General features: G+C 36.5%; 2 pseudogenes; both read left to right on the plus strand.

The window, feature by feature from the left end:
- The window catches only part of LOC140955633 (uncharacterized), a 78,913-nt pseudogene extending 60,913 nt beyond the window's left edge, over positions 1–18,000 (plus strand).
- Positions 18,001–37,050: 19,050 nt separating this feature from the next.
- LOC118032457 (pentatricopeptide repeat-containing protein At4g14850-like) lies at positions 37,051–101,001 on the plus strand (annotated as a pseudogene).
- Positions 101,002–144,179: the final 43,178 nt, after the last annotated feature.

The following is a 144,179-nucleotide window of genomic DNA, read 5'->3' on the forward strand; positions in this document are numbered from 1 at the left end:
CCAAAACCCTAAAATGAAAAGCCCATAACTTAATCCAAACAAGCCTTGGATCCTAGCTTAAAACAAAGTATTAATTAAGCCCAAACAAGCCTTGGGCTGTAGCTAACAAAATAAAATAAAGCCCCTAATATTAAATCCATGTTCTGCCATGAGAAGAAGAGAATGAACTAAAATAATACAGAACTGATTGAAGGCTTATTTATAGCCTTACATGTAGCCCCTTAATCCTAGAAACAAAAGGAAAAGGTAGCCACCATGTTGTTTCCAAGTTGTAGTAGGATTCTTTTGTTTCCTTTGCTGTCCTCATCTCATGGCCCAAATAAGGTTGTATTGGACCCCTCTTGCACATGGATAAGATGTACTAGGATCTCCTCTTGATACTCCAATGGACCTTCCAATTTTGACTTGGTGGAAACCTTCAAAACCAATGCATTCAATGCGTCTTTCAATGTCTTTGTCTTGGATCGAGTCATTGGTCCATTTGGAACATGTAATGGGTCCTTAGTGTTGTTTCTGGGCTGGTCCGCATCACAACATGTATAGGAATAATATTACATAAAACCTCATCCTTATATCTCCCTACTGAGAATGAGATTAAAACTTGTTTAGTCACCCTAATTTTTCCATACTCATTTAACCATTAAAGCTTATATGGACAGCCTGCCTAGTGTTGTGAGCTAAGAGGGTATGATTGGAAAAGGAAAGGGTTTGAGGTATAATTATAAAATTATAATTAAGGTTCATGAGTCACCATCTAATATTATGGTTACTAGAAAACTTATGGTTTGCAAGAGTCTAGGTAAGAGACTGGTTGTGCTAAGGGAAGCCACATCATCCTTAGAGCACCTTATCTAAGATAAGCTGCATTATTGTTTGATTATTTTCTAGGTTAAATTTTTATTCGTTTGTCTTTTTGATGCGAACCTCGTGATCACGTGGTCACGCAACCCACAATCAAGATTGAGATCTGATCCCGGAAAGCCGAAATAGGTCTGATATGAGTGCGACACAATGGAAACCTGCCCCAAGGCACCAACACTATTGGAATGAGTAGAATGACGCCACGAAGCCAGTTAATCTTCGATAAGTCAGATTCAGTTCGTTCAAGAACTGAAGAATGCAAGAATCACTCTCACACGTTAAAACTGAAAAATTTAGAATAATATTCATCAAAGCTGCTGAAATTTTGGCCTCCATGAGTTTAAATAGTTCTTGAAAAGTTAACCCTAATGGACCCTTTATGTGGACTTATATGAGGTCCACTCAAAACTGGCCCAAAACCCTAAAATGAAAAGCCCATAACTTAATCCAAACAAGCCTTGGATCCTAGCTTAAAACAAAGTATGAATTACGCCCAAACAAGCCTTGGGCTGTAGCTAACAAAATAAAATAAAGCCCTTATCTCATGGCCCAAATAAGGCTGTATTGGACCCCTCTTCCACATGGATAAGATGTACTAGGATCTCCTCTTGATACTCCAATGGACCTTCCAATTCTGACTTGGTGGAAACCTTCAAAACCAATGCATTCAATGCGTCTTTCAATGTCTTTGTCTTGGACCGAGTCATTGGTCCATTTGGAACATGTAATGGGTCCTTGTTGGTGTTTCTGGGCTGGTCCGCATCATCCCCTCTCTCCTCGAAAGGATTCGACCTCGAATCAAAATCTGTGTCAAACAAAGTAAGATCAGCAACATTAAAGGTAGCACTAACACTATACTCACCTGGAAGGTCGATTTTGTATGCGTTGTCATTGATTCTCTCTAAAACCTGAAAAGGACCATCACCACGAGGCTGTAATTTTGATTTCCTTTGGTTAGGAAATCGTTCCTTATGCATGTGCACCCATACCCAATCACCGGGTTGGAAAACAACCAGTTTACGTCCCTTATTTGCTTTAGAAGCGTAAAGTCTGTTCTTTTTCTCTATTTGTAGTCGAACTCCCTCATGGAGTTCTCTCACCATCTTTGCCTTCTTTCCTAGCTGAAAACAAACTATTTAATTAAGCCCAAACATGAAAGAAAATAATAAAAATAAGTAACTTGTCATTAAATACCACCAGCCCTTCTTTCCTTGTGTCACTAGGATGAATAAGGAATCCTTATAAGAAAAGGAGTCTGAAACATTAATGAATCCTTGCCACACTAGGAGATTATATTGCAACTCATTGGATAAGAATCCTTGTGGAACTAGGAAATTCCCAAAACCAGCTCCCACATCCTTAGAGGAAAACAATCCTAATCAAATAGGAAGTCCACAAGTCAAATGGAAGTAAATAACAAAATCCGTACAGCCTCTGTTGACCAGTATTGGGGTGCCTTCCCGAACTCCGATTGACCTGCAATTTTAACCCAAGGTAGTAAGATATGTCTGGAGAGTCCACATAAAATATTAGCCCGATCCAACTGTCGGATTGAGAATTATGACTATTGCCGTAAACCTGTTGCGCTTTTTACGCCAAAATCCGAATCTAACCTTACTTGGGTCGTATCACAGGGCTGAACCGTATCAACCCCTTTCTTACCCTTAGAGATAGACTCATCATCTTTCTCACAAGGTTCAAGAATGGGTTTTTCAATAACCTTACCACTACGATGAGTGATGACTGATTTGACTTGATCCATATGTTGGCTTCCAGAACTACTCGCATTTGCATTGTATTGCCCTTTTGGATTTTGCTGTGGTTGAGATGGAAACTTACCTTTCTCTTGGAAACTGAGAGCAGATGTTAATTTTGCAAGAGCATCTTTAAAATCTATCATGCTTTGAGCAAGTTAAGTGTTGATTGTCTCCTGTTTTTCAATGAATGCATGCAATGTTTCCTCAAAATTTCTTCTAGGAGGTGGAGCATAAGGAGGTGCATATCCATGAGAATTTTGAAAATTATGGTGTGCTTGAAACGATGGCTGTGAAGTTTGTGCATTGTTGCTATCACTCTTCCAACTGAAATTTGGGTGATTTCTCCAACCAGGATTATACGTTTGGGAGTATGTGTTATGGTTGGGTCTTTGGAAACTGTTTAAAGCATGGGCTTGTTCATGGAGGCATTCCTTAAAAGAAGGCAAAGTTGGACAATCATTTGTTGAGTGTTCCTTAGTTTCACAGATTTGACACACAATGTCTTGAACAGATTTTAATTGACCACTCCTTTTCAATTCAAGTGCTTCGACTTTTCTAGCTAAAGATGCAAACTTGGCTGGAGGTCATGATCTTCCCTAAGGTTGTGCATACCTCCACTAGATGTATGAGGTTGTGATGTGCCGTGAATGATTTGAAAATCGGCAACAATGATTCTAACAAAAATGGATGAAGGATGAGTCTGGTTGTGTTGTCTTTCTTTTGGTATTTAGGCTGGATTGTAGTGATTTAAGGTAAATAAGATGGAGGATAGACTAGAATGATACTTTGATAAGTCGATCTGGACGCCACAAAGATCAATCTAGGATTTCGACGCCACACTCTTTGTGATTGAAGAGTGATAAGTCAGGTAGGGTTCTTCACAAAACGAATTTGGAAGAACAACTCTTAATTCTCTCAATTAAGTTTTCAAATCTTGGCCAAAAGTGTTTATTTCATATTCTGATACATATTTATCTTTGGAACATCCCTCCAAAGTTAGGTGAATTCAACATGACAGAAGTCAAGCCTAAAAACTAGACTTTTAATAAAGCAAGTAGACAAATTTAACTAACAAATGTTTTTTTTTTTTTGACATTTCTAAATATATGCAGACGAAATTTAAAACAGCCATAACTTTTGACACAAAAGTCCAATGCAATCATGGTTGGACAATATAGAAAGATCACGTTCTGAACTTGAATTTTACCTACATAAATCTTGTTTTCACATGCATTGGATGACTTCAAATTCGGGTTCAAATCCATCTACTGTTCTGACCATAAACAGCATCAATTCCTTCACTTGCATTATAAATCCAAATACAAGTAGCCCAGCATGAAAAGAACCATTAAGGGCTTTTCCCATCTCCAAGTTCCAATTGTAGGCAAATAAGCACCCTTGAACCAATTTCAAACTGATTGCTAATTTTTAACTCCGACACAGCTTCAATCATTGCAATTTGATTCGTCAAGGCCCGTTGTAGTTGTTTCACTCTCGCTCTTGTCATTGGACCATCTGAATCCTCTTGCATATTAGATTCAGCTTTACGAGATGGATTATAATTCCCATGATGCACATCAGGTTGAGTTTTACTTGGTGCCTCATAAGTACCTGTGGTGTCCCAATTTTGAGCATTTTCGGCTAGCAAGTCTAGGTACTCCATTGCTTCATTAGGGTCTTTATCTTCGAAAGTTACATTGCACATCAATTCAACCATTTGTCTATCTCTAAGTGTTAAACCTTCCTAAAAATGTGAAACCAATCTCCATGTTTCAAAACCATGATGAGGGCAAGTATTAAGCAAATCTTGATACCTATCCCAACATTGGTAAAATGTTACTCCTGGTTTTTGAGTGAAAGTGATGATTTGTCTTTTGAAAGAGTTTGTTCTATGAGATGGAAAAAACTTCTTTAAAAATTGTTGTTGCATTTCATCCCAAGCACGAATGGATCCTGATCTTAAATTTTATAGCCATGTTTTAGCTTTATCTTTTAATGAAAAAGGAAAAAGCTTTAATCTAATGTTGTTCATGCTACAATTTGAGTCATTATAGGTATTATAGACCTCCTCAAATTCCCTCAAATGCAAGTATGGATTTTCTAAGTCTAAGCCATGAAAAGATGGTAAAAGTTGAATAATGCCTGGCTTAAAATTAAAATGAGATGCATCAGGAGGGAAAACTATGCATGAGGGTGCACTTGTTCTTGTGGGATTCATGTGGTCTCTAAGTGTTCTCATACGGTTATTCTCATTATGAAGCGATTGATTATCTTCTTTGACCATATTTTCTGAAAATGATGAGGATACCCTACAAAGTCGACCACTTAATGTACGTGACCAAACTCTCATGCACGTGTAAGAAGAGAATAAAAGGAAAAAAATAAAATAGAAGAAGAAGAAACAAAACAAAACAAAGAAAACAAAAGTTAGATAAAATGAGAAGTGAAAAGAGAAAATAAATTAAATATTATAATTTATACAAGAATTTACCTCCCCGGCAACAGCGCCAAAAACTTGACACGACTAAAAGCTTGATGTCTTCTCCCAAGTGCAGGAGTGTCGAAGTAATAAATAACCCGGCAAGACCGGGGTCGAACCACAGAGAGGTTAATTGTATAAATTATAAATAACAACACAACAATAACAATAATAACGATAATAATAACAATATTAGTACTAGTAATAGTAATAATAATAATAATAATACTCAATACGTGGCGTTGTTATACCTGAGAATGATCTAAAAGATCAGGTCACAGGTTTCCAGCCTATATACTGAGTTTATGAACAGATAACAACAACAACAACAACAACAACAACAACAATAATAAAGAAGAGAAGGAAGAAATTAATGAGAACTTTGAGTTGAAAGATTAATGTAAGGATTAAAATAATGATAAAAACAAATGTCAAGGTTAGAGGATCCACTAATAGTACTTCAAACAAGTATAGTATAAACTCTTATTACTCAATTGGAAACCACGCTTAAAGGAGGTTCCAATCAGATTATAAATTGTTAACATGATTACATTAGTTATCTTACTCGAATCAAGCTAATACTTGTAAATGTTGGCAGACATTCATGATTATAACTTATGTTAACAACAAATCAAGTTCCTTTCATAGCTCAGGTGTCGGTTATACCATACAGTATGGGTGATGTGCCGTGAATGATTTGAAAATCAGCAACAATGATTCTAACAAAAATGGATGAAGGATGGGTCTGGTTGTGTTGTCTTTCTTTTGGTATTTAGGCTGGATTGTAGTGATTTAAGGTAAATAAGATGAAGGATAGACTAGAATGATACTTTGATAAGTCGATCTGGACGCCACAAAGATCAATCTAGGATTTCGACGCCACACTCTTTGTGATTGAAGAGTGATACGTCAGGTAGGGTTCTTTACAAAACGAATTTGGAAGAACAACTCTTAATTCTCTCAATTAAGTTTTCAAATCTTGGCCAAAAGTGTTTATTTCATATTCTGATACATATTTATCTTTGGAACATCCCTCCAAAGTTAGGTGAATTCAACATGACAGAAGTCAAGCCTAAAAACTAGACTTTTAATAAAGCAAGTAGACAAATTTAACTAACACGTTTTTTTTTACATTTCTAAAACATATGCAGACGAAATTTAAAATAGCCATAACTTTTGACACAAAAGTCCAATGCAATCATGGTTGGACAATATAGAAAGATCACGTTCTGAACTTGAATTTTACCTACATAAATCTTGTTTTCACATGCATTGGATGACTTCAAATTCGGGTTCAAATCCATCTACTGTTCTGACCGTAAACAGCATCAATTCCTTCACTTGCATTATCAATCCAAATACAAGTAGCCCAGCATGAAAAGAACCATTAAGGGCTTTTCCCATCTCCAAGTTCCAATTGTAGGCAAATAAGCACCCTTGAACCAATTTCAAACTGATTGCTAATTTTTAACTCCGACGTAGCTTCAATCATTGCAATTTGATTCGTCAAGGCCCGTTATAGTTGTTTCGCTCTCGCTCTTGTCATTAGACCATCTGAATCCTCTTGCATGTTAGATTCAGCTTTACGAGATGGATTATAATTCCCATGATGCACATCAATGAGCTATGAAAGTACCAAGTATTTGTTGTACCAAGTGTTATACAACATAAATCTAGATTAACCATTTAACAAGCAAAGTATTAAAAGTGAACAAGATAACAAATATAAAACATGTTAGTATCCAACGTTAAGGTCCATGTTAAGTTTATATTATACTTATTCTTACACCATTAGTGTACCCTTTTCACCTTGACATAATTAACTTAGCTAAACATAATGAATGAAAGAAACATAAATGAACAACATAAGAACATAAATGAGAAAGAAGTTAACTAAGTAAAGGAAAGGAAATGAAGTGCATAAACTTGATATTAATGAAAGCAAAACATAAGCAATACAAAGAGAGAAAGCAAGAGCATGATCTTGATCTGGAAACCAAGATGCCTCAATACATGGTAAGTGCCTCCTTTTATAGGCCAAAATTTGGAACTATTGATTTGTTAATTAATTGATGAGTGGGTGGCCACATCTTGACTTGGTGACAATCCTTATCTTCTTGTCTGAACAAGACGTCATTGCTAACATCATAATTTTCCCAAAATCCTCAGGAATGTTCTAGGAAATTGTCTCAGCTTTCCAACAAAAAAAAGATGAGGTCATTTGGACTTCTAGAACTCAAGATATGGGCTGAACCCTAAATAGTGTCTGGGCTGCAGGACAGCTTCAGACTTCTTCGTTGTTCCTTCAGTTTGGACTTCAAAACTTGATTATGGGTTGTATGATCACGTGATTCGCATCAGGTACATTTGTGAGAGTATGCCATGCGCACTACCAGTGCTGCTTGTGCCTAAAAGGGATGGAACATGGAGGATGTGTGTTGATTGTTGAACCAATAACAACATAACAGTAAAGTATAAAGACATCCCATTCCCAGGCTTGGTGACATGTTGATGAGTTACATGGATCCTGTATTTTCTCTAAAATTGACTTGAAAAGTGGGTACCATTATATTAGGATGAAAGAACCATGAGTGGAAAACAACATTTAAAACTACACCTAGTCAGTTTATGTGTTAAATGAACCATGTGTTGCATGCAATATATATAAGTTTGTGGTTATGTATTTTGATGTATTCTGATCTATAGCAAGCACTTAACTAAGCATCTTGATCATTTGTGTAAAGTATTTAATGTGTTGCGTTGTGAGAAATTGTATGCTAATCTTAAATGGTGTTTCTTGGATATGTCGAAACTGCGCAAGGAATCGAGAAATTATTCTCTGTACTTGTTTTTATCTGTACCTGACTTTACAAAATCATTTGAAATAGAATGTTTGCATGACATTCCTAAGAGTTTAGTTTCTAATCATGATGTTAAGTTTTTTTGCTGCTTTTGAAAAACTTTATGATGCGAATCTCGTGATCACGTGGTCACGCAACCCACACGCAAAGACATCAATTCCCAGAAAGCCAAGTAAATCAGGTTTGATAGGAGTGTGACACAAAGATAACTTGTACCTAGGCACCAGCACTATTGGAAACGGAGACCCCCACCCAATGAATATTGATTCGCGAACGAGAAGTATAAGGATGACGCCACGAAGACAATTGTTCTTCGATAAGTTGTTTTTAGTTCTTTAGAGAACCATGGAAGAGAGATTATCTCACCAACACACACACACACACACACACACACACAAAGTGCGGCAAACAAGAAATTTTATTAATATGAATTGTCTTTTCTTACATGTCTGGTTATGCCCTTATTTATAGTGACTGCAAACTAAAATAAACCCCTTATGTGGACTTATATGATGCCCACTTACAATTAAACCTAAATAATATAAATAAACCCTAAACTTAGAAGAAAATAACAATAAAATAAATAAATCTAAATTTAATATCCTAAATATGATAGGATCAGATTTGTAGCCCTTTAGAAGTCCTATATAAGCTAGGAGAATCAAATCTTAAGGTAGAATTAGTTATGAAATCTTCTTTCCTTTTTGTAGCTAGGATGAATAAGGAATCCTTGTAAGAAAAGGATTCTGAAACATTTATGAATCCTTGCCACACTTGGAAACTATGTTGCAGCCCATTAAAGATCTTTGTAGAATTAGGAGATTCCCAAAATAAGCTGCCGCATCCTTTTAGGAAAAGAATCCTAGCCAAATAGAAAGTCCACAAGTCAAAAGGAAGTAAATAACAAAACCCGTAAAGCCTCTGTTGACCCGTGTTTGGATGCCTTGTTAAAATCCGATTGACATGATATTTTAACCCAAGGTATGAAAACATGTTAGGAGCCTCCACGTAAAATTTCAGCCCGATCCAATTGTAGGATTAAGAATTATGACTATTTCCGTAAAATCCGAATTTGACCTTTCCTGGATCTTATCACTTTGTCGGGAAAGTTGGGAACAAAGCTTTTATTTTTAACAATTTGTCATTCATACAGATGGACAAATTGAGGTGGTGAATAAGACTTTATCACAATTGTTACGTGTTGTAATTCAAAAGAAACTGAAAAGTTAGGGAGAAAGGGTAAGTTTTCTCTTTAAACTGAAATGTTTTGCTTTTTACTAAGTTTGCTTGTAATAGAGTGTGCATTTGAATTACCACTGACTTTTCTCTTTTTGAAATTGTTTATGGTTTTAATACTCTTACTCCTATGGACTTAATTCCTTATCCTATTAAAGAAAGAGTAAGTTTAGATGGTGAAAAGAAGGCAAAAATGGTCCAACAAATGGATTAGAAGGTATGGTTTTGGATTGAGAAGACGATGCGAACCTCATGATCACGTGGTCATGCAACCCACAATCAAGATTGAGATCTGACCCTGGAAACCTGAAATAGGTCTGATATGAGTGTGACACAATGTAAACCTACCCCAAGGCACCAACCCTATTGGAATGAGTAGAATGACGCTACGAAGCCAGTTGATTTTTGATAAGTTAGATTCAGTTCGTTCAAGAACTGAAGAATGCAAGAATTACTCTCACACGTTAAAACTAAAAAATTCAGAAGTAATAATCATCAAAGCTGCTGAAAATTTGGTTACATGTGTTTAAATATTTCTTAAAAGTAACCCTAATGGATCTACCCTTGTGGGCTGAACTGAGCCCAAACAAAACTGACCCAAAAACCCTAAACTCAAAAGCCATAACCTAATCCAAACAAGCCTTGGACCCTAGCTCAAACCAAAGTTTTAATTAAGCCCAAACATGAAAGAAAATAATAAAAATAATAACTAATTTGTCATTAAATACCACCAACCCTTCTTTCCTTGTGTAGTTAGGATGAATAAGGAATCCTTATAAGAAAAGGATTCTGAAACTTAATGAGTCCTTACCATACTTGTAGATTATATTGCAACTCATTAAAGATCCTTATGGAACTAGGAAATTTCCAAAACCAGCTGCCACATCCTTGTAGGAAAAGAATCCTAACCAAATAGAAAGTCCACAAGTCAAATGGAAGTAAATAACAAAATTTGTACAGCCTCTGTTTACCAGTATTGCAGTGCCTTCGCGAACTCAGAACTTCTTTGTTGCACTTGTTGAGTGTTGGTGGGATAATCTCCCTTCCTTGGTTCTTTAAAGAACTGAAAATGACTTATCGAAAAACAACTGGCTTCATGGCATCATCCTTATACTTCTCATTCGCGAATCAATATTCGTTGGGTTGGGGTTTCCATTTTCAATAGTGTTAGTGCCTAGGTACAAGTTATCTTTGTGTCACACTTCTATCAAACCTGATTTACTTGGCTTTCCAAGAATTGATGTCTTTGCGTGTGGGTTGCTTGACCACGTGATCATGAGGTTCGTTTCAGAAGAAGAACAAGTTGTATGCTGCTCAAGCCAATAAAGGGCGTAAACAGGTTGTTTTCCAACTATTTGATTGGATTTGGGGGCACATGCATAAAAATCGATCTCATAACCAAAGAAAATCAAAATTACAGCCTCGTGGTAATGGTCCATTTTAGGTTTTAAAGAGGATCTGATGCGAACCTCGTGATCACACAACAGTTGGTATCAGAGCTAGGCTCCAAAACAAGGTCATATCTGATGCGAACCTCGTGATCACGTGGTCACGCAACCAAGATTTGTGTTTCTGCTGCAAAAATTGAATGATCCTTCAAATTTCAACTAATCACTCTTTTCTCTATTTCTTTCTGATTTTTTTTTCTTTTTAACAAACTGATATGATTAGAGACAGTAACAAGATGAAATATAAACTTTTTTTTTTTTTTTGCTTAGATGACACAGACACGAAGAACAAGAAGATGGATGCAAACACTGAAAAACTTAAGGGACACTAAAAAAAAACGAAAATAACAGAATGATATGACCTTGTTTCGGAGCCTAGCTCTGATACCAACTGATGCGAACCTCGTGATCACGTGGTCACGCAACCCACAATCAAGATTGAGATCTGATCCCGGAAAGCCGAAATAGGTCTGATATGAGTGCGACACAATGGAAACCTGCCCCAAGGCACCAACACTATTGGAATGAGTAGAATGACGCCACGTAGCCAGTTAATCTTCGATAAGTCAGATTCAGTTCGTTCAAGAATTGAAGAATGCAAGAATCACTCTCACACGTTAAAACTGAAAAATTCAAAATAATAATCATCAAAGCTGCCGAAATTGTGGCTTACATGAGTTTAAATAGTTCTTGAAAAATTAACCCTAATGGACCTCTTATGTGGACTTATATGAGGTCCACTCAAAACTGGCCCAAAACCCTAAACTAAAAAGCCCATAACCTGATCCAAACAAGCCTTGGATCCTAGCTGAAAACAAACTATTAATTAAGCCCAAACATGAAAGAAAATAATAAAAATAAGTAACTTGTCATTAAATACCACCAGCCCTTCTTTTCTCGTGTAGCTAGGATGAATAAGGAATCCTTATAAGAAAAGGATTCTGAAACATTAATGAATCCTTGCCACACTAGGAGATTATATTGCAACTCATTAAAGATCCTTGTGGAACTAGAAAATTCCCAAAACCAGCTCCCACATCCTTGGAGGAAAAGAATCCTAATCAAATAGGAAGTCCACAAGTCAAATGGAAGTAAATAACAAAATCCGTACAGCCTCTGTTGACCAGTATTGGGGTGCCGTCCCGAACTCCGATTGCCTGCCATTTTAACTCAAGGTAGTAAGATATGTCTGGAGAGTCCGCATAAAATATTAGCCCGATCCAACGGTCGGATTGAGAATTATGATTGTTGCCGTAAACCTGGACTGTTGCGTTTTTTACGCCAAAATCTGAATCTGACCTTACTTGGGTCGTATCACAGGGTTGAACCGTATCAATATCATTCTGTTATTTTTTTCTTTAGCATTCCCTTAAGTTTTTTAGTGTTTGCGTCCATCTTCTTGTTCTTCGAGTTTGCATCATCTAAGCAAAAAAAAAAATATATATTTCATTTGGTTACTGTCTCTAATCATATCAGTTTATTAAAAAGAAAAAAAAAATAGAAAGAAATAGAGAAAAGAGTTATTAGATGAAATTTGAAGGATCATTCAATTTTTACCGTAGAAACACAAATCTTGGTGAACCATAAGCAAACCATCTCGGAATCAATTTAAACTTCATATTCAGTCTATTGGGGGTGGGATCGCATGATATATCAAAGTTGGACTTATTCTGATATTATTTACTTCAGGTATGAATTCGAGTTTCAATTCTGCCGTAGAAACACTACTCTTAGTGAACCCTAGGTAAAACACCTTGGAATCTATTGAAACTTCATATTCCAAGTATTGGGTATGCGATCGCACCACATATTAAATTTAGGATTATTTTGATATCCGTTTCTGGAGGTTTTAATTGGAGGTTCAATTCTGCCACAAACTGATCATACAAGGGGTTTGGGTACCTAGACATAAGAGAACAACCTATAAATTGATTTTTGGTGTTTTCATAGTATTCTATTACTAAATATTGAATTTGAGGTCATTTGGAGATTGTTTGGTCTGGGTTTCAATTCTGTTACGTACATATTGCGTAATAGGATAGATTTGCGTCAAGTTTGAGAACATGATCTATACTGTTTAGATTTGTTTGAATCTTTTAATTTCTCTTATATTTGGGTTATCTAGAAGTCAAGTAATTGTTTTCACTAAAATTCGCTTTTGTTTTAATTTGTGTCCTCATTTCGTCCGCAATTTGCATGAATTTGCATTGCTACTCGCAAAATCATAATCGTAGTTTTATTTTGCTTTGTTTTCAGTATATTTTTTTTATTCTTGAGTCTCAAAATTATAATTAGAGTGTGCAGCGAAAGCTACTGACTTTGATTTGCTGATTTCAGTTCCTAAAGAACCAAAAGAAAGCAAGTTGTGAGGTAAAAGGCGTAGAGAGCTTAATAGAGTGAAAAACCTTGATTTGTGTTTTGTGTGATACATGAGAGGTGTGAGGATATTTTTGTGCTACTAACCAGATTTTGCAGATTCAAAGAATGTCTGAAAACAACGAATCAGCGACTTATATCTGAAGCTCCAAGGTCTGAATCAAGGTTATAAGACAGTAGATGAATATCACAAAGAGATGGAGATAGCAATGATTCGGGCTAATGTTGTTGAGGATAGAGAAGCCACCATGGCTAGATTTCTTAATGGGTTGAATCGGGACATTGCTAATGTGGTTGAGCTACAGCACTATGTGGAGTTAGAGGACATGGTTCACATGGTGACGAAGGTGGAGAGACAACTTAGGAGGGGGCATGCTCGGCCAACGTTTAATTCGGGTTCGTCATCATCTTGGAAGCCAAATCTAAAGAGAGAGGGCACTGTCCGCCCAAGATCCTTTGGTCCTTCTAGAACTGAACCACCAAAGGCTAAAGTTGATGTCCCTACTGATGCCAAAGGTAAATCTGAAACTCAACCTAAACGTACTCGTGATGTTAAATGTTTCAGGTGTCAGGGACATGGACATTATGCTTCAAAGTGTCCAAACAAGAGAATCATGATGATTAGAGATAATGGTGATGTGGAATCTGAAAGTGACAGTTCTGATTGTGAAGGCATGCCACCATTGGAGGATAGTTATGGGGATGAGTTAGCATTACCGGTTGAGGAGTCCTTGGTTATAAGGCGAACACTTCAGGTTCAAGTCAAAGAAGATGATACTAATGAAGCCTTGAAGTATCTTAAGGGGCAAAACAAGTTGAATCGAAGACATGCTAAATGGGTGGAGTTCATGGAGTCATTTCCTTATGTCATAAAGTACAAGAAAGGGCAAGTTAATGTGGTTGCTGATGCTCTTTCTAGGAGGTATGCACTGATCTCTATGTTGAATGCAAGGCTGATGGGTTTTGAACAGGTGAAGGATCAGTATGCCAATGATTCCTACTTTGCTAATGTGGTTGCCGAATGTGCAAAGGGAGCTTGTGATGGGTTCTTCATGCATGAAGGTTACTTGTTCAAAATGGGCAGAATGTGTATTCCTTCAGGTTCGTTACGGGAGTTGCTTGTGCGAGAGGCTCGTAGTGGTGGTCTTAGTGGTCATTTTGGGGAGAAGAAGACTTATGAGCTGCTGAAAGAACATTTTTTTTGGCCCAATATGTTACGGGATGTACACAAGGTGATTGAAAGATGTGCTATTTGCAAGAGAGCTAAAGGTAAAGAGAATGCGTATGGACTCTATATGCCACTGCCTATTCCAGAGCAACCATGGATGGACATTAGCATGGACTTTGTACTTGGACTACCGAGAACACAACGTGGGAAGGATTCAATAATGGTGGTGGTTGATCGATTCTCCAAAATGTCCCATTTCATTCCTTGTGCGAAAACTGACGATGCAGTACATGTTGCTGATTTGTTCTTTCAAGAGATTGTTCGTTTGCATGGAATTCCTAAAAGCATTGTCTCTGATCGTGATACAAAGTTCTTAAGCCACTTTTGGAAGACTCTTTGGAGGAAACTTGGAACAAAGTTACTTTTTCAGTACGGCATGTCATCCACAAACTGATGGACAAACTGAGGTAGTAAACCGAACTTTATCTTCTTTGTTACGAGCTGTTATACATAAGAATTTGAAGAGTTGGGATACTTGTTTGCCGATTGTGGAGTTTGCATATAATCGTAGTGTGCATGGGGCTACAAAATTTTCACCATTTGAGGTTGTCTATGGCTTTAATCCTTGTGTTCCTATTGATCTTGTTCATATTCCAATTGATGAGAGGACATCTATGGATGGAATTAGAAAGGCAGAATTGATGAAGAAACTACATGAGCAGGTTCGACTACATATTGAGGAGAAAACAACAAAGTATGCTAAACAAGCTAACAAGGGGCGAAAGATGGTCAGGTTTGAACCTGGAGATCTTGTTTGGATTCATATTAGCAAGGGCAGATTTCCAAGCAAACGTAAGTCCAAGTTGATGCCAAGAGCTGAACGGTCCATTTCGTATTATAGAGAAGGTGAATGACAATGCGTATAAGGTAGATCTTCCTGGTGATTACAACGTATCAGCTACTTTTAATGTGAAAGACTTATCTCCGTACTTGGATGATGATGACGATTCTGATTTGAGGACAAATCATTTTCAACCCGGGGCTGATGATGTGCATCATGGGAATTATAATCCATCTCGTAAAGCTGAATCTAATATGCAAGAGGATTCAGATGGTCCAATGACAAGAGCGAGAGCGAAACAACTACAACGGGCCTTGACGAATCAAATTGCAATGATTGAAGCTGCGTCGGAGTTAAAATTAGCAATCAGTGTGAAATTGGTTCAAGGGTGCTTATTTGCCTACAATTGGAACTTGGAGATGGGAAAAGCCCTTAATGGTTCTTTTCATGCTGGGCTACTTGTATTTGGATTGATAATGCAAGTGAAGGAATTGATGCTATTTACGGTCAGAACAGTAGATGGATTTGAACCCGAATTTGAAGCCATCCAATGCATGTGAAAACAAGATTTATGTAGGTACAATTCAAGTTCAGAACGTGATCTTTCTATATTGTCCAACCATGAGTGCATTGGACTTTTGTGTCAAAAGTTATGGCTGTTTTAAATTTCGTCTGCATATGTTTTAGAAATGTCAACAAAAAACGTGTGTTAGTTAAATTTGTCTACTTGCTTTATTAAAAGTCTAGTTTTTAGGCTTGACTTCTGTCATGTTGAATTCACCTAACTTTGGAGGGATGTTCCAAAGATAAATATGTATTAGAATATGAAATAAACACTTTTAGCCAAGATTTGAAAAACTTAATTCAGAGAATTAAGAGCTGTTCTTCCAAATTCGTTTTGTGAAGAACCCTACCTGACTTATCACTCTTCAATCACAAAGAGTGTGGCGTCGAAATCCTAGATTGATCTTTGTGGCGTCCAGATCGACTTATCAAAGTATCATTCTAGTCTATCCTCCATCTTATTTACCTTAAATCACTACAATCCAGCCTAAATACTAAAAGAAAAACAACACAACCAGACCCATCCTTCATCCATTTTTCATTAGAATCATTGTTGCCGATTTTCAAATCATTCACGGCTCATCATCTGGTATCAGAGCCTAGTTGTGATCTAAGACAGGAGCCAAAAACAACAACAACAACAACAACAAGAAAGGTTTGCTGGAATTGAGGTTGACAGACTTAACTATGGCTGGAGATAAAGAAGATTTGCCAAGAGGGTTAAGTTTGGAACAGGCACAGGTCATGGGCTTACAACGATCTCATGCTGAGATTCGGGATGAGATGACTGGAATTCGTGAACAGTTGAATACCCTTATGCAAAGGATGCAAAGAAATAATTTGCAACCCCAACCAAGGCAAGCACTTAGGGTGCCACGAAATGATATTATAGAAGATGACGAAGATCCAAATGGGATGATGAGGCTGATGATAGGGTCAGACCAAGAAGGCAGAATTATAATCCTCCTAATGGTCTCAAACTTAAGATTCCACCGTTTAGAGGAAGTAGTTCACCTGAGGAATACTTGGAGTGGATTCAGAAGGTTGAAAAGGTGTTTGAATGGTATGAATATTCTGAAGAAAGGAAGTGCAAGGTGGCAGCACTTGAGTTTACAGATTATGCTCTTTTATGGTGGGAAAACGTAAAGATTCAGAGGAGAAGGGATGGAGAGGAGGAGATTACAACATGGGCAACTATGAAAAGAGTGATGAAGAAGAGATTTGTTCCTGATTACTATAAACAGGAGCTATACATCAGACTTCGGACTTTGCGACAGGGATCTTTGACTGTGGAAGAGTATGTGAAAGAGTTTGAATTGCTGCAGATTCGATGTGAATTGATGGAACCTCAAGAGCAAACAATAGCTAGATTTCTTGGAGGGTTGAGGAAGGATATAGCTAATGTTGTTGAGTTACAACCGTACATCTTCCTTGAGGAAGTTATAAAGCTTGCAACCCGAGTAGAGAGGCAGCAGAGACGAGGAGGTGTCCGAGCTAGTGTAACTACGTCAAGCGCGACAAGGGCTGTTTCTACGCCTACACGAACATGGAGCACGCATAAACGAGATGAGAAGGTGGAGTTTAGCAAGGGGAATACCAGTTCTGATTCTTTGAAGGGAAAGGAGAAGGTGACAGAACCTCAACACCCTAGGAGGTCTCGGGACATCAAGTGCTTCAAGTGCTTGGGACATGGGCATATTGCTTCGGAATGTCCAAATAAAAGGGTGATGATTTTGCATGGGGATCATGGAGAGCTGATCAGTGGAGATGAGGTTGAAACTGAAGACGAAGATCAGGTACAAGTGGCTGAACAAGAAGAGGATTTCGAACCAGTGAAGGGAGATTTGTTGGTTGTTCAACGGGTTCTGAATGCACAAATTGATGTTAGTGATGAGCAACGCGAGAACATCTTTCATACTCGATGTCAGATTCGAGATAAGGTGTGCGGGATGAACATCTTTAAAATGAATGCTACATCCATTTCCTTTATCCCTAAAGTTGCTAATCCTACGAGGTTGACAGATTTTCGTCCTATATCTTGCTGCAATACAGTATACAAATGCATCGCGAAGATTCTAGCTGGGAGAATGAAAGTTGTTTTGCCGTCCTTAGTAGGTCCGTATCAGACAGCTTTTATCTCTGGACGGAGAATCAGCGACAATATTCTTTTGTCTCAGGAGCTAATGAAAGGCTATCATAAATCTACGGGTCCGGCTCGTTGTGCTATGAAAGTAGATCTGATGAAGGCTTATGACTCGGTTCGGTGGGATTTCGTTGATGCTACGTTAATAAAAATGGGATTCCCTAGAACAGTGGTTGATTGGATCATGGTGTGTGTTACATCGTGTCAATTCTCAATCAACGTCAACGGTGAACTTGCAGGTTACTTTCATGGGGGTAGAGGGCTGAGACAAGGTGATCCATTATCTCCATATTTGTTTGTCCTTTGCATGGAAATCCTGTCAGGGCTGTTCTGCAATATGAGTGCCAATCAAAACTTCAAGTTCCACTGGAGATGCAAGAAGGACAGAATTTCTCATCTTTGCTTTGCCGACGACTTGATGATATTCAGCAAAGGGGATGTACATTCAGTTCGTATGATAAAAAATGCACTCATAGAGTTTCAAGATCTATCAGGTCTATATCCAAATCCAAACAAAAGTGACATCTTCTTGAGCGGTGTTTTAGGTGCTCAGAGGGAACAGATTATCAGTATTCTTGGGTTTAGAGAGGGGGAGCTTCCTATGAAATATTTGGGAGTGCCTCTTATCTCGTCCAGACTAAAGGCTGTTGATTGTAAGGGCCTCGTGGATCGAATTACCGCTAAAGTACGACATTGGACTTGCAGAACACTCTCTTTCGCAGGGCGAGTACAACTGATTAACTCAGTTTTATTCTCCATCCAGGTCTATTGGGCATCTCTATTCCTATTACCTGGGCAAGTAGTGAAAAACGTTGAGCAAATTATGAGATCCTTTCTTTGGTCAGGTTCAGATATGAGCACTACTAGGGCTAAAGTGGCTTGGGATCAGGTATGTCTTCCAAGAAAGGAGGGGGGGCTAGGCATAAAAAGGATAACAGAATGGAACAAGATTGCCTTGTTGAAACACATTTGGAACCTGTGCAATGACTCGGATGGCTCAATCTGGTCTACTTGGATCAGATCCAATCTCTTGCGAGGTAGGAGTTTCTGGACAATCAAGGCGCCAGGAAGCTGCTCTTGGGCTTGGGGAAAGATTCTAAAGCTCAGATCCTTAGCATGGCCGAAGGTGAAGCACATTATCGGAGATGGAATGACAACCTCTCTATGGTTTGACAATTGGCATCCTCACAGCCCGCTCGCTGATACTTACGGTGAACGATTCATCTATGATTCAGGTATGGAGCACAACGCGAGAGTGAACGTGCTGATTAATAACTTAGAATGGAGAATTCCTATCACTCATGCTATTGGCTGGCACCCCATTATAGAAGCTATTCCTTCCACATCTACTCCTAAGGGGCAAAAGGATGAGATTGTTTGGTTGGATTCGCCAAATCAGAGTTTCTCGGTCAAAGTAGCTTGGGAACAACTAAGAATTCATCATCAGATGGTTGATTGGCATGACATCGTGTGGTTCAAGAATGTTGTCCCAAGACATGCATTTCTTCTTTGGGTGGCTATACAACGGAAACTCTCAACGCAGGATAGACTTCATCGGTTTTGGTTATTCATGGTCCCAATAGGTGCTCACTTTGTCTCCGCAATAATGAAGATCACAACCACTTGTTCTTTGAATGCTCCTTTACGAAAGCATTATGGTGGAATGTTTGTGACAGATGCGACATCCCAAGAATGACAAAAAGCTTGGATGAATGGATTCGATTGGCCACTGTCTCTTGGCATGGCAAAAGTTTCGTCAACTTTTCTCGTAAACTGGGGTTTCGCAGCTACAGTGTATTGTATCTGGCAAGAACGGAACGCAAGGATCTTTGCAGATGTGTCCTAAAGCTTCGAATTTGGTTTTTTGATCAAATCGAATGTATCAATTCGCGATAAACTTGTTTTGATGAGGAATGTTCAACGAACAGATGAAAACATAAGGATCCAAAGACTTTGGAGAGTCAATAACATGGACTCTTAATTTGATGTTTAGCTGGTTGTTTTTGTACCCCTAGCATATCTAGTTGGTCTAAGTTTTTGTTTTGTTATGTGGCTAGCCTGTAGCCATTTGTTGGTTTTCGTTTCTGTTCACATTGTAAATCTTGGGTATGCCCATTATATTCTTTGTATCATTTTCTTTTAATACATAAGTCAGCTTACCAAAAAAAAGTTGCACTAATGTTGCGTCAACTACCTTGGTGGAGAAATTGGGTTTAAATACCCTTCCACATCCCAGACCCTATAGTTTGCGATGGCTGAATGAGAATGGGGAGATTCGGGTGACAAAGCAAGTTAGTGTACCTTTTTCCATTAAAACCTATCACGACGAGGTTTTATGTGACGTTGCAGCCAATGTTCAGCTAGCCATTTGTTGCTGGTCGTCCATCGGCAGTTTGATAAGGATGTGACCTACAATGGACGAAAGAACACTTATTCTTTTATGCTGAATGGAAAGAAGGTGAACTTGTTACCACTGAGTTCTCAACAAGTTAGAGAGGATCAGTTACGAAGCCAACAAAAGGAGGTGACATCACGAAAGGGGCTGTTGTTAGCCAAAAAAAGGAGACATCAAACAAGCATTAGCCACAACAGGGCTTGTTTTCATGGTCTGGGCAAAGCAACTACTACAGTAGAAGGATTGGACTTACCAAGACAGATTAAGGAATTACTTGAAGAATTTAAAGATGTGTTTCCAGATGAATTACCTAAAGGATTACCACCTATTCGTGGTATTGAGCATCAAATTGATTTGGTGCCGGGAGCTTCACTTCCTAATAGACCAGCATACAGATGTAATCCAGAGGAAGCGAAAGAGATTCAAAGGCAGGTCGGTGAGCTTTAGAGAAGGGCTATGTGCGAGAATCACTTAGTCCATGTTCCGTACCTACTTTGCTTGTACCGAAGAAGGATGGTACCATGAGGATGTGCATGGACAGCCGAGCTATCAACAAAATAACAGTTAAGTATCGATTTCCTATACCCAGACTTGATGATTTGCTTGATGAGTTGGCATGGTGCTGCATTGTTTTCTAAAGTCGATTTGAAATGAGTGGCTATCACCAAATTAGAATGAAAGAGGGAGATGAATGGAAAACAGCATTTAAAACTAAACAGGGATTATATGAATGGATGGTTTATGCCGTTTGGGTTATCTAATGCGCCTAGTACATTTTATGAGGCTTATGAATCATGTTTTGACGGAAGTATATTGGGCTGTTTGTTGTAGTATATTTTGACGACATCCTGGTGTATAGCAAAGAGCTTTGACGATCAATGTGAAGCATCTTAGAGTTGTGTTTGAGACTTTGCAAGATTCTAAGTTGTATGGGAAGCTCACAAAGTGTTACTTCTGTAAAGAAAGTGTCGTGTTTTCTTGGATATATTATCTCTAGCAGGGGGAGTTAGAGTTGATGAGGAGAAAATTGAGGCAATTCGAGACTGGCCAAAACCTGCTAGTATCACTGATGTGAGGAGTTTTCCATGGTTTAGCTTCTTTCTACAGGCGATTTGTGAAAGACTTCAGCTCTATTGTTGCTCCTATGACAGAATGCTTGAAAAAAAGGAAGGAGTTTAGATGGAGTGAAGATGCCCAGAAAGTGATGTGCATCATGGGAATTATAATCCATCTCGTAAAGCTGAATCTAATATGCAAGAGGATTCAGATGGTCCAATGACAAGAGCGAGAGTGAAACAACTACAACGGGCCCCTTGACGAATCAAATTGCAATGATTGAAGCTGCGTCGGAGTTAAAAATTAGCAATCAGTTTGAAAATTGTTCAAGGGTGCCCTTATTTGCCTACAGTTGGAACTTGGAGATGGGAAAAGCCCTTAATGGTTCTTTTCATGGGCTGGGGATACTTGTATTTGGATTGATAATGCAAGTGAAGGAACTGATGATCAGGTTTTATGGTCAGACAGTAGATGGATTTGAACCGAATTTGAAGTCATCCAATGCATGTGAAAAGAAGATTTATGTAGGTAAAATTCAAGTTTCAGAACGTGAATCTTTCTATATTGTCCAACCATGATTGCATTAGACTTTTAATGTCAAAAGTTATGGCTGTTTTTAAATTTCGTCTGCATATGTTTTAGAAATGTTCAAAAAAAACGTCTGTTAGTTAAAATTTGTCTACTTGCTTTATTAAAAGTCTAGTTTTTAGGCTTTGACTTCTGTCATGTTGAATTCACCTAACTTTGGAGGGATGTTCCAAAGATAAATATGTATCAGAATATGAAAATAAGGACTTTTGGCCAAGATTTGAAAAACTTAATTCAAGAGAATTAAGAGTTGTCTTCCAAATTCGTTTTGTGAAGAACCATACTGACTTATCACTCTTCAATCACAAAGAGTGTGGCGTCGAAATCCTAGATTGATCTTTGTGGGCGTCCAGATCGACTTATCAAAGTATCATTCTAGTCTAATCCTCCATCTTATTTACCTTAAATCACTACAATCCAGCTAAATACCAAAAGAAAAGACAAACACAACCAAACCCTATCCTTCATCCATTTTCGTTAGAATCATTGTTGCCGATTTTCAAAATCATTCACGGCACATCAGAAAGCTTTTGAGATAATTCAAAGGGAAAAGTTGTGTACTGCTTCCAGTTTTTAGCACTTAACCCAGACTTTGATAAAACATTCGAAATAGAGTGCGATGCTTCTGGGGTTTGGAATTGGTGCGCTGTTTTGATGCAAGAAAACAGAGGACCGATTTGATTCAAGTTTTTCAAATGAAAATGTTAAATGGAGCGCGTTTGAACTACTCTATTTACGACAAGGAGTTCTATGCTTTGATTCGTGCTCGTTGGAGGTATGGCAGCACTACTTGTTGCCTAAAAGAATTTTTATACATACTGATCATGCAACACAAGCCTTGAAGTATCTTAAGCGGGCAAACAAGTTGAATCGAAAGACATGCTAACGATGGGTGGAGTTCATGGAGTCATTTCCTTATGTCATAAAGTAGCAAGAAAGGGCAAGTTAATGTGGTTGCTGATGCCTTTCTAGGAAGGTATGCACTGATCTCTATGTTGAATGCCAAGGTTGATGGGTTTTGAACAGGTGAAGGATCAGTATGCCAATGATTTCTACTTTGCTAATGTGGTTGCCGAATGTGCAAAGGGAGCTTGTGATTGGGTTCTTCATGCATGAAGGTTACTTGTTCAAATGGGCAGAATGTGTATTCCTTCAGGTTCGTTACGGAGTTGCTTGTGCGAGAGGCTGCATAGTGGTGGTCTTTAGTGGTCAATTTTGGGGAGAAGAAGACTTATGAGCTGCTGAAAGAACATTTTTTGGCCCCAATTGTTACGGGATGTACACAAGGTGGATTGAAAGATGTGTTATTTGCAAGAGAGCTAAAGGTAAAGAGAATGCGTAATGGACTCTATATGCCACTGCTATTCCAGAGCAACGCATGATGGACATTAGCATGGACTTTTGTACTTGGACTACCCGAGAACACACTTGGAAGGATTCAATAATGGTGGTGGTTGATCGATTCTCCAAAATGTTCCCATTTCATTCTTGTGCGAAAACTGACGATGCAGTACATGTTGCTGATCATTGTTCTTTCAAGAGATTGTTCGTATTGCATGGAATTCCAAGCTTGTCTCTGATCGTGACTAGAAAGCATTGTCTCTGGTGCTAACAAGTTCTTAAGCTGTGCCAGCTTTTGGAAGACTCTTTGGAGGAAAACTTGGAACAAAGTTACTTTTCAGATCTTACGGCATGGTCTCCACAAACTGTGGACAAACTGAGGTAGTAAACCGAACTTTTCTGCAAGGATTCTTTGTTATGCGAGCTGTTATACATAAGAATTTGAAGAGTTGGGATAACTTGTTTGCCGATTGTGGAGTTTGCATATAATCGTAGTGTGCATGGGGCTACAAAATTTTCAAACCAGTTTGAGGTTGTCTATGGCGAATATTTAATCCTTTGTTCCTATTGATCTTGTTCTTATTCCAATTGATGAGAGGAATCTATGGATGGAATTAGAAAGGCAAGACATTGATGAAGAAACTACATGAGCAGGTTCGACTACATATTGAGGAGAAAACAACAAAGTATGCTAAACAAGCTAACAAGGGGCGAAAGATGGTAGGTTTGAACCTGGAGATCTTGTTTGGATTCCATATTACAAGGGCAGATTTCCAAGCAAACGTAAGTCCAATCTCTGTTGATAGCCAAGAGCTGACGGTCCATTTCGTATTATTAGAGAAGGTGAATGACAATGCCGTATAAGGTAGATCTTCCTGGTGATTTAGCAACGTATCAGCTACTTTTAATGTGAAAGACTTATCTCCGTACTTGGATGATGATGAACAATTTCTGATTTGAGGACAAACATTTTCAACGCCGGGGGCTGATGATGTGCATCATGGAATTATAATCCATTCGTAAAGCTGAATTAATATGCAAGAGGATTCAGATGGTCCAATGACAAGAGCGAGAGCGAAAACTACAACTAAGGGCCTTGACGAATCAAAATTGCAATGATTGAAGCTGCGTCGGAGTTAAAAAATTACAATCAGTGTGATAATTGGTTCAAGGGTGCTTATTTGCCTACAATTGGAACTTGGAGATGGGAAAAGCCCTTAATGGTTCTTTTCATGCTGGGCCTACTTGTATTTGGATTGATAATGCAAGTGAAGGAATTGATGCCAATTTACGGTCAGAACAGTAGATGGATTTGAACCCGAAGTCTGTTTGAAGTCATCCAATGCAGTTGTGAAAACAAGATTTATGTAGGTACCAATTCAAGTTCAGAAACGTGATCTTTCTATATTGTCCAACCATGAGTGCATTGGGACTTTTGTGTCATTTTTCAAAGTTATGGCTGTTTTAAATTTCGTCTGCATATGTTTTAGAAATGTCAACTAAAAACGTGTGTTAGTTAAATTTGTCTACTTGCTTTGATTAAAAGTCTAAGTTTTTATTGGCTTGACTTTGTCATGTTGAATTCACCTAACTTTGGAGGATGTTCAAAGATAAATATGTATCAGAATATGAAAATAAACACTTTTAGCCAAGGAATTTGAAAAACTTAATTCAGAGAATTAAGAGCTGTTCTTCCAAATTCGTTTTGTGAAGACCTACCTGACTTATCACTCTTCAAGTCAACAAGAGTGTGGCGTCGAAATACTAGATTGATTGGGGAACTTGTGGCGTCCAGATCGACTTATCAAAAAGTATCATTCTAGTCTATCCTCCATCTTATTTACCTTAAATCACTACAATCCAGCCGGGATTTGATTATGAAAGGAAGGAAATACTAAAAAAGAAAAAACAACACAACCAGACCCATCTCTTCATCCATTTGTTTCATTCAAAAGGGGAAGAATCATTGTTGCCGATTTTCAAATCATTCACTGCTCATGCACAAGAACTTGATGTGTTAACGGCAGCAGTCAATGCGCGGCAAGCTTTCAAAAAGAGAGGAGAAAAATGTTGCAATGATGAAATAACGAAAGACAATGGGTGCTACTTTCATCCAAAGTTGTTGGCGACGATTGTTGGCAAGTAAAAGAATTCCAAAAGGCTTCAAAATGAGGGTAAGGAATTGTCCATTCAACTTGTTGGTGATTCGAGGACGAATCATCTTGAAGAGAGAGGGAATGATACGATCCAGCAAGGTCAAATTCGGATTTTGACGTAAATGCGCATCTATCCAGTTTTACGGAAATAGTCATAATTCTCAATCCCACCGTTGGATCGGGCTGAAATTTTACGTGGAGGCTCCTGACATGTTTTTCGTACCTAGGGTTAAAATATCATGTATCAATCGGAGTTTTCGGCAAGGCATCCCAACACACGGGTCAACAGAGGGCTGTACGGGTTTTTGTTATTTTATTCCTTTTGACTTGTGGATTCCTATTTGGCTAGGATTTTTTTCCTAAAAGGATGCGGCAGCTTTATTCTCGTGGGAGATGAAGCAAAGAATTGGGAATCAATGCGCGCCTCAAAAAGAGAGGAGAAAATTCTCGGCAATGTGAAATTACAAAGATCCAAGTTTGTTTAATTGTTGGCAAGAAAAGAATTCCAAAAGGCTTCAAAATGAGGTAAGGAATTGCTTGTGGGTGACGAATAGAATCATCTGGAAGAGAGGGAGTTTCAAGTGATTTTGGCAAGGATTCATACAGAAAATGTTTCCCAACCAGAATCATTTGTTTTAAGTACTTTTCATGTTCCGGAAGGCAAGGATTCCAAGACCTTATTCGGGTTTGGTTATTATCCTACTTGTTGGTCTCCTATTTGGCTAGGATTCTTTTCCGTAAAAGGATGGGCAATGTTTGGGAATCTCACTAATCTACAAAGATTTTAATTTCAAGTTTGCAACAAGGATTATGAAATGTTTAGAATCCTTTTCCTTTCTACCTACTTCAAAAGGAACAGAAAGATTTGATTCTCCTAAGATTCCCCTAACTTATATAGGACTTCTAAAGGGCTACAAATCTGATCCTATCATATTTAGGATATTAAATTCGGATTTATTTATTTAATGTTATTTTCTTCTTAGTTTAGGGTATATTTATATTATTTGGGTTTAATTGTAAGTGGCATCATATAAGTCCACATAAGGGGTCCATTAGGGTTTATTTTTAGTTTTTGCAGTCACTATAAATAAGGGCATAACCAGACATGTAAGAAGACAATTCAGATTAATAAAACTTCTTGTTTTGCCGCACTTTGTGTGTGTGTGTGTGTTGGTGAGATAATCTCCCTTCCATGGTTCTTTAAAGAACTGAAAACGACTTATCGAAGAACAACTGTCTTCGTGGCGTCATCCTTATACTTCTCGTTCGCAGAATCAATATTCATTGGGTGGGGGTCTCCGTTTTCAATAGTAGTTGGTGCCTAGGTACAAGTTAGATGTCACACTCCTATCAAACCTGATTTACTTGGCTTTCCGGGAATTGGTGTCTTTGCATGTGGGTTGCGTGACCACGTGATCATGAGGTTCGCAATCATTTTGGTATCAGAGCTTGGCTCCATTAATCAGGTTATATCCTTCTGAAATTTTCGTTTCTTGTTGTTTCCGCAAAAAAAAAAAAAAAAAAAAAAAAAAAATTCCTTGGTGTCCAATTTCTTCTTCTCTTGATTTGATATCATATATATATAAAAAAAAAAGTTATTTCATTTGGTTCTTGAACAAAATATATCAGTTGCATTAAAACAAAAGAAAAAAAAAGGAAAGAAAAAAAAAAAACAAAGAAAAAGTCATTTGTTTGTTTCTGCTGCAGAAAACTAAACAAAGGAAAATTTGATCAAAATCAACTCAGAATGAGCTCAAATTTGATTCTGTTGTTACTGGGACCGCTAATCGCACCACATATTGATTTTGGGGTCAATTGGATATCGTTTTCTTTGGGTTTCAAATTCGGGTCTGATTAGGTGTGATTCATAACGTTTTTGCGTCAGTCTATTAAACCTTATCGTAAATTGCTCAAACTTTATATTCTGTCTATTTCGGTTGGTAGAGCGCTATATCTGAAATTTTAGCTCAATTGGACATCATTGACTTTAGGTTCCAGATCCGGACTTAACTCGTCGTACACGAGTCTGTTTTGCGTCAACTTTTTAAATTCACTTTCTTTCTGTTGCTTTCGTTTCTTGCCATTTATTTTCATCATATCCAATGTATCTGGGTGTTGTTTCATCATTTTTCATATTTTGTTTCTGTTTTTTTTATTCGAGTCTTCAGTTTCGTTCATATTTCGGATAGACTCGCTTGCTACTCGCGAGACTATCAATCAACAGTTTTCGTTTTGCTTGTTTTCTGGTTTTTATTGCTTCTTGAGTCATATATATAGATATATTTGGATTGCGCTTCCAAGTTGGTTTTATTTGGTGTTGGTTTCAGTTTTGCAAGAACCGTAAGAAGGTGAGACGAGAGGTGTGAGGACATTCAGAGTGTTTGAGTGAAACACGAGCGACGTGAGGATATATATTTTTTTTTTCACTAACCAATTTTTGCAGGTAAATATCATGTCAGAACAAAGCAACACACCGCGCCCTCCCGATGTAGAGCTTAAATTCCAAATGCAAGCCTGACGAAGATGATGGAAAGAATGAATTTCACGATGGGGAACGTGTGTGACAGACTTGAGAAGGTGGCAATACATGGTAACATGGCTGGAACATGTACCCAAGATGTGAGGAAGGGTGGTGCTGAATTGAAATCAAAACCATGGCAGTGGGGCTGAAAGGCCAAAGCGGGATGATTATGAGGAGGACGTTGATGATAACGGTGATGGTGGTTTTAAGGATGAGACCATAGGCTATCGGGAAGCTTTTCGGCAGCCTATAAACCAAAGGGATTTCATGTATTTTGATGAGTTGTTATGGCAAAAGAGAAGGAGGATTCAAAAGGAGAGGTGGTATCAAAGGGACAGAATATAAGAGATTGGTGTTCTAAAAAAAGAAATCCAAGAGTCTAACTCGTATTCTCGGGGAGATGAAGCAAGAACTTGATGTGTTAACGGCAGCAGTCAATGCGCGGCAAGCTTCAAAAAGAGAGGAGAAAAAATGTTGCAATGATGAAATACGAAAGACAATGGGTGCTACTTTCATCCAAAGTTGTTGGCGACGATTGTTGGCAAGAAAAGAATTCCAAAGGCTTCAAAATGAGGGTAAGGAATTGTCCATTCAACTTGTTGGTGATTCGAGGACGAATCATCTTGAAGAGAGAGGGAGTGATACGATCCAGCCAAGGTCAAATTCGGATTTTGACGTAAAATGCGCATCTATCCAGTTTTACGGAAATAGTCATAATTCTCAATCCCACCGTTGGATCGGGCTGAGATTTTATGTGGAGGCTCCTGACATGTTTTCGTACCTTGGGTTAAAATATCATGTCAATCGGAGTTCGGCAAGGCATCCAAACACGGGTCAACAGAGGCTGTACGGGTTTTGTTATTTACTTCCTTTTTGGCTAGGATTCTTTTCCTAAAAGGATGCGGCAGCTTATTTTGGGAATCTCCTAATTCTACAAAGATCTTTAATGGGCTGCAACATAGTTTTCAAGTGTGGCAAGGATTCATAAATGTTTCAGAATCCTTTTCTTGCAAGGATTCCTTATTCATCCTAGCTACAAAAAGGAAAGAAGATTTCAGAACTAATTCTACCTTCAGATTTGATTCTCCTAGCTTATATAGGACTTCTAAAGGGCTACAAATCTGATCCTATCATATTTAGGATATTAAATTCGGATTTATTTATTTTTAATGTTATTTTCTTCTTAGTTTAGGGTATATTTATATTATTTGGGTTTAATTGTAAGTGGGCATCATATAAGTCCACATAAGGGGTCCATTAGGGTTTATTTTAGTTTGCAGTCACTATAAATAAGGGCATAACCAGACATGTAAGAAGACAATTCAGATTAAATAAAACTTCTTGTTTTGCCGACTTTGTGTGTGTGTGTGTGTGTTGGTGAGATAATCTCCTTCCATGGTTCTTTAAAGAACTGAAAACGACTTATCGAAGAACAACTGTCTTCGTGGCGTCATCCTTATACTTCTCGTTCGCGAATCAATATTCGTTGGGTGGGGGTCTCCGTTTTCAATAGTGTTGGTGCCTAGGTACAAGTTAGATGTCACACTCCAATCAAACCTGATTTACTTGGCTTTCCGGGAATTGGTGTCTTTGCATGTGGGTTGCGTGACCACGTGATCACGAGGTTCGCATCATTTGGTATCAGAGCTTGGCTCCATTAATCAGGTTATATCCTTCTGAAATTTTCGTTTCTTGTTGTTTCCGCAAAAAAAAAAAAATTCCTTGGTGTCCAATTTCTTCTTCTCTTGATTTGATATCATATATATAAAAAAAAGTTATTTCATTTGGTTCCTGAACAAAATATATCAGTTGCATTAAAACAAAAGAAAAAAAAAAAAAAACAAAGAAAAATCATTTGTTTGTTTCTGCTGCAGAAAACTAAACAAAGGAAAATTTGATCAAATCAACTCAGAATGAGCTCAAATTTGATTCTGTTATTACTGGACCCTAATCGCACCACATATTGATTTTGGGGTCAATTGGATATCGTTTTCTTTGGGTTTCAAATTCGGGTCTGATTAGGTTGTGGGATTCATAACGTTTTTGCGTCAGTCTATTAAACCTTATTGTAAATTGCTCAAACTTTATATTCTGTCTATTTCGGTTGGTAAAGCGCTATATCTGAAATTTTAGCTCAATTGGACATCATTGACTTTAGGTTCCAGATCCGGACTTAACTCGTCGTAAACGAGTCTGTTTTGCGTCAACTTTTTAAATTCACTTTCTTTTCTGTTGTTTTTCGTTTCTTGCCATTTATTTTCATCATATCCAACGTATCTGGGTGTTGTTCATCATTTTTTCATATTTTGTTTCTGTTTTTTTTTATTCGAGTCTCCTGGACATGTTTTCGTACCTTGGGTTAAAATATCATGTCAATCGGAGTTCGGCAAGGCATCCAAACACGGGTCAACAGAGGCTGTACGGGTTTTGGGCAAAAAAATATAAATTGACTAGTTTCATGTAAGACAAAAAGAAACAAATTTGTAACTCTCGATCAGGTTATCAAAAAATTCTAAAAATTTTGCATGGAGCCTTCTAATATGATTCCTTAGCTTGGGTTAAAATTTCATAATTATTAGAGAAATTCGAAATTTTTGACGAAAATCACGATTTGACTAGTTTTATGTTATTGGATGTAATTTTTAAATCCAACATTATATTTGAGCTGAAATTTTATGAGGAACGTTAAAATATATTGAATAAATCTGGTTGAAAATTTTAGGATAAACGGAGCTTGGTAGTGCTAGCAAAGAATAAGGACCGTCAAATGGAAGCAAAAAGATTTATTAAGGGTAAAATGATAATTTTTCATTAAAAATGAAACTAGTCAGCCCCTTTTCTATTATGATCTACTGACTGGGCTACAAATGTGAAAAAGAAAATATGAGAAGAATGTGAGAACTTAAGAGAACAACAAGAAAAGTGAGGGAGAGCTTTGAAACTTGGTAAGATTAAAAGACTTGGACATTAAATTAAGGAAGAATCAAGTGAAGGAAGATATAAGAAAGGTGAGGAGGCTGGCCACACTAGGAGGAGAAGAAAAGTTTGGGAGAACTTAGATTGGTACGCATGAAAAGTTTAGATTCTTGCTTGAATGAAGTGTTTTTGGGTTTATTTGAGTAACTTATCAAACAATGACAATTAAATTTGATTTAATTTCTCATAATCTTGATTTTTTTAAAAATAGGGTTCTTATGAGAATTTGGAGATTTTGAGAAAAATAGTAAACATGATGAAATTAAGGTAGAATAGTATAGAAATAGTGAACATAAGTAGTAATTAAAAAAGAAATTGCATAATTTTGAAGAAAAGAACTTGCAATTAAGGATGAGGAAATATAGGAATGAGGTTTTGATTGTTTTATGTTTGAGAAATGATGTTCTTTATCTTATTAGAAGCATTCAAAATATGAACAAGTGAAGAAACATCATAAGAATGTGAAAAGAAGGAATAAATAAATGGTAGGAAAAGTTCATGGGAGAATTCTTTAAGTGAGTTAAAAGAAGAAAATTAAATAAAACTATATGTTGAAAATGAGGTGACAAATGAATAAAAATTTTGGTGTAAACCCCAATTAAATAAAAGATATTACGTGGTTCAAATTTAGGCAAGCAAGAGAAAATAATAATAGATTAATAATGTAGTGCAATGTGATTGATTCAGGAGTTGTACTGGGAGCAAGGCATCAGGCAGGAGGAGCTAGGCCATCATGAGCAAACAGTAGGTGATTCATCACTATCTTTTAAAATTCAAAGTTTTGTTATTAGTTATGAGTTGTGATACGGTTCAGCCGTGTGATAGTCGAGTAAGGTTAGATTCGGATTTTGGCGTAAAAAGCGCAACATTCCAAGTTTACGGCAGTGGTCATAATTCTCAATCCGACCGTTGGATCGGGCTAATATTTTATGTGGACTCTCCAAACATGTTTTACTACCTTGGGTTAAAAATTCAGGTCAATCGGATTTCGGGAAGGAACCGCAATAATGGTCAACGGAGGCTGTACGTATTTTGTTATTTACTTCCATTTGACTTGTGGACTTCCTATTTGGTTAGGATTATTTTCCTACAAGGATGTAGCAGCTTTTTTTGGGAATTTCCTAGTTTCACAAGGATCTTTAATGAGCTGCAATATAATCTAGAAGTGTGGCAGTGATTCATTAATGTTTCAGAATCCTTTTCTTATAAGGATTCCTTATTCATCCTAGCTACACAAGGAAAGAAGGGCTGATGGTATTTAATGATAGATTAGTTATTTTTATTATTTTCTTTAATGTTTGGGCTTAATTAAAACTTTGTTTTGAGCTAGGGTCCAAGGCTTGTTTGGATCAGGTTATGGGCTTTCCAGTTTAGGGTTTTGGGCTAGTTTTGAGTGGACCTCATATAAGTCCACATAAGGGGTCCATTAGGGTTAACTTTTCTAGAACTATTTAAACTCATGTAGGCCAAAATTTCGGCAGCTTTTGATGAATATTATTATGAATTTTTCAGTTTTAACGTGTGAGAGTGATTCTTGCATTCTTCAGTTCTTGAACGAACTAAATCTGACTTATCGAAGATTAACTGGCTTCGTGGCGTCATTCTACTCATTCCAATTGTGTTGGTGCCTTGGGGCAGGTTTCCATTGTGTCACACTCATATCAGACCTATTTCGACTTTCAGGGATCAGATCTCAATCTTGATTATGGGTTGCGTGATCACGAGGTTCGCATCAGTTGGTATCAGAGCTAGGCTCTGAAACAAGGTCATATCCTTTTGTGATTTTCGATTTTTTTTTTGTTTTTTTTAGTTTTTCAGTGTTTGCGTCCATCTTCTTGTTCTTCATGTCTGTGTCATCTAAGCAAAAAAACAAAACAAAAAAAAGTTATATTTCATCTTGTTACTATCTCTAATCATATCAGTATATTAAAAAAAAAAAGGAAAAAGAAAGAGAGAGAGAGGGATTAGTTGAAATTTGAAGGATCGTTAAATTTGTGCCGCAGAAACACAACTCTTGGTGAACTTTAAGAAACCACCTCAGAATCAATTGAAACTTTATATTTAGTGTATTGGGAGTGAGATCGCAACATATTTCAAATTTGGACTTATTCTGATGTCTTTTGCTTGAGGTTTTAATTCGAGATTCAATTCTACCATAGAAACCCTATTTTAGTGAACCATAAGAAAACCACCTCAGAATCAATTTAAACTTCCTATTCAGTCTATTGGGGGTGATAATGCATCATATGTAAAATTTGGGCTTATTCTGATATTGTTTTCTTGAGGTTTTAATTTGAGGTTCAATTCTGCCGCAGAAACACTACTATTAGTGAACCATAAGCAAACCACCTTAGAATCAATTGAAACTTCATATCATGTGTATTGGGGATGAGTTCGCACCATATGTTAAATTTGGGCATATTTTGATACCAACTTCTGGAGGTTTTAATTGGAGGTTCAATTCTGCCGCAAACTGATCATACAAGGAGTTTGGGTACCTAGAAATAAGAGAACGACCTAAAAATTGCTTTTTGGTGATTTCATAGTATTGTAATACTACATATTAAATTCGAGGTCATTTGAATATCGGTTTCTTTAGGTTCCTGAACGAGGTCTTGTTTTGTCGTAACGGGTCTGTTTGGTGTTATCTTTCAAAACTTGTTTTGTTTCTGTTTATTTCGTTCCTTCCATTATACTATCATCATATTTTGATATTTGGCTGTTGTTTGAGTCATTTTCATCACTTTTTTCATTTGTTTGTTTTTTTCCGATAAGTTCTGGTCCAAACAAAAGTCAGAATCGTAATCTCGAATCTAAATCAGTGTTCTTCCTATTATAAACTCTATTCTTTTCATCCTTTTCTTGTTTTTTTACCCCTATCTGTGTCATGTATTCACTAAGGGAGAGGGAACAAAGGAGGATTGTAGATCAATGATGCGAAATACTAAGCCATGGTTTGGGGGTTGTAGAACGAGAAGCTGATAAGTGTAGAAGATTATTCTATGATCTTCAAGCTTCATGGGAAAAAGAGGTACAACGCCAAAAGGATGAAAGACGAAGGAGAGTTGTTGTGGTTATCATTCAAAAGTATGTACGCAAGTGGTTAGTACGGCGTGCTTATTTGAAATTCTTGTTAGTCACTACTTCTATACAGTGTTGTTGGAGAAATGTGTTAGCAATAAGGGGATTCCAAAGGCTTAAACAAGAGGCTACTGAAGTCACCATTAAAACTATTCAAGATTTGAGGGCGAATCTTTTTGAAGAGGGAGGGAATGATACGGTTCAGCCCTGTGATACGACCCAAGTAAGGTTAGATTCGGATTTTGGCGTAAAAAGCGCAACATTCCAAGTTTACGGCAACAGTCATAATTGTCAATCCGACTGTTGGATCGGGCTAATGTTTTATGTGGACTCTCCAAACATGTTTTACTACCTTGGGTTAAAAAGTTAGGTCAATCGGATTTTGAGAAGGAACCGCAATAATGGTCAACGGAGGCTGTACGAATTTTCTAATTTACTTCCATTTGACTTGTGGACCTTCTATTTGGTTAGGATTCTTTTTCCTACAAGGATGTGGGAGCTTTGTTTTGGAATTTCCTAGTTCACAAGGATCTTTAATGAGCTGCAATATAATCTAGAAGTGTGGCAGTGATTCATTAATGTTTCAGAATCCTTTTCTTATAAGGATTCATTATTCATCCTAGCTACACAAGGAAAGAAGGGCTGGTGGTATTTAATGGCAGATTAGTTATTTTTATTATTTTCTTTAATGTTTGGGCTTAATTAAAACTTTGTTTTGAGCTAGGGTCCAAGGCTTGTTTATTTTTATTATTTAATCTTGATTATGGGTTGAGTGACCACGTGATCACAAGGTTCGCATCAAGTTGTTTATGACATGTTGATATGGAAGAAGTAGAAGAAGCTACTGTTGGTATTATAATTGGGATGTCGGGTAATTAGTATGAATTATTGGTTAGTATGGAATTACTGGCTGGTTAGTATGAATTACCGGTTAGTATAGAATTAGCGGTTAATATGGAATTACCGGTTATATTGGCTATTTATAGAGAATAGCCAAATGTTGGGTAATTCGTATGGAATTACCAGTTAGATTGGTTATTGATAGAAAATAGATGGATGTTGGGTAATTCATATGGAATTACCGTTATATTGGCTATTAATAAAGAATAGCTGTTATATTGGCTATTGATAGTGAATAGTTGAATGTTGGGTAATTCGTATAGAATTATAGGTTAGATTGGCTATTTATAGAGAATAGCCGGATGTTGGGTAATTCATATGGAATTACTGGTTATATTGGCTATTAATAGAGAATAGTAGGATGTTGGGTAATTCGTATGAAATTACTGGTTATATTGGCTATTTATAGAGAATAGCCGGATGTTGGGTAATTCGTATGAAATTACCGGTCAGATTGTTGGCTATTTAAGAGGGTGGGTCGAGTTTGAGGTAAAATTGTGAATTACAAAATTAAAAATTAAGCAATGATTGTTGGTTACAGAAGTCCTATAAGTATAGGATTAATAAATTAGGAATGGGTTATTAATGTTTATACATAGTAAGTTGGTGATGAAATATAATTTGATATATTTTGAAGACTTGTGAACATAATAGCTTTACTATCTTTAATGTATTATCTTCCTTATTTCTTATTAATGTTATGTATATAGGTTTTTCACGAGGTGATGTGGAGCATTAAATATTGGCTTTGTGCTTTAATCTATTTATTTTGTGGGATGTAATACGTTTGCTTTATATGTAATTTGTATTATATGTAGATTGTAATTTATGTATCATAAAGATGTTTACTTTTGGTACTTATACATTTAAAATGTATGAGTAAGGAACTAATATTATTAAACTATTTGAAAAGAATATTTAGTAATTATAATCATGTATGTTTAAAAGATGGATGCATGGTAATATAATAATTAGTTCAATAAAAATCTTTTGAGTTTATAATTGTTTGTAGTTAATATGTTTTTTGTTGATGATGTACGGTTGAGAAAATACAATGAAGTATAGTTATGTGAAATATTGTTTGATGAGATGGGAAATGATCGAGGATGGTTGGATCAAAGTGAAAGTTTTGAGTATTGTGATTGAATGAAGTCTAGTCGATAACTTGGTAACTTCAAAAAACAAAGGAAACTTTGCCGAAATTTAAAAAAAAAAAAAATCCCATAATCTTAGACATACTCTTCTATACTTGACATCAGTAAAGAAATGTTTAAGCCTTCATAACATTATAATTTGAGAGTGTTATAGATTTTATCTAGATTCAAGGTAGATCTCCATTCGTGAGAAAATCTCTACTTTATCATGTTAAATCATAATCGTTCTAAAGCCCTAAAATTAACATTGCATTTATTTTCTATTTTTATATCTTTAATGCTTGAAGGTATACTTTATAATATAATTCTATAACCTTAAATATTAAAGTCTACATCTAAATCCTAACCTTTATTGCTATTAATTCATTTAATTTAATACTAATAGTATGCATTATGTTATAAAATTCATAACACAAATATAAATTAAACAAATTAATTTTTGTGGTATTTTTAAAATTTTAGTCAAATTCTAATAGATAATCATAAACTAGTTATGATACTCATTTATTCATTTTTTTATATATAAAATATGCATGAGAATTTTTTAGAATTTAGTAGTAAACAAGAAAAACAAAATATATTTTTGTCTTTTTGAAAGGCAAAAACGTTTTAGAATATCTAAAATTTTTGAAATTTAAAAAAAAAGCAGGTATTTTTAATACTGGGTTATATCTTACAATATAAGTTTACTACTCTAATATTAAGTGAAATGATTGGAAAAATATACGAGGGACCCATAAGTAATTTAAAAATGATCCATGATTTTTTTTAAAAAGAAATTTTAATGTCTGTTTGGCTGGACACTAAAATAAGAACAAATAAAAATAAAACTAGAGAAAAGGGAACCAAGGTGTGTTTGGAAAAAATACTCTTAATCTAAAAGCTTGGCTTGTTGAGCTGGAAGCTCGAGTTAAAACCAGTTTGGTTGGGCCAACAAACGGCCCACCAATTTACTCTCTCTCTCTCTCTCTCTATATATATATATATATATTATGAAATGTAAGAGGGTTGGACCGACCATATAAGTCGGGCTTGATCCAACTCAAATAACTTGGTCGCTGGCCTTGTGTGGTGATCAAGTTTGCAACAACAACCATACATGAATTGGAATTAATACATTTTGTACGAGAGGGGTAATTAAAATGAAGATGGGAGAAGAAGGCTTACCTAGCTTGGGAAGGCGTTTGCTGCAGCGTGGTGAGGTTGGAAGCTGTGAAGAAAATATCATTGTGACAGGTGGTGCTCACGGTGTTGGTGCAAACGAGAGCAAGAGATTATTGCTTGGTTGTTGTGGCTTTCGTGACCAGAAAAGAAGTCATAGATGTCACTGGCGCTGTCGCTTCCCCTGGCTAGAGATGTCTGCTACTGCAGATGCTTCAAGGAACCAAGGTTGTTGAGGCTTATAACTTCTGCTACTGGTCACAGTTAAGTCAATGGCTACTCATGGCTGTAACAGAGGAAAGATTCAAAGGGGCGGTGCTCCGACAGCCATATCTCCGACGACCACCGTTGGATCAAGCCAAGGTTTGGTTATGTTGCGCACTGAACTATTGTCTACATTCTGACTGGAGGGATCTTCTAAAGCTTCCGCCATTTAAGAAATCTGGACAATTGAAATTTTCTGGAAAACCCCCTAGTGCTGTCAAAGTTGCCGGCCCATTTTGCCTTGTTATACCGTTGGATCCAGACTATTTTTTGGTATGTTGTGAACATCTATATTGCCTACATTCTGTCCAGAGGGATCGTCCATATTGGATTCCTCCTGCGGAAGCTAGCCATTTGAATATTTCTGGAGAAATCCTTCTCGGAACAGTCAGAGCCGCTGGCATATTTCTCCTTCTTCCACCGTTGGATCAAGCTTATTTTTGGATATGTGATGCATCTGGTTATGATACACATTCTGAACGGTGGAGATTAGAAATTAAGCCTCCAACAACATTTTCTACATGTTCAACAGAAGGTCGTCATTCTCAGGTCAGTTTCGGTATAATTAAGATCTGTGGAGATCCAACCGTTAAACTGTGCTGATGTTTTAATATGTTATACATAACATGTGTATCTACCTTTGAACCGTTGGGATTTTTGAACTGATCGTTGTTCCAATCATAGTGCTGGTCGCTTATTAGTGCTTCTTGGACTGAGTTTTTGTCCTTAGAACGTTCTATCTAGTATTTGTATGTTGCCAAATTGTCTTTGTGTTCTGTTGTTGAATTTGTTCCAATGGTTAGCTCTGACATTAAACAACACAATGGAGTTAAATCTGGACATGCTTTACAATTAGAGCTCCAAGACATGCTAAATAGTCATGACATGAATCCTGTGTTGGGTTCTAAAGTTGATGAGTTAAAGGTTGGGTCTAAGCAACAAGAACAGCTACACCTTAGCCCCAAATTGAATTTTTTAAATGCTTTGAAGGGCTCTGATTTGATGACAATAAGGGTAGGATGTCCCTTGATATGAATCCAGTCCGTAACTTGCATTTTGCTCCCCCCGCAATAACTGATGGTCGTGTGACAGTAGCTCCTCCACTTGATGTGTTTGAGGATGGCTGTGAACTTTGGAAATCCACTCTAGTTGGTCATTTAGTGGGTCAGAAATTACCCTATCCTATTGTTAATTCTATTGCCAAAAGAATATGGGGCTCCCACGGTCTATCCGAAGTTTTATCTTGTGATAATGGATTCTTTCTCTTCACCTTTGATTCTGTCGATCGCGCCACTAATGTTTTGGAGAGAGCCCCATGGCACATGGCCAACAGACCTTTGGTGCTTAAACGTTGGCATCCGAACATGCAATTTTTGAAAGATGATCTGGATAGAGTTTCGGTATGTGTTAAGCTCTATAATGTTCCTCTCGAGTATTGGACTGTTAAGGGGTTGAGTTGTGTAGCGAGTGCTATTGGGGTTCCCCTTCATGCTGACCTTACTACATTGTTGCGTAAAAGGCTTAGCTACGCAAGAGTTTGCGTTGAGATAGAAGCTTCGAAAACGCTGGTGAAGGAATATGACCTTCACTATCCAAATGGGTTATTCATAACAATTTCAGTGGATTATGAATGGGTTCCTTCAAGGTGCAATAATTGCAATGTCTTTGGACATACCACAACGATATGTGCTACCAGTAAAGTTGATTATCGTACAATGGGGGCAGAGGGCAAAAGGAAAATAGGAGCTGTGAACTCTAAACATGCAGATAATAAGCAGAATCAGCTTCAATGACAGGTAGTTGGTAAACGAAATAAGGGTGTTACGATTGGTGAGAATGATTGTTTGGCATCTAAAGAGCTTAATTGTAATGAGAATGGTTGTTTAGCATATGCTTTACATATTACTAATTGTAATATGAATGAAACTGCGACATCAGATGTGCCAATGCTGGTTGTTATGAAGATGAAAATCCTACCTCTCCTCTTATTTTTGAAGAGCTTACGAGCAGACATGGTGCCGGAGGAAGGGGATGCATGTACTTCTTTAGATCAAAGTTCAACCATCTGTAATACAATTGCTTATGCAACCATGAACCTTGTTAGTCATGAGGTGAGTGTTGATATTGGAGCTATAGGAGGTGGTACAGGTAAGGAAGATGATGATAAGGAGTCGACGTCACTGATCCCAACAAGTCCGCAAAGTCCGATTTCTTCTGACGGGGAAACTTTTATTAATCAGTTAGCTAGCAAGGCTAGAGACTCTCTAGAGAAAAATAAAACGGGTTCTCCAGGCTTTTCAAAGAAGAGTAAGAAATCTGGCTCCTCGAGGAGGGGCAAGTCAAGGTAATCAGTGTGTTGCTGTTTGGTACTCCTCTCTATTTCCCTATGATTATTGGATGTTGGAATGGTAGAGGTTTGAATGATCCCATAAAGCATTCAGAACTGCGTCAGCTCATCCATCAAGAGAGGATGGTTTTTTTTGGTTTGGTTGAAACTCGGGTTAGAGACAGGAATAAAGATAATGTTTCGCAACTTCTTCTGCGTAATTGGTCATTCTTGTATAATTATGATTTCTCTTGTCGTGGTCGTATTTGGGTTTGTTGGAATGCTGATTTGGTGAAGGTGGATGTTCTGGGAATGTCAGACCAGGCTATCCATGTTTCTGTCATGATATTAGCTACCAATATTTGTTTTAATACTTCAATCATTTACGGAGACAATAATGCATCCGTACGTGAGGCTTTATGGTCTGATATTGTGAGTCGTAGTGATGGATGGGAGTCAACCCCATGGATTCTTATGGGCGACTTTAATGCTATCTGCAACCAGTCAGAGAGGTTAGGAGGGTCTTCTACGTGGGCTGGTCATATGGACAGATTGGAAACATGTATACGTGAAGCGAACTTGGATGAACCAATGTCCTGAGAATATGATTATGCGGAAACTAGATAGAGTGCTTGTGAATGAGAAGTGGAATATGCGCTTCCCATTGTCGGAAGCGAGATTCTTGCCTGCTGGTATGTCAGATCATTCTCCCATGGTGGTAAAAATCACTGGCAATGTTCAGAACATAAAGAAACCATTCAGATTCTTCGATATGTGGATGGATCATGACGAGTTCATGCCCTTGGTGAAGAAAGTATGGGATCAGCATTTGGGAGGTTGTCCAATGTATCAACTGTGTTGCAAACAAAGGAAGCTAAAGCAGGAACTTAAACATTTCAATAAGACTCACTTCTCCAATATTTCCGATAGAGTCAAAGATGCAAAAGATCACATGGATAAGGCTCAATAAGCTCTGCATACAGCGCCTGAGAATCCAACAATGCGTATGCGAGAAAGAGATGCTGTTCGTAACTATGCTTCTACTGTCAGGGCGGAAGAGAGTTTTTTCAAACAAAAGGCAAGGATACAATGGCTTAGCTTGGGGGATCAGAATACTAGCTACAATATTCTTTTGTCTCAGGAACTAATGAAAGGCTATCATACAACTACGGGTCCTGCTCGTTGTGCTATGAAAGTAGACCTGATGAAGGCTTATGACTCGGTCGGTGGGATTTCGTTGATGCTACGTTAATAAAAATGGGATTCCCTAGAACAGTCATTGATTGGATCATGGTTTGTGTTACATCATGTCAATTCTCAATCAACGTCAACGGTGAACTTGCGGGTTACTTCCAAGGGGGGAAAGGGTTGAGACAAGGTGATCCATTATCTCCATATTTGTTTGTCCTATGCATGGAAATCCTGTCAGGGCTGTTCTGCAAAATGAGTGCCAACCAAAACTTCAAGTTCCACTGGAGATGCAAGAAGGACATAATTTCTCATCTTTGCTTTGCCTACGACTTGATGATATTCAGCAAAGGGGATGTACATTCAATTCGTATGATCAAAAATGTACTCACAGAGTTTCAAGTTCTATCAGGTCTATATCCAAATCCAAACAAAAGTGACATCTTCTTGAGCGGTCAGTTAGGTGCTGAGAGGGAACAGATTATCAGTATTCTTGGGTTTAGAGAGGGGGAGCTTCCTACGAAATATTTGGGAGTGCCTCTTATCTCTTCCAGACTAAAGGCTGTTAATTGTAAAGGCCTCGTGGATCGAATTACCGCCAAAGTTCGACATTGGACCTGCAGAACACTCTCTTTCACAGGGCGAGTACAACTGATTATTTCAGTCTTATTCTCCATCCAGGTCTATTGGCATCTCTATTCCTATTACCTGGGGAAGTAGTGAAAAATGTTGAGCAAATTATGAGATCCTTTCTTTGGTCAGGTTCATATATGAGCACTACGAGGGCTAAAGTGGCTTAGGATCAGGTATGTCTTCCAAAAAAGGAGGGGGGGCTAGGCATAAAAAGGATAGCAGAATGGAACAAGATTGCCTTGTTGAAACATATTTGGAACTTGTGCAATGACTCAAATGGCTCAATCTGGTCTACTTGGATCAGATCCAATCTCTTGCGAGGTAGGAATTTCTGGACAATCAAGGCGCTAGGAAGCTGCTCTTGGGCTTGGGGAAAGATTCTAAAGCTCAGATCCTTAGCACGGCCGAAGATGAAGCACATCATCGGAGATGGAATGACAACCTCTCTATGGTTTGACAATTGGCATCCTCACAGCTCGCTCGCTGATACTTACGGTGAACGTTTCATCTATGATTCAGGTATGGAACACAACGCGAGAGTGAACATGCTGATTAATAACTTAGAATGGAGAATTCCTATCACTCATGCTATTGGCTGGCACCCCATTATAGAAGCTATTCCTTCCACATCTACTCCTAAGGGGCAAAAGGATGACATTGTTTGGTTGGATTCGCCAAATCAGAGTTTCTCGGTCAAAGTAGCTTGGGAACAACTAAGAATTCATCATCAAATGGTTGATTGGCATGACATTGTGTGGTTCAAGAATGTTGTCCCAAGACATGCATTTCTTCTTTGGGTGGCTATCCAACGAAAACTCTCAACGCAGGATAGACTTCATCGGTTTGGTATTCATGGTCCCAATAGGTGCTCACTCTGTCTCCGCAATAATGAAGATCACAATCACTTGTTCTTTGAATGCTCCTTTACGAAGGCATTATGGTGGAATGTTTGTGACAGATGCGACATTCCAAGAATGACAAAAAGCTTGGATGAATGGATTTGATTGGCCACTGTCTCTTGGCATGGCAAAAGTTTCGTCAACTTTTCTCGTAAACTGGGTTTTGCAGCTACAATGTATTATATCTGGCAAGAACGGAACACAAGAATCTTTGCAGATGTGTCTAAAGCTTTGAATTTGGTTTTTGATCAAATCGAATGTATCATTCGCGATAAGCTTGTTTTGATGAGGAATGTTCAACAAACAGATGAAAACATAAGGATCCAAAGACTTTGGAGGGTCAATAACATAGACTCTTAATTTAATGTTTAGCTGGTTGTTTTTGTACCCCTAGCATATCTAGTTGGTCTAAGTTTTTGTTTGGTTATGCGGCTAGCCTGTAGCCATTTGTTGGTTTTTGTTTCTGTCCACATTGTAAATCTTGGGTATGCCCATTATATTCTTTGTATCATTTTCTTTTAATACATAAGTCAGCTTACCAAAAAAAAAACAGAGGAGATGCGGCCGATGCTCATGACTGTAACCATGCTTGCTTAAGGCTGCTACGCGACCACTGTTACTTGAGGAGATGAGAGAGACATTGGAGGATGAAATGGCCATGGCTTGCTGCTGGTGCTGGAAAGGTGGTTTCCATGGTTGGGGAGTTGTTGTTTTTCTAAACATTTGCTTTGAAAGAGAAAGAGAGCTGAAGAAGGTCACAATTTTTTGCTAGAGAGAAGACCGAGTTTACTTTAGCTGCTGCTTTCCATGGCTGCCAGTGAGGTGGAGCTAGCTAGCAGTGCATGGCTATTTTTTTATGGTGGGAAGTGAATGGCTTGGTTATGGAGGTTTGCTGGTGTAAGAAACGGAGAAGAAAACAAAAGGCTTAACTAGTGTGGAGGACACTATTTTTTATATGGGAGAGATGGAGAGTTTTTTTTTATGATGTGTGGGTCAGGATATTTTTGTGTGTGCCTTCTCTAACTAATTCCTTTTATTTTTTTATTTTTATTTTTATTAATGACTCCAATTTCTCTTCTATTTTTGTGTGTATATAATTATTTAGTTATAAGAAAAAAGATTGTTCTTTTCCGCTCAATAGCTTAGTCCTTAAACAAACTTGGTAACCAAGCAACTCAAAATCACTTTGGTCATTTATTTTTTTTCTTTTGCATTTTTAGTCCCCTCGTCCATATTTTGATTTTTTTTACTTTCTTATTTTGTATTTTGATATTTAAAAAAAAAAAAACAACATCAACGTTGACTAGATGAGAAAAATAAATAATGATTTTGAAATGGGCATAGTTGAATGCATTTTTATTTTTTGGAAAAGGCAACGTCAACATCAATGCGTTAATAGTTGAACACATTGAAAATAAATTTTTGAGTTTTGAATTCTTTTGGAAATATGTTAAAACTGCCAAAAAAATCATGAACATATGTCAAAAACATATTGTTTGGGATTTTTTTATTGTTTTTTTTGCTATTTTTTGGATTTTTTTTTGAAATTGTTAATAAAGTGAGGTAAAATAAATCGGGTTATGATAGTTTTCCCCTCTTTATAATGCTTATGACAAAAAGTTTCATAAGAAAGTATATATAGTAAGTTCGTAAAGAAAAAAAGATAAAGAGATGTGAAAGATATTTAGGATAAAAACTTCAAAAGAGGTATACAGGTTCATAAAAACAAGAAGTGGTTAGTCCCTTTCAAAGTGATGAGATATTCAAAGATATCTTCAAGAAAGACAGATCTAACAAAATGTGTTAAAAACAAGAGCTTTACAAAGCGCATATGAAAGGTGATAGTGTCAAAAGCTTTATTCAAATGAGATAGGGGCTAAACAACGCACTATCTAAAAAATGAGGGCTCAAAATCGCACTTCAAAACTAATAGTGTCAAAAACATAAGTCAAAGGAGATAGGGGCTAAAACGCATTATTTGAAAGGCAAGAGCTTAAAGGAACACTCGAAATCTGATAGTGTCAAAAGCATTATTCAAAGGAGATAGGGGTTAAACAACGCACTATCTAAAAGGCAAGGGCTCAAAGATACACTCGAAATCTGATAGTGTTAAAAGCACTATTCAAAGTAGATGGGGGCTGCAAAGCGCACTAGCTTAGAGGTGATGGCTCAAAAACATACTAAAAAATTGATGGTGTCAAAAGCATTATTCAAAGGAGATAAGGACTAACCAACACATTATTTGAAAAGCGAGGGTTCAAAGGCATACTTAGAAACTGATAGTGTAAACCTCGGGATAATAAAGGTTGCGTAAATTGCAAACTAATTAAATGGAAAATAAAAGTGAAGAAATTCAAGCATTGGGTTAAATAAAAACAGGAATTCAGAAATTTTTGGATATAAATTTTCAGGTGAAATAATTCGAGACATTATAAATTAACCCAGAAATGTTGAGGGTTAGATTAAATTGAAGAAAATAAACTACACTAAAAGTTATGGGGTGGAATTATAAGAAATGAAAAGAGGTATAGCTTAATTATAAGAAGAAAAGGATGTGGGGGACAAAAATAATACACTTAAAGTAAATGGGGCCTAGTGCAAATAAGAGAAATTATAGAGTCTAAATACTCCTCTCCTCATAAAAAATGTGCAGCAACCATAAGGAAAGAAAAGAGGGTGTTTGTATCCATTCTTGCCAATCAAGAGAGAAACACTAAAATTTCAAGAACTCATCCAAGATTTAGGGTTTATAGGTAGAATAAATACTTGTGGGCAAGCGATTAATAAGAAAATTTGAACAAGAAGAGAATATGGAGGGTTGGCTGTCATTAGAGAAAAAAATTTGGTTGAAGATCGAAACCTTGATTCTTATCAGGTAAGGTGTTCTACACATGTGGGAGTCGAAAATTTTTGACTGGTTGAAGATCGAAACCTTGATTCTTATCAGGTAAGGTGTTCTACACATGGTCTGATAAGTTATTTCAAATTTGATTATGAATTGATGCCTTGATGTTGAATTATAGATTAGGGTTCTTAGACTTGAATTGGGGAAAAAATATTAGTTGTTAAAATTAAGTAAATTCATGTATGGTATATAATTAGAAGTATGAAATTATGATGATTTGTCAAAGAAAAGGTATGGGTAATTAAGTTAAGGATGGCCGGTCATATAATAAAAAAAGGGGGGGAAATTGTGGCTTTTCCTTATGGAATCGATTATAATAGGTTGTTTATGGATGTTATGTGTAAATGGAAAGGTTGACAAATCTGGACAATTTTGTCTCCTGACTGATGCAGATCAACCTAACACCAAGCGTAATCATGCCAACGATCCATTGGAGGTGCCAATTGGGCCAATCACAATAGCTAGGGCAAAGAAGCTTAAAAAAGCATTGAATGAGCTTGTTCAAAACTTATGGAGCAAGATGGACCTAGAAGGGCTTGGGACATTTAAGGAGCATGAAAGACAACCTTTAATTCATCTAATTCAGGTCCAAGAAGAGCCCAATTCGTGTGGAACAAGGGGTTGATATGTCTGGCCCAATACCAACCTTGTTAGGCTTGTTTTTTTTCCTAATGCTACAAGAATAAAAAGCTAGCAATTTATTCTCCTAATTAAGTAAGGAAGTTGGCCATATCTTATTCCTAAAGAGGGGAGGACTATTTAATGCTTTTTCTAACATAGGAAGGAAAGTAATTAAATCAGCAACAAAAGAGGAAATTTGTTTTCTTATTTGTCCAAGTTAAACAAGGAAATCCAAGCTAATCAAGGACATCAAAGGAAATGTGGCAGCAACACAAATTTGATTCTAGCATATTTAGGATGGTAATTTTTGAATTTTTATTATTTTCCTCTTAGTTTTTGGGTTATTATTACTTATTTGGGTCAATTGTAAGTGGGCTTCATATAAGTCCACCTAAGGGGGGTCCATTAGGGTTTCTTTAAGTCTAGAGTCAGTATAAATAAAGGCTTATCCAAACATGTAAGGTTACGCAATATTCAGATCAATAAACTTCTTTGCTGCACTTGTGTGTTGGTAGGACAATCTCCCTTCCACGGTTCTCTAAAGAACTGAAAACAACTTATTGAAGAACAACTGGCTACGTGGCGTCATCCTTATACTTCTCCTTCGCGAATCAATATTTGTTGGATGGGAGTTTACGTTTCTAATAGTGTTGGTGCCTAGGTACAAGTTATCTTTGTGTCACACTCCTATCAAACCTGATTTACTTGGCTTTCTAGGAATTGATGTCTTTGCGTGTGGGTTGCGTGACCATGTGATCATGAGGTTCACATCACTAACTTTCAGAGAGATTTTGGGTAGAAGAATAAAGGAATTAGGATCAGGTTCCTTCACAGAAATTGTAGTTTTAAATGTTGACTAACTACATAAATTGTTCTTACTCAATTTGGAGCTATAAAACTCCAGTTAGGGGTCACCAATGGAGACTGGGTCATGATAGACTAGGATGAATAAGAAATCCTTATAAGAAAATGATTCTGAAACATTAATGAATCACCGCCGCACTTGTAGATTATATTGCAGCTCATTAAAGATCCTTGTGGAACTAGGAAATTCCCAAAACCAGCTGCCACATCCTTGTAGGAAAAGAATCCTAAACAAATAGGAAGTCCACAAGTCGAATGGAAGTAAATAACAAAATTTGTACAGCCTTTGTTGACCAGTATTGCGGTTCCTTACCGAACTCCGATTGACCTGAATTTTTAACCCAAGGTAGTAAAACATGTTTGAAGAGTCCACATAAAATATTAGCTCGATCCAACGATCGGATTGAGAATTATGAACCTGGATTGTTGTGCTTTTTACACCAAAATCTGAATCTAACCTTACTTGGGTCGTATCATAGGGCTGAACCGTATCATTCCCTCCCTCTTCAAGAAGATTCTCCCTCGAATCTTGAATAGGATCAATAGCGACTTCAGTAGCCTCTTGTTTAAGCCTTCAGAATCCCCTTATTGCAACACCTTTCTCCAACAACACGGTATAGAAGTAGTGACTGATAATAATTTCAAATAAGCACGCCGTACTAACGACTTGCGTACATACTTTTGATGATAACCACAACGAATCTCCTTCATCTTCCATCCTTCTGGCACTGTACCTCTTTTTCCTATGAAGCTTAAAGATCATAGACTGAATATAAATTTTAAATTGATTCTGAGGTGGTTTGGTTATGGTTCACCAAGAGTTGTGTTTCTGCCGCAAAAATTGAATGATCCTTCAAATTTCAACAAATCCCTCTTTAACTATGCTTTTGTTTATATATAATATATATATATGTATATATATATATGTATATATATATGTGATTAGAGAAAGTAACAAGATGAATTATAATAATTATTTTTTTGCTTAGATGACGCAGACACGAAGAACAAGATGGACGCAAACACTAAAAAACTTAAGGGCACACTAAAAAAAAACGAAAATAACATAATTATATGACCCTGTTTCGGAGCCTAGCTCTCATACCAACTGATGCGAACCTCGTGATCAAGTTGTAATGCAACCCACAATGAAGATTGAAATGTGATCCCGAAAAGCCGCAACAAGTTTAGAGTGTGACACAGTGGAAACCTGCCCCAAGGCACCAACACTGTTGGAATGAGTAGAATGACGCCAAGAAGCCAGTTAATCTTCGATAAGTCAGATTCAGTTCGTTCAAGAATTACTCTCACACGTAAAACTGAAAAATTCAGAATAATAATCATCAAAGCTACCGAAATTTTGGCTTACATGAGTTTAAATAGTTCTTGAAAAATTAACCCTAGTGGACCCCTTATGTGGATTTATATGAGGTCCACTCAAAATTGGCCTGAAAACCTAAACTGAAAAGGCCCATAACTCTCAACGCAGGATAGACTTCATCGGTTTGGTATTCATGGTCCCAATAGGTGATGCGAACCTCGTGATCACGTGGTCACGCAACCCACAATCAAGATTGAGATATGATCCCGGAAAGCCGAAACAGGTCTGATAGGAGTGCGACACAATGGAAACCTGCCCCAAGGCACCAACACTATTGGAATGAGTAGAATGACGCCACGAAGCCAGTTAATCTTCGATAAGTCAGATTCAGTTCGTTCAAGAACTGAAGAATGCAAGAATCACTCTCACACGTTAAAACTGAAAAGTTCAGAATAATAATCATCAAAGCTGCCGAAATTTTGGCCTACATGAGTTTAAATAGTTCTTGAAAAGTTAACCCTAATGGACCCTTTATGTGGACTTATATGAGGTCCACTCAAAACTGGCCCAAAACCCTAAAATGAAAAGCCCATAACCCTAAAATGAAAAGCCCATAACTTAATCCAAACAAGCCTTGGATCCTAGCTTAAAACAAAGTATGAATTAAGCCCAAACAAGCCTTGGGCTGTAGCTAACAAAATAAAATAAAGCCCTTATCTCATGGCCCAAATAAGGTTGTATTGGACTCCTCTTCCACATGGATAAGATGTACTAGGATCTCCTCTTGATACTCCAATGGACCTTCCAATTCTGACTTGGTGGAAACCTTCAAAACCAATGCATTCAATGCGTCTTTCAATGTCTTTGTCTTGGACCGAGTCATGGGTCCATTTGGAACATGTAATGGGTCCTTGCTGGTGTTTCTGGGCTGGTCCGCATCATCCCCTCTCTCCTCGAAAGGATTCGACCTCGAATCAAAATCTGTGTCAAACAAAGTAAGATCAGCAACATTAAAGGTAGCACTAACACTATACTCACCTGGAAGGTCGATTTTGTATGCGTTGTCATTGATTCTCTCTAAAACCTGAAAAGGACCATCACCACGAGGCTGTAATTTTGATTTCCTTTGGTTAGGAAATCGTTCCTTACGCATGTGCACCCATACCCAATCACCGGGTTGGAAAACAACCAGTTTACGTCCCTTATTTGCTTTAGAAGCGTAAAGTCTGTTCTTTTTCTCTATTTGTAGTCGAACTCCCTCATGGAGTTCTCTCACCATCTTTGCCTTCTTTTCACCATCTAAACTTACCCTTTCTTCAAAAGGTAAGGGAATTAAGTCCATAGGAGTTAGTGGATTAAAACCATAAACAATTTCAAAAGGAGAAAAAGTAGTAGTTGAATGCACAGTTCTATTATAAGCAAACTCAACAAAAGACAAACATTCTTCCCAACTTTTCAAATTCTTTTGAATTACAGCACGTAAAAGTTGGGATAATGTTCTATTCACTACCTCAGTTTGTCCATCTGTTTGAGGATGGCATGTTGTCGAAAATAAGAGTTTAGTTCCCAACTTTCCCCATAAGGTCTTCCAAAAGTAACTAAGGAACTTAACATCACGATCTGACACTATACTCTTAGGAATGCCATGCAAACATACAATCTCTCTAAAGAACAAGTCTGCGATATGAGATGCATCATCTGTTTTATGGCATGCAATGAAATGCGCCATTTTAGAAAACCTATCTACCACAACAAAGATAGAGTCTCTACCTTTCTTTGACCTAGGTAAACCTAAAACAAAGTCCATAGAGATATCTACCCAAGGTTCAGTAGGCACAGGTAGTGGTGTATATAGTCCATGCGGTTGTACTCTAGATTTTGCCTTTCTACAAGCAATGCACTGTTCACAAATTCGTTGCACATCTCTTTTCATCTTTGGCCAATAGAAATGCTCATGCAATACATCTAAGGTTTTCGCAACCCCAAAGTGACCCATTAAACCACCCCCATGTGCTTCACGAACAACCAATTCACGCAAAGAACTAGCAGGAACACACAATCTATTTTCTTTGAACAAATAACCATCCATCAAATAAAACTTACCGAAAGTCGAATGTCCACATGCATTATAAATCTCAGCAAAGTCAGAATCATTATCATACAATTCCTTCACATATTCAAAACCTAACAATCTAGTATTCATGGTGTGTAAAAGAACATACCTGCGCGAGAGTGCATCAGCTACGATGTTTTTTTTTTTTTTTGGTAAGCTAACTTATGTATTAAAAGAAAATGATACAAAGAATATAATGGGCATACCCAAGATTTACAATGAGGACAGAAATGAAAACCAACAAATGGCTTCAGGCTAGCCACAACAAAACAAAAACTTGGACCAACTAGATATGCTAGGGGTACAAAAACAACCAGCTAAACATCAAATTAAGAGTCCATGTTATTGACCCTCCAAAGTCTTTGGATCCTTATGTTTTCATCTGTTTGTCGAACATTCCTCATCAAAACAAGCTTATCGCGACGATTCTTCGATATGTGGATGGATCATGACGAGTTCATGCCCTTGGTGAAGAAAGTATGGGATCAGCATTTAGGAGGTTGTCCAATGTATCAACTGTGTTGCAAACTAAGGAAGCTAAAGCAGGAACTTAAACATTTCAATAAGACTCACTTCTCCAATATTTCCGATAGAGTCAAAGATGCAAAAGATCACATGGATAGGGCTCAACAAGCTCTGCATACAACGCCTGAGGATCCAACATTGCGTATGCGAGAAAGAGATGCTGTTCGTAACTATGCTTCTACTGTCAGGGCGGAAGAGTGTTTTTTCAGACAAAAGGCAAGGATACAATGGCTTAGCTTGGGGGATCAGAATACTAGCTACTTTCACAAATCAGTAAATGGTAGACAGAATAGAAATAAGCTTCTCTCGGTTACAAGGGAGGATGGAGAAGTCGCTGAAGGACACGAGGCAGTCAAATCAGAAGTAATTGCATACTTCCAGCGTGTATTGGGAGTGAAACAAATGCCTAGGGTCCTGAACGAGGAAGTGATGCAATCGGCAATTATTTACAAATTGTCGGCAACTCAACAGCATGTACTAGCACAAGATGTCACAAGAGAGGAGATTAAGCATGCTATGTTTAGTTTGAAAAACAACAAAGCTCCTGGTCCAGATGGCTTCAACGCAGGTTTCTTCAAAAGAATGTGGCACATAGTGGGGGAAGATGTAATCAACGCTGTTAGCTCCTTCTTCCAGACTCGTAGAATGCTTAAAGAAATGAATGCTACATCCATTTCCCTTATCCCTAAAGTTGCTAATCCTACGAGGTTGACAGATTTTCATCCTATATCTTGCTGCAATACAGTATACAAATGCATCACGAAGATTCTAGCTGGGAGAATGAAAGTTGTTTTACCATCCTTAGTAGGTCCGTATCAAACAGCTTTTATCTCTGGACGGAGAATCAGCGACAATATTCTTTTGTCTCAGGAACTAATGAAAGGCTATCACACAACTACAGGTCCTGCTCGTTGTGCTATGAAAGTAGACCTGATGAAGGCTTATGACTCTGTTCGGTGGGATTTCGTTGATGCTACGTTGATAAAAATGGGATTCCCTAGAATAGTCATTGATTGGATCATGGTTTGTGTTACATCATGTCAATTCTCAATCAACGTCAACAGTGAACTTGCGGGTTACTTCCAAGGGGGGAGAGGGCTGAGACAAGGTGATCCATTATCTCCATATTTGTTTGTCCTATGCATGGAAATCCTGTCAGGGCTGTTCTGCAATATGAGTGCCAACCAAAATTTCAAGTTCCACTGGAGATGCAAGAAGGACAGAATTTCTCATCTTTGCTTTGCCGACGACTTGATGATATTCAGCAAAGGGGATGTACATTCAATCCGTATGATCAAAAATGTACTCACAGAGTTTCAGGTTCTATCAGGTCTATATCCAAATCCAAACAAAAGTGACATCTTCTTGAGCGGTTCGTTAGGAGCTGAGAGGGAACAGATTATCAGTATTCTTGGGTTTAGAGAGGGGGAGCTTCCTATGAAATATTTGGGAGTGCCTCTTATCTCGTCCAGACTAAAGGCTGTTAATTGTAAGGGCCTCGTGGATCGAATTACTGCCAAAGTTCGACATTGGACCTGTAGAACACTCTCTTTCGCAGGGCGAGTACAACTGATTAACTCAGTCTTATTCTCCATCCAGGTCTATTGGGCATCTCTATTCCTATTACCTGGGGAAAGTAGTGAAAAATGTTGAGCAATTATGAGATCCTTTCTTTGGTCAGGTTCAGATATGAGCACTACCAGGGCTAAAGTGGCTTGGGATCAGGTATGTCTTCCAAAAAAGGAGGGGGGGCTAGGCATAAAAAAGGATAGCAGAATGGAACAAGATTGCCTTGTTGAAACATATTTGGAACTTGTGCGATGACTCAGATGGCTCAATCTGGTCTACTTGGATCAGATCCAATCTCTTGCGAGGTAGGAATTTTTGGACAATCAAGGCGCCAGGAAGCTGCTCTTGGGCTTGGGGAAAGATTCTAAAGCTCAGATCCTTAGCATGGCCGAAGATGAAGCACGTCATCGGAGATGGAATGACAACCTCTTTATGGTTTGACAATTGGCATCCTCACAGCCCGCTCGCTGATACCTACGGTGAACGTTTCATCTATGATTCAGGTATGGAACACAACGCGAGAGTGAACGTGCTGATTAATAACTTAGAATGGAGAATTCCTATCACTCATGCTATTGGCTGGCACCCCATTTTAGAAGCTATTCCTTCCACCTCTACTCCTAAGGGGCAAAAGGATGAGATTGTTTGGTTGGATTCGCCAAATCAAAGTTTCTCAGTCAAAGTAGCTTGGGAACAACTAAGAATTCATCATCAAATGGTTGATTGGCATGACATCGTGTGGTTCAAGAATGCTGTCCCAAGACATGCATTTCTTCTTTGGGTGGCTATCCAACGGAAACTCTCAACGCAGGATAGACTTCATCGGTTTGGTATTCATGGTCCCAATAGGTGCTCACTCTGTCTCTGCAATAATGAAGATCACAACCACTTGTTCTTCGAATGCTCCTTTGCGAAAGCATTATGGTGGAATGTTTGTGATAGATGCGACATTCCAAGAATGACAAAAAGCTTGGATGAATGGATTCGATTGGCCACTGTCTCTCTTGGCATGGAAAAAGTTTCGTCAACTTTTCTCGTAAACTGGGTTTCGCAGCTACAGTGTATTGTATCTGGCAAGAACGGAATGCAAGGATCTTTGCAGATGTGTCTAAAGCTTCGAATTTGGTTTTTGATCAAATCGAATGTATCATTCGCGATAAGCTTGTTTTGATAAGGAATGTTCAACAAACAGAGGAAAACATAAGGATCCAAAGACTTTGGAGGGTCAATAACATGGACTCTTAATTTGATGTTTAGCTGGTTGTTTTTGTACCCCTAGCATATCTAGTTGGTCCAAGTTTTTGTTTTGTTGTGGCTAGCCTGTAGCCATTTGTTGGTTTTCGTTTCTGTCCTCATTGTAAATCTTGGGTATGCCCATTATATTCTTTGTATCATTTTCTTTTAATACATAAGTCAGCTTACCAAAAAAAAAAAAACAAGCTTATCGCGAATGATACATTTGATTTGATCAAAAACCAAATTCGAAGCTTTAGACACATCTGCAAAGATCCTTGCGTTCCGATACAATACACTGTAGCTGCGAAACCCAGTTTACGAGAAAAGTTGACAAAACTTTTGCCATGCCAAGAGACAGTGGCCAATCGAATCCATTCATCCAAGCTTTTTGTCATTCTTGGAATGTCGCATCTGTCACAAACATTCCACCATAATGCTTTCGTAAAGGAGCATTCAAAGAACAAGTGGTTGTGATCTTCATTATTGCGGAGACAGAGTGAGCACCTATTGGGACCATGAATACCAAACCGATGAAGTCTATCCTGCGTTGAGAGTTATGGGCCTTTTCAGTTTAGGTTTTTAGGCCAATTTTGAGTGGACCTCATATAAATCCACATAAGGGGTCCACTAGGGTTAATTTTTCAAGAACTATTTAAACTCATGTAAGCCAAAATTTCGGTAGCTTTGATGATTATTATTCTGAATTTTTCAGTTTTACGTGTGAGAGTAATTCTTGCATTCTTCAGTTCTTGAACGAACTGAATTTGACTTATCGAAGATTAACTGGCTTCTTGGCGTCATTCTACTCATTCCAATAGTGTTGGTGCCTTGGGGCAGGTTTCCACTATGTCACACTCTTATCAAACTTGTTGCGGCTTTTCAGGATCACATTTCAATCTTCATTGTGGGTTGCATTACAACTTGATCACGAGGTTCGCATCAGTTGGTATGAGAGCTAGGCTCCGAAACAGGGTCATATCATTATGTTATTTTCGTTTTTTTTTAGTGTGCCCTTAAGTTTTTTAGTGTTTGCGTCCATCTTGTTCTTCGTGTCTGCGTCATCTAAGCAAAAAAATAATTATTATAATTCATCTTGTTACTTTCTCTACTCATATATATATATATATATATATATAAACAAAAGCAGAGTTAAAGAGGGATTTTGTTGAAATTTGAAGGATCATTCAATTTTTGCCGCAGAAACACAACTCTTGGTGAACCATAACCAAACCACCTCAGAATCAATTTAAAATTTATATTCAGTCTATTGGGGGTGCGTTTGCATCATATGTAAAATTTGGGCTTATTCTGATATTGTTTTCTTGAGGTTTTAATTCGAGGTTCAATTCTGCCGCATAAACACTACTATTAGTGAACCATAAGAAACCACCTTAGAATCAATTGAAACTTCATATGATGTGTATTGGGGATGAGATCGCACCATATATTAAATTTGGGCATATTTTGATATCGGCTTCTGGAGGTTTTAATTGGAGGTTCAATTCTGCGCAAACCAATCATACAACGAGTTTGGGTACCTAGAAATAAGAGAACGACCTATAAATTGAGTTTTGGTGATTTCATAGTATTGTAATACTACATATTAAATTTGAGGTCATTTGGATATCGGTTTCTTTAGGTTCCTGAACTGGGTCTTGTCTTGTCGTAACGGGCCTGTTTTGTGTTATCTTTCAAAACTTGTTTTGTTTCTGTTGATTTCGTTCCTGCCATTATACTATTATCATATTTTGATATTTGGCTGTTGTTTGAGTCATTTTCATCACTTTCGCATTTGTTTGTTTTTTTCGATAAGTTCTGGTCCAAACAAAAGACAGATTCATCTTCTTGTCCCCCCTATCTGTCAGAGGAGGATTGTAGATCAACGATGTGAAAAACTAAGTCATGGTTTGGGGGTTTTAGAACGAGAAGGTGATAAGTGTAGAAGATTATTCTATGATCTTCAAGCTTCATCGGAAAAAGAGGTACAGTGCCAGAAGGATGGAAGACGAAGGATGATGTGCCGTGAATGATTTGGAAATCGGCAACAATGATTATAATGAAAATGGATGAAGGATGGGTCTGGTTGTGTTGTCTTTCTTTTGGTATTTAGGCTGGATTGTAGTGATTTAAGGTAAATAAGATGGAGATAGACTAGAATGATACTTTGATAAGTCGATCTGGACGCCACAAAGATCAATCTAGGATTTCGACGCCACACTCTTTGTGATTGAAGAGTGATAAGTCAGGTAGGGTTCTTCACAAAACGAATTTGGAAGAACAACTCTTAATTCTCTGAATTAAGTTTTCAAATCTTGGCCAAAAGTGTTTTCTTCATATTCTGATACATATTTATCTTTGGAACATCCCTCCAAAGTTAGGTGAATTCAACATGACAGAAGTCAAGCCTAAAAACTAGACTTTTAATAAAGCAAGTAGACAAATTTAACTAACAGACGTTTTTTTTGACATTTCTAAAACATATGCAGACTAAATTTAAAACAGCCATAACTTTTGACACAAAAGTCCAATGCAATCATGGTTGGACAATATAGAAAGATCACGTTCTGAACTTGAATTTTACCTACATAAATCTTGTTTTCACATGCATTGGATGACTTCAAATTCGGGTTCAAATCCATCTACTGTTCTGACCGTAAACAGCATCAATTCCTTCACTTGCATTATCAATCCAAATACAAGTAGCCCAGCATGAAAAGAACCATTAAGGGCTTTTCCCATCTCCAAGTTCCAATTGTAGGCAAATAAGCACCCTTGAACCAATTTCAAACTGATTGCTAATTTTTAACTCCGACGCAGCTTCAATCATTGCAATTTGATTCGTCAAGGCCCGTTGTAGTTGTTTCGCTCTCGCTCTTGTCATTGGACCATATGAATCCTCTTGCATATTAGATTCAGCTTTACGAGATGGATTATAATTCCCATGATGCACATCATCAGCCCCGGGTTGAAAATGATTTGTCCTCAAATCAGAATCGTCATCATCATCCAAGTACGGAGATAAGTCTTTCACATTAAAAGTAGCTGATACGTTGTAATCACCAGGAAGATCTGCCTTATACGCATTGTCATTCACCTTCTCTATAATACGAAATGGACCGTCAGCTCTTGGCATGAACTTGGACTTACGTTTGCTTGGAAATCTGCCCTTGCTAATATGAATCCAAACAAGATCTCCAGGTTCAAGCCTGACCATCTTTCGCCCCTTGTTAGCTTGTTTAGCATACTTTGTTGTTTTCTCCTCAATATGTAGTCGAACCTCAGTTTGTGGATGACATGCCGTACTGAAAAGTAACTTTGTTCCAAGTTTCCTCCAAAGAGTCTTCCAAAAGTGGCTTAAGAACTTTGTATCACGATCAGAGACAATGCTTTTAGGAATTCTATGCAAACGAACAATCTCTTGAAAGAACAAATCAGCAACATGTACTGCATCGTCAGTTTTCATACAAGGAATGAAATGGGACATTTTGGAGAATCGATCAACCACCACCATTATTAAATCCTTCCCACGTTGTGTTCTTGGTAATCCAAGTACAATTTGAAAATCGACTTTAGAAAACAATACAGCACCATGCAACTCATCAAGCAAATCATCAAGTCTGGGTATAGAAAATCGATACTTAACTGTTATTTTGTTGATAGCACGGCTGTCCATACACATCCTCATGGTACCATCTTTCTTCGGAACAAGCAAAGTAGGTACGGAACATGGACTAAGTGATTCTCGCACATAGCCCTTCTCTAAGAGCTCACCGACCTGCCTTTGAATCTCTTTCGCTTCCTCTGGATTACATCTGTATGCTAGTCTATTAGGAAGTGAAGCTCCCGGCACCAAATCAATTTGATGCTCAATACCACGAATAGGTGGTAATCCTTTAGGTAATTCATCTGGAAACACATCTTTAAATTCTTCAAGTAATTCCTTAATCTGTCTTGGTAAGTCCAATCCTTCTACTTGTAGTAGTTGCTTTGCCCAGACCATGAAAACAATCCCTGTTGCGGCTAATGCTTGTTTGATGTCTCCTTTTTTGGCTAACAACAGCCCCTTTCGTGATGTCACCTCCTTTTGTTGGCTTCGTAACTGATCCTCTCTAACTTGTTGAGAACTCAGTGGTAACAGGTTCACCTTCTTTCCATTCAGCATAAAAGAATAAGTGTTCTTTCGTCCATTGTAGGTCACATCCTTATCAAACTGCCATGGACGACCCAGCATCAAATGGCTAGCTGACATTGGTGCAACGTCACATAAAACCTCGTCGTGATAGGTTTTAATGGAAAAAGGTACACGAACTTGCTTTGTCACCCGAATCTCCCCATTCTCATTCAGCCATCGCAAACTATAGGGTCTGGGATGTGGAAGGGTATTTAAACCCAATTTCTCCACCAAGGTAGTTGACGCAACATTAGTGCAACTTCCATTATCAATGATCATCCCGCACACCTTATCTCGAATCTGACATCGAGTATGAAAGATGTTCTCGCGTTGCTCATCACTAACGTCAATTTGTGCATTCAGAACCCGTTGAACAACCAACAAATCTCCCTTCACTGGTTCGAAATCCTCTTCTTGTTCAGCCACTTGTACCTGATCTTCGTCTTCAGTTTCAACCTCATCTCCACTGATCAGCTCTCCATGATCCCCATGCAAAATCATCACCCTTTTATTTGGACATTCCGAAGCAATATGCCCATGTCCCAAGCACTTGAAGCACTTGATGTCCCGAGACCTCCTAGGGTGTTGAGGTTCTGTCACCTTCTCCTTTCCCTTCAAAGAATCAAAACTGGTATTCCCCTTGCTAAACTCCACCTTCTCACCTCGTTTAGGCGTGCTCCATGTTCTTGTAGGCGTAGAAACAGCCCTTGTCGCGCTTGACGTAGTTACACTAGTTCGGACACCTCCTCGTCTCTGCTGCCTCTCTACTCGGGTTGCAAGCTTTATAACTTCCTCAAGGAAGATGTACGGTTGTAACTCAACAACATTAGTTATATCCTTCCTCAACCCTCCAAGAAATCTAGCTATTGTTTGCTCTTGAGGTTCCATCAATTCACATCGAATCTGCAGCAATTCAAACTCTTTCACATACTCTTCCACAGTCAAAGATCCCTGTCGCAAAGTCTGAAGTCTGATGTATAGCTCCTGTTTATAGTAATCAGGAACAAATCTCTTCTTCATCACTCTTTTCATAGTTGCCCATGTTGCAATCTCCTCCTCTTCATCCCTTCTCCTCTGAATCTTTACGTTTTCCCACCATAAAAGAGCATAATCTGTAAACTCAAGTGCTGCCACCTTGCACTTCCTTTCTTCAGAATATTTCATACCATTCAAACACCTTTTCAACCTTCTGAATCCACTCCAAGTATTCCTCAGGTGAACTACTTCCTCTAAACGGTGGAATCTTAAGTTTGAGACCATTAGGAGGATTATAATTTTGCCTTCTTGGTCTGACCCTATCATCAGCTCTCATCCCCATTTGGATCTTCGTCAGCTTCTATAATATCATTTCGTGGCACCCTAAGTGCTTGCCTCGGTTGGGGTTGCAAATTATTTCTTTGCATCCTTTGCATAAGGGTATTCAACTGTTCACGAATTCCAGTCATCTCATCCCGAATCTCAGCATGAGATCGTTGTAAGCCCATGACCTGTGCCTGTTCCAAACTTAACCCTCTTGGCAAATCTTCTTTATCTCCAGCCATAGTTAAGTCTGTCAACCTTAATTCCAGCAAACCTTTCTTCTTCTTCTTCTTGTTGTTTTTGGCTCCTGTCTTAGATCGCAACTGATGCTCTGATACCAGATGATGTGCCGTGAATGATTTGGAAATCGGCAACAATGATTATAATGAAAATGGATGAAGGATGGGTCTGGTTGTGTTGTCTTTCTTTTGGTATTTAGGCTGGATTGTAGTGATTTAAGGTAAATAAGATGGAGATAGACTAGAATGATACTTTGATAAGTCGATCTGGACGCCACAAAGATCAATCTAGGATTTCGACGCCACACTCTTTGTGATTGAAGAGTGATAAGTCAGGTAGGGTTCTTCACAAAACGAATTTGGAAGAACAACTCTTAATTCTCTGAATTAAGTTTTCAAATCTTGGCCAAAAGTGTTTTTCTTCATATTCTGATACATATTTATCTTTGGAACATCCCTCCAAAGTTAGGTGAATTCAACATGACAGAAGTCAAGCCTAAAAACTAGACTTTTAATAAAGCAAGTAGACAAATTTAACTAACAGACGTTTTTTTTTGACATTTCTAAAACATATGCAGACTAAATTTAAAACAGCCATAACTTTTGACACAAAAGTCCAATGCAATCATGGTTGGACAATATAGAAAGATCACGTTCTGAACTTGAATTTTACCTACATAAATCTTGTTTTCACATGCATTGGATGACTTCAAATTCGGGTTCAAATCCATCTACTGTTCTGACCGTAAACAACATCAATTCCTTCACTTGCATTATCAATCCAAATACAAGTAGCCCAGCATGAAAAGAACCATTAAGGGCTTTTCCCATCTCCAAGTTCCAATTGTAGGCAAATAAGCACCCTTGAACCAATTTCAAACTGATTGCTAATTTTTAACTCCGACGCAGCTTCAATCATTGCAATTTGATTCGTCAAGGCCCGTTGTAGTTGTTTCGCTCTCGCTCTTGTCATTGGACCATATGAATCCTCTTGCATATTAGATTCAGCTTTACGAGATGGATTATAATTCCCATGATGCACATCAAAGGAGAGTCGTTGTGGTTATCATCAAAAGTATGTACGCAAGTGGTTAGTACGGCGTGCTTATTTGAAATTCTTATCAGTCACTACTTCTATACCGTGTTGTTGGAGAAAGGTGTTGCAATAAGGGGATTTTGAAGGCTTAAACAAGAGGCTACTGAAGTCGCTATTGATCCTATTCAAGATTCGAGGGAGAATCTTCTTGAAGAGGGAGGGAATGATACGGTTCAGCCCTATGATACGACCCAAGTAAGGTTAGATTCAGATTTTGGTGTAAAAAACATAACAATCCAGGTTCATAATTCTCAATCCGATCATTGGATCGGGCTAATATTTTATGTGGACTCTTCAAACATGTTTTACTACCTTGGGTTAAAAATTCAGGTCAATCGGAGTTCGGTAAGGAACCGCAATACTGGTCAACAAAGGCTGTACAAATTTTGTTATTTACTTCCATTTGACTTGTGGACTTCCTATTTGTTTAGGATTCTTTTCCTACAAGGATGTGGCAGCTGGTTTTGGGAATTTCCGAGTTCCACAAGGATCTTTAATGAGCTGCAATATAATCTAGAAGTGCGGCGGTGATTCATTAATGTTTCAGAATCATTTTCTTATAAGGATTTCTTATTCATCCTAGTCTATCATGACCCAGTCTCCATTGGTGACCCCCTAACTGGAGTTTTATAGCTCCAAATTGAGTAAGAACAATTTATGTAGTTAGTCAACATTTAAAACTACAATATCTGTGAAGGAACCTGATCCTAATTCCTTTATTCTTCTACCCAAAATCTCTCTGAAAGTTAGTGATGTGAACCTCATGATCACATGGTCACGCAACCCACACGCAAAGACATCAATTCCTAGAAAGCCAAGTAAATCAGGTTTTTTTTTTTGGTAAGCTGACTTATGTATTAAAAGAAAATGATACAAAGAATATAATGGGCATACCCAAGATTTACAATGAGGACAGAAACGAAAACCAACAAATGGCTACAGGCTAGCCACAACAAAACAAAAACTTGGACCAACTAGATATGCTAGGGGTACAAAAACAACCAGCTAAACATCAAATTAAGAGTCCATGTTATTGACCCTCCAAAGTCTTTGGATCCTTATGTTTTCATCTGTTTGTTGAACATTCCTTATCAAAACAAGCTTATCGTGAATGATACATTCGATTTGATCAAAAACCAAATTCGAAGCTTTAGACACATCTGCAAAGATCCTTGCATTCCGTTCTTGCCAGATACAATACACTGTAGCTGCGAAACCCAGTTTACGAGAAAAGTTGACGAAACTTTTTCCATGCCAAGAGACAGTGGCCAATCGAATCCATTCATCCAAGCTTTTTGTCATTCTTGGAATGTCGCATCTATCACAAACATTCCACCATAATGCTTTCGCAAAGGAGCATTCAAAGAACAAGTGGTTGTGATCTTCATTATTGCAGAGACAGAGTGAGCACCTATTGGGACCATGAATACCAAACCGATGAAGTCTATCCTGCGTTGAGAGTTTCCGTTGGATAGCCACCCAAAGAAGAAATGCATGTCTTGGGACAGCATTCTTGAACCACACGATGTCATGCCAATCAACCATTTGATGATGAATTCTTAGTTGTTCCCAAGCTACTTTGACTGAGAAACTTTGATTTGGCGAATCCAACCAAACAATCTCATCCTTTTGCCCCTTAGGAGTAGAGGTGGAAGAATAGCTTCTAAAATGGGGTGCCAGCCAATAGCATGAGTGATAGGAATTCTCCATTCTAAGTTATTAATCAGCACGTTCACTCTCGCGTTGTGTTCCATACCTGAAATCATAGATGAAACGTTCACCATAGGTATCAGCGAGCGGGCTGTGAGGATGCCAATTGTCAAACCATAGAGAGGTTGTCATTCCATCTCCGATGACGTGCTTCATCTTCGGCCATGCTAAGGATCTGAGCTTTAGAATCTTTCCCCAAGCCCAAGAGCAGCTTCCTGGCGCCTTGATTGTCCAGAAATTCCTACCTCGCAAGAGATTGGATCTGATCCAAGTAGACCAGATTGAGCCGTCTGAGTCATTGCACAAGTTCCAAATATGTTTCAACAAGGCAATCTTGTTCCATTCTGCTATCCTTTTTATGCCTAGCCCCCCTCCTTTTTTGGAAGACATACCTGATCCCAAGCCACTTTAGCCCTGGTAGTGCTCATATCTGAACCTGACCAAAGAAAGGATCTCATAATTTGCTCAACATTTTTCACTACTTCCCCAGGTAATAGGAATAGAGATGCCCAATAGACCTGGATGGAGAATAAGACTGAGTTAATCAGTTGTACTCGCCCTGCGAAAGAGAGTGTTCTACATGTCCAATGTCGAACTTTGGCGGTAATTCGATCCACAAGGCCCTTACAATTAACAGCCTTTAGTCTGGACGAGATAAGAGGCACTCCCAAATATTTCATAGGAAGCTCCCCCTCTCTAAACCCAAGAATACTGATAATCTGTTCCCTCTCAGCTCCTAACGAACCGCTCAAGAAGATGTCACTTTTGTTTGGATTTGGATATAGACCTGATAGAACCTGAAACTCTGTGAGTACATTTTTGATCATACGGATTGAATGTACATCCCCTTTGCTGAATATCATCAAGTCGTCGGCAAAGCAAAGATGAGAAATTCTGTCCTTCTTGCATCTCCAGTGGAACTTGAAGTTTTGGTTGGCACTCATATTGCAGAACAGCCCTGACAGGATTTCCATGCATAGGACAAACAAATATGGAGATAATGGATCACCTTGTCTCAGCCCTCTCCCCCTTGGAAGTAACCCGCAAGTTCACTGTTGACGTTGATTGAGAATTGACATGATGTAACACAAACCATGATCCAATCAATGACTGTTCTAGGGATCCCATTTTTATCAACGTAGCATCAACGAAATCCCACCGAACAGAGTCATAAGCCTTCATCAGGTCTACTTTCATAGCACAACGAGCAGGACCCGTAGTTGTGTGATAGCCTTTCATTAGTTCCTGAGACAAAAGAATATTGTCGCTGATTCTCCGTCCAGAGATAAAAGCTGTTTGATACGGACCTACTAAGGATGGTAAAACAACTTTCATTCTCCCAGCTAGAATCTTCGCGATGCATTTGTATACTGTATTGCAGCAAGATATAGGACGAAAATCTGTCAACCTCGTAGGATTAGCAACCTTAGGGATAAGGGAAATGGATGTAGCATTCATTTCTTTAAGCATTCTACGAGTCTGGAAGAAGGAGCTAACAGCGTTGATTACATCTTCCCCCACTATGTGCCACATTCTTTTGAAGAAACCTGCATTGAAGCCATCTGGACCAGGAGCTTTGTTGTTTTTCAAACTAAACATAGCATGCTTAATCTCCTCTCTTGTGACATCTTGTGCTAGTACATGTTGTTGAGTTGCCGACAATTTGTAAATAATTGCCGATTGCATCACTTCCTCGTTCAGGACCCTAGGCATCTGTTTCACTCCCAATACACGCTGGAAGTATGCAATTACTTCTGATTTGACTGCCTCGTGTCCTTCAGCGACTTCTCCATCCTCCCTTGTAACCGAGAGAAGCTTATTTCTATTCTGTCTACCATTTACTGATTTGTGAAAGTAGCTAGTATTCTGATCCCCCAAGCTAAGCCATTGTATCCTTGCCTTTTGTCTGAAAAAACACTCTTCCGCCTTGACAGTAGAAGCATAGTTACGAACAGCATCTCTTTCTCGCATACGCAATATTGGATCCTCAGGCGCTGTATGCAGAGCTTGTTGAGCCCTATCCATGTGATCTTTTGCATCTTTGACTCTATCGAAAATATTGGAGAAGTGAGTCTTATTGAAATGTTTAAGTTCCTGCTTTAGCTTCCTTAGTTTGCAACACAGTTGATACATTGGACACCCTCCTGAATGCTGATCCCATACTTTCTTCACCAAGGGCATGAACTCGTCATGATCCATCCACATATCGAAGAATCTGAATGGTTTCTTTATGTTCTGAACATTGCCAGTGACTTTTTCCACCATGGGAGAATGATCTGACATACCAGCAGGCAAGAATCTCGCTTCCGACAATGGGAAGCGCATATTCCACTTCTCATTCACAAGCACTCTATCTAGTTTCCGCATAATCATATTCTCAGGACATTGGTTCGTCCAAGTATAATGCATACCTGAATACCGAAGATCATCCACTTTCGCTTCACGTATACATGTTTCCAATCTGTCCATATGACCAGCCCACGTAGAAGACCCCCTAACCTCTCTGACTGGTTGCGTATAGCATTAAAGTCGCCCATAAGAATCCATGGGGTTGACTCCCATCCATCACTACGACTCACAATATCAGACCATAAAGCCTCACGTACAGATGCATTATTGTCTCCGTAAATGATTGAAGTATTAAAACAGATATTGGTAGCTAATATCATGACAGAAACATGGATAGCCTGGTCTGACATTCCCAGAACATCCACCTTCACCAAATCAGCATTCCAACAAACCCAAATACGACCACGACAAGAGAAATCATAATTATACAAGAATGACCAATTACGCAGAAGAAGTTGCGAAACATTATCTTTATTCCTGTCTCTAACCCGAGTTTCAACCAAACTAAAAAAAACCATCCTCTCTTGATGGATGAGCTGACGCAGTTCTGAATGCTTTATGGGATCATTCAAACCTCTAACATTCCAACATCCAATAATCATAGGGAAATAGAGAGGAGTACCAAACATCAACACACGGATTACCTTGACTTGCCCCCCCTCGAGGAGCCAGATTTCTTACTCTTCTTTGAAAAGCCTGGAGAACCCGTTTTCTTTTTTTCTAGAGAGTCTCTAGCCTTGCTAGCTAACTGATTAATAAAAGTTTCCCCGTCAGAAGAAATCGGACTTTGCGGACTTGTTGGGATCAGTGACGTCGACTCCTTATCATCATCTTCCTTACCTGTACCACCTCCCATAACTCCAATATCAACATTCACCTCATGACTAACAGGGTTCATGGTTGCATTACAGATGGTTGAACTTTGATCTAAAGAAGTACATGCATCCCCTTCCTCCGGCACCATGTCTGCTCGTAAGCTCTTCAAAATAAGAGGAGAGGTAGGATTTTCATCTTCATAACAACCAGCATTGGGCACATCTAATGTTGCAGATTCATTCGTATTACAATCAGCACTCTGTAAAGCAGATGCTAAACAACCATTCTCATTACAATTAAGCTCTTTAGATGCCAAACAATCATTCTCACCAATCGTAACACCCTTATTTCGTTTACCAACTACCTGCCATTGAAGCTGATTCTGCTTATTATCTGCATGTTTAGAGTTCACAGCTCCTATTTTCCTTTTGCCCTCTGCCCCCATTGTACGATCATCAACTTTACTGGTAGCACATATCGCTGTGGTATGTCCAAAGACATTGCAATTATTGCACCTTGAAGGAATCCATTCATAATCCGCTGAAATTGTTATGAATAACCCATTTGGACAACGAAGGTCGTATTCCTTCACCAGCGTTTTCGAAGCTTCTATCTCAACGCAAACTCTTGCGTAGCTAAGCCTTTTACGCAACAATGTAGTAAGGTCAGCATGAAGGGGAACCCCAATAGCACTCGCTACACAACTCAGCCCCTTAACAGTCCAATACTCGAGAGGAACATTGTAGAGCTTAACCCATACCGGAACTCTATCCAGATCATCTTTCAAAAATTGCATGTTCGGATGCCAACGTTTAAGCACCAAAGGTCTGTTGGCCATGTGCCATGGGGCTCTCTCCAGAACATTAGTGGCGCGATCGACAGAATCAAAAGTGAAGAGAAAGAATCCATTATCAGAAGATAAAACTTCGGATAGACCGTGGGAGCCCCATATTCTTTTAGCAATAGAATTAACAACAGGATAGGGTAATTTCTGACCCACGAAATGACCAACTAGAGTGGATTTCCAAAGTTCACAGCCATCCTCAAACACATCAAGTGGAGGAGCTACTGTCACACGACCATCAGTTATTGCGGGGGGAGCAAAATGCAAGTTACGGACTGGATTCATATCAAGGGACATCCTACCCTTATTTTCATCAACATCAGAGCCCTTCAAAGCATTTAAAAAATTCAATTTGGGGTTAAGGTGTAGCTGTTCTTGTTGCTTAGACCCAACCTTCAACTCATCACCTTTAGAACCCAACACAGGATTCACGTCATGACTATTTAGCATGTCTTGGAGCTCTAATTGTAAAGTATGTCCAGATTTAACTCCATTGTGTTGTTCAATGTCAGAGCTAACCATTGGAACAAATTTGACAGCAGAACACAAAGACAATTTGGCAGCATACAAATACTAGAAAAAACTCAGTCCAAGAAGCACTAATAAGCAACCAGCACTATGATTGGAACACCGATCAGTTCAAACATCCCAACGGTTCAAAGGAAGATACACATGTTATGTATAACATATTCAAAAATCAGCACAGTTTAACGGTTGGATCGCCGCAGATCTTAATTATACCGAAACTGACCTGAGAATGACGACCTTCTGTTGAACATGTAGACAACGTTGCTGGAGGCTTAAATCTCCACCGTTCAGAATGTGTATCATAACCCGATGCATCACATATCCAAAAATAAGCTTGATCCAACGGTGGAAGAAGGAGAAATATGCCGGCGGCTCTGACTATTACGAGAAGGATTTCTCCAGAAATATTCAAATGGCTGGCTTCCGCAGGAGGAATCCAATATGGACGATCCCTCTGGTCAGAATGTAGGCAATATAGATGTTCACAACATACCAAAAAATAGTCTGGATCCAACGGTATAACAAGGCAAAACGGGCCGGCGACTCTGACAGCACTAGGGGGTTTTCCAGAAAATTTCAATTGTCCAGATTTCTTAAACGGCGGAAGCTTTAGAAGATCCCTCCGGTCAGAATGTAGACAATAGTTCAGTTCACAACATAACCAAATCTTGGCTTGATCCAACGGTGGTCGCCGGAGATATGGCTGTTGGAGCACCGCCCCTTTGAATCTTTCCTCTCTAACCTCTCTCTAACCTCTCTCTAACCGATATCCAAATGACCCTTCTCTAACCGATAAGTAAATCAGGTTTGATAGGAGTGTGACACAAAAATAACTTGTACCTAGGCACCGACACTATTAGAAACGTAAACTCCCATCCAACAAATATTGATTCGCGAAGGAGAAGTATAAGGATGACGCCACGTAGCCAGTTGTTCTTCGATAAGTTGTTTTCAGTTCTTTAGAGAACCGTGGAAGGGAGATTATCCCACCAACACACAAGTGCAACAAAGAAGTTTATTGATTTGAATATTGCGTAACCTTACATGTTTGGATAAGCCTTTATTTATACTGACTCTAGACTTAAAGAAACCCTAATGGACCTCCCTTAGGTGGACTTATATGAAGCCCACTTACAAGTGACCCAAATAAGTAATAATAACCCAAAAACTAAGAGGAAAATAATAAAAAATCGAAAATTACCATCCTAAATATGCTAGAATCAAATTTGTGTTGTTGCCCCCTTTCCTTTGATGTCCTTGATTAGCTTGGATTTCCTTGTTTAACTTGGACAAATAAGAAAACAAATTTCCTTTTTTGTTGCTGATTTAATTATTTTCCTTCCTATGTTAGAAAAAGCATTAAATAGTCCTCCCCTCTTTAGGAATAAGATATGGCCAACTTCCTTACTTAATTAGGAGAATAAATTGCTAGCTTTTTATCCTTGTAGCATTAGGAAAAAAAACAAGCCTAACAAGGTTGGTATTGGGCCAGACATATCAACCCCTTGTTCCACACGAATTGGGCTCTTCTTGGACCTGAATTAGATGAATTAAAGGTTGTCTTTCATGCTCCTTAAATGTCCCAAGCCCTTCTAGGTTCATCTTGCTCCATAAGTTTTGAACAAGCTCATTCAATGCTTTTTTAAGCTTCTTTGCCCTAGCTATCGTGATTGGCCCAATTGGCACCTCCAATGGATCGTTGACATGATTACGCTTGGTGTTGGGTTGATCTGCATCAGTCAGGAGACAAAATTGTCCAGATTTGTCAACCTTTCCATTTACATATAACATCCATAAACAACCTATTATAATCGATTACATAAGGAAAAGCCACAATTCCCCCCCCCCTTTTTTTATTATATGGTCGGCCATCCTTAACTTAATTACCCATACCTTTTCTTTGACAAATCATCATAATTTCATACTCCTAATTATATACCGTACATGAATTTACTTAATTTTAACAACTAGTATTTTCCCCCCAATTCAAGTCTAAGAACCCTAATCTATAATTCAACATCAAGGCATCAATTCATAATCAAATTTGAAATAACTTATCAGACCATGTGTAGAACACCTTACCTGATAAGAATCAAGGTTTTGATCTTCAACCAATCAAAGATTTTCGACTCCCTCCTTTTTTTTTTTCTCTAATGACAGCCAACCCTCCATATTCTCTTCTTGTTCAAATTTTATTATTAATCGCTTGCCCACAAGTATTTATTCTACCTATAAACCCTAAATCTTGGATGGTTCTTGAAATTTTAGTGTTTCTCTCTTGATTGGCAAGAATGGATACAAACACCCTCTTTTCTTTCCTTATGGTTGCTGCACATTTTTTATGAGGAGAGGAGTATTTAGACTCTATAATTTCTCTTATTTGCACTAGGCCCCATTTGCTTTAAGTGTATTATTTTTGTCCCCCACATCCTTTTCTTCTTATAATTAAGCTATACCTCTTTTCATTTCTTATAATTCCACCCCATAACTTTTAGTGTAGTTTATTTTCTTCAATTTAATCCAACCCTCAACATTTCTGGGTTAATTTATAATGTCTCGAATTATTTCACCAGAAAATTTATATCCAAAAATTTCTGAATTCCTGTTTTTATTTAACCCAATGCTTGAATTTCTTCACTTTTATTTTCCATTTAATTAGTTTGCAATTTACGCAACCTTTATTTTCCCGAGGTTTACACTATCAGTTTCTAAGTGTGCCTTTGAACCCTCGCTTTTCAAATAATGTGTTGGTCAGTCCTTATCTCCTTTGAATAATGCTTTTGACACCATCAACTAGTGCGCTTTGTACCCCCATCTACTTTGAATAGTGCTTTTAACACTATCAGATTTCGAGTGTATCTTTGAGAATTATGACTGTTGCCATAAACCTGGACTGTTGCGCTTTTTACGCCAAAATCCGAATCTGACCTTACTTGGGTCGTATCACATGGCTAAACCGTATCACCTTCTCCTTACCCTTCAAAGAATCAGAACTGGTATTCCCCTTGCTAAACTCCACCTTCTCATCTCGTTTAGGTGTGCTCCATGTTTGTGTAGGCATAGAAACAGCCCTTGTCGCGCTTGACGTAGTTACACCAGTTCGGACACCTCCTCAACTTTGCTGCCTCTCTACTCGTGTTGCAAGCTTTATAACATCCTCAAGGAAGATGTACGGCAATGACTCAACAACATTAGCTATATCCTTCCTCAACCCTCTAAGAAATCTAGCTATTTTTTGCTCTTGAGGTTCCATCAATTCACATCGAATCAGCAGCAGCTCAAACTCTTTCACATACTCTTCCACGCTCAAAGATCCTTGTCGCAAAGTCTAAAGTTTGATGTATAGCTCCTGTTTATAGTAATTAGGAACAAATCTCTTCTTCATCACTCTTTTCATAGTTGCCCATGTTGTAATCTCCTCCTCTCCATCCCTTCTCCTCTGAATCTTTACGTTTTCCCACCATAAAAGAGCATAATCTATAAACTCAAGTGCTGCCACCTTGCACTTCCTTTCTTCAGAATATTCATACCATTCAAACACCTTTTCAACCTTCTGAATCCACTCCAAGTATTCCTTAGATGAACTACTTCCTCTAAATGGTGGAATCTTAAGTTTGAGACCATTAGGAGGATTATAATTCTGCCTTCTTGGTTTGACCCTATCATCAGCCTCATCATCCCCATTTGGATCTTCGTCAGCTTCTATAATACCATTTCGTGGCACCCTAAGTGCTTGCCTCGGTTGGGGTTGCAAATTATTTCTTTGCATCCTTTACATAAGGGTATTCAACTGTTCACGAATTCTAGTCATCTCATCCCGAATCTCAACATGAGATCGTTGTAAGCCCATAACCTGTGCATGTTCCAAACTTAACCCTCTTAGCAAATCTTCTTTATCTCCAGCCATAGTTAAGTCTATCAACCTCAATTCCAGCAAACCTTTCTTCTTCTTGTTGATGTTGTTTTTGGCTCCTGTCTTAGATCGCAACTGATGCTCTGATACCAGATGGTGTGCCGTGAATGATTTGAAAATCGGCAATAATGATTCTAACAAAAATGGATGAAGGATGGGTCTGGTTGTGTTGTCTTTCTTTTGGTATTTAGGCTGGATTGTAGTGATTTAAGGTAAATAAGATGGAGGATAGACTAGAATGATACTTTGATAAGTCGTTCTGGATGCCACAAAGATCAATCTAAGATTTCGACACCACACTCTTTGTGATTGAAGAGTGATAAGTCAGGTAGGGTTCTTCACAAAACGAATTTGGAAGAACAACTCTTAATTCTCTTAATTAAGTTTCAAATCTTGGCCAAAAAAGTGTTTATTACATATTCTGATACATATTTATCATTGGAACATCCCTCCAAAGTTAGGTGAATTCAACATGACAAAAGTCAAGCCTAAAAACTAGACTTTTAATAAAGTAATTAGACAAACTTAACTAACATACGTTTTTTTTTTTTACATTTTTGAAACATAAGCAGACCAAATTTAAAACAACCATAACTTTTGACACAAAAGTCCAATGCAATCATGGTTGAACAATCTAGAAAGATCACGTTCTGAACTTAAATTTTACCTACATAAGTCTTGTTATCACATGCAATGGATGACTTCAAATTCGGGTTCAAATCCATCTACTGTTCTGATCGTAAACAACATCAATTCCTTCACTTATTTGCATTATCAATCCAAATACAAGTAGCCCAGCATCAAAAGAACCATTAAGAACTTTTCCCATCTCCAAGTTCCAATTGTAGGCAAATAAGCACCCTTGAACCAATTTCAAACTGATTGCTAATTTTTAACTCTGACGCAGCTTCAATCATTGCAATTTGATTCGTCAAGGCCCGTTGTAGTTGTTCTGCTCTCGCTCTTGTCATTGGACCATCTGAATCATCTTGCATATTAGATTCAGCTTTACGAGATGGATTATAATTCCCATGATGCACATCAAAGCCGAAATAGGTCTGATAAGAGTGGGACACAACGAAAACTTGTCCTAAGGCACCAACACTATTGGAATGAGTAGAATGACGCCATGAAGCCAGTTAATCTTCGATAAGTCAGATTCAATTCGTTCAAGAACTGAAGAATGCAAGAATCACTCTCACACATTAAAACTGAAAAATTCAAAATAATAATCATCAAAGCTGCTGAAATTTTGGCTTACATGAGTTTAAATAGTTCCCGAAGAATTAACCCTAATGAACCTCTTATGTAGACTTATATTGATGCGAACCTCGTGATCACGTGGTCACGCAACCCACAATCAAGATTGAGATCTGATCCCGGAAAGCCGAAATAGGTCTGATATGAGTGCGACACAATGGAAACCTGCCCCAAGGCACCAACACTATTGGAATGAGTAGAATGACGCCACGAAGCCAGTTAATCTTCGATAAGTCAGATTCAGTTCGTTCAAGAACTGAAGAATGCAAGAATCACTCTCACACGTTAAAACTGAAAAATTCAGAATAATAATCATCAAAACCTGCCGAAATTGTGGCTTACATGAGTTTAAATAGTTCTTGAAAAATTAACCCTAATGGACCTCTTATGTGGACTTATATGAGGTCCACTCAAAACTGGCCCATAACCCTAAACTAAAAGGCCCATAACCTGATCAAAACAAGCCTTGGATCCTAGCTGAAAACAAACTATTAATTAAGCTCAAACATGAAAGAAAATAATAAAAATAAGTAACTTGTCATTAAATACCACCAGCCCTTCTTTCCTTGTGTAGCTAGGATGAATAAGGAATCCTTGTAAGAAAAGGATTCTGAAACATTAATGAATCCTTGCCACACTAGGAGATTATATTGCAACTCATTAAATATCCTTGTGGAACTAGGAAATTCCCAAAACCAGCTCCCACATCCTTGGAGGAAAAGAATCCTAATCAAATAGGAGGTCCACAAGTCAAATGGAAGTAAATAACAAAATCCGTACAGCCTCTGTTGACCAGTATTGGGGTGCCTTCCCGGACTCCGATTGACCTGCAATGTTAACCCAAGGTAGTAAGATATGTCTGGAGAGTCCACATAAAATATTAGCCCGATCCAACGGTCAGATTGAGAATTATGACTGTTGCCGTAAACCTGGACTGTTGCGCTTTTTACGCCAAAATCCGAATCTGACCTTACTTGGGCCGTATCACAGGGCTGAACCGCATCATATATGAGGTCCACTCAAAACTATCCTAAAAATCTAAACTGAAAAGCCCATACCTGATCCAAACAAGCCTTGGACCCTAACTCAAAACAAAGTTTTAATTAAGCCCAAACATTAAAGAAAATAATAAAAACAACTAATCTATCATTAAATACCACCAGCCCTTCTTTCCTTGTGTAGTTAGGATGAATAGGGAATCCTTATAAGAAAATAATTCTGAAACATTAATGAATCACTGCCACACTTGTAGATTATGTTGCAGCTCTTTAAAGATCCTTGTGGAACTAGGAAATTCCCAAAACCAGCTGCCACATCCTTGTAGGAAAAGAATCCTAACCAAATAGGAAGTCCACAAGTCAAATGGAAGTAAATAACAAAATTTGTACAGCCTCCGTTGACCAGTATTGTGGTTCCTTCCCGAACTCCGATTGACGTGAATTTTTAACCCAAGGTAGTAAAACATGTCTGAAGAGTCCACATAAAATATTAGCCTGATCCAACGATCGGATTGAGACTTATGACTGTTGCCGTAAACCTGGACTGTTGCGCTTTTCACGCCAAAATCTGAATCTGACCTTACTTGGGTTGTATCATAGGGCTGAACCGTATCATTCCCTCCTTTTTCAAGAAGATTCACCCTTGAATCTTGAATAGGATTAATAGCGACTTCAGTAGCCTCTTGTTTAAGCCTTCAGAATCCCCTTATTGCTAACACCTTTCTCCAACAACATTGTATAGAAGTGGTAACTAACAAGAATTTCAAATAAGCACGCCGTACTAACCACTTGCGTACATACTTTTGAATGATAACCACATCGACTCTCCTTCGTCTTTCATCCTTTTGGCGTTGTACCTCTTTTTCCCATGAAGCTTGAAGATCATAGAATAATCTTTTACACTTATCAACTTCTCGTTCTAAAATCCCCAAACCATGGCTTAGTTTTTCACATCGTTGATCTAGAATACTCCTCTGTTCCCTCTCCCTTGGTGAATACATGACACAGATCGGGGGGGCAAGAAGACGACGAAAAGAATAGAGTTGATAACAGGAAGAACACTAATTTAGAATAACAACCAACTATTTCACAACCTAACAACACACAAAATGTTATATAACAAAATTTCATGTTCCATTGAAAATTAAAATCAATCAAATTCTAGAACCAAAAAAAAAAAAAATTGGACTATAAACACTAATTCTGCACATCAAACAAATTGGTGCCAACATGAAAGAGAGAAAGAAATGAAAATGGGTTCCTTGATATGCAAGAGAACTAGAAAGGAAATGAACAAAAATAGAAAAACAAATTAATGCTTTATTGATTAGTATTATCGATTAAGTTATGAAAAAAGATTGATTCAATCTAATCATAGCTCTATATCAAGAAATAGATACCCCCATAAATATAATATTATAATCATAGTTGTTATTGATTGGATGTGTATATATGTTAATGGATATATAGAAAGAAAGAGGGGGGAAGAGGAGAGAAGGGTTTTAAAGAGAGAAAAAGAGGATAAGGTTTTAGCAAAAGGAACATATTAGAGATTTATTGAGCAAATGATTGTTCCTTCACTAATCTTTACATTATGGGCTCAACTGTGTAGTCCCTCTTGCAGTAGTTTTTCGATGTTTGTTGTCTAAACTATTCGTTGTTTTCTCTATGCTGTCATGCACTTCCTTCTTTTTATTTTTTCATATAGCAATTGTTGTTTTACTAACATTTAACTATGGTTTTGATAAAAAAAAATGGAAGAAAATAAAAAATTACAATCAAAAGCCTGCTTTTCTTTTGCTTTTAGACCACAAAACTCTGCAACTTTGATATGATACAGGCAATGAAAAACAATCAGATTCAGATTTTAACAGAAAATGCATGATGTGAACCTCGTGATCATGTGGTGATACGGTTCAGCCCTGTGATACGACCCAAGTAAGGTCAGATTCGGATTTTGGCGTAAAAAGCGCAACAATCCAGGTTTACGGCAACAATCATAATTCTCAATCCGACCGTTGGATCGGGCTAATATTTTATGTGAACTCTCCAGACATATCTTACTACCTTGGGTTAACATTGCAGGTCAATCGGAGTCCGGGAAGGCACCCCAATACTGGTCAACAGAGGCTGTACGGATTTTGTTATTTACTTCCATTTGACTTATGGACTTCCTATTTGATTAGGATTCTTTTCCTCCAAGGATGTGGGAGCTGGTTTTGGGAATTTCATAGTTCCACAAGGATCTTTAATGAGTTGCAATATAATCTCCTAGTGTGGCAAGGATTCATTAATGTTTCAGAATCCTTTTCTTATAAGGATTCCTTATTCATCCTAGCTACACAAGGAAAGAAGGGCTGGTGGTATTTAATGACAAGTCACTTATTTTTATTATTTTCTTTAATGTTTGGGCTTAATTAAAACTTTGTTTTGAGCTAGGGTCCAAGGCTTGTTTGGATCAGGTTATGGGCTTTTCAGTTTAGGGTTTTGGGCCAGTTTTGAGGGGACCTCATATAAGTCCACATAAGGGGTCCATTAGAGTTAACTTTTCAAGAACTATTTAAACTCATGTAAGCCACAATTTCGGCAGCTTTATTGATTATTATTCTGATTTTTTCAGTTTTAACGTGTGAGAGTGATTCTTGCATTCTTCAGTTCTTGAACGAACTGAATCTGACTTATCGAAGATTAACTGGCTTCGTGGCGTCATTCTACTCATTCCAATAGTGTTGGTGCCTTGGGGTAGGTTTCCATTGTGTCGCACTCATATCAGACCTATTTCGGCTTTCCGGGATCAGATCTCAATCTTGATTGTGGGTTGCGTGACCACGTGATCACAAGATTCGCATCAGTTGGTATCAGAGCTAGGCTCCGAAACAAGGTCATATCATTCTGTTATTGTCGTTTTTTTTTAGTGTCCCTTAAGTTTTTCAGTGTTTGCATCCACCTTCTTGTTTTTCGTGTCTGTGTCATCTAAGCAAAAAAAAAAAAAAAGTTTATGTTTCATCTTGTTACTGTCTCTAATCATATCATTTTGTTAAAAAGAAAAAAAAAATCAGAAAGAAATAGAGAAAAGAGTGATTAGTTGAAATTTGAAGGATCATTCAATTTTTGCCGCAAAAACACAAATCTTGGTGAACCATAAGCAAACCACCTCGGAATCTATTTAAACTTCATATTCAGTCTATTGGGGGTGGGATCGCATGATATATCAAAGTTGGGCTTATTCTGATATTATTTGCTTGAGGTTTTAATTCGAGTTTCAATTCTGCCGCAAAACACTACTCTTAGTGAACCCTAGGTAAAACACCTTGGAATCTATTGAAACTTCATATTCTGAGTATTGGGTATGCGATTGCACCATATATTAAATTTGGACATATTTTGATTCCGGCTTCTGGAGGTTTTAATTGGAGGATCAATTCTGCCGCAAACTAATCATACAAGGAGTTTGGGTACCTAGAAATAAGAGAACGACCTATAAATTGATTTTCGGTGATTTCATAGTATTGTAATAATACAAATTAAATTCGAGGTCATTTGGATATCGGTTTCTTTAGGTTTCCCGAATTAGGTCTTGTTTTGTCGTAACGGGTCTGTTTGGTGTTATCTTTCAAAACGTGTTTTGTTTCTGTTGATTTCGTTCCTGCCATTATACTATCATCATATTTTGATATTTGGCTGTTGTTTGAGTCATTTTCATCACCCTCGCATTAGTTTGTTTTTCGGTAAGTTCTGGTCCAAACAAAAAGTCAGATTTGTATTCTCGAGTCTAAATCAATGTTCTTCATGCTATAAAACTCTATTCTTGTCGTCGTCTTCTTGTTTTTTTCCCCTATCTATGTCATGTATTCACTAAGGGAGAGGGAACAGAGGAGGATTGTAGATCAACGATGCGAAATACTAAGCCATGGTTTGGGGGTTCTAGAACGAGAAGTTGACAAGTGTAGAAGATTATTCTATGATCTTGAAGCTTCATGGGAAAAAGAGGTACAACGCCAAAAGGATGAAAGATGAAGGAGAGTCGCTGTGGTTATCATTCAAAAGTATGTACGCAAGTGGTTAGTACGGCGTGCTTATTTGAAATTCTTGTCAGTCACTACTTCTATACAGTGTTGTTAGAGAAAGGTGTTAGCAATAAGGGGATTCCGAAGGCTTAAACAAGAGGCTACTGAAGTCACCTTTAATGCTATTCAAGATTCGAGGGCGAATCTTCTTGAAGAGGGAGGGAATGATACGGTTCAGCCCTGTGATACGACCCAAGTAAGGTCAGATTCGGATTTTGGCGTAAAAAGCGCAACAATCCAGGTTTACGGCAACAGTCATAATTCTCAATCCGACCGTTGGATCGGGCTAATATTTTATGTGGACTCTCCAGACATATCTTACTACCTTGGGTTAAAATTGCAGGTCAATCGAAGTTCGGTAAGGCACCCCAATACTGGTCAACATAGGCTGTAGGGATTTTGTTATTTACTTCCATTTGACTTGTGGACTTCCTATTTGATTAGGATTCTTTTCCTCCAAGGATGTGGGAGCTGGTTTTGGGAATTTCCTAGTTCCACAAGGATCTTTAATGAGTTGCAATATAATCTCCTAGTGTGGCAAGGATTCATTAATGTTTCAGAATCCTTTTCTTATAAGGATTCCTTATTCATCCTAGCCACACAAGGAAAGAAGGGCTGGTGGTATTTAATGACAAGTCACTTATTTTTATTATTTTCTTTAATGTTTGGGCTTAATTAAAACTTTGTTTTGAGCTAGGGTCCAAGGCTTGTTTGGATCAGGTTATGGGCTTTTCAGTTTAGGGTTTTGGGTCAGTTTTGAGTGGACCTCATATAAGTCCACATAAGGGGTCCATTAGGGTTAACTTTTCAAGAACTATTTAAACTCATGTAAGCCACAATTTCGGCAGCTTTGATGATTATTATTCTGAATTTTTCAGTTTTAACGTGTGAGAGTGACTCTTGCATTCTTCAGTTCTTGAACGAACTGAATCTGACTTATCGAAGATTAACTGGCTTCGTGGCGTCATTCTACTCATTCCAATAGTGTTGGTGCCTTGGGGTAGGTTTCCATTGTGTCGCACTCATATCAGACCTATTTCGACTTTCCGGGATCAGATCTCAATATTGATTGTGGGTTGCGTGACCACGTGATCACGAGGTTCGCATTTGGTGGTCACACAACCCGCACGCAAAGACACCAATTCCCAGAAAGCCAAGTAAATCAGGTTTGATAGGAGTGTGACACAAAGATAACTTGTACCTAGTGATACTGATACGGACCAGCCCAGAAACACCAGCAAGGACCCATTACATGTTCCAAATGGACCAATGACTCGGTCCAAGACAAAGACATTGAAAGACGCATTGAATGCATTGGTTTTGAAGGTTTCCATCAAGTCAGAATTGGAAGGTCCATTGGAGTATCAAGAGGAGATCCTAGTACATCTTATCCATGTGGAAGAGGGGTCCAATACAACCTTATTTGGGCCATGAGATAAGGGCTTTATTTTATTTTGTTAGCTACAGCCCAAGGCTTGTTTGGGCTTAATTCATACTTTGTTTTAAGCTAGGATCCAAGGCTTGTTTGGATTAAGTTATGGGCTTTTCATTTTTGGGTTATGGGCTTTTCATTTTAGGGTTTTGGGCCAGTTTTGAGTGGACCTCATATAAGTCCACATAAAGGGTCCATTAGGGTTAACTTTTCAAGAACTATTTACACTCATGTAGGCCAAAATTTCGGCAGCTTTGATGAATATTATTCTGAATTTTTCAGTTTTAACGTGTGAGAGTGATTCTTGCATTCTTCAGTTCTTGAACGAACTGAATCTGACTTATCGAAGATTAACTGGCTTCGTGGCGTCATTCTACTCATTCCAATAGTGTTGGTGCCTTGGGGCAGGTTTCCATTGTGTCGCACTCATATCAGACCTATTTCAGCTTTCCGGGATCAGATCTCAATCTTGATTGTGGGTTGCGTGACCACGTGATCACGAGGTTCGCATCAGATACGGACCAGCCTAAAAACACCAGAAAGGACCTATTACATGTTCCAAATGGACCAATGACTCGGTCCAAGACAAAGACATTAAAAGACGCATTGAATGCATTGGTTTTGAAGGTTTCCACCAAGTCAGAATTGGAAGGTCCATTGGAGTATCAAGAGGAGATCATAGTATATCTTATCCATGTGCAAGAGGGGTCCAATACAACCTTATTTGGGCCATGAGATGAGGACAGCAAAGCAAACAAAAGAATCCTACTACATGGTGGCTACCTTTTGCTTTTGTTTCTAGGATTAAAGGGCTAAATGGAAGGCTATAAATAAGCCTTCAATCAGTTCTGTACTATTTTAGTTTCTTCTCTTCTTCTCATGGCAGAACATGGATTTAATATGAGGGGCTTTATTTTATTTTGTTAGCTACAGCCCAAGGCTTGTTTGGGCTTAATTAATACTTTATTTTAAGCTAGGATCCAAGGCTTCTTTGGATTAAGTTATGGGCTTTTCAATTTAGGGTTTTGGGCCAGTTTTGAGTGGATCTCATATAAGTCCACATAAGGGGTCCATTAGGGTTAACTTTTCAAGAACTATTTAAACTCATGTAGGCCAGAATTTCGGTAGCTTTGATGATTATTATTTTGAATTTTTCAGTTTTAACGTGTGAGAGTGATTCTTGCATTCTTCAGTTCTTGAACGAACTGAATCTGACTTATCGAAGATTAACTAGCTTCGTGGTGTCATTCTACTCATTCCAATAGTGTTGGTGCCTTGGGGCAGGTTTCCATTGTGTCACACTCATATTAGACCTATTTCGGCTTTCCGCGATCAGATCTCAATCTTGATTGTGGGTTGCGTGACCATGTGATCATGAGGTTTGCATCAGTTTGGTATCAGAGCTAAGCTCTGATACAAGGTCATATCATTCTGTTATTTTTGTTTTTTTTTCTTTAGTGTTCCCTTAAGTTTTTCAGTGTTTGCGTCCATCTTTTTGTTCTTCGAGTTTGCGTCATCTAAGCAAAAAAATATATATATTTCTTTTGGCTACTGTCTCTAATCATATCAATTTATTAAAAAAAAAACAGAAAGAAATAGAGAAAAGAGTGATTAGTTGAAATTTGAAGGATCATTCAATTTTTGCCACAGAAACACAAATCTTGGTGAATCATAAGCAAACCACCTCGAAATCAATTTAAACTTCATATTCATTCTATTGGGGGTCAAATCGCATCATATATCAAAGTGGGGCTTATTCTGATATTATTTGCTTGAGGTTTGAATTCGAGTTTCAATTCTGCCGCAGAAACACTACTCTTAGTGAACCCTAGGTAAAACATCTTGGAATCTATTGAAACTTCATATTCCGAGTACTGGGTATGTGATCGCACCACATATTAAATTTGAGATTATTTTGATATCCGTTTCTGCTGCAAACTGATCATACAAGGGGTTTGGGTACCTAGACATAAGAGAACGACCTATAAATTGATTTTTGGTGTTTTCATAGTATTCTGTTACTAAATATTGAATTTGAGGTCATTTGGAGATTGTTTGGTCTTGGTTTTAATTTTGTTACGTAAAAATTGCGTAATAGGATAGATTTGCGTCAAATTTGAGAACATGATCTATATTGTTTAGATTTGTCTGAATCTTTTAATTTCTCTTATATTTGGGTTATCTAGGAGTCAAGTAATTGTTTCGCTAATATTCATTTTTTTTTTCGTGTCTTTGTTTCATCTACAATTTTGCACGAATTTGCAGTGCTACTCGCAAAATTATAAATCATAGTTTTCGTTTTGTTTGTTTTCAGTATATTTTTTTTGATTCTTGAGTCTGAAAATTATAATTAGAGTGTGCCGCGAAAGCTACTGACTTTGATTTGTTGATTTCAGTTCCTAAAGAACTAAAAGAAAGCAAGTTGTGAGGTAAAAGGCATAGAGAGCTTAATACAGTGAAAAACCTTGATTTTTGTTTTGTGTAATACACGAGACGTGTGAGGATATATTTGTGCTACTGACCAAATTTTGCAAATTCAAAGAATGTCTGAAAACAACGAATCAGCGACACAAAACATTGACGTAGCTTTTCAATTGTGATCCATAGGCCAGCAACTTGAGCTGTTGTCTAGGAAGTACAAAGATCTGAAAGATGAGGTGAATTCGATAAAGCAACAGAATAGTGGGGCTGATCGCCGGGGAAATACAGTCTGTATGGCGGCACGGAATGTCAGATCTGATTTTGAAGAGTTTGTTGATGAAAAAGTAGATGGGGGTGAAGATGACTATGATTTTTCATCAGCTGCCTAAGGAATCAGGTCTAGACCGAACAGGGCTAGGAGGAATGTGAATTTCCATGGCATGAGCACTTATAAAGATATGGATGGGGACTTGGACAACATTAAACTGAAAATTCCTACCTTTCAAGGTAAAAACGATCCCGAGGCTTATTTGGAGTGGGAGAAAAAGGTAGATTGGATTTTTGATTGCCATAGCTATTCTGAACAGAAAAAGGTGAAATCAGTGATAATTGAGTTTATGGAGTATTCGTTGATTTGGTGGGATCATATTGTGAGCAGTAGGAGGAGGAATGGGGAGCGACCCGTTCAGACTTAGGGGGAGTGAAAGTCTTAATGAGGAGACGATTTGTGCCAAACCACTATTATAGAGACTTATATCTGAAGCTCCAAGGTCTGAATCAAGGTTATAAGATAGTAGATGAATATCACAAAGAGATGGAGATAGCAATGATTTGGGCTAATGTTGTTGAGGATAGAGAAGCCACCATGGCTAGATTTCTTAATGGGTTGAATCGGGACATTGCTATTGTGGTTGAGTTACAACACTATGTGGAGCTAGAGGACATGGTTCACATGGCGATGAAGGTGGAGAGAAAACTTAGGAAGGGGCATGCTCGGCCGAATCTAAGAGAGAGGGTACTGTTCGGCCAAGATCCTTTGGTCTTTCTAGAAATGAACCACCAAAGGCTAAAGTTGATGTCCCTACTGATGCCAAAGGTAAATCTAAAACTCAACCTAAACGTACTCGTGATGTTAAATGTTTCAGGTGTCAGGGACATGAACATTATGCTTCAGAGTGTCCAAACAAGAGAATCATTATGATTAGAGATAATGGTGATGTGGAATCTGAAAGTGACAGTTCTGATTGGAGGATAGTGATGGGGATGAGTTAGCATTACTGGTTGAGGAGTCCTTGGTTATAAGGCGAACGCTTCAGGTTCAGGTCAAGGAAGATGATAGTAATGAACAAAGGGAGAACATCTTCCATACGCGTTGTTATGTACAAAGCAATGTGTGTGGTTTAATTATAGATAGTGGAAGCTGTGTTAATGTTTGTAGTGCCACCCTTGTTAGTAAACTAAATTTGTGTAGTGCTAAGCATGCTAAACCATATAGATTGCAATGGATGAATGATAGTGGTGAAGTGAAAGTGACTAAATTTTCACCATTTGAGGTTGTGTATGGCTTTAATCCTTGTGTTCCTATTGATCTTGTTCATATTACAATTGATGAAAGGACATCTATGGATGGAATTAGAAAGTCAGAATTGATGAAGAAACTACATGAGCAGGTTCGATTACATATGGAGGAGAAAACAAAAAAGTATGCTAAACAAGCTAACAAGGGGCGAAAGATGGTTAGGTTTGAACCCCGAGATCTTGTTTGGATTCATGTTAGTAAGGGTAGATTTCCAAGCAAATGTAAGTCCAAGTTGATGCCAAGAGCTGATGGTCCATTTCAGATTATAGAGAAGGTGAATGACAATGCGTATAAGGTAGATTTTCTTGGTGATTACAACGTATCAGCTACTTTTAATGTGAAAGACTTGACTCCATACTTGGATGATTTAAGGATAAATCATTATCAACCCGAGGTTGATGATGTGCATCATGGAAATTATAATCCATCTCGTAAAGTTAAATCTAATATAAAAGAGGATTCAGATGGTCTAATGACAAGAGCGACAGTGAAACAACTACAACGGGCCTTGACGAATCAAATTGGAATAATTGAAGTTGTGTCAGAGTTAGAAATTAGCAATCAGTTTGAAATTGGTTCAAGGGTGCTTATTTGTCTACAATTAGAAATTGGAGATGGGAAAAGCCCTTAGATTCTTTTGATGCTGGGCTACTTGAATTTGGATTGATAATGCAAATAAGTGAAGAAATTGATGTTGTTTACGATCAGAACAGTAGATGAATTTGAACTCGAATTTGAAGTCATCCATTGCATGTGATAACAAGACTTATTTAGGTGAAATTCAAGTTCAGAACGTGATCTTTCTAGATTGTCCAACCATGCTTGCATTGGACTTTTATGTAAAAAGTTATAGCTGTTTTAAATTTGGTGGGCTTATGTTTCAAAAAAGGTAAAAAAAAAAACGTGTGTTAGTTAAATTTATCTAGTTACTTTATTAAAATCCTAGTTTTTAGGCTTGACTTTGTCTTGTTGAATTTTCCCAACTTTAGAGGGATGTTCCAATTATAAATATAGTATCAAAATATGTATAAAACACTTTTGGCCAAGATTTGAAAACTTAATTCAGAGAATTAAAAGTTGTTCTTCCAAATTGATTTTGTGAAGAACCATACTTGACTTATCACTCTTCAATCACAAAGAGTGTGGTGTCGAAATCCTAGATTGATCTTTGTGGTGTTCAGATCGACTTATCAAATTATCATTCTAGTCTATCCTCTATCTTATTTACCTTAAAATCACTATAATCCAACCTAAATACCAAAACAAAGGCAACACAACCAGACCATCCTTCATCCATTTTTGTTAGAATCATTGTTGCTGATTTTCGAATCATTCACGACACATCAATGCACTTTCACGAAGGTATGTTCTTTTATCTACTTTGGATGCTAGATTTTTAGGATTCGAAAACATTTAAGAATTGTACAAGGATGATAGTGATTTTGCTATTGTTTACAATGCTTGTGAAACTTTGGCTTTTGGGAAGTTCTATAGACTTAAGGGAGTTTAAAGAGAGTCATTTGTGTGTTCTATCAAGTTATATGCATGAATTGCTTGTACGTGAAGCACATGGGGCGGGTTGATGAGGCATTTTGGTGTTGTTAAGACTTTGGATGTGTTGTATGAACATTTTTATTGGCCTACAATGAAAATAGATGTGCAACGTAAATGTGATAAATGCATAACTTGTTGGAAAACAAAGTCTAGGACTCAACCACATGGCATATAAACCATGGGTAAACATTTCGATGGACTTCATGAGTCTAGGTCAAAATGGGGCAAGGAAACAATCTTTGTAGTTGTTGATAGGTTTTCAAAGATGGCACACTTCATTCCATGTCATAAAACCAATGATGCAACTAACATTGCCAATTCGTTCTTTAGGGAGATAGTACGAGTTCATGGGGTCCCTAACAGCATTGTTTTTTATAGAGATGTTTAAGCTCCTTAGCTGTTTTAGAAAGGTGTTATGGGGCAAATTGGGTACTAAACTGTTGTTTTCAAATACTTGTCACCCCCAAAGTGTTGGTGAGATAATCTCCCTTCCATAGCTCTCTAAACAATTGAAAATGACTTATCGAAGAATTGTGATACGAACCTCGTGATCACGTAGTCATGCAACCCGCAATCAAGATTGAGATCTGATTTCGGAAAGCCGGAATAGGTCTGATATGAGTGTGACACAATGGAAACCTGCCCCAAGGCACCAACACTATTGGAATGAGTAGAATGACACCAAGAAGCCAGTTAATCTATGATAAGTCAGATTCAGTTCGTTCAAGAACTGAAGAATGCAAGCATTACTCTCACACATTAAAACTGAAAAATTCAAAAGTAATAATCATCAATGCTATTGAAATTTTGGCTTACATGAGTTTAAATAGTTCTTGAAAAGTTAACCCTAATGGACCCCTTATATGGACTTATATGAGGTCCACTCAAAATTAACCCAAAAACTCTAAACTGAAAAGCCCATAACCTGATCCAAACAAGCCTTGGACCGTAGTTCAAAACAAAGTTAAGCCTTGGACCCTAGTTCAAAACAAAGTTTTAATTAAGCCCAAACATGAAAGAAAATAATAAAAATAACTAATTTTTCATTAAATACCACCAGCCCTTCTTTCCTTGTGTAGTTAGGATGAATAAGGAATACTTATAAAAAAAAAAAAATTCAGAAACATTAATGAATCCTTGCCACACTTGTAGATTATATTGCAGCTCATTAAAGATCCTTGTGGAACTAGGAAATTCCCAAAACCAGCGGCCACATCCTTGTAGGAAAAGGATCATTGCCAAATAGAAAGTCCACAAGTTAAATGGAAGTAAATAATAAAATTCATATAGCCTCTGTTGACCAGTATTGCGATGCCATCCCGAACTCTGATTGACCTGAATTTTTAACCCAAGGTAGAAAAACATATCTGGAGAGTCCACATAAAATATTAGCCCAATCGGATTGAGAATTATGATAGTTGCCGTAAACCTTGACTATTGCGCTTTTTACGCCAAAATCCGAATCTGACCTTACGTTGGTCGTATCACAAGGCTGAACTGTATCAAACTAGCTTTGTGGCGTCGTCCTCATACTTCTCGTTTGTGAATCAATATTCATTGTGATGCAAACCTCGTGATCACGTGGTCATGCAACCCACAATTAAGATTGAGATTTAATCTCGAAAAGCCGAAAGAGGTCTAATAAGAGTGTGACACAATGGAAACCTACCCCAAGGCACCAACAATATTTGAATGAGTAGAATGACGCCACGAAGCTAGTTAATCTTCGATAAGTCAGTTTCAGTTCGTTCAAGAATTGAAGAATGCAAGAATCACTCTCAAACGTTAAAACTGAAAAATTCAGAATAATATTCATCAAAGCTGCTAAAATTTTGGCTTACATGAGTTTAAATAGTCCTTGAAAAATTAACCCTAATGGACCCCTTATGTGGACTTATATGAGGTCTACTCAAAATTGGCCCAACACCCTAAACTGAAAAGCCCATAACTTAATCCAAACAAGCCTTGGGCTGTAACTATCAAAATAAAAATAAAGCCCCTAATATTAAATCCTTGTTCTGCCATGAGAAGAAGAGAATGAAGTAAAATATTACACAATAGATTCAAGGCTTATTTATAGCCTTCCATGCAGCCTCTTAATCCTAGAAACAAAAGGAAAAGGTAGCCACCCATGTTGTTTTCAAGTTGTAGTAGGATTCTTTCAATATCTTTGTCTTGGACCGCGTTATTGGACCATTTGGAGCATGTAATGAGTCCTTGCTGGTGTTTCTGTGTTGGTCCATATCACATTGGGTGGGGTTTTTCGTTTTCAATAATGCTGGTGCCTAGGTACAAGTTATCTTTGTGTCACACTCTTATCAAACTTGATTTATTTGGCTTTCTGGGAATTGATGTCTATGCGTGTGGGTTGTGTGACCATGTGATCACGAGGTTCGCATCAGATACTCTTTGAAGGAAAGTAAGTGACAATCATGCATTGGGATTACTTCACACATAACCTCATCAAAATACTTCCCAATAGCAAACGCAATCAATACCCGCCTAGTAACCTTCATTTCACCACATTCATTTAACCATTGCAATTTATAAGGCCTAGGATGCTTAAAACAACTCAAATTCAATTTCTTCATAAGAGTATTTGATGCGGACCTCGTGATCATGTGGTCACGCAACCCACATGCAAAGACACCAATTCCTGGAAAGCCAACAAAATCAGGTTTGATAGGAGTGTGACACAAAGATAACTTGTACCTAGGCACCAATACTATTGAAACAAAAAACCCTCACCTAACAAATCATTCACGTATGAGAAGTATAAGGATGACGCCACGAAACCAAGTATAAGTCGTTTTTAGTTCTTTAGAAAATCATGGAAGGGAGATTACCCAACCAACACACAAGTACGACAAACAAGAAGTTTTATTCATTTTAATTGTATAACTTACATGTCTGGTTATGTCTTTATTTGTACTCACTCTAAACTTAAATAAACCCTAATGGACCCCCTTTAGGTGGACTTATATGAGACCCACTTACAATTGACCCATATAAATAATAATAACCAATAATTAAAATCCAAAAATTACTATCCTAAATATCCTAGAATCAGATTTGTCACCCTTGAGAAGTTCCAAATAGACTAGAAAATCTGATCTGAAGGTAGAATTAATTCTAGAGTCTTCTTTCCTTATTGTAGTTAGGATGGATAAGGAATACTTATAAGAAAAGGATTCTGGAACATTTATGAATCCTTGCTACACTTGAAAACTATATTACAGTCCATTAAAAATCCTTGTAGAACTAGGAGATTTCCAAAACAAGCTACCACATGTTAGTAGGAAGTCCACAAGTCAAAACGAAAGTATATAATAAAAATTCATACAGCCTTCGTTAACTAGTATTGCAATGCCCTTCCGAACTTTGATTGGCCTGAAATTTTAACCCAATATAGGAAAACATGTTAGTAGAGTCCAAATAAAATTTAGTCCGATACAATGATTGGATTGAAAATTATGATTGTTATTGCCATGAAACTAGACAGTTGTGCATTTTGCATCAAAATCCGAATCTAATAGTTTTTTATTGCCTGGATCATATCATAAATCATTAATTAAACCGGTTGAGAGTGGAGGTAAAACTTGAGTAGTGAAGAAAGTAAGCTTGTGTGATGACAATAATGGGGAACAATTAAAGAAACAACCTAATTTTTATAAAAAAAGAGCTGAAATCATATCCGTGTTTTTCACTAACAAGCTAATAATCTTGTGTATAAGGAGGCTTATTTTAACTCTAACGATCTTGATTATGCTATTCCTAGTGTGGCTGTTTCTTTGTTGCACGAGTTTGATGATGTATTCCCTGAAGACATCCTTAGTGGATTACCACCATTAAGGAGAATTGAACATCAGAGACCTTGTACCTAGCACTTCGATTTCTAACAATCAAGCCTATATAAGCATCCCCGAGGAGATTAAAGGAGCTTCAAAGGCAAGTAGATGAGTTGTTGATGAAGGGGTACATTCCTGAGAATATGAGCCTTTGTGCTCTTCCATCAATACTTGTACATTCCTGATTTTATACTATACTTGTTTGAAATACCATTAGTGGATCCTCTAACCTTAACATTTTTTTTTATCATTGTTTAATCCTTACATTGATCTTCCATCTTAAAATTCTCATCAACTTATTCTTTTTCTTCTTCTTTATTATTACCATTACCATTATTATTATTATTATTATTATTATTATTATTATTATTACTACTACTACTAGTAGTAGTACTAGTACTACTACTAGTAGTAGTACTAGTACTACTACTACTATTACTATTATTATTGTTATTGTTGTATTATTGTTATTTATAATTTATATAATTAATCTTTCTGTGGTTCAACCCTGGTCTTGCAGGTTATTTATTACTTCGACACTCCTATACTTGGAGAAGACATCAATCTTTTGTCGTGTCAACTTGCTAGTTTTTTTATAGAAGGTTTGTGAAGGATTCTAGTACTATCGTGCACCTTTAATAAAAATTGTGAAAAAGTCTATTGGATTATGCACCCCGAGTTACTAAGCTCATAGGGGTGTTGCACCTAATGCCTTAAGACTAACTGGTCTAAGAGTCATTAGCCAAAAGCTTGTTACATGGGTTAAAGATGCATTGTGTTTTTAAGTTATATGTTATATATATTAAAAAGAAAGAAAGAAAAGATAATAATCCTAACCCAAGAAAAGTTTAACCTTAGAAAAAATTAGAACAAAATATTGTTTTTCTTACAATAAAAGCCCTCATCATCTATGTTTTCATATATTGAGCACATAAAAAAAAGGTTTATTAATATCTTCTTTTACAGTATGAAGCAGATATATAAATTTAATGAGTTTGTTTATATGGATAGATTAATGGAAGTTGAATGATTAATGCCTTGCTTTATGGAACATGCAAATTGTTTTTAACGCTTTGATTACCAGGAATTAGTAATAAGCTGGTTGAGGGGTGTGATTAGTACTTACAAGTGCATTTTTATCAAGGTTTTATATCATCATTTTGCACTTGAAGTATTAATAATTCCTTAGCTAGAGCATGTTTTATAATAACATATCTAATAATATAAGATATCTTTAATTTATGGCAAATGTCATCTTAAATATAGGCCTATAACATAAATCAAGGATTGATTGATGAGTTTAAACTACTGAAATTGAGAACACAAAGAGCGAGTTAAGCTTAGAAAAGAGATGTTGGTTCAGTCCAAACTGGAACACCATTCAATTATTGAATCATAACTAGAGCTATAGAACTTGGATTTAGGTCTTCTCTATATGGATGGAAAGTTAAGACACGAACCTAAAACTTTTTATAAAGAGTGCAAGATTCAAAAATGTCATTTTCAAGTTCAAATTGTAGCAACAACGAAGAAGTCTGAAATCTGTCCTCCACCGATTCGTATTTTGTTGGAAAGTTAAGACAATTCCTAGAACTTTCATGATGAAAATTTGTTCAAATTCTGACATTAGCAATGATGTTTTGTTTAGATAAGAAGATAAGGATTGTCACCAAGTCAAGATGTGGCCACCCACTTAACAATCAGTCATCAGATCAATAATTCTAAATTTTAGCCTATAAAAGGAGGCATTTGCCATGCATTTATGCATTTTGATTGTTCAGATCAAGATCTTGCTCTTGTTCTTTTTCTTTGTATTTTGTAATGTTCAAGTTTTATTCCATGTTATTATTTTTATTAATCTCTTGTTTATCCCTTTTCATTTCCTTTACTATACTTATATAATCATGTTATCCTCTTGTTTATTTATGTCTCTCTTCTTCATAATGTTAGCTAAGTTTATTATGCCAATATGAAAAGGTTTCACTAATGGTGTTAGAAAATGTATAATATAAACTCAACATGGACTTCAATGTTTATATCTAAGAAAGTTTTTATTAACATGTCTTATATTTTTATCTTACTAAATTCTTAATACCTTGCTTGTTAAATGGTTAATCTAGATTGGTGTTGTATAACACTTGGTACAACAAATCCTTGGCACTTTTATAGCCAACTGTATGGTATACCCTACATTTGTGCTATGAAAGGAACTTGATTTGTTGTTAACATAAGTTATCATCATGAATTCCTGACAATTAATATGATCATGTTAAAAATTTATAATGAACTATTAAGGATAAATCATCCGATTGGAACCTTCTTTATGTGTGGTTTCCAGTTGATTAATAAAAAGAGTTTACACTATATTTATTTCTAATACTGTTAGTAAGTCCTCTAACCTTGACATTTCATTTTTTATCATTGTTTGAATCCTCACATTAATCTTACATCTCAAAGTCCTATTTAACTTCTTGTTGTTGTTGTTGTTTATAATTTATATATTCAACCTCCCTGTGGTTCGACCCCGGTCTTGTCGAGTTATTTATTACTTCGACACTCCTACACTTGGGAGAAGACATCAATCTTTTGGTCGTGTCAATTAGAATTTCACCATTCGAAATTGTATATGGATTTAACCTTTTTAACTCCCATGGATTTGATTCCTTTACCTATTGATGAAAGGGCTTTTAATGGTAATCGTAAAGCATAGATGGTGAAGACACTCCATGAGAGTGTGCGGCAATAAATTGAAAGAGGAATCGTGTGTATGCAACCAAAGCGAATAAGGGGCCCAAACATGATGTCTTCCAGCTCGGCGATTTGGTTTAGGTGCATATGTGCAAAGAGATACTACTAGCCCATAGGAAATCCAAGCTACAACCACGAGGAGATGAGCCCTTTCAGATCATTAAGAGGATCAATGGCAATGCTTATAAAGTTGATTTGCTAGGTGAGTATGGTGTTGTACCTTTAATGTTTCTAATCTTACACTGTTTAATATAGTTGATGATTCGAGGTCGAATTCTTTTGAAGAGAGAGGGGATGATGAGGATCAGCCCAACATCAAGCGTAATCATGCCAACAACCCATTGGAGGTGCCAATTAGGCCAATAAGAAGAGTCTGAGGCAAAAAAGCTTAAAGAAGCATTGAATGGACTTGATCAAAATATATGTAGCAAGATGGACCTAGAGGAGCTTAGGACATCTAAATAGCATGAAGGAAAACCTCTAATTCATCTAATTCAGGTCCAAGAAGAGCCCAATTCATGTGGAACAAGGGGCAGATGTGTCTGGCCCCATACCAGGCTTGTTAGGTTTGTTTTTTTCTAATGCTACAAGGATAGAAAGTCAACAATTTATTCTCCTAATTAAGTAAAGAAGTTGGCTAGATCTTGTTTCTAAAGAGGGGAGGATTATTTAATGCTTTTCCTAACCTAAGAAAGAAAGTTATTAAATTTGCAACAAAGAAGAAAATTTGTTTTCTTATTTTTCCAAGTTAAACAAGGAAAATTAAGGACCTAAAAAGGGATGGCGGCATAAATTTTCCAAATCAGATTTCTTCTAGTTTATTTGAAACTTCTTAAAGGTGACAAATCTTGTTCTAAGCATATTTAGGATAGTAATTTTCAGATTTTTATTATTTTCTTCTTAGTCTTTGGGTTGTTATTACTTATTTAGGTCAATTGTAAGGGGGCCTCATATAAGTTCACCTAAGGGGGGTCCATTAGGGTTTTATTTAAGTCTAGAGTTAGTATAAAATAAAGGCATAACCAAATATGTAAGGGTTACGCAATTCAAATTAATAAAACTTCTTGTTTGCCACACTTTATGTGTGTGTGTGTTGGTGAGATAATCTCTCTTCCTTGGTTCTTTAAAGAGTTTGAAAATGACTTATTGAAGAACAACTGCTTCGTGGCATCATCCTTTTACTTTTCATTCATGATGCAAATCTCGTGATCACGTTGTCACACAACCCACAATCAAGATTGAGATTTGATCCCGGAAAATCGAAATAGGTCTGATAGGAGTATGACACAATGGAAACTTGTTCCAAGGCACCAACACTATTGGAATAAGTAGAATGACGCCACGAAGCCACTTAATCTTCGATAAGTTTAGATTTAGTTCGTTCAAAAACTGAAGAATGCAAGAATCACTCTCACACATTAAAACTAAAAAAATTCAGAAATAATAATTATCAAAGCTGCCAAAATTTTGGCTAACATGAGTTTTAAACAATTTTAGAAAAATTAACCCTAATGAACCCCTTATGTAGACTTGTAATGAGGTCCACTTAAAACTGGCTCAAAACCCTAAACTAAAAAGCCCATAACTTAATCTAAACAATCTTTGGATCCTGGCTAAAAACAAAGTATTAATTAAGCCCAAACAAGCCTTGGGTTGTAGCTATCAAAATAAAAAATAAAGCCCCTAATATTAAATCCTTGTTCTGCCATGAGAAGAAGAGAATGGAGTAAAATATTACAGAACTGATTCAAGGCTTATTTATAGCCTTCCATGCAGCCCCTTAATTCTAGAAACAAAAGGAAAAGATAGCCACCCATGTTGTTTCCAAGTTGTAGTAGGATTCTTTTATTTCCTTTGTTGTCCTCACTTCATGGCCCAAATAAGGTTGTATTTGGGACCCCTCTTGCATATGGATATATATGTACTAGGGTCTCCTCTTGATACTCCAATGGACCTTTTAATTCTGACTTGGTGAAAACCTTCAAAACCAATGCATTCAATGCCTCTTTCAATGTCTTTGTCTTTGACCAAGTTATTGGACCATTTGGAACATGTAATGGGTCCTTGCTGGTGTTCCTAGGCTGGTCCAGATCAGTTCGCGAATCAATATTTGTTGGGTGGGGGTTTTCGTTTTTAGACTGTGTTGGTGCCTATGTACAAGTTATCTTTGTGTCACATTAATATCAAACCTGATTTACTTAACTTTCTGAAAATTTTGATGTCTTGGCATGTGGGTTGCGTGACCACGTGAATCACAAGGTTCGCATTAGTGATCATAGCTAAAGTTTTCATAAAGAAACTTTTTATAGGTTTAAAGGGAACTTTAAGGGAATACACACACACACACACACACACACACACACACATATATATATATAGTTTTTTTTTAATGTGAAAGGGATAACAAAGATGACATTCCCTCAATTAAAGCACAAGCAGTTAGAACGAGTAAATTTGGATCTCGTTTAGTGTAATGGTTTGGACTTGCAAAGAGCTATATTTTGTGAGTTTATGACTACCGAATCCACTACATACCATTATGTATACAACTAAAATATAGCCTTAAAGACATATAATGTGGATGACCGCAATTGTTTTTCAACTTTCATATCATTTAGTTCAAGTTCGTTATCAGCTTAAAGTAGGGGTTGCTTGATTAATTAACTTATTTTCATTGCTATAAGCAAGATGCCAAAATACTAATTTAAGCAAACATCGAATTGTTTCTAAATAAGAAGGCAACTTTAATTTTTTAGAAATTGTTTTTTAGCCAAGAATTTTCACAAAACCAATTTGATTACAACATTTTGAATGAAGCCATGAGATCATGTGAAGTTATGAGGGTCAATGTTTCTTGGTCTAAAAAGGGTAAGGTCGCCCATTAGTGTCCAAGTGAAGCACCTTGGAGTTTGACCTTGTTTTCCATTAAATTTATCCAAGCATGATTAAAATAAAATGTCAAATACCATTTTTATAACAAAACACATCTGCTAATTTAAAAAAAAAACAATGAATAAAGAAAATTCATACTTATTTGAAAGGATATAATACGATCACAAAACATATGGAAAACATACTTAAAGAAAGATAGTTTTGATATTTTTCAGCAAAATATAAAATGATAAAGTTCAATAATAATAAAGTTGACAATTGTAACACTCTTTTCTTGGGTTCGTTTCCCCCAACAATATTTGTATCTTATCAACATTCATCGGGCCCACCCCTTGGATAGGTCCACACACCACCATATCTTGGCATCGCATGGAAATAAGCATTGCAATCTAGATTGTCGCCTAACGTGTGTAGTACACTCGTATGGACTACCATTTTCCCAACCATTTTTCTCCTTGTTCTATCCTTTTCATCTAGTTCTAACTGACTCTAACAACTCGTACAGGTCAATTTGAGTCCCATATATTATTTATTTGTTGTTCAAATATTTTTTTATTTTTTTATTAATTTTTGAATCGTATACGTATGTTGACACATATTTTGTTCTGAATAAATTTACAATGTATTCATACTTTTTGTTTTTTATGTCCAATTATATTAATTTAATTTATTGGAATACTTTTGTGGTTATTTATAAATGGATATGCTTGGTAAAATAACATGTATGCATAAGAGGTATTTTTTATTGTAAAATCAAACAATAGTTTTAGCTTGCTATAAGTAGGATATTATAGGGTGGTTTTCGTCTTCACTTTTAGCATAACTAGCTCCTTACTCAAAAACCTATGAAGACCAATTAGAGTTTCTAGTAATCATAAAACCAAATAGCGACTTCTTCTCTCATTTTTACTCTTTTCACAATAATCAGATCACTAAAATGTCCCCATGACAAGAATAACTAAAAGGTTTAGGGGATTTTCCTATTAATGTAAAAACAATTTTAGTAGTAATTTTTTTTGGATAACTAATATGTTCTCCCTTATAGATTAATTATTATATACCCTTTATCATCATGTCCACACCCTCCCAACAAATATGCTATAGAAAAAATCAAGTTATTGAATGCAAATATAATAACCCATCACAAAAAAAAAACCTCTTATGCACTCTCAACCAGGGATGAACAATTTTACCTGAACTTGATGGATGTTGACTCGAACTTACCCAAATAGGTTGGAAAGATTTTAGACCCAATCAGGTTTGGATCAAGTTTAGGTAAAACCTAAAGATAAAAAGTCAGGTTTTGGGTTGGGTATAGATATTGGTCTACTAGACCCAAAATAAATAAATAGCCTTAAAGTTTTTTTTTTTATATAAAACAAATTACATGCATATCAAGTTAATCATGTACTACATATTGTAAAATATTTCATTCAAGTTCGGGTTATGGATGCTCGATGTGTACTCGAAACCTAATTGGATTGAGTATAAAAAATCCATATCTAGTCAGGTTTGGATAGTTATTTTGGGTTTAGATTCAGGTATAGATAGTACAAAAATAGATCCACGGGTATCAGTTTCCATCCCTACTCTCAAACCATTGTGATGAAGGTTTTGGGTACCTTCTAAGGCTACTATTTTGGAGCCCACAAGTTCAGATGCTAATTGTTATATAAAGATAATTCATGAGAAAATTGATCACACTATTTTTATAAATTGGTAAAATTACATAATAAAAAAAGAGGCAATATTAACAAGGTTGCAAGCATATATGATGCCAAATTTCCTAAATTTTACAGTTTATGTATTTTGCGTATTGCAACTCTACGGTTTCGTGCTTCAAGTATCATTAAAACTTAAGATCGAATTTGGTTTAGGTTGATTATGTCAAAGTGGTTAACTTTGAAATGCTTGCAAAGAATTGAGCATTCTAGAAAAACCTTGAAAAATGGTAGTGACTTAATATATTAACATTGTTATACGATCCAAGTAAGGTCAGATTCAAATTATAACATATAATTTTCTATCATCTAGTTTTACATTATTGAACATAACTCCAAATCAAACCATTAAATCGAGCTGAAACTTTACCAAAAGATCCCAGAGATATTTGTCTATGTTGGGGTAAACTTTTAGGTGAATTGGAGTTCTAGAAAGACTTGAGATATAAGTTAGAACATGTTGCATGAATTTTGTTATTTATTTTCTTTTGACTTGTGGACTTTCTATTTGGTAAATATCATTTTCCTACAAGAATGTGACATCTTGTTTTGGGAATTTTCTTGTTCTACAAGGATCTTTAATGAGTTGCAATATAATTTCCAAGTGTAACAAATATTCATTAATGTTCCAAAATCTTGTAAACATATAAGATCATGAAAATTAATGTAAGTATTTACATTTTACAACTATACTAACATAATCAATATCATTAATCCATTATAGAAGCACAATAATATGTGTCATCTCAATTTAATAGTTCCTTATCAATCTTCTTTTTCATTAAATATATTATAGTATTGTCATCACACATGTAACAACTCCATGATTTAACATATGTTTCAAGTGTGACAAGGATCTTTAATGGGTTGCAACATAATTTTCAAATGCGACAAAGATTCATTAATGTTCCAAATTTTTTTTTCTTACACGAATTTCTTATTTATCTTAGCTACACAAGGAAAGAAGGGCTACTAGTGGTATTTAATGACATATTGGTTTCTAGGATCATTTGGTAGATAAAGACTTAGGACTTATGGGCTTTATTTTTATTTTTTGTTAGCTACATCCTAAGGCTTGTTTCGGCTTAATTAATACTTTGTTTTCAGCTAGAATTCAAGGCTTGTTTGGATTAGGGTTTGGACTTACTAATAAAGGCTTTGACTCAGTTTTTATAAGTGGGTCAATTTTGCCCACAAGGGTAAATCTATTAGGGTTAATTTTTTAAAATTATTTAAGGACATGTAAGCCTAAATTTCAGCAGCCATTGATGAATAATACTTCTAAACTTTTTAGTTTTAACATGTGAGAGAGATTCTTGCATTCTTCAGTTTTTGAATGAACTGAATTTGACTTATCAAAAATTAACTAGTTTCGTGACATCATTCAACTTCATTTCAATAGTGCCAGTGTCTTGAGACAAGTTTTTATTATGTCACACTCTTATCAGATCTATTTCAATTTACTGAAATTAGATCTCAGTCTTGATTGTAGGTTGTGTGACTATGAGGTTCGCATCACACTATAAAAGGAAAATCCTATTTGGTTGAAGCAAAACTTCAAAATCACAAGTTGAATGACAAATCACTCTTCTTAATTTGCTTTATTTGCTGCCAAGCAATGCCTACCTTATATATATACTCTAGAAATTTTTGCCAACTCTAATTATCAACTGATAACTTCAAATAAAGTCTTGATTTGGAGTATGAATACAAAAACTAAAAAATTTCAAAAAAGACATAATAATACATTTCTTTTACATTTTTATAATTTACAAATAAAGAAATAATACTACATGCCACATAAAATGCTCTTTACTCTAGCAAATCATATATACCTAAGTGGAGAAATCAACAACATTGTAATGAATGTGCGATCCCTAGCTTTTGAAGTCATCACTTAAGAACTCCGAATTAATTTCTATTAAAATACAAATTAGAAAAAAAATGCAAAACCAAGTCATAGAATATAATATTTAGACATGAAGAGTAAGGAATATACCTCAAACATACCCCCACATAAAAATCCATCACAACTTAACCCTTGAACTGTAATCTATATATACAACAAACATATTTAGGACACAGGAATACTATGATAGCAATACATATTAAATAGATCAAACAAATTTTCAAAAAAACCATTGCTTACATTATTAACGCATGATGGATGCTTGTTAAGCAACTATGATTGTTGTAACAAGGAAAATTTGTTGTTTATTGTGTAATGAGATGATGATTGAATAAGATATGGGTTATATATGTAAGCTGGTAATGGCAAAAAATTAGGGAGAAACATAATCCCTTACAATTAATTAATTTTTTTTTTTATCTAAAATCATAAAACCCTAAAAAAAAGTTAATCAAGACCTTAGATAAAAAGCAAAACAATAAAAAAAAAACCCAACCTTGAACATACTAAAGAAAACACAATTTTACACAACAAAGACCAGAGAGCTATGGGCGGGAGAGATTGAGAAAGGATGTGAGCAGGGGTGGGATTAGAGGTGAGGAGGCATGCAACCACGTTAGTGAGGTAGGGCTTGAGAAAAATTTTGCTTTGGTTTTTTTTATTTGATTGGTTTTTTTTTTTTAACACATACAAGTTATAAAGATGACAATGCATACTAAATCAGGCCAAGATAAAGAGTGAAATAAAAATTAGAAGGCCAAGCTCAGCTCCAATAGATTCGTTGAATTTTGTTTTATAAAGTGAAAGTGTATTTTTTTAATGGAGATTAAATCACTCTTATTTCAAACCAATTAAAAATAGATTCTTCATTCAACCTGGGAAAAAATCTTGAAGGGTGGTGTCAAAACTGGCAAAGGTTTTTCTTTTTTCTTAAAAAGGAGGAGGTTTTATTATTTATTGATGTATTTATTCTTAAAATTTTATTTTATTAGCCACTATTTAGCGGGTAGAAAGTCAATAGTGGCTAAACAACAAATGAAAGAAAGGCGAGGGACTTTAGTTGCAGCAACTCTCTCTTCCCTCCCACAATTCTATTCTATCCAGTCCGCCCAAGTTACTATAGATAAAAGAAAAAGAAAAGAAAAGAAAAAAAGGAAAGACTAAGACCAACAATAACAGTCTTGTTCATCCATTCCCTTTTCTCCAAGGCCATGGCTTCTTTTGCCCTCTGTTGCTATCACTGGCACTCTCAGGCTTGGAACTGAACTCAAAAAGCACCCCTCTGCCACCGAAAAAGGTATTGCTGTAACTCTTTTCTTTTCTTTATATATTTTAAATTCTCTCTTCCTTACACATAGCCGTATTGATTTGTTGAAGATCATGTATGTATCAAACAACATCTTTCTGGTGTCTTTGCTTTACTGTTGTCTGTTAGTGGATGGAAATGATAATTTTACTTGCTTTTTGTTAAGAGCTAAATAAATATTAGTCTTTCGTTCCCAATGCATTAAAAAGGTTGTTTTGATGTGTTTTAATTATTAGCCAAATACTTAGCGTTTCCTATTCTCGCTATTTGCTGACACCCGACTGCATCTGTAAATCTCAGACCCCTAACATTTCGTATCAGAGGAGTTCTATAAATACCCAATCAGATGCAAATCTTGAACCATTCAAGCCTCTGGAGTTTCACGAAGCGCTTTCATTGATAAAAAGAGGGTGAACAAGTTGAGTCCTCTTATTATGTTCCTCTTTTTGCAACATTGCATAGACAAGGTTTCGGTTCCAGAGACTGAAATGGTTCATGCTCACGTGATAAAGACTGGAACCCATGAAGAGTTTTTTGTTATGTCATTTCTAGTCAATGTTTATGCAAAATGTGGGGTTATGGTAAATGCTAGAAAAGTTTTTGATAATTTGCCTAGAAGAAATGTAGTCGTGTGGACAACTTTGATGACAGGTTATGTTCAAAATTCACAACCTGAGGTAGCTGTTGAGGTTTTTGGAGACATGTTAGAATCTGGGTCATTTCCTTCAAATTTCACTCTGTCAATTGCTTTGAATGCTTGTTCTTCTCTGGAGTCTATCACATTGGGGAAACAGTTCCATGCCTTCATTATTAAGTACCGGATCAGTCACGACTCCAGTATTGGAAATGCACTCTGTAGTTTGTACTCGAAATTTGGCAGCTTGGACTCTTCGGTTAAAGCTTTTTCGTGAGACTGGAGAAAAGGATGTAATTTCCTGGACGACGATTATATCTGCTTGTGGTGACAATGGCAGAGCAGGAATGGGTTTAAGACTTTTCATTGAAATGCTTTTTTGAGAATGTTGAGCCTAATGACTTCACACTAACAAGCGTGTTGAGCTTGTGCAGCACAATACAGTCTTCAGATCTGGGGATGCAGGTTCACTCATTGAGCATTAAACTTGGCCATGAATCAAACCTGCGCATCACAAATTCTCTTGTTTACTTGTACCTTAAATGTGGATGCATTGATGAGGCAAAGAATTTGTTTAATAGAATGGAATATAAGAACTTGATTACGTGGAATGCAATGATTGCAGGTCATGCTCAAGCAATGGATCTTGCGAAAGACAATTTTTCAGCACAGCAAACTGGAACTGAGGCACTCGGCATGTATTTGAAGTTGAATCGCTCTGGCAGGAAACCTGATCTATTCACCTTGTCAAGTATCCTAACTGTATGCAGCAGGCTGGCAGCCTTGGAGCAGGGGAACAAATACATGCCCAGACTATTAAATCAGGGTTTTTATCAGATGTAGTTGTTGTTGGAACTGCGCTTGTGGATATGTACGACAAGTGTGGGAGTATTGAGAGGGCAAGAAAAGCTTTTTTTGGGTATGTCTACAAGAACATTGATATCTTGGACCAGCATGATTACAAGTTTTGCACGGCATGGCCAGTCTCAGCATGCACTGCAGCTTTTTGAGGACATGAGGCTAGCTGGATTCAGGCCAAACCAGATCACTTTTGTGGGCGTTCTGGCTGCATGTAGCCATGCTGGAATGGTCGATGAAGCACTTGAGTATTTTGAAATAATGCAAAAGGAATACAAAATTAAACCAGTAATGGACCATTATGGATGCTTGGTTGACATGTTTGTGAGGCTGGGTAGACTAGATGAAGCTTTTGATGTCATCAAGAGAATGGATGTAGAACCAAACGAGTTTATATGGTTGCTCTTGATTGCTGGGTGTAGAAATCATGGGAATGAAGAACTAGGGTTTTATGCTGCTGCTGAACAGTTACTCAAACTCAAGCCCAGAAGCACTGAGGCTTATGTCGTGTTGTTAAATATGTACATCTCTGCAGAGAGGTGGGAGGATGTTTCTATGGTGAGAAGATTGATGAAAGAGGAGAAAGTCGGAAAGTTAAAGGACTGGAGTAGGATCAGCATTAAGGGAGAGGTTCATTCATTCAAAACAAATAACCGGTTGCATAACCATAATGCAGAGCTGCATACACTATTGAATGATTTGGTTGACAGAGCAAAGAGTCTCGGGTACGAGCAGTTAGAGAATATGGAGGTAATTGATGATGAGGAAGAGGAAGCCGAAGAGAAGGCATTCTCTTCTGCTGTTTACCACAGTGAGAAGTTGGCAGTAACATTTGGGTTATTGAATACGCCCATTGGTGCACCAATTAGGGTCATCAAGAGTGTCACTATGTGCAAGGATTGCCATGATTTTATGAAGGTTGTATCATCACAGACCACTAGACATATCATCATTAAAGATGGGAAGCGGCTTCATAAGTTTGTTAATGGACAATGTTCATGTGCAGATTCCCATGGTCTTCTTTGACATCTCCATTTGACTTAGTGGGATTAACTCTATTTTTTTTTCTTTGGCTGTTTGAAATTTCATGAAAATTCATTTCGTCTGATATTTTCGAGAGCTCTTGTAGTAAAACAGAAATGCGAGAACATTTGATTCGTGACAAATGTAGGGCCATTTTTTCATTCACCAAGACATACAATTTTTTTATTATGCCATGGTATGTATTAAGGTATACCAAATATATGTATATATAGATATGTTACATGTTATGACTACAAAACAGCATTGCCATGGTGGACCTCGCGTGAACAAAGCTTTACTCATTAAATAATAATAATAATAATGAATAATAAATAAAAAAATCCAAGCTTATATTTTCTATCTTTCTGGAACATCGGAGAGGCTGAGGTGTTAGGTGACATCAAAGGAAGGGTTATGTAAGCTACAACTGCATGACCTCGGGTGCAACAATGCATAAACAGCAGTCTGCATCAAAATTTGCTTGATTCATCGGGTGGTTTCCAGATGATATCCGTCAGGATTGCTACAGAAGTTCTTGTAGAACTGCATAATGAAAAGCACATCCTTCTATACAAAGAAACAGTTTTAAACGAGGAGAGAAAAAGTTATCTTCTTAAGAATGACATGCAACTACTGAGTACCAGCCCTGCAGCAAACACATACAAACACAAACTGGTTAGCCTCAACTGAACTTAGGTATTCAGCTGCATCTCCAGTAGCTCTCTGAATATCTACTATTAAAAAGGTTGGAGCAACTTCACATACCTGTAACCATAAAATTAACAATAATAATTGTGATCAGTAATAAGTAGACTGAGGAATGAAAGCACCTGAAAGATGTATGGTGGAATTGGAGTTGAGAAATGACCAGCCTCGATGTGGATTAGCCTATCAACCCTAAAGATCCAATTCACATTTCAAATGAGCTCATCACAAGGTCTCAAGCGAAGTAATACTTAAAAGTGTATTTTTATCAAGGTTTTATATCATTATTTTACACTTGAAGTATCAATAACTCCTTAGTTAGAGTATGTTTTATAATAACATATCTAATAATATAAAATACCTTTAATTTATAGTAAATATTCATTTTAAATGCAGGCCTATCACATAAATCAAGGGATTGATTGATGAGTTTAACTAATGAATTTGAGAAGACAAAGAGAGGGTTAAGCTCAGAAAAGAGATGTTGGTTCAGTCCAAACTGGAACACCATTCGGTTTTTGGATCATAACTGGAGCTATAAAACTTGAATTTAGGTCTGCTTTATATGGATGGAAGCTAAGACATAGACCTAAAACTTTTATGGGAGTCCAAGATTCAAAAAGGTCATTTTCAAGTTCAAATTGTAGAAACAATGGAAAAGTCTGAATCTGTCCTGCAACCTAAACATTGTTCAGTATTCAACACATATCTCGAGTTCTAAAAGTCCAAATAAACCAATTCTTTTTCTATTGGAAAGCTGAGATAATTTCCTAGAACTTTCATGCAAAAATATGTTCAAATTCTGACATTAGTAATGACGTTTTGTTTAGACAATAAGATAATGATTGTCACTAAGTCAAGATGTTGCCACCCACTCAATAATTAGTCATTAAATCAATAGTTTCAAATTTTAGCTTATAAAATAAGGCATTTGCCATGCATTTAGGATCTTGGTTGTTCAAATCAAGATCTTGCTCTTGCTCTTTTTATTTGTATTTTGTAATGTTCAAGTTTTATTCTATGTTATATTTTCCTTAATCTCTTGTTTATGCTTTTCATTTCCTTTACTATACTTATATAATTATGATTTTATCTTGTTTATCTATGTTTCTCTTCTTCATTATGTGTAGATAAGTTTATTATGTCAAGGTGAAAAGGTTTCACTAATGGTTTTAGGATAAACATAATATAAACTCAATATGGACTACAATGCTTATACCCTAAACAACTTGCTATTAACATGTCTTATCATTTTTATCTTATTAATTCTTAATACCTTGCTTGTTAAATGGTTAATCTAGATTTATGTTGTATAAAACTTGGTATAACAAATGCTTGACACTTTCATAGCCAACCGTATGGTATAACCTACACTTGTGCTATTAAAGGAACTTGAGTTGTTGTTAGCACAAGTTAGCATCATGAATTTCTGATAATATTTAAAAGTTTGGTGTTACTTAAATAAGATAATTAATATGATCATGTTAATAATTTATAATGAGCTATTAATGACAAACCATCCGATTGGAACCTCCTTTGTGTGTGGTTTCCAGTTGAGTAATAAAAAGAGTTTATATTATACTTATTTAAAATACTATTAGTGGATCCTCTAACATTGACAATTGTTTTTATCATTGTTTAATCTTCACATTAATCTTACATCTCAAAGTCCTCTTTAACTCATCATCACCATCATCGTCGTCGTCGTTGTTATTGTTGTTGTCATTTATAATTTATATAGTTAACTTTGTTGTGGTTTGACCCCGATCTTGTCAGGTTATTTATTACTTCGACAGTCCTACACTTGAGAGAAGACATCAACTTTTTAATTGTGTCAAGTTTTTGGAGTCGTTGCTGAGGAAGGTAAATTACTGTATAAATTATATATTTTATTTTATTGTCCTTTTCTTTTCTTTCCTTTTATCTAACTTTTCTTTCTTTTTCTTTGTTTCCTTTTTCTTTTCTTTTCTTTTCTTTTCTTCCATTTCATTCTCTTCCTACACGTGCATGAGTGTTTGGTCACGTACATTAAGTGGCAAACTTTGTAAGATATCCTCATCATTTTCAGAAAATATAGCCGAAAAAGATAACCAGTCACTTCATAATGAGAATAACCGAGTTAAAATACTTAAAGACCACATGAATCCTACAAGAACAAGTGCACCCTTATGTATAGTTTTCCTTCCTGATGCATCTCACTTCAATTTTAATGATGCGGATTAGCCCAACACCAAGCGTAATCATGCCAACGACCCATTAGAGGTGCCAATTGGGCCAATCACAAGAGCTAGGGCAAAGAAGCTTAAAGAAGCATTGAATAAGCTTGTTCAAAACTTATAGAGCAAGATGAACCTTGAGGGGTTTAGGACATTAAGGAGCATGAAGGACAGCCTTTAATTCATCTAGTTCAGGTCCAAGAAGAGCCCAATTCGTGTGGAACAAGGGGTTGATATGTCCGGCCCAATACCAGCCTTATTAGGCTTGTTTTTTTTCCCTAATGCTACAAGGATAAAAAGCCAGCAATTTATTCTCCTAATTATGTAAGGAAGTTGGCCATATCTTATTCCTAAAGAGGGGAGGTGTAACATCCCCCATTTCGGGATAAACGACAATCTCATATCAATCGAAATAAAACACTTAATAATTTTTTTTTTATATATACATATATGTTCATGATACCGGAAGGTCCGAGGTTATTGACATGAATTTATTTACACTTCTAATAGTTCGCATCTCCTAACTAAATTCCTGACCCAATCATCATGGGTTTTCAATTTCCACACTTATACCCACTTTTATCAACCACAATATTTACGATATGCATATATAACAAGATATCATTATGGATGAATAAAAATAAATAAGTATAATTACATCGGCATAAGCATGATTACATGAACTACATGGTTACATTCATTCAGTCTAGTTTAAACATTAATTATACAAATTAAGTTATACAAACATTTTCATATTTACAAACTACAAGGGTATACTCCCTAGAAACTAGATTACAAGAAAGGAGCATAAACTAGGACCTACTCTTGTCGTGCATGGGATGATCCTGAAACAGAATACATATTATTGAAAGGTGAATATTACAATAAATATGACAACATGAACACCTAACAATTTAACAAAGTAGCATGTATTCATAGTTTATTTGCCTCTCCCTTCTAGCTTTCTTTTATTATTATTATTATTATTATTATTATTATTATTATAATCCCTTCATTGTCCAACTATTATTAATTGTTCCCTCTATCACTTTCAACCTTCATTATAGACTCTATGAGAGATTGAACATGATCATTTTTTTCATTTTGCTTATCACATTACCGATACCAATATCACCGGTACCATCACCATCACTCCATATGACTCATTCCAAGGTGATCCCTCTTATCTGGGATCCTAACATACACTAAATGTATGTTAGCCCATACATGGTGATCCCCTTTCCCAGGATCCTAACATACACTAAATGTATGTTAGCTCATACATGGTGATCCCCTTTCCCGGGATCCTAACATACACTAAATGTATGCTAGTCCAATTATGGCGATCCCCTTACCCGGGATCCTAATATACACTAAATGTATGCTAGCCGATACATGGTGATCCCCTTACCTGGGATCCTAACATACACTAAATGTATGTTAGTCCTTACATGATGATCCCATTACCCGGGATCCTAACATACACTAAATGTATGCTAGTTTACGCCTCAATTCGCACTTCTCATATTTCCTTTGTCAATGATAATTTCATCATTTGACAATTTACACAACTTTTTACCTTGAATACCCATACATTCAAAAATGCACATTTCACATTGGTAATATAAATAAATCATGGAAATTAACTAGGAAGTATAGGTGCGATTCACCTACCTGAAATAGAAGCTCTATTCGTACTCCCCTGCTACTGCTGCTGTTGTTGCCCCACGCTTGTGGTCACTCCTGAAATTCACAGGTTTATTGATGCGAACCTCGTGATCACGTGGTCACGCAACCCACAATCAAGATTGAGATCTGATCCCGGAAAGCCGAAATAGGTCTGATATGAGTGCGACATAATGGAAACCTGCCCCAAGGCACCAATACTATTGGAATGAGTAGAATGACGCCACGAAGCCAGTTAATCTTCGATAAGTCAGATTTAGTTAAGAACTGAAGAATGCAAGAATCACTCTCACACGTTAAAACTGAAAAATTCAGAATAATAATCATCAAAGCTGCCGAAATTGTGGCTTACATGAGTTTAAATAGTTCTTGAAAAATTAACCCTAATGGACCTCTTATGTGGACTTCTATGAGGTCCACTCAAAACTGGCCCAAAACCCTAAACTAAAAAGCCCATAACCTGATCCAAACAAGCCTTGGATCCTAGCTGAAAACAAACTATTAATTAAGCCCAAACATTAAAGAAAATAATAAAAATAAGTAACTTGTCATTAAATACCACCAGCCCTTCTTTCCTTGTGTAGCTAGGATGAATAAGGAATCCTTATAAGAAAAGGATTCTGAAACATTAATGAATCCTTGCCACACTAGGAGATTATATTGCAACTCATTAAATATCCTTGTGGAACTAGGAAATTCCCAAAACCAGCTCCCACATCCTTGGAGGAAAAGAATCCTAATCAAATAGGAAGTCCACAAGTCAAATGGAAGTAAATAACAAAATCCGTACAGCCTCTGTTGACCAATATTGGGGTTCCTTCCCAAACTCCGATTGACCTGCAATTTTAACCCAAGGTAGTAAGATATGTCTGGAGAGTCCACATAAAATATTAGCCCGATCCAACGGTCGGATTGAGAATTATGATTGTTGCCGTAAACCTGGACTATTGCGCTTTTTATGCCAAAATCCGAATCTGACCTTACTTGGGTCGTATCACAGGGCTGAACCGTATCATTTATCCCATAAGTTCTTCTCACTCACAGATATGTTTTATTATAAACATATCAACAACCAATAAGTCTTTCTTTCAGTCATCATTTCTTTATACATATATTTGAACTATTTTGAATTGTTACTGTTTGAATTGTTACTGTCTAGACATTTTTGAAGTGTTACTGTCTGAACTGTTACTGTCTAGACATTTTTGAATTGTTACTGTCTAGACATTTTTGAACTGTCACTGTCTCATTTGGTGACCTATAACGGGAGTTCTATAACTCCAATTTGAGCAAGACCAATTTCATTTCTTAGCCAACATTCAAAACTACAATTTCTATAAGGAATCTGATCCTAATTCTTTCATCCTCCTACCTGAAATCTCTTGAAAATTCAAGAGACGAAACTGTCCAGATTCGTCAGCCTTTCCATTTACACACAACACAAGAAGTTCTTTAATTTAGTAACTCATACTTTTTCCTCAATTTAAGTCTAAGAACTAAAATCTATTGTTTAACATCCAGGCATCAATTCAAAATCAACTTGAAATGACTCATAAAAACAGGTTTAGAATACCTTACCCGATACACATCAAAGTTTTGATCCCTCTTTTTTTTTTTTTCTTTTTAATGGCAGCCGGCCCTTCCCTCTTCTCTTCTTGTTAACCCCTTTCCCACCAGTGTTTTATTTTACCTACAACCCTTAATCTTGGATGGTTTGTAAAAATGAACATAAAACTCCCTCTTTTCTTTCTTTACGTTACCTCCAGATCTGTTTTTTTTTTTTTTTTGTGACAAAAGGAGTACTTATGCTCTATAATTATTCTTATTTGCATTTAGGCCCCATCTTCTTTAAGTGTATTTGTTTTGCCCCCACTTCTTTTTAGTTTAGTTTATTTCCTTTAAATTTAATCTAGCCTTGATTTTTATTATTTTTTTTTTCTCGGGATTTACAGGAGGACTATTCAATGCTTTTCCTAACATAGGAAGGAAAGTAATTAAATCAGCAACAAAGGAGGAAATTTATCCAAGCTAATCTAATCAAGGACATCAAAGGAAAGGGGGCAGCAACACAAATTTGATTCTAGCATATTTAGAATGGTAATTTTTGGATTTTTATTATTTTTATTATTTTCTTCTTAGTTTTTGGTTATTATTACTTATTTGGGTCAATTGTAAGTGGGCTTCATATAAGTCCACCTAAGAGGGGTCCATTAGGGTTTCTTTAAGTCTAGAGTTAGTATAAATAAAGGCATAACCAAACATGTAAGGTTACATAATTTTTAGATCAATAAATTTCTTTGTTGCACTTGTGTGTTGGTGGGATAATCTCCCTTCCATGGTTCTCTAAAGAACTGAAAACGACTTATCAAAGAACAACTGTCTTCGTGGCGTCATCCTTATACTTCTCGTTTGCGAATCAATATTCGTTGGGTGGGGGTCTCCATTTCCAATAGTGCTGGTGCCTAGGTACAAGTTATCTTTGTGTCACACTCCTATCAAACTTGATTTACTTGGCTTTTCGGCAATTGGTGTCTTTGCGTGTGGGTTGTGTGACCACGTGATGTTAAGGTTCGCATCACTTTTGTTTTTTTTATTCTTTTGGCACTGGACTAAAGCTCTCTTGATGCAAACCTCGTGATCACATGGTCACATGATTCATTAAACGCATAAACGTGCTAGGCGCGTTCGTAAGTCCAAACGGCATGACTAACCATTTATACAAACCATGCTTAGTCTTAAATGCAGTTTTCCACTCATCACCCTCTTTCATCCTAATCTGATGGTACCTACTTTTTATGATACGATCCAAGCAAGGTCAAATTCAGATTTTGACGTAAAATGCGCAACTATCCAGTTTTACAGAAATAGTCATAATTCTCAATCCTACCGTTGGATTGAGCTAAAAGTTTACGTGGAGGCTCCTGACATGTTTTTGTACGTTGGGTTAAAATATCATGTCAATCGGAGTTCGACAAGGCATCCAAACACGGGTCAACAGAGGTTGTACGGGTTTTGTTATTTACTTCCTTTTGACTTGTGGACTTCCTATTTGGCTAGGATTCTTTTCCTAAAAGGATGCGGCAGCTTATTTTGAGAATCTTCTAATTCTACAAAGATCTTTAATGGGTTGCAACATAGTTTCCAAGTGTGGTAAGGATTCATAAATGTTTTAGAATTCTTTTCTTACAAGGATTCCTTATTCATCCTAGCTACAAAAAGGAAAGAAGATTTCAGAACTAATTCTACCTTCAGATTTGATTCTCCTAGCTTATATAGGACTTCTAAAGGGCTACAAATATGATCCTATCATATTTAGGATATTAAATTCGGATTTATTTATTTTATTGTTATTTTCTTCTTAGTTTAGGGTTTATTTATATTATTTGGGTTTAATTGTAAGTGGGCATTATATAAGTCCACATAAGGGGTCCATTAGGGTTTATTTTAGTTTGCAGTCACTATAAATAAGGGCATAACCAAACATGTAAGGGAAGACAATTCATATTAATATAACTTCTTGTTTGTCGCACTTTGTGTGTGTGTGTTGGTGAGATAATCTCCCTTCCATGGTTCTCTAAAGAACTGAAAATGACTTATCAAAGAACAACTATCTTCGTGGAGTCATCCTTATACTTCTCGTTCGCGAATCAATATTTGTTGGGTGGGGGTCTGACACGACCAAAAGATTGATGTCTTCTTCCAAGTGTAGGAGTGTCGAAGTAATAAATAACCCGACAAGACCGGGGTCAAACCACAGAGAGGTTAATTGTATAAATTATAAATAACAAGAGAACAACAACAACAACAACAACAACAACAACAACAATAACAGTAACAATAACAATAACAATAATAATAATACTCAGTACGTGGCGTTGTTATACCTGAGAATGATCTAAAAGATCGGGTCACAGGTTTCCAGCCTATATACTGAGTTTATGAAAAGATCAAAAATATATATAACAGAACGTAAATAATAATAATAATAATAATAATAATAATAATAATAGAAAAAGATGAAGAAATTAATGAGAACTTTGAGATGGAAGATTAGTGTAAGGATTAAACAACGATAAAAATAAATGTCAAGGTTAGAGGATCCACTAATGGTACTTCAAACAAGTATAGTATAAACTCTTATTACTCAATTGGAAACCACACATAAAGGAGGTTCCAATCAGATTATAAATTGTTAACATGATTACATTAGTTATCTTATTCGAGTAAAGCTAATACTTGTAAATGTTGGCAGGTATTCATGATTATAACTTATGTTAACAACAAATCAAGTTCCTTTCATAGCTCAGGTGTTGGTTATACCATACAGTATGGGCTATAAAAGTATCAAGTATTTGTTGTATCAAGTGTTATACAACATAAATCTAGATTAACCATTTAACAAGCAAAGTATTAAAAGTGAACAAGATAACAAATATAAAACATGTTAGTATCCAACGTTAAGGTCCATGTTAAGTTTATATTATACTTATTCTTACACCATTAGCGTACCCTTTTCACCTTGACATAATTAACTTAGCTAAACATAATGAAAGAAAGAAACATAAATGAACAAGATAAGAACATAAATGAGAAAGAAGTTAACTAAGTAAAGGAAAGGAAATGAAGTGCATAAACTTGATATTAATGAAAGCAAAACATAAGCAATACAAAGAGAGAAAGCAAGAGCATGATCTTGATCTGGAAACCAAGATGCCTCAATACATGGTAAGTGCCTCCTTTTATAGGCCAAAATTTGGAACTATTGATTTGTTGACTAATTGAAGAGTGGGTGGCCACATCTTGACTTGATGACAATCCTTATCTTCTTGTCTGAACAAGACGTCATTGCTAACATCATAATTTTCCCAGAATCCTCAAGAATGTTCTAGGAAATTGTCTCAGATTTCCAACAAAAAAAAGATGAGGTCATTTGGACTTCTAGAACTCAAGATATGGGCTGAACACTAAATAGTGTCTGGGCTGCAGGACAGCTTCGGACTTCTTCATTGTTCCTTCAGTTTGGACTTCAAAACGGCCTTTTAAAATCTTGGGATCCTCATGAAAGTTGCAGGCCTTTGTCTTACCTTTCCATCCATATAAAACGGACCTAAATCGGAGATCTAGAGCTCCAGATATGATCCAATTACCCAGCAATGTTCCGGTTTGGACTGCACCGGCATCTCTTTTCTAAGTTTGGCCATCTCTTTGTCCTTTCACTTTCAATACTTAAACTCATCAATCAATCCTTTGATTTATGTGATAGAGGCCGCATTTAAGATGAGCATTTACCATAAATTAAGGTATCTTATAGTATCAAACTTGTTATTATAAAACATGCTTTAGTTAAGGAGTTATTGATACTTCAAGTGCAAAATGATGATATAAAACCTTGATAAACATGCACTTTTAAGTACTAATCACACCCCCCAACCAGCTTATTACTAGTCCCTAGTAATCTAAAGCGTTAAAATAGAGAAACAATTTGCAAGTTTCACAAAGCAAGGCATTCATCATTCAACTTCCATTAATCTATCCAGATAAACAAACTCTCATTAAATGTATATTACTGCTTCATACTTCTTAAACAAGATATTAATAAACCTTCTTTTTATGTGCTCAATATATGAAAACATAGATGATGGGGCTTTTGTTGGAAGAAAACAATATTATGTTCAAATGTTTAAGGTGAACTTCCTTGGGTTAGGATTATTATTATTATTACTTTTTTTTTCTTTTTTCTTTTTTTATTTATATACACATACAACTTAAAACACAATGTATCTTTAACCCATGTAACGAGTTTTAGGCTAATGACTCCCAAACCATTTGGTCTTAGGGCATTAGGTGTTGAGACACCCCTACGAGCTTAACAGCTCGGGTTGCAGATACTAATACATAGATAGTGCAATGTTTGATTCCCTTAAGCTTTTCTCCTTAACCCATGTAACAAGCTTTGGGCCAATAGCTCTCAAGTCAGTTGACTTTAGGGTATTAGGTGTTAAAACACCCCTTCGGGCTTAATTGCTTAGGTTAGGGAGGTTACGAAACCAAACTTATCTATGTTTTTATTATCATCAATATTATCATTTTTTTTTTTGCAATATCCCTTTCCCTTAGTTGTTACCTTCAACAAAAGAACATAAATAATGTAATAATCCAATGTGCAACCCATAATCATATGTTAAAGTGTGTGTGTGAAAATGAAGGTTTAATAATACTTGTTAAATGAGTATATGAGTATAATCAAGTGATAACAATGCAAGAGTTTGTAAACCTGAATATTTCAAGAAGTATTCTAATAGGCCTTGTTATGAATATTGCAAATAACCATTAGAAATTTTTTTACTAAGATGCGTCTCAAGAATAATTCCTCTTTACTCTGCCATCCTAGTAATAACAGTTTTGCCAAATGGTTTTTTTAAAAACAAAAACAGTTAGTTGGTTAGTTTTTTTTTTTTTACACTACTACCCTCCCCCCCAACCAAAATGAGACATTGTCCTCAATGTCCTAAGGTAGAAAGATAGAGTATAGAAGACATCACCTGAAACAGCAAACAATGACAAACCTGAAACACACTTAAACAAATTTAAGAAATAACAAAACAAAATAATATGCTATTAATAAAACCAAAAGACACAAGGTTTCACAGATGAAGGCTCAAATCTAATCTAAGCTTTTTACGGCTTTCCTTAGCTGACCAATCTAGGTGACTCATGCAAGGATCAATGACAGGGATGAAAGATTGTAGTTGGTCAATCAATTGTTCAGCAGTAGCAGCAGAGAAAAAAAAGTCATTCAAAAAGGCATTCGTTTGTTTCTGCCGCAGAAAACTAAACAAAGGAAAATTTGACCAAATCAACTCAGAATGAACTCAAATTTGATTACGTTATTACTGGGACCCTCTTTGCACCACATATTGATTTAGGGGTCAATTGGATATTGTTTACTTTGGGTTTCAAATTCGGGTCTAATTAGGTCTGATTCATAACGTTTTTGCGTCAGTCTATCAAACCTTATCGTAACTTGCTCAAATTTCATATTCTGTCTATTTGGGTTGGTAGAACGTTATATCAAAAATTTTAGCTCAATTGGACTTCTTTGACTTTAGGTTCCAGATTCAGACTTAACTCGTCGTAAACGAGTCTGTTTTGAGTCAACTTTTGAAATTTGGTTTCTCTCTGTTGTCTTCGTTTGTTTCAGTTTATTTTCATCATATCCAACATATCTCGGTGTTGTTTCATCATTTTTTATATTTTGTTTCTGTTTTTTTTAATTTGAGTCTTCAGTTTGGTTCATATTTCAGATAGACTCGCTTGCTACTCGCGAGATGACACGACCAAAAGCTTGATGTCTTTTCCCAAGTGCAGAAGTGTCGAAGTAATAAATAACCCGGCAAGACCGGGGTTGAACCACAGAGAGGTTAATTGTATAAATTATAAATAACAAGACAACAACAACAACAATAACAATAACAATAATAATTATAATACTCAGTACGTGGCGTTGTTACACCTGAGAATGATCCAAAAGATCGGGTCACAGGTTTCCAGCCTATATACTGAGTTTATGAAAAGATCAAAGGGATATATTACAGAATGTAAATAACAACAACAACAATAATAATAATAACAATAGTAGTAGTAGTAGTAGTAATAGAAGAAGATGAAGAAATTAATGAGAACTTTGAGTTGGAAGATTAATGTAAGGATTAAACAATGATAAAAACGAATGTCAAGGTTAGAGGATCCACTAACGGTACTTTAAACAAGTATAATATAAACTCTTATTACTCAATTGGAAACCACACATAAAGGAGGTTCCAATCAGATTATAAATTGTTAACATGATTACATTAGTTATCTTATTCGAATAAAGCTAATACTTGTAAATGTTGGCAGGCATTCATGATTATAACTTATGTTAACAACAAATCAAGTCCCTTTCATAGCTCAGGTGTCGGTTATACCATACAGTATGGGCTATGAAAGTACCAAGTATTTGTTGTACCAAGTGTTATACAACATAAATCTAGATTAACCATTTAACAAGCAAAGTATTAAAAGTGAACAAGATAACAAATATAAAACATGTTAGTATCCAACGTTAAGGTCCATGTTAAGTTTATATTATACTTATTCTTACCCCATTAGCGTACCCTTTTCACCTTGACATAATTAACTTAGCTAAACATAATGAAAGAAAGAAACATAGATGAACAAGATAAGAACATAAATGAGAAAGAAGTTAACTAAGTAAAAGAAAGGAAATTAAGTGCATAAACTTGATATTAATGAAAGCAAAACATAAGCAATACAAAGAGAGAAAGCAAGAGCATGATCTTGATCTGGAAACCAAGATGTCTCAATACATGGTAAGTGCCTCCTTTTATAGGCCAAAATTTGGAACTATTGATTTGTTAATTAATTGATGAGTGGGTGGCCACATCTTGACTTGGTGACAATCCTTATCTTCTTGTCTGAACAAGACGTCATTGCTAACATCATAATTTGCCTAGAATCCTCAGGAATGTTCTAGGAAATTTTCTCAGCTTTCCAACAAAAAAAAGATGAGGTCATTTGGACTTCTAGAACTCAAGATATGGGCTGAACACTAAATAGTGTCTGGGCTGCAGGACAGCTTCGGACTTCTTCGTTGTTCCTTCAGTTTGGACTTCAAAACGGCCTTTTAAAATCTTGGGATCCTCATGAAAGTTGCAGGCCTTTGTCTTACCTTTCCATCCATATAAAACGGACCTAAATCGGAGATCTAGAGCTCCAGATATGATCCAATTACCCAGCAATGTTCCGGTTTGGACTGCACCGGCATCTCTTTTCTAAGTTTGGCCATCTCTTTGTCCTTTCACTTTCAATACTTAAACTCATCAATCAATCCTTTTATTTATGTGATAGGCCTACATTTAAGATGAGCATTTACCATAAATTAAGGTATCTTATAGTATCAAACTTGTTATTATAAAACATGCTTTAGTTAAGGAGTTATTGATACTTCAAGAGCAAAATGATGATATAAAACCTTGATAAACATGCACTTTTAAGTACTAATCACGAGACTATCATCGCAGTTTTGTTTTTTTCTTGTTTTTCTGGTTTTTATTGCCTCTTGAGTCATATATACATATTTGGATTGCGCTGCTAAGATTGGTTCTATTTGGTGTTGGTTTCAATTCTACAAGAACCACAAGAAGGTACTATGTCAGAACAAAACAACACATCGCACCCTCCCGATGTAGAACTTAAATTCCAAATGCAAGCCATGACGAAGATGATGACTATTTCCGTAAAACTGAGAATTATGACTATTTCTGTAAAACTGGATAGTTGCGCATTTTACGTCAAAATCCAAATTTAACCTTGCCTGGATCGTATCATTTTAGGTCAATCTTAGAGAAAATACATGATCCATGTAACTCATCTAGCATGTCATCAAGCCTAGGAATAGGATGTCGATACTTTACCGTTATGTTATTGATGACACGACAATCAACACACATCCTCCATGTTCCATCCTTTTTAGGCACAAGTAGCACTAGCACAGCACAAGGACTCCTACTCTCACGAATGTACCCCTTCATCATCAACTCATCTACTTGCCTTTGAAGCTCCTTTGTCTCCTCGGGGTTGCTTCTATAGGCTGGACGGTTTGGAATCGAAGCTCCGGGCACAAGGTCAATTTGATGTTCAATCCCCCTTAATGGTGGTAATCCATTAGGGATGTCTTCAGGAAATACATCATCAAACTCTTGCATCAAAGAAACAACCACACTAGGAATAGCAGAATCAAGATCGTTAGTGTTAAAATAAGCCTCCTTATACACAAGTAAGATCATCGGCTTATTAGTGAAAAATGCAGATCTGATTTGAGATCCTTTTGCATAAAAATTAAGTTGTTTCTTTAATTTTTCCACACTACTATCATCACACATGCTTACTTTCTTCACTCCTCGGTTTTTACCTCCACTCTCAACCGCTTTAATTAATGATTTAGGTTTAACCGAATCTGATGGTTTTCTCTCACCATTGTCCTCACGTGAATTTTCACTCTTCCCATCCTCACATTCTTTTTTTAATTTGATTTGATCATCATACACTTTTTTTGGAGAAAGAGGTACAAGAGTGATGGTTTTACCATCCTTTACAATAGTGAACCTATTTCTAAACCCATCATGAATCGCTTTCCGATCAAACTGCCATGGACGCCCCAAAAGTAAGTGACTAGCATGCATTGGGACTACATCACACAAAATCTCATCAAAATACTTCCCAATAGCAAACGCAATCAAAACCTGCTTAGTAACCCTCACTTCACCACATTCATTCAACCATTGCAATTTTTAAGGCCTAGGATGCTTAATACAACTCAGATTCAATTTCTTCACAAGGGTATCACTAGCAACATTAGCATAACTACCTCCATCAATTATCATGCTACATACCTTGTTTTGGATATGACATCGAGTGTGAAATATATTTTCCCGTTGCTGATCTACATCATCTTCTTTGATTTGCATGTTCAGCGCACGCCTTATAACCAAGGCCTCTCCCTCAACAGGATATGCAATCTCCTCATCACTACAATCCACCAAAGGTGGCATCTCTTCACTTTCAGATTCAACCTCTCTATTGTCTCTTGTAAGCATAACTCTTCGGTTTGGACACTAAGATGCAATATGCCCCTTCCCTAAACACTTAAAGCATTTAATATTTCTATCACGAGTAGGTTGATATTCAGATTTATCTTTCCCATCTGTATGAGTATCCTTTTTTGCCTTAGGTGGTTCAGCCCTTGCATAAGGCTTTGGTTGGGCAGCCCCCTCTCTCTTAAAATTCAGCCTCCATATTGAGGAAGATGATGTCGAATTGGTCTGAAAACGTGTACTACCCCTTCTCTTTATTTGCCTCTCCACCTTTATTGCCATGTGGACCATGTCCTCCAATTCCACACAATGTTGTAATTCTACAACATTCGCAATGTCTCTATTCAACCCATTTAGAAATCTAGCCATAGTAGCTTCCCGATCCTCAATCACATTGGCCCAAATCATGGCGATCTCCATCTCCTTGAAATACTCATCCACGGACCTAGAACCTTGATTCAAACCCTGCAATTTCAGATACAAATCTCTATACTAGGTTAGGCACAAATCGCCTTCTCATCAACACTTTCATCTCCTCCCACGACACTACCAGCCTTTCTCCACTCCTCCTTCTACTAATAACATTCTGATCCCACCAAATCAGTGCATAATCCATGAATTCGATGACAACCAATTTCACTTTCTTTGCCTCTGAATAGTTATGGCAATCAAAAATCCAATCCACCTTTTTCTCCCACTACAAATATACCTCGGAATCATTTTTACCTTGAAAAGAAGGTATTTTCAATTTGATAAATCCAAATCACCATCTAAATCAGCATGTCCCCCAACATTACATAAATTTTCCCTTTGGCTGAATTGGCCCCTAGTTCTATTCCTAAAATCCCTTCGGTTTCTAGGCTGTCGAAAACCTTCCTAATGGCCTATGGCCTCATCCTCAAAACCATCATCACCAATATCATCAACGACCTCCACAAAATCCTTATAATTAGCCTACCTTGGCCTTTCAGCCCTACTGCCACTGTTTGCTTTTGGTTCAGCCCCAAGCTTCCTCACATTTTGGGTGCTTGTACCAACCTCGTTACCATGTTTCTCCACCCTATCAAGTCTGTCACGCACATTTACCATCACAAAATTCATCCTCTCCATCATCTTGCATTTGGAACGTAAGTTCTCCCTCAGGATGGGGTGGTGTGTTGTTTTGATCTGACATGATAGTACCTGCAAAAATTGGTTAGTGGTAAAAAAAAAAAATTATCCTCACGTCGCTCGTGTTTCGCTCAAACACTCTGAATGTCCTCACACGCTCATACCTCTCGTCTCACCTTCTTATGGTTCTTACAAAACTGAAACCAACTCCAAATAAAACCAACTTGGTAGCGCAATCCAAATATATATATATATAGACTTATTTGAAATTATTATAGACTTCTACTTTCATACAATGTTGTTGCAGGCAAGTGAGTACAAGAAAAGAACTCCAAAGGTTTCAACAAGAGGATAAGGAATTTTCCATTTAACCTATTTGTGATTCAAGGAAAAAATATCTTGAAAAGAGAGGGAATGATATGATCCAAGCAAGGTGAGATTCAAGTTTTTGCGAAAAATTTGCTACTGTCCTATTTTACACTATTGAGCATAATTCCAAATCCAACTGTTGGATCAAGTTGAAACATTACTAGAAGATTTCAGATGTATTTATCTATGTTATGGTAAACTTTCAAGTGAATTAGAGTTCAAGAAGGACTTGCTATATGAATTTTATTTATTTATTTCCTTTTGACTTATGGACTTTCTATTTGGCAAGTATCTTTTTTCTACAAGGATGTGGCGCTTGTTTTGGGAATCTCCTGGTTTTACAAGGATCTTTAATGGGCTGCAATATAATTTTCAAGTGTGGTAGGGATTTATTAATGTTTCAAAATCATTTTCTTATAAGGATTCCTTATTCATTCTAACTACATAAGGAAAGGAGGGTTGTTGGTATTTAATAACATTTTGGTTTCTGGAAAGGAAAAGAAATTGGCAAGAATAAAAGAAGGAGAAATTCATCATTAATTGTCCATGCAAAATAAGAAAACTGAGCACAACAAGGCAAAAATATTTCAAAATAATTCCAGATTTAGATCAGATTTCCTAGTTTATTTTGAACTTCTTAAGGGTGGCAAATCTGATTATAGCATATTTAGGATATTAATTTCGGATTTTTATTATTTTTATTATTTTCTTCTTAGTTTTGGGTTTATTATTACTTATTTGAGTTAATTGTAAGTGGGCCTCATATAAGTGCATATAAGGGGGGTCTTTTAGGATTTATTTCAATCTAAGAGTTAATATAAAAAAAACCATAATCAGATATGTAAGCCACAATTTTTCAGATTAATAAACATCTTGTGCCGCAACTCTATGTGTGAGTGGTGAGATATTCTCTCTTTTCTAGGATCTCTAAAGAACTAAAATGACATACTGAAGAATAACTGGTTTCTTGACATTATACTTATACTTCTCGTTCGTGAATGAATATTTGTTGGGCGGGGGTTTTCGTTTTCAATTGTGTTGGTGCCTAGGTACATGTTATCTTTGTGTCACCCTCCAATCAAATCTGATTGACATGGCTTTCTAGGAATTTGGTGTCTTTGCGTGACCACGTGATTATACGGTTCACATCATTTGGTATCATAGCCTAGTTCCATTAATCAAGTTATATCCTTCTGAAATTTTTGTTTCTTGTTGATTACAAATAAATAAAAAGAAAACATTTCCTTGGTGTCCAATTTCTTCTTCTCCTTGAATGTTGCGGCATATTATAAAATAAAAGGAAAAAAAATCGTTCAAATTGCAGTTATTTGCTTCTATCGTAGAAAACTAAACAAAAGGAAATTGGATCAAATTAATTTGGAATTAGCTCAAATTTGATACTCTAATTATTGGGGTCCTAATCGCACTATTTGTTAATAATATGGGGCCAATCGAATATCTTTTACTTAGGTTTTCAAATTTAGGTCTAATCAGGTCTGATTCATAACGTTTTTCCTTTAGCATCAAACCTTATCGTAAACGGGTCTGCTTTTACATCAACTCTTGAAACTCGTATTGTTTCTGCTATTTTCATTTTTTGTATTATAATTACAACATATCTAACATATTTGGATATTGTTTCATCATATTGCATACTTCATTCCTATTTTCTTTCGAGTCTTCAGCTTCGTTCATATTTCGGATATATTTGCTTGCTACTCGTTAGATTATCATCACAGTTTTGTTTTTTTGCTTTGCTACTCATTATTATTGCTTCAAGATTCATATACATTTATTTGGATTGCATTGCTGAGTTGGTTCTATTTGGTGTGATTTCAGTTCTCTAAGAATTGAAAGAAGGTGAGACAAGGGGAATGACCTATGTTTAAGTGAAACACGACACAAGTGATGAGGTATCACGAACCAATTTTGCAAGTGACATCATGTCAGATAAAAACAACACACCACACCCCCTATAGAGCGTGAACTTAAGTTCCAAATGCAAGCCATGATGAAAATGAAGGAAATAATGAATTTCATGATAGGGAACATGAGAGACAAACTTGAGAAGGTGAAGAAATGTGGTAATGAGGCTGGAACAAGTACCCAAGATGTGAGAAAACTTGGGGCTGAACCGAAATCAAACAATGGCAGTAGAGCCAAAAGGTAATGGGCTAATTATTTACTTCCTTTTGACTTGTGAACTTTTTATTTGCTAATGATCCTTTTCTACATGTGGTAGCTTATTTTGGGAATTTATTGGTTTTACAAAGATCTTTAATGGGCTACAACATAGTTTCCAAGTGTGGAAGGATTCTTTATTCATCATACCTATATAAAGAAAGAAGGGCTAGTGATATTTAATGACATTTTGGTTTCTAGAAAGGAAACTAAAATGACAGGTATAAAAAGGGAGATTTTCATCATTAATTTGTCCATACAAAATAAGCAAACCAAGCACAACATGGCAAGAAGACTTTAGAATTAATTCCATATTCAGATCAGAATTCCTAGTCTATTTGGAATTGCTTAAGGGTGACAAATCTGATTACACTATATCCAGCAAAAGAAAAGTTGAGTCAAGATAAATTTATAATCCTAGAAAAGGAAAACAAACAAAAAGTGTAGGAAAAGTAAAGGCAAGTGGAATGAACATAGACGTACCTCTTTAATGATCTCCATAAAAATCAGGAGAAATTGAAAGTGTTTGCCAATTAGCAATGGATGTTCCTAATAAATCACATAGACAATAGAAGCATGACAAGTCAAGAACATGATGCGGGTAAAAAAAAAAGCTTATGAAAAAGCATTAAAAACATAGTTATTTAGGAGCGTGATGAGGGTTAAAAAAATCCCAAAAATGTGTAAAATAGAAAAATATAGTGGAGAGAAAGCACTTGAAAAATAAGAGTCATTTTATCAACTACATTGTGGTAAACAATTAAAATTATAACAAATAAAGAGAAAACAAAATGATCAAGTCATTTTTTAGCACACCCAAAACAGTACAAACCAGCAAACAAACAACATAGGCAAGATTGTGAAAAATGAAAATGAAATGGCTAAAAAATTAGTTTAGCTAAGCTAATACATAAAATAAAATGAAGAAAATATTGAAAATTTTAAAAGAGAAAGTCATAAACAAAATATTTATGATGCAATCCTCGTGATCACGGAACCCACAATCAATATTAAGATTTGATTATGAAAAGCCGAAAGAGGTATAATAGAAGTGTAATAGAATGAAAACATACCTCAAGGTTGGAGCACTATTGGAATAAAGTCGAATAATACCACGAAGCCAGTTAATCTTTAATAAGTCAAATTCAATTCATTCAAGAATCAAAGAATGCAAGAAGCTCTCTCACACATTAAAACTGAAAGGTTTAGAAGTATTATCCATCAATGGTTGTTGAAAATTAGGCTTACATGTGTTTAAATAGTTCTGAAAAATTAACATTAATGGAAGCCTTATGGGTTGAATTGACCTACATACAAAAACTAGCCCAAAACCTTTACTAGTAAGCCTAAATCCTGATCAAAATTAGGTAAAGCAATGGGTCTTTGATCTTGCATTAACACAACTCATATTCTTATTCCAAATACATCATATTTAATTTCAAATACTTTTGTCAAATCAGGTAAAGCTAAAACATGTGCATAAAGTAAAAGTCGAATCTTATTCCTCCCCCCATTTAAACCCAACAAACTTTTTAACAACTAATATAGGTCAGCCCTTCACAAAACGCCTATCTAGTTAATGATGCGAACCTCATGGTCATGCAACCCACATGCAAAGATACCAATTCCCGAAAAGCCAAGTAATTCAGGTTTGATAGGAGTATGACACAAAGATAACTTGTATCTAGGCACCAACACTATTGAAAATGAAAAAACCCCACAAAGATAACTTGTATCTTCTCTCAAGTGCAGGAGTGTTGAAGTAATAAATAACCAGCAAGACCGAGGTCAAACCACAGGGAGGTTAACTATATAATAATAATAATAATAATAATAATAATAATAATAATAATAATAATAAGTTAAAGAGGACTTTGAGATGCAAGATTAATGTAAGGATTTAACAATGATAAAAACAAATGTCAAGGTTAGAGGATTCACTAATAGTATTAGAAATAAGTATACTATAAACTCTTTTTATTAATCAACTAGAAACCACACACAAAAGAGGTTCCAATCAGATGATTTATCCTTAATAATTCATTATAAATTTTTAACATGATCATATTAATTATCTTATTTAAGTAACACTAAACTTTTAAAATATTGTCATGAATTCATGATGATAACTTATGTTAATAACAAATCAAGTTTCTTTCATAGCATAGGTGTAGGTTATACCATACGGTTGGCTATGAAAGTGCTTAGCATTTGTTGTACTAAGTGTTATACGACACAAATCTAGATTAACCATTTAACAAGCTAGGTAGTAAGATAAAAAGATAAGACATGTTAATAACAAACTTTCTTGGACATAAACATTGAAGCCCATGTTGAGTTTATTTTATACCTATTCTAACACCATTAGTGAAACCTTTTCACCTTGACATAATAAACTTAGCTCAAACATAATGAAATAGAGAAACATAAATAAAAAAGATAAGAACATAAATAAGATACAAGTTAACTAAGTAAAGGAAAGTAAATGAAAAGCATAAACAAGATATTAATGAAAGCAAAACTTAAGCATTACAAAAATATAAAGAGAAAGAGAAAGAGCAAGAGCAAGTTCTTGATCTGAATAACCAAGCTTCTAAATGCATGGCAAATGCCTCCTTTTATAGGCCAAAATGTGGAACTATTGATTTGATGAATAATTTTTGAGTGGGTGGCCACATTTTGACTTGGTGACAATCCTTATCTTCTTGTCTGAAAAAAAAAAAAAAAAACATCATTGATGATGTCCGAGTTTGAACCAACTTTACTCATGAAAGTTCTAGGAAATTGTCTCAACTTTCCAACAGAAAAAGAATCGGTTCATTTGGACTTTTAGAACTCGAGATATGGGTTAAACACTAAACAATATCTAGGCTGTAGGACAGATTCGGACTTCTCTGTTGTTGCTACATTTTGGACTTGAAAACGGCCCCTTTAAATCTTGGACTCCTTATAAAAGTTTTAGGCCTATGTCTTAACTTTCCATCCATATAAAGCACACCTAATCCAAGATCTACAACTAGCCCAATTACCTAACAATGTTCCAATTTGGACTGAACCAGCATCTCTTTTCTAAGTTTGGACCTCTGTTTGTCCTTTCAATTTTAGTACTTAAACTCATTAATCAATCCTTTCATTGATGTGATAGGCCTGCATTTAAGATGAACATTTACCATAAATTAAGGTATCTTATATTATCAGACTTGTTATTATAAAACATGCTTTAGTTGAGTTATTGATACTTCAAGTGCAAAATGATGATATAAAACCTTGATAAATATGCACTTTTAAGTACTAATCACATCCCCCCACCAACCAGCTTATTACTAGTCCCTAGTAATCAAAGTGTTAAAATAGAAAAAGTATTTGCAAATTCCACAAAGCAAGGCATTCATTATTCAACTTCCATTAATCTATTCAGATAAACAAATTGATTGAGATCTGATCCTGGAAAGCCGAAAGAGGTCTGATAAGAGTGTGACACATTGGAAACCTGCCCCAAGGCACCAGCACTATTGGCATGAGTAGAATGATGCTACAAAGCCAGTTAATCTTTGATAAGTCAGATTCAGTTCGTTCAAGAACTGAAGAATGCAAGAATCACTCTCACACGTTAAAATTGAAAAATTTAGAATAATATTCATCAAAGCTGCTAAAATTTTGGCTTACATGAGTTTAAATAGTTCTAGAAAAATTAACCCTAATGGACCCCTTATGTGGATTTATATGAGGTCCACTCAAAATTGGTCCAAAACCCTAAACTGAAAAGCCCATAACCTGATCCAAACAAGCCTTGGACTCTAGCTCAAAACAAAGTTTTAATTAAGCTTAAACATTAACGAAAATAATAAAAATAACTAATCTATCATTAAATACCACCAACCCTTCTTTCCTTGTGTAACTAAGATGAATTCAGAATCCTTATAAGAAAAGGATTCTGAAACAATAATGAATCACGACCACACTTGTAGATTATATTGCAGCTCATTAAAGATCCTTGTGGAACTAGGAAATTTCTAAAACCAGCTGTCATATCCTTGTAGGAAAAGAATCCTAGCCAAATAGGAATTCCACAAGTCAAATGGAAGTAAATAACAAAATTCATACAGTCTCCGTTGACTAGTATTGCGGTTCCTTACCGAGCTCCGATTGATCTAAATATTTAACCCAAGGTAGTAAAACATGTTTGGAAAGTACACATAAAATATTAACCCGATCCAACGGTCGGATTGAGAATTATGATTGTTGCTGTAAACCTGGATTGTTGCGCTTTTTACGCCAAAATCTGAATCTAACCTTACTTGGGTTGTATCATAGTACTGAATCGTATCATTCCTTTCCTCTTTAAGAAGATTCACCCTTGAATCTTGAATATGATTAATAACGACTTCATTAGCCTTTTGTTTAAGCCTTTGGAATCCCCTTATTAGTAACACCTTTCTCCAACAACACTATAGAAGTAGTGACTGACAAGAATTTCAAATAAGCATGTCGTACTAACAACTTGCGTACATACTTTTGAATGATAACCATAGCGACTCTCCTTTGTCTTTCATCCTTTTGGCACTGTACCTCTCAAACTCTCATTAAATTTATATATATCTGCTCAATACCTTTTAAACAAAATATTAATAATCCTTCCTTTTTATGTGCTCAATGTATGAAAACACAGATGATGGGGCTTTTATTGGAAGAAAATAATATTTTGTTCTAATGTTTAAGGTTAATTTCCTTAGGTTGGGATTATTATTTTCTTCTTCTTCTTCTTTTTTAAATATATATACATGTAACTTAAAACACAACGCATCTTTAACCCATGTAATGAGCTTTCGGCTAATGACTCCCAGACCATTTGATCTTAGGGCATTAGATGTTGAGACACCCCTACGAGCTTAGTAACTCGAGTTGCAGATACTAATACGTAGATAGTGCAATGTTTGATTCCCTTAAGCTTTTCTCCTAAACCCATGTAACAAGCGTTGGGCCAATAGCTCCCACGTCAATTGACTTTAGGATATTAGGTGTTATAACACCCTTTCGACTTTAATTGCTTAGGTTAGAGAGGCTACGAAACCAAACTTATCTATGTTTTTATTATCATCATTTTTTTTTTGTTTTTTTGCAAATTATATACAATCCCTTTCCCTTAGTAACAACCTTTAACAAAAGAACATAAATAATGTAATAATCCAATGTGTAACCCACAATCTTAAGTTAAAGTGTGTGTGTGAAAATGAAGGTTTAAAAATACATGTTAAATGAGTATATGAGCATAATTAAGTGATATTAAAGCGAGATTTTGTAAACCTGAATATTTCAATAGAAGTATGTGATAGAACTTGTTATGAATATTGCAAATAACCTTTGGAAAATTTTTACTAAGATTCGTCTCAAGAATCAATAAAATTCTCCCTTACTTCGCTATCCTAGTAATAACAGTTTTGTCAAATGGTTTTAATAATAGCAAAAACAATTAGTAAGTTTTTTTTTTCATGTCAGCTATTACCCTCTGCCCCTAACCAAAACAAGACATTGTCTACAATGTCCTAGGTAGAAAGATAGAGTATAGAAGATATCACCTGAAACAACGAACATTGACAAACCTGAAACACACTTAAACAAATATAAGAAATAACAAAACAAAATAATAAGCTATTAAGAAAACCAAAAGACACAAGGTTTCACAAACGAAGGCTTAAATCCAATCTAAGCTTTTTGCTGCTTTTCTTAGTTGACCAATTTATAGGACTCTTGGAGGGATTAATTACAGGGATGAAAGATTGTAGTTGGTCAATCAATTGTTCAACAGTAGCATCAGAGATTATGATTTGTCGTGCCGAAGATGTTAGAAATTCATGTTGCACAACTTGGTTAAGAAAAGATAACAAATTATCATAAAAATCATTAACATTTAACAGACCTATGGGTTTATGGTGAATGTGTAGTTAGGCCCAAGAGGAAATATGAAAGATCTCTTCCAATGTGCCCAGACCACCTGGTAAGGCAATGAAGGCATCAACATGGTTAAACATTGCATTCATTCGATCAGACATTGTGGAGACTTGTAGTTACTCTCCAATTGTTTTTCCAATGATGTCCTTTTTGCTAAAGCTTTGGGGACGAGTCTCAAAACTTGATTGCCTCTTAAAAATATAGCAATTGACACCCCCCATTAACCCAAGGCTGCCTCCCCTATACACTAAATGAATCTTTCTCTCAGCTAGTACCTAACTAAGATGATTTGTTGATTCTAAAAACTCTTTTTCTTTCCCAGGACTAGATCCACCGAAAACACAAATATTTTTGATGTGATGACTTGAGGAACCTGCCATTTCTACACACTTATATATTTGTTGAATGTATGGGTTGAGTAGAAATGAAGGGAAGGAAGAGATGATTTTATAGATGAGAAATTGAAAATGCAATCATACCACCTATATGTAGGCCAGGTGGAGTCTCTCTCTCTCTATTTATTTAATTATTTCAAAACAAGTTGTGTATGTACATGTAGTTATGATTGTGGCTCACATCTTTCCTTGGTTTTACATCCAAGAACGACTTAAACACCCTTTATAGGTCGGGGATAGGCTTCCCATCCATTTTTCTTAAAAACTGGCAAATAAGGTCTTTTTTAGTCAGATTCCCAAGACTATAATGAGCATGTTCTTTATGAAATGAGGCCATAAATCATGAATTGCACAATACACATCTCCACTATGATGAGACTTAAGAGTCAATAGAAGATTATCAAAAAGACTCTCTATGTTTTGAAATAAATCCTATATTTTGACAATTTTCACAGGTTTTGCAGAATGCATATGAGTCCTTGAATATGGTGGGCCAGTAAAATCCACTTTGTAAGATTTTTTTAGTCATCTTTTTTGACGAGAAATGATCTCCACATGCCTTAAAGTGACAAAATTTAATGACACTACTTACATCATTGTCGGGAATGCATCTTTGAAATATTTGATCAAGATAATATTTAAATAAATAAGGGTCATCCCAATAAAAGTTTTTCACTTCGTTCAAGAACTTTGTTTTGTCTTAGATACTCCAATAAGTTGGCAAAAATCTTGAAGCAAGAAAATTGCTATTTTTAGCAAACAAAGGCATTGAACTAAGAGAAAGTAAAGATTCATCAGGAAAGTAATCATCAATTAGTGTGATGTCGGATGTCAAATCTATTGTCAATTTAGATAAATGATCTGCGACAACATTTTTGATGCCTTTTTCATCCTCGATTGCTTCTTGTTTGGTCATAGCATGAGGAAATGGAAGTGGTGGTGGGGAATTAGTCTTTTTTTTGAAATGTTCAGATTCAACCCCTTTCTTACCGTCAGAGATTAACTCATCATTTTTCTCACAAGGTTCAAAAGTGCATTTTTCAATAACCTTGCCACTGCGAAGAGTAATGATTGATTTGACTTGATCCATGTGTTGGCTTCTAGAACTACTTGTATTTTCATTGTATTGCCCCTTTGGATTTTGCTGTGGTTGAGATGGAAACTTACCGTTCTTTTGAAAACTAAGAGCATATGTGAATTTTGCAAGAGCATCCTTAAAATCTATCATGCTTTGAGCAAGTTAAGTGTTGATTGCCTCTTGCTTTTCAATGAATGCATGAAATGTTTCCTCAAGATTTCTTTTAGGAGGTGGAGCATAATGAGGTGCATATCCATGAGAATTTTGGAAATTATGGTGTGCTTGAAATGGTGGCTGTGAAGTTTGTGCATTATTGTTATCACTCTTCCAACTGAAATTTGGGTGATTTCTCCAACGAGGGTTGTATGTTTGCGAGTATGGGTTATGATTGGGCCTTTGAAAACTATTTAAAGCATGAGCATGTTCATGGAGGCATTCCTTGAAAGAAGGCAAAGTTGGATAGTCATTGGTTGAGTGTTCATTGGTTTCACAGATTTGACACACAATGTCTTGAACAGATTTTAATTGACCACTCTTTTTCAATTCTAATGCCTCGACTTTTCTAGCTAAATATGCAAACTTGGCTTGGAGGTCATGATATTCCTTAAGGTTGTACATTCCTCCACTAGATGTTCGAGGTTAAGTTTTACTTGGTGGCTCATAAATGGCCATAGTGTCCTAATTTTGAGCATTTTCAACTAGCAAGTCTAGGTACTCTATTACTTCATTAGAGTATTTATCTTCAAAAGTTCCATTGCACATCAATTCCATCATTTGTTTATCTTTAGGTGTTAACCCTTTATAAAAATATGAATCATGTTTCAAAACCATGATGAGGGCAAGTATTAAGCAAGTCTCGATACCTATTCCAACATTGATAAAATGTTTCTCCTGGTTTTTGAGTGAAAGTGGTGATTTGTCTTTTAAAAGAGTTTATTCTATGAGATGAAAAAAGCTTCTTTAAAAATTGTTGTTGCATTTCATCCCAAGCACGAATGAATCATGGTCTCAAATTTTGTAGCCATGTTTTAGCTTTATCTTTTTTTAAAAAAGAAAAAAGCTTTAATTTGATGGTGTTGATATTACAACTTGAGTCATTATAGGTGTTACAGACCTCCTCAAATTTCCTTAAATGCAAGTATGGATTTTCTAAATCTAAACCATGAAAAGAAGGTAAAAGTTGAATAATGTCTAGCCTAAAATTAAAATAAGATGGATCAGGAGAAAAAAATATACATGATTGCGCAATTGTTGTTGTTGAATTCATGTAGTCTCTAAGTGTTCTTACCCGATTATTCTCATTATTCTCGTTATAAAGCAACTGTTTATTCCCTCCAGCCATGTTTTCTAAAGAAGATGAGGATACCCTACAAAGTCTATCATTTAATGTACGTGACCAAACTCTCATGCACGTGTAAAAAGAGAATAAGAAGAAGAAAACGAAAAGAAAACGAAAAGGAGACAAAACACAAGAAACAAAAGTTAGATAAAAGAAAAGTGAAAGGAGAAAAATATAACAAAATTTATAACTTGTACAAAAATTTACCTCATCGGCAACGGTGCCAAAAACTTGACACGACCAAAAGATTAATGTCTTCTTCCAAGTATATGAATGTTGAAGCAATAAATAACCCGGCAAGACCGGGATCAAACCACAAGGAGGTTAACTATATAAATTATAAATAATAATAAGAAAAACAACAACAAAAACAACAACAACAATAAGAGGACTTTGAGATGTTTGATTAATGTGAGGATTAAACAATGATAAAAACAAATGTCAAGGTTAGAGGATCCACTAATGGTATTTCAAACAAGTATAGTATAAACTCTTTTTATTACTCAACTAGAAACCACACAAAGGAGGTTCCAATCAGATGATTTGTCATTAATAGCTCATTATGTAGGTTATACCATACAGTTGGGCTATAAACAACCCTTGGTACAATTGAGCTATTCCATACAGTTGGGCTATAAACAACCCTTGGTACAATAAATGCTTGGCACTTTCATAGCCCAACCGTATGGTATAACCTACACCTATGCTATGAAAGGAACTTGATTTGTTGTTAACATAAGCTATCACCATGAATACCTGATAATATTTACAAGTATTGGCATACTCGAATAAGATAATTAATGTAATCATGTTAACAATTTATAATCTGATTGGAACCTCCTTTGTGTGTGGTTTCCAGTTGAGTAATAAGAGTTTGTACTAGTTTGAAGTACCATTAGTGGATCCTCTAACCTTGACATTTTTTTTTGTTTAATCATCACGTTAATCTTACATCTCAAAGTCCTCTTTATTATTACTATTACTATTATTACTATCATTATTATTATTATTATCACTACTACTAATACTACTACTACTATTATTATTAGTACTACTACTACTACTATTACTAATTATTATTAGTATTGTTATTGTTATTGTTGTTGTTGTTGTTATTGTTGTTGTTGTGTTGTTATTATTTATAATTTATACAGTTAACCTCCATGTGGTTCGACCTTGGTCTTTCCGGGTTATTTATTACTTCGACAGTCCGACACTTGGAAGAAGACATCAATTTTTTGATCATGTCACGGACCCACATACAAAACTGACCCAAAAATCCTAAACTAAAAAGCCCATAATTTGACCCAAACAAGTTTTGGATCCTAACTGAAAACAAGGTATTAAATAAGCCTTTGGTTATAACTAATAAAAAAGAAAAAATAAAGCCCATAATATTAAATTCATGTTTCGCTATGAGAAGAAGAGAAGGAAATAAAATATTACAAAATTGATTAAAGGCTTATTTATAGCCTTCAATGCAGCCTATTTGATGCGAACCTCGTGATCACGTGGTCACGCAACCCACACACAAAGACACCAATTCCCGGAAAGCCAAGTAAATCAGGTTTGATAGGAGTGTGACACAAAGATAACTTGTACCTAGGCACCAGCACTATTGGAAACGTAAACCCCCACCCAACGAATATTGATTCGCGAACGGGAAGTATAAGGATGACGCCACGAAGCCAGTTGTTCTTCGATAAGTCGTTTTCAGTTCTTTAGAGAACCATGGAAGGGAGATTATCTCACCAACACTGATGCGAACCTCGTGATCATGTGGTCACGCAACCCACAATCAAGATTGAGATCTGATCCCGGAAAGCCGAAATAGGTCTGATATGAGTGTGACACAATGGAAACCTGCCCCAAGGCACCAACACTATTGGAATGAGTAGAATGACGCCACGAAGCCAGTTAATCTTCGATAAGTCAGATTTAGTTCGTTCGAGAACTGAAGAATGCAAGAATCACTCTCACACGTTAAAACTGAAAAATTCAGAATAATATTCATCAAAGCTGCCGAAATTGTGGCTTACATGAGTTTAAATAGTTCTTGAAAAGTTAACCCTAATGGACCCCTTATGTGGACTTATATGAGGTCCACTCAAAACTGGCCCAAAACCCTAAACTGAAAAGCCCATAACCTGATCCAAACAAGCCTTGGACCCTAGCTCAAAATAAAGTTTTAATTTTTGCCGCAGAAACACAAATCTTGGTGAACCATAAGCAAACCACCTCGGAATCAATTTAAACTTCATATTCAGTCTATTGGGGGTGGGATCGCATGATATATCAAAGTTGGTCTTATTCTGATATTATTTTCTTGAGGTTTTAATTCGAGTTTCAATTCTGCCGCAAAAACACTACTCTTAGTGAACCCTAGGTAAAACACCTTGGAATCAATTTAAACTTCATATTCAGTCTATTTGGGGTGAGATCGCAACATATATCAAATTTGGACATATTTCGATATTGTTTGCTTCAGGTTTTAATTCGAGGTTCAATTCTGCCGCAGAAACACTACTATTAGTGAGCCGTAAGAAAAACACCTTAGAATAAGTTGAAACTTCATATTATGTGTATTGGGGATGCGATCGCACCATATATTAAATTTGGGCATATTTTGATTCCGGCTTCTGGAGGTTTTAATTGGAGGATCAATTCTGCCGCAAACTGATCATACAAGGAGTTTGGGTACCTAGAAATAAGAGAACGACCTATAAATTGATTTTTGGTGATTTCATAGTATTGTAATAATACAAATTAAATTCGAGGTCATTTTTGGTGATGTTTGGGCTTAATTAAAACTTTGTTTTGAGCTAGGGTCCAAGGCTTGTTTGGATCAGGTTATGGGCTTTTCAGTTTAGGGTTTTGGGCCAGTTTTGAGTGGACCTCATATAAGTCCACATAAGGGGTCCATTAGGGTTAACTTTTCAAGAACTATTTAAACTCATGTAAGCCACAATTTCGGCAGCTTTGATGAATATTATTCTGAATTTTTCAGTTTTAACGTGTGAGAGTGATTCTTGCATTCTTCAGTTCTCGAACGAACTAAATCTGACTTATCGAAGATTAACTGGCTTCGTGGCGTCATTCTACTCATTCCAATAGTGTTGGTGCCTTGGGGCAGGTTTCCATTGTGTCACACTCATATCAGACCTATTTCGGCTTTCCGGGATCAGATCTCAATCTTGATTGTGGGTTGCGTGACCACGTGATCACGAGGTTCGCATCAGTTGGTATCAGAGCTAGGCTCCGAAACAAGGTCATATCAAACACACACACACACACAAAGTGCGGCAAACAAGAAGTTTTATTAATCTGAATTGTCTTCCCTACATGTCTAGTTATGCCCTTATTTATAGTGAATGCAAACTAAAATAAATCCTAATGGACCCCTTATGTGGACTTATATGATGCCCACTTACAATTAAACCCAAATAATATAAATAAACCCTAAACTAAGAAGAAAATAACAATAAAATAAATAAATCCGAATTTAATATCCTAAATATGATAGGATCAGATTTGTAGCCCTTTAGAAGTCCTATATAAGCTAGGAGAATCAAATCTGAAGGTAGAATTAGTTCTGAAATCTTCTTTCCTTTTTGTAGCTAGGATGAATAAGGAATCCTTGTAAGAAAAGGATTCTGAAACATTTATGAATCCTTGCCACACTTGGAAACTATGTTGAAGCCCATTAAAAATCTTTGTAGAACTAGGAGATTCCCAAAATAAGCTGCCGCTTCCTTTTAGGAAAAGAATTCTAGCCAAATAGGAAGTCCACAAGTCAAAAGGAAGTAAATAACAAAACCCGTACAGCCTCTGTTGACCCGTGTTTGGATGCCTTGCCGAACTCCGATTGACATGATATTTTAACCCAAGGTACGAAAACATGTCAGGAGACTCCACGTACAATTTCAGCCCGATCCAACTGTAGGATTGAGAATTATGACTATTTCCGTAAAACTGGATAGTTGCGCATTTTACGTCAAAATCCGAATTTGACCTTACCTGGATCGTATCATTAATATGTCAGGAGCCTCCACGTACAATTTCAGCCCGATCCAACAATAGGATTGAGAATTATGACTATTTCTGTAAAACTGGATAGTTGCGCATTTTACGTCAAAATCCGAATTTGACCTTACCTGGATCGTATCACTATTAATCCTAGAAACAAAAGGAAAATGTAGTCATCCATGTTGTTTTCAAGTTATAAGAGGATTCTTTTGTTTCCTTTGTTGACCTCACTTGCCCAAATAAGGTTGGATTAGGCACCTATTGCACATGGATAAGATGTACTAGGGCCTCTGACACGACCAAAAGCTTGATGTCTTCTTCTAAGTGCAGGAGTGTCGAAATAATAAATAACCCGGCAAGATCGGGGTCGAACCACAGGGAGGTTAACTATATAAATTATAAATAACAACAACAACAACAACAACAATAGTAGTAGTAGTAGTAATACTAATACTAATACTAACAATAATACTAATAATAACAATAATAGTAATAATAGTGGTAGTAGTAGTAGCAGCAATGATATTAATAATAGTAATAGTAATAGTAATAATAAAGATAGCTTTAAGATGTAAGATTGATGTAAGGATTAAACAATAATAAAAACAAATATCAAGGTTAGAGGATCCACTAATCGTACTTCAAACAAATATAGTATAGACTCTTATTACTCAACCGGAAACCACACACAAAGGAGGTTCCAATCAAATTATAATTGTTAACATGATTACATTAATTATCTTATTCGAGTAATGCCAATACTTGTAAATATTATCAGGTATTCATGGTGATAACTTATGTTAACAATAAAAAAAGTTCATTTCACAACACAGGTGTAGGTTATACCTTAAGGTTGGGTTATGAAAGTGCCAAGCATTTGTTGTATCAAGGGTTGTTCAACACAAATCTAGATTAACCATTTAACAAGCAAGGTATTAAGAGCAAGCAAGATAATAAATATAAAACATGTTAATATCAAGCATTAAAGTCCATGTTGAGTTTATACTATACTTATTCTTACACCATTAGTGTAACCTTTTCACCTTGACAAAATAGATTTAGCTGAACATTGATTAGTACTTAAAAATGCATTTTTATCAAGGTTTTATATCATCATTTTGCACTTGAAGTATCAATAACTCCTTGACTAAAGCATGTTTTATAATAACAAGTTTAATACTATAAAATGCCTTAATATATGGTAAATGTTCATCTTAAATGCAGGCCTATCACATAAATCAAAGGATTGATTGACGAGTTCAAGTATGGAAATTAAAAGGATAAAGAGAGGGCCAAACTTAGAAAAGAGATGTTGGTGTAGTCCAAACTGGAACACTGTTCGGTAATTGGGTCATATCTCGAGTTCTAGATGTGAAAGTGATCTCAAATTTTTACATAGATTCAATAAGACATAGGCCTACAACTTTCATATGGACACCAAGATCTAAGAAAGCCATTTGCAAGTCCAAATTATAGCAACAATAGAGAAGTCTGAATCTGTCCTGCAACCCGAACACTGTTCAGTGTTTGGCCCATATCTGAAGTTCTAGAAGTCCAAATGACCTCCATGTTTTTTTTTTAGAAAGCTGAGACAATTTCCTACAACTTTCATGTTTTCAAGTGGTCCTAGTGCTGATGCTAGCAATTTTGTTTTACTCAGACAAGAAGATAAGGATATTTACCAAGTTAAGAGTTGGCCACCTACTCAATAATTAGTCATCAAATCAATAATTCTGAATTTTGGCCTATAAAAGGAGGCATTTGCCATGCATTTAGGGGCTGGGTTGTTCGGATCAAGAGCTTGCTCTTGCTCTCTCTCTTTATATTTTTTTTTGTAATTTTTAAATTTTGTTTTCATTAATACCTTGTTTATGCTTTTCATTTCCTCTCCTTTACTTAGTTAACTTCTATTTTCTTTATGTTCTTGTTTTGTTTATTTATGTTTCTCTTCTTCATTATGTTTAGCTAAGTTTATTATGTCAAGGTGAAAAGGTTACACTAATAGTGTAAGAATAAGTATGGTGTAAACTCAACATGGACCTTAATGTTTAATATTAACATGTCTTATCTTTTTTCCTTACTAATTCTCAATACCTTTCTTGTTAAATGGTTAATCTAGATTTGTGTTTTATAACACTTGTGATGTGCCGTGAATGATTTGGAAATCGGCAACAATGATTATAATGAAAATGGATGAAGGATGGGTCTGGTTGTGTTGTCTTTCTTTTGGTATTTAGGCTGGATTGTAGTGATTTAAGGTAAATAAGATGGAGATAGACTAGAATGATACTTTGATAAGTCGATCTGGACGCCACAAAGATCAATCTAGGATTTCGACGCCACACTCTTTGTGATTGAAGAGTGATAAGTCAGGTAGGGTTCTTCACAAAACGAATTTGGAAGAACAACTCTTAATTCTCTGAATTAAGTTTTCAAATCTTGGCCAAAAGTGTTTATTTCATATTCTGATACATATTTATCTTTGGAACATCCCTCCAAAGTTAGGTGAATTCAACATGACAGAAGTCAAGCCTAAAAACTAGACTTTTAATAAAGCAAGTAGACAAAATTTAACTAACAGACGTTTTTTTTGACATTTCTAAAACATATGCAGACGAAATTTAAAACAGCCATAACTTTTGACACAAAAGTCTAATGCAATCATGGTTGGACAATATAGAAAGATCACGTTCTGAACTTGAATTTTACCTACATAAATCTTCTTTTCACATGCATTGGATGACTTCAAATTCGGGTTCAAATCCATCTACTGTTCTGACCGTAAACAAACATCAGTTCCTTCACTTGCATTATCAATCCAAATACAAGTAGCCCAGCATGAAAAGAACCATTAAGGGCTTTTCCCATCTCCAAGTTCCAACTGTAGGCAAATAAGCACCCTTGAACCAATTTCAAACTGATTGCTAATTTTTAACTCCGACGCAGCTTCAATCATTGCAATTTGATTCGTCAAGGCCCGTTGTAGTTGTTTCGCTCTCGCTCTTGTCATTGGACCATCTGAATCCTCTTGCATATTAGATTCAGCTTTACGAGATGGATTATAATTCCCATGATGCACATCATCAGCCCCGGGTTGAAAATGATTTGTCCTCAAATCAGAATCGTCATCATCATCCAAGTACGGAGATAAGTCTTTAACATTAAAAGTAGTTGATACATTGTAATCACCAGGAAGATCTACCTTATACGCATTGTCATTCACCTTCTCTATAATACGAAATGGACCGTCAGCTCTTGGCATCAAACTTGGACTTACGTTTGCTTGGAAATCTGCCCTTGCTAATATGAATCCAAACAAGATCTCCAGGTTCAAACCTGACCATCTTTCCCCTTGTTAGCTTGTTTAGCATACTTTGTTGTTTTCTCCTTAATATGTAGTCGAACCTGCTCATGTAGTTTCTTCATCAATTCTGCCTTTCTAATTCCATCCATAGATGTCCTCTCATCAATTGGAATATGAACAAGATCAATAGGAACACAAGGATTAAAGCCATACACAACCTCAAAATGGTGAAAATTTTGTAGCCCCATGCACACTACGATTATATGCAAACTCCACAATCGGCAAACAAGTATCCCAACTCTTCAAACTCTTATGTATAACAGCTCGTAACAAAGAAGATAAAGTTCGGTTTACTACCTCAGTTTGTGGATGACATGCCGTACTGAAAAGTAACTTTGTTCCATGTTTCCTCCAAAGAGTCTTCCAAAAATGGCTTAAGAACTTTGTATCAGGATTAGAGACAATGCTTTTTAGGAATTCCATGCAAACGAACAATCTCTTGAAAGAACAAATCAGCAGGAATGAAATGGGACATTTTGGAGAATCGATCAACCACCACCATTATTGAATCCTTCCCACGTTGTGTTCTTGGTAATCCAAGTACGATTTGAAAATCGACTTTAGAAAACAATACAGCACCATGCAACTCATCAAGCAAATCATCAAGTCTGGATATAGGAAATCGATACTTAACTGTTATTTTGTTGATAGCACGGCTGTCCATGCACATCCTCATGGTACCATCTTTCTTCGGAACAAGCAAAGTAGGTACGGAACATGGACTAAGTGATTCTCGCACATAGCCCTTCTCTAAGAGCTCACCGACCTGCCTTTGAATCTCTTTCGCTTCCTCTGGATTACATCTGTATGCTGGTCTATTAGGAAGTGAAGCTCCCGACACCAAATCAATTTGATGCTCAATACCACGAATAGGTGATAATCTTTTAGGTAATTCATCTGGAAATACATCTTTAAATTCTTCAAGAAATTCCTTAATCTGTCTTGGTAAGTCCAATCCTTCTACTTGTAGTAGTTGCTTTGCCTAGACCATGAAAACAATCCCTGTTGTGGCTAATGCTTGTTTGATGTCTCCTTTTTTGGCTAACAACAGCTCCTTTCGTGATGTCACCTCCTTTTGTTGGCTTCGTAACTGATCCTCTCTAACTTGTTGAGAACTCAGTGGTAACAAGTTCACCTTCTTTCCATTCAGCATAAAAGAATAAGTGTTCTTCCGTCCATTGTAGGTCACATCCTTATCAAACTGCCATGGACGACCCAGCAACAAATGGCTAGCTGACATTGGTGCAACGTCACATAAAACCTCGTCGTGATAGGTTTTAATGGAAAAAGGTACACGAACTTGCTTTGTCACCCGAATCTCCCCATTCTTATTCAGCCATCGCAAACTATAGGGTCTGGGATGTGGAAGGGTATTTAAACCCAATTTCTCCACCAAGGTAGTTGACGCAACATTAGTGCAACTTCCATTATCAATGATCATCCCACACACCTTATCTCGAATCTGACATCGAGTATGAAAGATGTTCTCGCGTTGCTCATCACTAACGTCAATTTGTGCATTCAGAACCCGTTGAACAACCAACAAATCTCCCTTCACTGGTTCGAAATCCTCTTCTTGTTCAGCCACTTGTACCTCATCTTCGTCTTCAGTTTCAACCTCATCTCCACTGATCAACTCTCCATGATCCCCATGCAAAATCATCACCCTTTTATTTGGACATTCAGAAGCAATATGCCCATGTCCCAAGCACTTGAAGCACTTAATGTCCCGAGACCTCCTAGGGTGTTGAGGTTCTGTGACCTTCTCCTTTCCCTTCAAAGAATCAGAACTGGTATTCCCCTTGCTAAACTCCACCTTCTCATCTTGTTTAGGTGTGCTCCATGTTTGTGTAGGCGTAGAAACAACCCTTGTCGCGCTTGACGTAGTTCCACCAGTTCGGACACCTCATCTCTGTTGCCTCTCTACTCGGGTTGCAAGCTTTATAACATCCTCAAGGAAGATGTATGGCTGTAACTCAACAACATTAGCTATATCCTTCCTCAACCCTCCAAGAAATCTAGCTATTGTTTGCTCTTGAGGTTCCATCAATTCACATCGAATCAGCAGCAGCTCAAACTCTTTCACATACTCTTCCACAGTCAAAGATCCCTGTCGCAAAGTTTGAAGTCTGATGTATAGCTCCTGTTTATAGTAATCAGGAACAAATCTCTTCTTCATCACTCTTTTCATAGTTGCCCATGTTGCAATCTCCTCCTCTTCATCCCTTCTCCTCTGAATCTTTAAGTTTTCCCACCATAAAAGAGCATAATCTGTAAACTCAAGTGCTGCCACCTTGCACTTCCTTTCTTCAGAATATTCATACCATTCAAACACCTTTTCAACCTTCTGAATCCACTCCAAGTATTCCTCAGGTGAACTACTTCCTCTAAACGGTGGAATCTTAAGTTTGAGACCATTAGGAGGATTATAATTCTGCCTTCTTGGTCTGACCCTATCATCAGCCTCATCATCCCCATTTGGATCTTCGTCAACTTCTATAATATCATTTCGTGGCACCCTAAGTGCTTGCCTCGGTTGGGGTTGAAAATTATTTCTTTGCATCCTTTGCATAAGGGTATTCAACTGTTCACGAATTCCAGTCATCTCATCCCGAATCTCAGCATGAGATCGTTGTAAGCCCATGACCTGTGCCTGTTCCAAACTTAACCCTCTTGGCAAATCTTCTTTATCTCCAGCCATAGTTAAGTATGTCAACCTCAATTCCAGCAAAACTTTCTTGTTGTTGTTGTTGTTTTTGGCTCCTGTCTTAGATCGCAACTGATGCTCTGATACCAGATGATGTGCCGTGAATGATTTGAAAATCGGCAACAATGATTATAATGAAAATGGATGAAGGATGGGTCTTGTTGTGTTGTCTTTCTTTTGGTATTTAGGCTGGATTGTAGTGATTTAAGGTAAATAAGATGGAGATAGACTAGAATGATACTTTGATAAGTCGATCTGGACGCCACAAAGATCAATCTAGGATTTCGACGCCACACTCTTTGTGATTGAAGAGTGATAAGTCAGGTAGGGTTCTTCACAAAACGAATTTGGAAGAACAACTCTTAATTCTCTGAATTAAGTTTTCAAATCTTGGCCAAAAGTGTTTATTTCATATTCTGATACATATTTATCTTTGGAACATCCCTCCAAAGTTAGGTGAATTCAACATGACAGAAGTCAAGCCTAAAAACTAGACTTTTAATAAAGCAAGTAGACAAATTTAACTAACATACGTTTTTTTTGACATTTCTAAAACATATGCAGACGAAATTTAAAGCAGCCATAACTTTTGACACAAAAGTCTAATGCAATCATGGTTGGACAATATAGAAAGATCACGTTCTGAACTTGAATTTTACCTACATAAATCTTCTTTTCACATGCATTGGATGACTTCAAATTCGGGTTCAAATCCATCTACTGTTCTGACCGTAAACAGCATCAGTTCCTTCACTTGCATTATCAATCCAAATACAAGTAGCTCAGCATGAAAAGAACCATTAAGGGCTTTTCCCATCTCCAAGTTCCAACTGTAGGCAAATAAGCACCCTTGAACCAATTTCAAACTGATTGCTAATTTTTAACTCCGACGCAGCTTCAATCATTGCAATTTGATTCGTCAAGGCCCGTTGTAGTTGTTTCGCTCTCGCTCTTGTCATTGGACCATCTGAATCCTCTTGCATATTAGATTCAGCTTTACGAGATGGATTATAATTCCCATGATGCACATCAACTTGGTACAACAAATGCTTGACACTCTGATAGCCCAACCGTATGGTATTACCTCCACCTGTGCTATGAAAGAAACTTGATTTGTTGTTAACATTAGTTAGCATCATGAATTCCTGATAATATTTAAAAGTTTGGTGTTACTTAAATAAGATAATTAATATGATCATGTTAATAATTTATAATGAGCTATTAATGACAAATCATTCGATTGGAACCTCCTTTGTGTGTGGTTTCCAATTGAGTAATAAGAGTTTATACTATACTTGTTTGAAATACCATTAGTGGATCCTCTAACCTTGACACTTGTTTTTATTATTGTTTAATTCTCACATTGATCTTCCATAATAAAATTCTCATCAACTTCTTCCTCTTCCTCTTCCTCTTCTTCTTTATTATTATTATCATTATTATTATTAGTATTATTATATTACTATTACTACTATTATTATTAGTATTATTATAACTATTACTATTATTATTGTTGTTATTATTGTTGTTGTTGTATTATTGTTTATTATAATTTATACAATTAACCTCCCTGTGGTTCGATCCCGGTCTTGTCGTGTTATTTATTACTTTGACACTCCTGCACTTGAGAGAAGGCATCAATCTTTTGGTCGTGTCACACACCCCCCATTAACCAAGGCTGCATCCCCCATACACTAAATGAATCTTTCTCTCAGCTAGTACCTGACCAAGATGATTTGCTGATTTTAAAAACTCTTTTTCTTTCCCAGGACTAGATCCACCGAAAACATAAATATTTCTTATGTGACGACTTGAGGAACTTGCCATTTCTACACACTTAGGGAAAGTAGTCATCGATTGGTGTGATGTTAGATTTCGAATCTATTGTCAATTTTGACAAATGATTTACGACAACATTTTCGATGCCTTTCTTGTCTTTGATTGTGATATCAAATTCTTGAAGTAACAAAATCCACCGCACCAATCTAGCCTTAGAATCTTTCTAAGAAAGAAGATATTTCAATGCTGCATGATCACTAAAAACAACAACAGGTGAGCCAACAAGATAAGACCTGAATTTATCACATTCAAATCCTACTGCAAGAAATTCTTTTTCAGTGGTGGTGTAATTCATTTGAGCACTATTTAAAGATTTACTTGCATAGTAAATCACATAAGGTTTCTTATTTTTTATTTGTCCCAAGACAGCACCCACGACATAATCACTATTGTCACATATTATTTCAAAAGGTAATGACCAATCAAGAGGTTGAATGATAGGAGCAGAAGTAAGCAAGTTTTTAAGTTTAACAAAAGCTTCTTCACAATGTTCAGTCCATTAAAAAAATATTATCCTTTGTTAGAAGGTTACTCAAGGGCTTAGATATAACACTAAAATCTTTGATGAACCTTCTGTAAAAACGAGTATGTCCTAAGAATGATCTAACATCTTTAACAGATTTTGGTGTTGGTAAGTTGTCAATTAACTTGATTTTAGATTTATTAACCTCAATTCCTTTCGATGAAACAATGTGACCAAGTACAATGCCATTTGTTACCATAAAGTAACATTTTTCCCAATTCAGTACAAGATTCTTCTCTTCACACCTGCTCAAAACCTTTTCTAAGTTAGTTAAACAATCATCAAATGAATCACCAAAAACAGAAAATCATCCATAAAAATTTCAAGAAAACATTCAACCATATCACTAAATATGCTAAGCATGCATCTTTGAAACGTGGCTGGTGCATTACATAATCCAAAAGGCATCCTTCGATATGCAAAAATACCAAATGGACATGTGAAAGTAGTCTTCTCTTAATTTTCCAATGCAATTTCAATTTGATTGTAACCTGAATAGCCATCTAGGAAACAATAAAATTCATGACCTGCAACTCTTTCTAGGATTTGATCTATGAAAGGTAAAGGGAAATGATCTTTTATACTCATTGAATTAAGTTTTCTATAGTCAATGCATATGCGCCAACCAGTAACAGTCCTAGTTGGAACTAACTCATTTTTCTCATTTGTTATCACAGTGACTCCATACTTTTTGCGTACAACTTAGGTAGGACTTACCCATTTGCTGTGAGAAATAGGATAAATGATTCCATTATCTAAAAGCTTAATAACTTCATTTTTCACTACTTCTTTCATATTAGGATAAACCTTCGTTGCCTTTCTCTAGAGGGTTTAGCATTTTTCTCCAAATAAATTCTGTGTGTGCAAATCAAAGGGCTTTTATGTCAGCTATGGTCCATCCTAATGTATTTTTGTGCATTTTCAGAGTCTGTAATAATTTACCTTCTTGATGTGCATTAAGTTTGGAAGAGATTATTACCTAAAAAGTTTCATTTTCTCCCAAAAATAAGTATTTGAGATTAAATCGTAACGGCTTCAATTCAGGTTTTGGTGGTTGAACACTTGAAGGTATGGACTCAATTGATCATGGTGGCAATTCTTCAATTTGTGGTCTCCAATTACATGCCTTTGATTCTTCCTAAAAATAGACCATTTGCAAATCATCAAATTCATCAATCTCAGTTTCACTGGAAGTGGTTTAAAATTGATTATGAACCAATTTTTCAATAAAGTACACTTCTTGTAAATCATTATCATCTCCAGGTTGCTTGTAAATGTTGAAAATATTCATCTTCAATGTCATGTTTCCAAATGATAGCTTCATCAGTCCATTCCTACAATTAATCAATGCATTAAAAGTGGCAAGAAATGGGCATCCCAAAATGTCAGGAATTGAATTACATGCTTCAACAGATTGTGTATCCAAGACAATAAAATCAACAGGGTAAATGAATTTATCAACTTGTACTAGCACATCCTCAACTATTCCTCTAGGCACTTTTACGGATCTATCAGCAAGTAAAAGAGTTACAGAGGTTGGTTTTAACTAACCTAGATTGAGACTTTGAAAGATTGAATATGAAAGTAAATTCACACTAGCTCCAAGATCAAGGAAGGCTCTTTCAATTTTATGTTCTTTAATAAAGCAAGAAATCGTAAGACAACCAGGGTCTTTATATTTCAAAGCATTATTGTTCGGAAGAATGACACTTACTTGTTCGGCTAAAAAGACTTTCTTTTTCACATTCAGTTTTCTTTTCACGGTGCACAGATCTTTCAAAAATTTAGCATAGGAAGGAACCTATTTAATAGCATCCAATAAAGGTATATTGATCCTTACTTGTTTGAAAGTTTCAAAGATTTCAAAGTTGTGATTGTCTTTCCTTTGTTTGGTGATGGCATGAGGAAATGAGAGTGCTGGCGGGGAATCAGCCTTTTCTTTGCAATGTTCAGGTTTAACCTCTTCCTTACCCTCAGAGATAGACTCTTCATCTTTCTCACAAGGTTCAAGAGTGGATTTTTCAATAACCTTACCACTACGAAGAGTGATGACTGATTTGACTTAATTCATGTGTTGGCTTCTGGAACTACTGATTAGTACTTAAAAGTGCATGTTTATCAAGGTTTTATATCATCATTTTGCACTTGAAGTATCAATAACTCCTTAACTAAAGTATGTTTTATAATAACAAGTTTGATATTATAAGATACCTTAATTTATGGTAAATGCTCATTTTAAATGCAGGACTATCACATAAATAAAAGGATTGATTGATGAGTTTAAGCATTGAAAGTTAAAGGACAAAGAGATGGCCAAACTTAGAAAAGAGATGTCGGTGCGGTCCAAACCGGAACAGTGCTCGGTAATTGGATCATATCTGGAGCTCTAGATCTCGGATTTAGGTCCATTTTATATGGATGGAAAGGTAAAACATAGGCCTACAACTTTCATTTGGACACCAAGATCTAAGAAGGCCGTTTTCAAGTCCAAAATATAGGAACAACGAAGACGTCCGAACCTGTCCTGCAGCCCAGACACTATTTAGTGTTCAGCCCATATCTTGAGTTCTAGAAGTCCAAATGACCTCATCTTTTTTTTGTTGGAAAGCTGAGACAATTTCCTAGAACATTCCTGAGGATTCTGGGCAAATTATGATGTTAGCAATGACGTCTTGTTCAGACAAGAAGATAAGGATTGTTATCAAGTCAAGATATGGCCACCCACTCATCAATTAGTCAACAAATCAATAGTTCCAAATTTTGGCCTATAAAAGGAGGCACTTACCATGTATTGAGGCATCTTGGTTTCCAGATCAAGATCATGCTTTTGCTTTCTCTCTTTGTATTGCTTATGTCTTGCTTTTATTAATATCAAGTTTATGCACTTTATTTCATTTCCTTTACTTAGTTAAGTTCTTTCTCATTTATGTTCGTATCTTGTTCATTTATGTTTCTTTCTTTCATTATGTTCAGCTAAGTTAATTATGTCAAGGTGAAAAGGGTACACTAATGGTGTAAGAGCAAGTATAATATAAACTTAACATGGACCTTAACGTTGGATACTAACATGTTTTATATTTGTTATCTTGTTCACTTTTAATACTTTGCTTGTTAAATGGTTAATCTAGATTTATGTTGTATAACACTTGGTACAACAAATACTTGGCACTTTCATAGCCCATACTGTATGGTTTAACCGACACCTGAGCTATGAAAGGAACTTGATTTGTTGTTAACATAAGTTATAATCATGAATGCCTGCCAACATTTACAAGTATTAGCTTTATTCGAATAA

This window comes from Populus alba, chromosome 5 (assembly GCF_005239225.2).
Source record: "Populus alba chromosome 5, ASM523922v2, whole genome shotgun sequence".
Taxonomy (NCBI): Eukaryota; Viridiplantae; Streptophyta; class Magnoliopsida; order Malpighiales; family Salicaceae; genus Populus; species Populus alba.